Source organism: Hyaena hyaena, unplaced genomic scaffold (genome assembly GCF_003009895.1).
Source record: "Hyaena hyaena isolate Hyena2069 unplaced genomic scaffold, ASM300989v1 scaffold_164, whole genome shotgun sequence".
Classification (NCBI taxonomy): Eukaryota; Metazoa; Chordata; class Mammalia; order Carnivora; family Hyaenidae; genus Hyaena; species Hyaena hyaena.
The window spans coordinates 2,537,264-2,668,349 of record NW_024080796.1 but is presented as its reverse complement, the minus strand read 5'-3'; the positions used below and the strand labels follow the sequence as shown (position 1 = coordinate 2,668,349).

The 131,086-nt window shown below is 40.8% G+C and overlaps 1 protein-coding gene and 3 long non-coding RNA genes across 4 annotated transcripts; 2 read left to right on the top strand and 2 right to left on the bottom strand.

The window, feature by feature from the left end:
• Positions 1-42,415: 42,415 nt before the first annotated feature.
• GUCY2C (guanylate cyclase 2C) lies at positions 42,416-108,564 on the top strand. Its single transcript, XM_039239905.1, has 27 exons — positions 42,416-42,632; positions 49,226-49,338; positions 50,695-50,759; positions 53,534-53,749; positions 54,813-54,934; positions 56,360-56,456; positions 58,614-58,731; positions 60,326-60,461; positions 64,910-64,995; positions 67,360-67,471; positions 73,167-73,248; positions 76,495-76,600; positions 79,440-79,502; positions 80,063-80,134; positions 80,602-80,706; positions 84,951-85,037; positions 86,088-86,220; positions 89,015-89,152; positions 89,904-89,992; positions 91,626-91,717; positions 94,738-94,896; positions 98,678-98,870; positions 100,327-100,501; positions 102,981-103,079; positions 105,025-105,119; positions 106,918-106,994; positions 108,038-108,564. The coding sequence occupies exons 1-27, from the start codon at positions 42,416-42,418 to the stop codon at positions 108,210-108,212; spliced, it is 3,222 nt and encodes a 1,073-aa protein (XP_039095836.1). The 3' UTR covers positions 108,213-108,564.
• On the bottom strand, positions 79,468-86,155 carry LOC120236861. The gene is made up of 3 exons (XR_005529785.1): positions 86,100-86,155; positions 81,210-81,259; positions 79,468-79,684 (listed from the first exon to the last, which is right to left on the bottom strand). It is a non-coding gene; the product is annotated as an uncharacterized LOC120236861 (long non-coding RNA).
• Positions 86,360-91,113, bottom strand: LOC120236863. Its single transcript, XR_005529787.1, has 4 exons — positions 90,871-91,113; positions 89,741-89,962; positions 88,070-88,210; positions 86,360-86,540 (listed from the first exon to the last, which is right to left on the bottom strand). It is a non-coding gene; the product is annotated as an uncharacterized LOC120236863 (long non-coding RNA).
• A 13,325-nt stretch (positions 108,565-121,889) lies between the features above and the next one.
• On the top strand, positions 121,890-122,624 carry LOC120236862. The gene is made up of 3 exons (XR_005529786.1): positions 121,890-121,938; positions 122,013-122,106; positions 122,440-122,624. It is a non-coding gene; the product is annotated as an uncharacterized LOC120236862 (long non-coding RNA).
• Positions 122,625-131,086: the final 8,462 nt, after the last annotated feature.

Here is a 131,086-nt window from a genome sequence, read left to right as displayed (position 1 = left end):
CGCGTCAGAGGGGCGGCTCGTCGCGCGGGCCGCAGGGTTGCCGGGCGCCTTGGAAGGCGGAAGAGGGCGTGGCGCGCCGATGCCGGGCGCTGTTCCGGCGTTTCGCGCCGCGGTGCCGCCCGAGGTGAATGTTTGCTTTGCTGACGTTTGGGTAGGAGGGGACCCAAGTGCGGACGCCGGATAAAGGCGGCAAAGCGCGCGCGAAGCGGGAGGCGGAAGGCCCCTGCCGGGCGCCAGCTGCACAGTCGGGGGCATGGAGCGGGGGAGCACCCCGGCCCTGATGCCTGGGGGTGGGGCTCCCTCTGACCCCTGGCCGTGGCGGTCCGGGGTCAGCCGGCAGTGCGGCCAGGGCGTGGGGAAGCGTCCTGCTGCTGCTCCGGGGGCGGTGAGCCCTTTTCTGAGCCGTCGGCGGTGCTGTGGGAGGGAGATGCATGGAGGCCCGCGTTCTGACGAACTCGGTGGAAAGGATGCGGGCGAGGAAGCTGTGTAGGCGCCGGCCCTGCCCAGGGATTCCGCGCTGTGGCCTGGAAACCCGGAGCGAGGGGCGGACTGTCCGAGGGCCCTTCTGGGGAGCCTTCTTTGTGCCGGCCGGCAGGGGCCGCCGGTGGAGCGAGGCGGGATCCGAGCTCACTTGGAAACGTGTCTAGCGTTCTCTCGGCAGAGGCTGGCATACCATTTATTGGGGATCAGGCGCTTTGGAACACTTCGTGCCCCATTACTAAGTTTGATTCCCCAGCAAACTTATTAAGTATTTATTATTACCATTTTACAGACGAGGAAACATAATGGGGGAGTAAGAATTGGAGGCAAGAATTGGACCCAACCGTGTTAGATCATGCACCCTTTGACCTTAACCCTTATATGACCTTGCTTCTGCCATGGAGGCCTCTTGGCCCTGTTTGCCGATATTTCACTTCTAAGTATTTCCCCCTACTCCATAAAGACTGAAGTGTGTTCATGATTCTGGTATTAATTAAATTTCTAGGGTACTGAGACAGTCCCAGAATGAAATTTACATTTCATTTCTTTAATGCAAATGAAAAAACGGAGTTACGTAAACAGCAAAGACTGGCACACTTTTGTGTCTCTGTATTTGTTGAACGTGAAAGGGTGAATGTGAGTAGTTGGTAGATGGATAATGCACCTATTAAATCTCCCAATTTAGCATGGGTCACCTTAAGGGTGAAGATTAGGACCCCAATGGATCATGGAAATAAGTATTTGTATGGCAGTTCATGATATCTATTCCTTAAGTATTCAACTTACTAGGCATTGTTTAGTTTTTTTTCGCTTGTATTTTTGGTGATGGCCTTATTTCTTCCCAACTGCCTAATAGAATTCATGTTCTCCCTTGCAGCATACCTGTTTTTACTCATGTCTTCTGCTCTTTATAACCAAATTATTGGAGCACAGGAAATCTTTATATTTGTCTGTCTGAGTCCCATGGTAGTACTAGCCAGTCCTAAAGTAATCGTGTTTTCCGAACCCAAACTGGGTCACATGATTTGAGAACACAATAGAGTATCTGAAATTGGAACTGAGATTTTTCCGAAGTTGACTAATAAAATGCCTTACTTACAGGGGTGCCTGGGTGGCTCAGTCGGTTAAGTGTCTGACTTCCGCTCAGGTCATGATCTTGCAGTTCACAAGTTCGAGCTTCGCGCGTTGGGCTCTGGTGACAGCTCGGAGCCTGGAGCCTGCGTCAGATTCTGTTTCCCTCTCTCTCTACCCCTCCTCGGGCGCACAGTGTCTCTCTCTCTCTCTCTCTCCCTTTCAAAAATAAATAAAATATTTTTAAAAAATTAAAATGCCTTACTACAAATGTTTGTTAAAGAACTTAAAGCTTCTCTGTAATGCCTCCCTTAGCCATGTGAACGGAATGCTGTTGAAGTTAGTAGTAATCTCTTCTGATCTTTGAACATTTAATGCCTCTTTTGTTCCAAGTACTGATAACTTTTGAAGATTCAGCGATAAATAAGCACTGTCTCTGCTCCCCAGAAGCTTCTATTTTCCGAGTAGAGAGGGAGGGGAGACATCCGGATGGTGGTACGTATGTGGTTTACTCTAATTGAGTGGTATGAATGAAGTGCTGTTGGTGTACAGAACCAATTTTGTCAGGCTTAGGGCTGTCTTCAAAGATCAGATGGTATTAGAAGGGGAAGGCCACACCAAGCTTAGGGGACAAATGTCGTGAACAAAGGCCAAGTAGTTCCCAGGCCTAGTGTTTTGGGGACCTCCAACTGTTGGATATTTCATTTGTCCTGTGGTCCAAGAGGAATGCAACAGACCAGGTCAACAGTTGGATAAAAACTGAAACCAAGTTCAAATAAACCTATAGAAAAATGGACAAAAGACAATGGGACAACATGGCCAGTAAGTACAGAAGTATCATAAAACTTGCAGTATTTTCTTCTAGCATATTTTCTTATCTACTGTTCTAGTTGTTTAGGCTTCTGCATCTCTATTCTATCCTGTATCAATATTATGCCTTCATTTTTAATGTCAAAATTCATATATACTAATTGTTTAGCAGGAAAAATAATTTAATTATATCATTATTTAAAATAATAAATATTGGAGGGCCTGGGTGGCTTAGTCAGTTAAGCATTCGACCTCAGCTCAGGCCACGGTCTTGCTGTTCCCGAGTTTGAGCCCCTCAGTGGGCTCTGTGCTGACAGCTCAGAGCCTGGAGCCTGTTTCAGATTCTGTGCCTCCCTCTCTCTCTCTGCTCCTCCCCTGCTTGCACTCTGTCTCTCTTTCTCTCTCAAAAATACACAAACATTAAAAGAGTTCTATACTCAAAAAATAAAATAATATTTATTAAATAAGATTTAGATAGCTGTAAATATAACTCCTGTTCTCTGCATAAAACAACCATAGAAATACAAGGAACAGAAAAATAATCACTAGAAATTATCAATCTCTTGACAATGACTAGATTAGCAATATGATCATGTTTAATATTAGAATCCATGCACATTCCTTTTTTTTTTTTTTTTTTTTAAGTAGGCACCATGCCCAACATGGGACTTGAACTCACAACCCAGAGATCAGGAGTCACATGCTCTACTGTCTGAGCCAGCCAGGCACCCCAATGCATATACTCAGTAAGAAAACTACACTATAATGCCAATATGACAGTATTTTATATTAGGGATTGACGAACTTTTGTGAAGGTCCAGATATAGTACATATTTCAGGATATAATGGGTGAATAAGAATAAAAATCAAGTATATTATGTAAACATTCATATAAAAGTAAAAAATAAATTTCCACAATTTTTTATTAAGGAAATTCAAAAGATAATATAATAATAACTGATTAAATATTTTGATAGTATATGTCTACTAAGGAGAAGAATGGAATTCTGGAGCAAGGGAGATAACCTTTTGCTTATTTGGGGGTTCAAAATCAATATTCTCATCAAAATTGTGAATGTTCATCTGTGAATGCTAGTGTGTTTTAAGATCTTATAAATTTCAACTTTGAAAATTTACTTTTCACATAGATACACCAAATATTGATATTAACTCATAAGCATACGAATTTAGTTTAGCACACTTCTCATTTGGATGACATCTTTTGCCTTTCAGCATATCACTACATTGCCCATTAGTCACTTCCAATTGAAGTAAAGGTGGACACTCCTCAATTGCACAATTAAATGGAGTTTGAAATATGGAAATTTCCTTTGCACTTGCATCAAGTCAGGAAAACAAAAACGCTACTTAGAACCGTAATTTGAGCTCAGAAAAATATATCTGTTGCGATCTTCTTGTGTTTACCTTTGACAACATGTGAAGTTTATAGAGCAGCTTGACATTACTTGAGATTCAAATGTTAGTTGTCAAAAAGACTTTGCCACAGTATGTTTCACATAGAAGTGTTGTTTTCACTTGCAATTTTAGGAATTCATTAAGGAGCATTTTCAAGTCAGCAGCAAAACTATTTCCAAAGGATGGAATTTGAATCTTATTCTCTTGGATAGAGGGCTGGCAAAGAATCTTCTTCCTTACACCACTTCTGTATTATCTCTCCCTCTACCACTTGCTTTCTTCCTCTACTAATGGCATTATTACTCTCCATTTTCTTTTCTTTTTTCAAAAATGCCAATTTATACAAATATATTTGACATATTGTGTAAATTTAAGGTGCACAACATGTTAATACAATTAGCACCTCAATCATGTATCATAATTATTCTCTTTTTTTTTTTTAAAGTGGGTGGAGTACGGAAGTTCCAGTCTCTTAGCAAGTTTGATGATTATAATACAGTATTGTCCATATCCACTATACCGTCTGTGCCTTAGATCTCTGGGGCTTAAAAATACTCCTGCTGAGTTTGTACCCTTATATAACATCTGCACTCCTCATTTTTAAAATGAATCATGTTTCATAAATATTTTAATTCCCTCCTCAACTTGTTGAATTCTTAAGGAATTTGATTTGCCTTTTACCTGTTTTTAAACTTCTAATCAGAAGTTTTGATTTCTGCTCCAAACAGCTTGTAGGTTTGACCACGTTAGAGGTGTCTACACTTCTAATTTAAATATAAACTAATAAAGTTGTTAAGTCGTTGTCTCACCAATAGATTTCACGTCGAGTTCTTAACTCTTCTTTCAGAGGAAGGATCTGAGATGAGAATGAAGCACATTTCTAAAGCTTTTATTGGTCACTTAGCGATGGATGGTGACAGCTGTCCCCTCTCTCATCAGTGAATTCTCTGATTTCAGACTGATTTAACAGAAGCCAGACTGTTACATTTTTTGTGATCAAAATTTATTACTCTTCTCATTTCCAATTTTTGTTGAATATGAAATCTTTCATAGATACCGCTTAAGGTCCAAAGTAGATGCAGTCATTCATATAATTATTCATATAATCAGAGCCCAAGCTGCTTACTGCAGTTAAGAGAGCACAGTGCTCTTTTAGGAAATGCTTTGTTGATTATGAATATCAAGGTAAAGATGATGCGGTTTGTACTCCCCATTATCTTTATTATGATTGACTTCCTTATCAGTATCATAATTTATCCAAATATATTTGAATGAAAACATTTGGGAGCCCAAATCACATATTTCACTTTCTCTCTTCATATCCTGCCATGATTTAGTCTTCCTCTTTTAGGTTTCTGTGAATAATTAATAGAAATTTGTAGAAATATTATATCTGATTCTCCTACATAATTTAATAACAGGTATTAAGTCTTATTAGACTTGTGAACATATCTACTTCCAACCTGAGAAGCTGAAAGAAGACAAAATTCACATGTCAAAGCTGAAATCACATAATAAAAACTATTAGCTGTATTTTAAGGTTCTAATTATTAGTTAGATGACATGAAATATTAATCATATGAAATCTATTTAGCTGAGTCACAACTAAAATTTGTAATAAACATCACAAGCCTTAAATAGTCTACTTTTGGGGATCTGCTGTGAGGAAAGGATCCAAAATACAGGTAGAAAATTTTCTACACATGTATAATTTTTCTACAGCAGTATTTTAAAAAGACAAAAAAGACCATTTAAATATTACATTAAGGAAAATGGTAAATTAGAGTGCTTCATAGGATAAATGACATAGTTTATAGTCACGAAATTTTTATCATTGTTATTAACCAGATAATTATAGTTTCAGATTAAAAAGGCCATATGGAAAATTGGCCACACAGTATGATTTCAACTGAAATCATAAAAATAAGCAGAGAAAAAAATTACATAAAAATCCACTGAATGTTAAAGTTTATTTTTTCTGAGGAGTAGCATTAGGGTGAAATTTTTACTTCTTTATACTTTTCCTATACTTTCCAATTTTCTACAATAAGCATAAATAATGAGTCATAAACGGCCTTTAAAAATTATAGTTAAAATATTTAAAAATGTATTAAAATGTGTTGCTGTTGGATGTGCATTAAATACATTTTCTTCCGACAGTCTGTTTCTACTAGATAGGTGCTAATGGCCAGTTTTAAGAGGAAAGAGTTTATTTTTGGCCCAGTGAATGGTTAAGTATGGTGATTCTAATTAATTTGAAGAGTTTTAATAATTTCTGCAATTCAGTCTTTAAAAACCTAATGCATATAATTTCCTCTAAAGAAATGTTCATAATTATTTTGGGGACCCCCACAGGTTGCTTGATAGAATTAACCCTTTGATTCAGGTGGAAACATCTACGCATCTTGCTCATCTAATTGGTAGCTGTCTTTCACTCAGATCTCCTATTTAACTGTTCCTAATTAATAGAATGAAGTAAAGATAGTGTGAAATAGGAGCTAAATGAGCCAAACAATTGCTCTGACCCCAATTCCATTAAATTTTTTTCCCATTAGTATCAAATAGGTACTTTTATATTTTAATTGTATTTTTTTTAAGATTTATTTTTGAGAGAGAGTGCAAGGGGCCATGGGGCAGAGAGGGTGATAGACAGAAGATCGGAAGCAGGCTCTGTGCTGACAGCACCTAGCCCCATGCAAGGCTCAAATTCACGAGCCATGAGATCATGACCTGAGCCAGAGTTGGAAGCTCAACCAACTGAGCCAATCAGGAGCTCCTAATTGTATTTCAAAAAACAAACACAAAAAAACCCCTTAATATGATATTTATTATGTGCAAGGCACTGTTCTTAGAACCACTTTACAAATCTTAACTTATTTAATCCCCACTAGAATCTTACGTAGTATAGCCAAGAATTGAAGTAGGCAGTTGGGTTTCACGATTAAAATCCATAACCTTGTCCATGGAATATGGAATTGTCTCAGTATCTAACCAGTTCACAGACCTACTGATGAGTTCTCAACTTCAGTCTTCACTAATTATAGGCTTATATTTTGTTGAATAGTGAAGAGGCAGATCCGTGTTCACATCAAAGTTTTACAATAAATCTGGTATTTGGTAGATACCAAGCTTTAAAAATATAGTCGCATGGAAGACTTCTCTAATATTTTTTATTAAATCATTTGGAGATTTATTAAGCTACTCTTTTAAAGTTTTTTCTTTTTAAATTTTAAAGAGAGATAGAGAGCAAGCCAGGGAAGAGCAGAGAGAGGGAGACAGAATCCCAAGCAGGCTCCACATTGTCAGTGCAGAGCTCCATGTGGGGCTTGAACTCTTGAACCATGAGATCTTGACCTGAGCCGAAGTCGAGAGTCGGATGCTTAACCAACTCAGCCACCCAGGATCCCCTATTAATCTTTTTAAATAGCAAGACAGTGGAATGAATCTCAAGGTTTTCAAAATGTCATTTAGGAAGGGATTTTTTGGTATTTAAAACAAATTACATATTAAAAAACAGTCAATTCACATGAAAAATCAGTCAACACAATGATTTAATAGTTATAATGACTGACCTTCCAAGAAACTGAAACCAATTTAAAATTTAAACATTGAAAAAAATCTTTAAAGTCATATGGATACTTACAGTTTTCCTAGTTTAGCAGATTTTGTAATATAGTGATATTTTCTCCCTGTCTCCGAGAAATAGCCACTAGCTTCTTTATGAATATTTATAGATGAGGTAAATATGTAATGTTTTGAGGCATCATATGTCTTTATGGGCTAGATCCCATGATTAAAAATGTAAGTTTTTCGTTGTGGTGACCTAAATTTTCATATTTGTATATTGAAAACATTTTTTCTACTTCTATTCTGTCACATTGACTTTACATACTTTCAATGAAAGAAATTCCTTAAACCTATTTGAATGGACGTCTCAGTTTATCACGCAGTCTTTCCCCTGCAAACAAAAATATCTCTCACTATTCAACTCTTGACACAGTGTCAAATCTGGCGTCATAACTGTATGTAGTGACCAGAGTCATTCGTTAGTTATATTTTGTGTATAGACATGACATCTGCGTTTTTAACTGAAATTTGTTTGCGTCATCTTTTATAGGCCTATGTCCAGTTCTATCAAAATCAAAACCCGTTACCCGTCTAGGACGGAGAATCTTTTGGGGTCCCCTGAAAAGTCAATGGATAGGTGTCCAGCAAATTACTTTGTCAAAGGTTCTTGTACTCAAACATGGTGAGAGATTGACCCTGGTAGATGGGAGATCTGGGATCCATAAAGACAATGGAAGTGATGGTGATTTTCATGTAAGGAAATTGCTCTCACGAAGAGATCAGGGAAGCTGTGAATCTGATTGGAGAACACCTACCAGAGAGAAGGAAAATCTTAGCTATAGATGAGATTTTATTCTTGAAATTCATCTTAAATGAAAACCAGGAACTTAAACATTTATAAGCTTGCAAAAATAAAAACAAAATAAAATATAAATTTTAGAGTATTCCTAGGAATAAATTTCTTCAAGTTACATTTAAAATCAGCTCCTATATGTTTTATTTTATGAATATAGAGACTTTCTCTAAAATATTATTGAACTCTTATATTTAAGAGACTGGTCTAGTAACAGGCTATAAAGCTGAATAAAGCATTCTTTTCTCTAGATTTCAGTTAATGATAAAAACTTAATGTGTAAAAAGTTGAAGAATATACAAAGCATGAGAGCTGTCATAGTGATTTATAGCAGAAAGATTTGGCAACAACTGTGTCTGATAATATCAGTTATTGACTTTTTCAGGGAAGTTTAAAAATGTGTGCTTGGCTTTGAAAACAGATGAAACTTTCAAGGACTAAATGAGTAATGGCTTTGTATTCTGAAAACTCAGTAAACAAGATTAAAAGTGCAGGAAGTTTCTAAGTAATTATTTGACTATGCTTTGGTTCTTTTGCAGCAAAGTCTTTGTAAATCTATAAGGAAGGGAGAAAAGGATTTGGGATGAATAGAATTTTCTTCAAAATACATGACGGCCCATGAACTTGCTGGGAAAACACAACCAATAACTGTATTTTAAGAGAGTGTTCTGGGGGCGCTTGGGTGGCTCAGTTGGTTGAGGGACTGACTCCGGATTTCGACTCAGATCATGATCCCAGGTTGTAGGATTGACCCCTCGTCGGGATCCACACTGAGCACAGAACCTGCTTAGGATTCCTCTCTCTCTCCTTCTGCCCCTCCCCCTCTCTCAAAATAAACACTTAAAAAAAGAAAAAAATTAAAAACTTAAAAAGAGTGTTCTGAATTGAACCATATTCTTGACAGATGGTCTGGGAATATTTCGGTGTGCCTAATGAGTAAATTGAAATGAAATAAAAGAGTAGTACTTGAAATGGCAGAGGAAACACAGTTATTAATTAACAACGTCAAAGAGCATGAACAAATAATCCGGGCCAAAATTACCATTTAAGAATTATCCATGGTGACGATGCAGTTTTACCTTCAGGAGTCAACCATGTCTTTCCTGAGCCCTGGGGAAACAAAGGCTTTCAACCATGGAGGCAAGAAGGGAGGATACAGGAAAGTGATCATTAACAGCAGAACAGGGCTTCTGATGTTTTGTGAACTGCAAAACAAAGCAATGGGTCACAGGGCAGCAGAGTATGCTGGAAGCCCTCTGGAACTCAGTTCTGAGAATGCCATTTCTTTCTCCTCAGGGAACCCTGAAGAACAAGGAAATTACTTTGTGTGTGCGTCTGTAAATATTTTCAGCTTATTCCAGTCTCTGAAGCAATTGAGGTTTACTACGATGCTATTTAGGGGATTTAATTTGAATTTGATATTGTAGGGAATTATTTTGTGTAGCCTTCTATTTTGAGAGTACGAGTTTGACCTTCCCTCAGCTGTGCTTTTTTGTTATACAAGAACATGGGGCATAAGCGTCCAGAACATTACATTTTGTTTTTTAAAATTTATTTTATTTTATTGTTAAAAAATTTTTATGTCTGTATTTTATTTTGAGAGACAGAGACAGAGAGCAAGCTGGGGAGGGGCAGAGAGAGAGGGAGACACAGAATCTGAAGCAGGCTCCAGGCTCGGAGCTGTCAGCACAGAGCCTGACATGGGGCTTGAACCCAGGGACTGAGATTATGATCTGAGTTGAAGTTGGACGCTTAACCAACTGAGCCACTCAGGTGCCCCTGTTTTTTAAAATTTAGAATTGAATGGAAATGTATTGTAGAAATTTGTTTTGAATGAGATTAAGGTGTAGAAATGGTAGAATGGTCTCACTTTAAAGAAATCAGGTAAGAACAGGATGGGCTAGGTTTAACGTCTCTCCCCAGTTTTCATGGGATGTGTTAGACTGTGATGGAGTGAACTCTTGATTATGCAATTATACTGAATTCTTGCTACATCCTATAGGCTGACATTCCATGTCTCTTCTTCCCACGCCCAGTTCTTTCAAAATTGAAATCAGCCGCCCAAGTCTCTTGGGATTCCCCTAAGAAAGCAGTGGGTGGGTCTCCAAGAAACCGATTTTGTCAAGAACTGTTTTTAACCACTATGGAAGATGGACTCCTAGTGGATCTAGGATCCACAAATACTGGAGGTGGTAACAGCTACCACCCAAAGGGACTACTGTCCTGAGGCACTCAATGAAGCCATGAATTCTAGTTGAAGAACCTGGTACCAAATGGTACCAAAATGTCCGGTTTGGACTGTGAGAGTCCATTCTTTTTTTTAAAAAAAAACTTTTTATGTTTTTATTTGAGAGAGAGAGACAGAGTGTGAGCAGGGGAGGGGCAGAGAGAGGGAGACACAAAATCTGAAGCAGGCTCCAGGCTCTGAGCTGTTAGCACAGTGCCCAATGTGGGGCTTGAACTCACAAACCGTGAGATCATGACGTGAGCCGAAGCTGGATGCCCAACCGACTGAGCCACCCAGGCGCCCCTCTAACTTCATTCTTAAAATACATCTTACACAGAAAAAGATTTAAGTTTTTCTTATGAAATTACATGAGTTTTGAGTGTTTCCAGTAATTATAATTTACTCAAATATTTTTGTTACATTTAAATCCTGCTTTGTAACTTTCCCTTCCATTCAAACCAATATTAGTAATTTCCTCAAGGACATGATTTAGCACTTGGGTGTAATTAACAGTGACTAGGAAGTATTTCACCTTGAGATTTTAAGGTTCAAGTATGGAAATACATACTACACACACACACACACACACACACACACACACACGATATATATATATATATATATGAGAACTACAAGAGCAATAAGTCCAAAGTATACTAGGAAGAAAGTAGCTTGCTACTTTGTTCTGGAAATGGCAGCATAGGAGGCATAAAAATATGTAATTGGTTGAAACAACTAAAACTTTAAGAGGTAGATGAATGGTAGGTAACATTTTAGGAGATCCTAAATAAGGCAGAAAATAGTGAAAGCATCTTCTTTGTGATTATGAGTGTAGCCTCGTACAGCAGAGGATTTACAGCTTTGGAAGCAAGAAAGAGTATCAGCAATGAGTATACCTGTCTTGGAAGAATCTGGTAGACTGAGGGCCTTTGTGGAAGACACATCAATAATTACGTTTGAAGACAGCCTATTGAATTGATTTCATATTATTGAGAGCAAGTCTGAATAGTTTCTCTGTTACCCATGAATTGAAATAAATTAAGAAAGATACTGATAGAAGCAAGAGAAAACAATCATTATTTCACACAAATCAGGAAACCTAGATCAACATGTGGTCATAGCCATTATGGATGAAGGTAATACAATTTGCCTTTCAGGTATGACCATTTTTGCCTCCATCCTGGGAAAACAATGCTTTTGCCTCCAGGGGAATGAGTGAACAATATGAAACTCTTTATCCATTCATTCATCAGTGGTGACTTAGGCTGTTTCTATGTCTTGAAACAAAGGAACTAGAAAACTAATAAGATGTCACTAGAAATTCCTATAAATCAATAATTACTTTAAATGTAAATGGATTGGTTTCTCTAGTCAAAAGACTGGCTGAAAAGATTACAATGGCAAAAAAAGACTAACTATATTCTACCTATAAGAGATTCACTTCAGCTTTAAAAACATGCAGACTCAAAGTGAAAGGATGGAAAAAATATTCCATATAAATAGAAACTACAAGAGAATAGAGGTAGCTATACTTCTATTAGACAAAATTGACTTTAGGTCAAAAACTCAAACAAGAGATAAAGGTCACTGTATAATGATAAAGGGTTCAATTCAGTAAGGAGACTTGACAACTGAAAACATATATGCACACAACACTGGAACACCTAAATATATTAAACAAATGCCAACAATTTGAAGGGAGAAGTAGCCAACACTATAGTAATGTAGGGGACAATATCCCACATTAAGTAATGAATAGATCATCCAGGCAGAAAATCAATAAGGAGACATTGGACTTGGACAATACTTTAGACCAAATGAATCTAACAGACAAATATAGGAGATTCCATCCAAGAGCATTCTCCAGGATAGATGATGTTATGTCAGACAACACATCATAGCAAATTTAGAGATTCAAATCATTCCAAGTATCTTCTCCAACCGTAACAGTATGGAACTAGAAATAAATAACATAAATAAAGCTGGAAAACTCATAAGTATGTGTAAGTTACTCACTCCTAAGCAACCAATGGTCCAAAAAAAAGTCAAAAGGAAAATCATAAATATCTTGAATCAAATGAAAGTGAAAACACTATATACCAAAACTTATAGATGCAGCAAAAGCTGGTGAAGCTTATAGCAATAAATCCCTGTTTTTAAAGAAGAAAGATCTCAAATCAACAACCTAACTTTACACCTCTGGAAAGTAGGAAAAGAAAAAGAAACTAAACCCAGATTTAGCAAGCATAAGGAAGGAAAAAACAAAGATTAAAAAATAGAAAAGATCAATGAAAGTAAGAGTGGGTTTTTTGAAAAGAAAAGCAGAATTGACAATTTTAGCTAGACTAAATAAGAAAAGAAAAAAATGATATTAGAAACAGGAGGTATTATAACTGATACTACAGAAATACAAAGGAGTGTAAGAGACCACTATAAATATTATACACTCACGAATTGGATAACCTTGAAGAAAAGGGTAAAAGGCTGGAAAACATACAACCTACCAAGACTGAATCAGGAAGAAATAGAAAATCTGAATAGACCAACAGCAAGTAAGGAGATTAAATCAGTAACAAAAAAACCTCCCAAGAAAGAAAAATCCAGGACCAGATGATTTCACTGGTGAATTCTATGAAGAACTAATACCAATCCTCACACTCTTTTAGAATACTGAAGAGGAGGGAACACTCCCAAACTCATAAAGCCAGCATTACCCTGACACCAAAGCCAGATAAGGACACTACAGGAAAAGAAAACTAAAGGCTAATATCCCTGGTGAATACAGAGGCAAAAATTTTCAACAAAATACTAACAAACCAACAGTACATTAAATGAATCATACACCATGATCAAGTGAGATTTATCCCTAGCATGCAAGTATGGTTCAATACCTGCAAATCAATAAATATAATATACCACACTAATAGAATGAAATAAAAAAAAAATCACCTTGTGATCGTCTCAACAGATGCAAAAAAGGCATTTGACAAAATTCAACATCTTCTCATGATTAAAACTCTCAACAGATTTGGTAGACAGACAGACCTCAACATAGAAAAGCCATATGTGACAAGCTTACGGCTAACATCATACCACGGTGACAGTTGAAAGCTCTTCTTCTAAGATCAGGAACAAGACAAGGGTGCCCACTTTCACCACTTTCATTCAACATAGTAGTGGAATTTCTAGCTAGAGCAATTAGATAAGAAGCAGATATAAAAAGCACACAAATTGGAAAGGAAAGAAAGTCATATTCTTTTGGTTTGCAGATGATATGATCTGATATAAAGAAACTCCTAAAGGCTCCACCAAAACACTGTTAGAACTAATAAACAAATTCAGTGAGGTTACAGGACACAAAATCAACGTACAAAAACCAGTTGCATGTCTGTACACTAACAGCACACTATCTGAAAAGGATATAAAGAATATAATCACATTTATAATGGCACCAAAAACAATAAAATACTTAGGAATAAATTTAATCAAGGAAGCAAAAGATCTATATCCTGAAAACTATGAAACACTGATGAAAGAAATTAAAAATGACACAAATGGAAAGATATTCTCTTTGGATGGATCAAAAAATTAATACTGTTAAAATCAGTGATTAATATACCATCATATTACAGTATAAAAATATTCTAAATTTAATGTTATACTTACCTTTACTAATGTGTTTTAAATTTCAGCTTTAAGGACTCCTTTCAGTCTTTCTTGTAAGGCTGGTCTAGTGATCATAAATTCTCCTATTTTTTGTGTGTCTCAAGAGTCTTTATCTCTCCTTCATTTTTGAAGGACAACTTTGCCCTGTAGACTTTCTTGTTTGGCAGGTTTTTTTCTTTCAGTACTTTGGTTATATCATCCCACTCTTTCCTGGCCTGAAAGGTTTCTGCTGAGTAATCTACTGAAAAGCCCTATGGGAGTTCCCTTGTATGGGAGGATTTTTTTCTCTTGCTACTTAAAAATTTTTCTTTTTATCTAAAGTTTAAATAAAACAAAATAGATGTTACTTAAATCACCAAGTGTTATTTAACAGTACCTGAAATTACTAGCCTATGCAATTAGCCAGGCGATATAAATTAGAGACATAAAATTCTGCAGGGAAGATGGAAAAGTAGTTTTTCAGATGATGTCATTGTAAATCTACAAAACCAAAGGAATCAAACGAAAAACCACTAAGACAATTAATTCAATTTGTGACTTGTTAAAAATTAAAATACAAAAAGTAATATGTTGTATATAAACAACAGTCAATTGGAACATATAATGAAAGCATAATAAAAGAAAAAATCCCATTTCAACAGCAACAAATAATTTTAATACTTGGGAGAAAATTAATACAAAATATATTGAACATTGAGTTTTTAAAAATTAAATTTATAGAGGGACACCAACTAAAAACTATACCAATCTAGGACCTCTCAAATACTTGAATGATTTGAATACTTTAAATGACATACCTTGATCTTTTTCAAAACTATCTGATACTATAAGCATACAAATTATTATAGATTATTCTATACATTTAATATAATCCCCCCAAACTGCAAAAGGAAGTTTAGTAGGGAATTTGGAATACACTACATGTTTATTATTGAGCTTATTATGTAGAAATCCATGGACAAAATAATATCTGACAATTTTGTAGAAATAATTTATATATGTATAGAAAGATGTTTCAAAGTAATACATATCGGTGACTTTTTTTCTTTTTTTTTTTTTTAATATTTTTATTTATTTCTAGGAGAGAGAGAGACAGCGTGAGCAGGGGAGGGTCAGAGAGAGAGGGAGTCACAGACTCTGAAACAGGCTCCAGGCTCCGAGCTGGCAGTCAGCACAGAGCCCGACGCGGGGCTCGAACCCACGAACCGTGAGACCATGACCTATGCGAAAGTCGGACGCTTAACCGACTAAGCCACCCAGGCGCCCCTCAGTGACTTTTTTTCCTTAGTAAAATAACTTACCAAAGAAATGAAGACAATGGACATCATTTATAAAACACATCTGGAGAAAATGGAAGATATCAATGCCAGAAAACCAATGATGAGTGTGGAATTGCCATAATATTCATAATAACTGTTAAGAATTCAATCACTGCTTCCCACCTACCAGATAAGGAAAGAACAGAACATCTGAGTTCAAGATATTTTATTGAAACTTCATTGATTTTGAATTTAATTTATGTGATTTCTTTGATCACACTAACAAAATCAAGCCTGAAGTTAGCTTTTTTCTCTTCAGATGTGCCATCATTAACTCTGTAGGGCCTGGAAAATTAGAATCTGTTAGATGTGGGAGAGTGAGAGGAAGATACGTGGTTGTCAGCACGCCAGGTAAGAAACATATCCTCACTTTGCGTGAGATACAAGTCTTTGGTCCATGCCCAGTTTTGTCCGTATCAAAAGCCATATGGGCCAGTGGATGTTACGTATATTTTTCCTGATTAATAGGATTTTTCATTTTTTTAAGTTTACTAATTTTTGAGAGGTAGAGATATAGAGAATGAGCAGAGGAGGGACACAGAGAGGGAGATGGAATCCCAAGGAAGCTCCATGCCTTCAGTACAGAGCCCGATATGGGGCTTGAACTCATGAACCATGAGATCATGACCTGAGCCAAAATCAAGAGTTGGACACTTAACCAACTAAGTCAATGCCTAGATTATTTTTTAAGATGGAAAATATACCCTTTTTTGACTTGGAGAAAAATGTGGGGAAATCACTTCAGAAAATTAGGTTTATGTGTCCATGGTTCTTTTTTTTCCTGGCCCTGGAAAGTAAGAAGAGTTTGAACATTCTGAGAATTATTTAAGATGTTGTGATGACCACCAAGATCTTTCTTGGTGTTGCTATATATTGAATGAATAATGGATAAGTTGAGTGAGTGAACAAACGAATTCATGAATGGATGGATGAATAAAGGAAGAGGGGGTTCTAGAAGATTAAAAAACGTAAGTTAAAAAGGAATAAAGCAACATAATATTCCTCTACCAAGAGTTTCCCAGTGTTCTCTTTCCTCACCTAGCGGTTCCTCTGCGTACAGCCACTTTATTTGTTGCATATACCACAGCCTCCTTTATTTAAGCAAAGTAGGTTTGGAGACTGAGTCAAGTGGTAAGAACACCCGAGTCAAAGTATCTTTTTTTTTTTTAATTTTTTTAATTTATTTCTAGGAGAGAGAGAGAGAGAGAGAGAGAGAGAGAGAGAGAGCGTGAGCAGGGGAGGGTCAGAGAGAGAGGGAGACACAGACTCTGAAACAGGCTCCAGGCTCCGAGCTGGCAGTCAGCACAGCGCCCGACGCGGGGCTCGAACCCACAAACCGTGAGACCATGACCTAAGCGAAAGTCGGACGCTTAACCGACTAAGCCACCCAGGCGCCCCCCCGAGTCAAAGTATCTTAAATAAGGAAGTACACACCTGACATAGCATGACCTACGAAGGTATAGTGGTGCTGGGGACAGTGGCTCAGTGGTATCCTCGGTGCTGGCTTCATCTCAGGCAGTGGTGAGATGGCTGCTGCAGGTCCAGGTATGTCGCCTGGACAGGTTTACGCCCAGAGGCAGAAAGACCATCATTTCCCTCCTAACTCTTCTTTAAGAGCAAGGAAATCTTTCGAGAGGTCCCTGAAAGACCTCCCCACATAGCTCATTGGCCAGGATTATATCACATGGCCAGTGCCTCTAATAATCATAACAAAGGCAGTGGAATTACCACAGCTCAATCAGCTCCGCAGGGGTCACCCCTGGAGGCTGGGAGGAGCCATGCTCAGAATTAGCCGATACCCGGGACACATTATGGTTCTGGGAGGAAAAAGGAAGGGACTTAAGGTCATTATAGATTAGCAACAGAGAGATCACATTTAAATGGTTGCTTTTAAAATTCTGCCATATTCCTCCTTCTCCCAGCAGTTGGGAGGTTTCCCAGGAATCTTTCTCTTGTATTTTTTATGATATTTGCTGTTACCACATCCTCTTCAGCTTTCTTCTGCTGCCAACAGAAAGATAAAGAGAGTGTACTATGTTACAGCGAAAAATGAGACACTTTTTGCCTGTGTGGCAGTATATTATGTATTAAATATTTTCATGAGCTGACCTCTAATTGGTATCTCACTTCAGTATAGTAAACTTGGTTTATTATGAATCCATCTTTTTTTTTTTTTTACATAAACTAACCTAGGTTTATTTTTGCCTTGACTGGGTTGTTTTAACAGTTCATAAGTAATTCTAGATATAAATTATTTAAGGAACTCTCCACAAAACATTTTGCTATGAAATCAAAGCTTTCATCACTTACCTTAATTTGACTCTGGGAAAACTTACAGAAACTTAGATACCTAAGTATGAAGTTGTCTTGTTTTTCCTTTCATTTTCTAGTTGTTGCATTACTGTTACACTGTTGATACAAAATGTGTTTTCAGTTTCATATATAAATTAGACTAAGTAATAGAATTTCTTGACAAAATAGAGGAGACTTGCATTATTCACAATTCAAGCGTTCCTTCCTTAGTGTAGAGAAGGCACACAGATAAGTATGTATTGTACACTTTCCTTATTTATTCCCTTTCTTTTCTTTAATGCTCGCATACACAGAACAGCTTTGCACTGAGCCCATACCACCACTTAAGGCCAACCACCTTCCCTTTTCCCTCACAAAACTGGATGACAGCTCTTGCCATATCAGGTCATTAACTGTTTATTGCTCAGTTAACTGAGTGCCATATAAAAATGAGCTGACCCAGGGAGGAAAAATTACCTGGTCTTCCCACCGAGGCAAGCTATGAACTAAGGATCCGGGAAGCAATATAGTCATGGTGTAAAGGAAGACAATTAAAAATTCAATGGTAGACTTTCACTTCCAGGAAGATAGGATAGAATGTACTTGTACTTATTTCTCCTGGTAAGCACACCAAAACCCTTGGACATTATATATAAAACAAGCAAAAGAAGACTCTGAAAGGTGAAGAGAAAAAGACAGCTTAAACTTTAAATTACAATACTGCTTATAATCACTCAAAAAATACTTTGGTGTAAATCTAACAAAGCACACACATTTCTTGTAGGCTGAAAACTGCAAAATTCCAATGAAAGAAATCAAGTAAGATCTAAATAAATGGAGAGATATATCATATTCATGGATTGGAAGATGTAACATCTTAAAAAGTATCAGTTCTCCCCAAACCTGACATGCAGGTTTAGTGCAATTTCTATCAAAATATTAGCAAGATTTTTTGAAGGCATAAACAATATTACTTTAAATTTTACGTGGAAAAGTAAAAGAATGACAATAGCTAAAACAATTTTTAAAAAAAGAGAAAAGGAAGGAAGAATCAGTCTATGCAATTTCAAGATTTATTGTATAAGTGCAGTCATCAAGACTGTTGTCACTGGGTAGAAAGAAAAATCCATCCATCACTACAACCAAACAGAGAATCCAGGAATAAAGCTACACAAATATGATATCTGGCAAAAATGCAAGAACAATGCAATGGAGGAAAGATAGCCTTTTCAACAAATGGTATGGGAGCAATTGGACAATCCTAGGCAAATGAATGATGAATGAATGAATGAATGAATGACCATCATGACCCTCTATCTCAGTGGCACTTATAAAAAAATCAACTCAAAGGACAGTTTAAGCATTCCTTTGGAATAGCTAAAAGAAGATTTGGAGAGCTAGAAGATAAATCTGAAGAAATTATCCAAAATGCAGCACAGATATGGAAAAACAATACAATAAGAGAGAGGTATTAAGAACCATAGAAGTTAGGGGTCCCTGGGGGGCTCAGTTGACTCTTGATTTCAGCTCAGGTCATGATCTTATGGTTGTGAGATTGACATTGAGCCTGCTTGAGATTCTCTCTCTCTCTCCCCCTTTCCTTCCCCCACTAGTGCTCTCTCTCTCTTTCTCTCTTTTTCAAAAAGAAAAAAAAAGAACCTTAGAGGGTAAAATGAGATGATATACCTCTAGTAGAACTTTAAAAAGGAAAGAATAGAGAGAATGAGAATCTTTGAAGAGCTAATAGCAGTATCCAGAAATGATCCAAAAATCAATCCTCATGATCAGGGTTGTCAGTGAATCTCAAATACAAAAATAAAAAGAAATAACCTAGAGCTTTGTGGCAGGAGTGTAGAACCCAAAAGACAAAAAAAAGTCAATTTTTAAAAACCTTTAGAAAGAAAATAACAAAGAATCAGGATTAGATAGAGGAGTTCTTGACAGCATCAGTGGAAGCCAGAAGACAGCAGATTACATCTTCAAAGTACTGTCACCCTAAAATTGTCTAGCTGGTGAAAATTATCTTTAAACTTCTAAAAAGATTCTTAACATAATTCTTAATAAGAGCAAGGTTGGGGCGCCTGGGTGGCTCAGTCAGTTAGGCGACCGACTTCGGCTCAGGTCATGATCTCACAGTTCATGGGTTCGAGCCCAGTGTCTGGCTCTGTGCTGACAGCTCAGAGCCCGGAGCCTGCTTCGGATTCTGTGTCTCCCTCTCTTTCTGACGCTCCCCTGCTCACGCTCTCTCTCTCTCTCTGTCTCTCTCTCGCTCAGAAATAAATAAAACATTTAAAAAAATAAGAGCAAGGTAATTAGAGCTCTAACAAAATATAATTTCTCACCTATTAAACAACCCAAAGTCTAAAAATTGAACAACAGATTCTGTCTGAGGGTGTGTGAAGAACTAGGTATTCTCACACATTCTGGGTAATCTTGCATTGTTCACTAAAACTATAGGTTGCATTGCTTTTTGACCCAAATATCTCCCTTCTGGGAATCTATTTCTCATAAGCACTGATACAACTGTACAATAACATGGGTACAAGGCTGTTCCTCTTTGGGGAAAATCCATTGTTCGAAACATAGGAGGCTGCCTATACAAATGAAAAATCTATAGGGTGAAATACTGTCCAGCTATTTAAAAAATAAAATAGGAGGGGCACCTGGGTGGCTCAGTCGGCCAAGCACCGACTTTGGCTCAGGTCATGATCTCACGGTTTGTGGGTTCGAGCCCCACATCAGGCTCTGTTGTGGAGCCTGGAGCCTGGAGCCTGTTTTGGATTCTGTGTCTCCCTCTCTCTCTGACCCTCCCCTGCTCATGCTGTCTCTCTCTCTCTCTCAGAAATAAATTAAAAAAAAGAAAAACATTAAAAAAATAAAATAGGAATAAAGAAGATCTCTATGCACAGACGTGGAAGAACTTCTGGATTTTTACCAGTAAGTAATGTCGGTATGATGAGAAAGAAGGTTATAAAGTAATATGTATATTCACCTATGCATTTAAAAATCTGGAATGATTAAAGTGAAATTAATAAAAATTGTCACCTGTACAAGGAAGGTGGACCAGAATAGAGGGGGGATACTGATTAGAATAAAGTTATATGGATCACTTTATATTTCATTGCTTACTTCTTACTGATTTGTAGGTGTTTTAAGGTAACCTGCACAGTCGTTCGGCAATTATGCATAATACACTTATTTCTCTTAGTTGTATTTTCAGTCTCTCTATACTGCGCTTGATGAATAGAAGTTCTTAAATCTAATGCAGGAGGAAAAACTAGCTTTCCCTTTGTGGTTTTTACATTTTTGTATTTGTTTTACAATACACCCTCCAAGAACATTTAAAAACAGATGATTCCAGTCTTTTATACAACTCTTTTGAAAAATAGAAAAAGAAACAATACTCTTCAATGCATGTTATGAGATTAGTACAACCTCGGCATCCCAAACCAAAGGCAGTCTTTTCTTATATTATGAAGGTAAATTACAGATCAATATCATTCAAGACATACTGCAAAAATCCAAAATCCAAAAATCCAAGTAAACATTAGCAAACAAATCTAAAAATATATAAATAAGAAAATAAATATATCATGCCCCAGTGGGGTATATTTCAGGAACGCGTGATAAAATATGCTAATATAATGTTCTCATTAAAAAATAAAAGTAAAGGCACTTGGGTGGCTCAGTCAGTTGAGTGTTAGACTCTTGCTTGCCCTTACTTTTATTTTTTAATGAGAGCATGGAGCTTGGGATGCGCTCTCTCCCTCCCTCTGCCCCTCTCCTGCATGCTCTCTCTCTCTCTTAAAAAACACAAATAAGTAAATAAAATAAAATAAAAATTAAAGTAGAAAGGTATTTGATCATTTCAGTAGATGCAGAAAAACAATACAGCAGATGCAGAAAAATGATACAATTAAAGCATTCTTTTATGATCATAACCTTGGAAAACTTGAAATAGAAGGAAATAGCACTTATAACATAAGAGAATCTGAATAAAATAACAGCAAAAGCAAACTCCTTAGAGTGAACATCACACTTAATGGAAAATGTTAAAAAGCATCATCTTTAAAATAAGAAACACAACAAGATATATACTGTTAGGTGAAAACAGGAAATCAGAAAGGAGGGGAATAATATAAAATAAGCGGTTAAACCTCTGACTCTTGGTTTCAGCTTAGGTCATGACCTCATGGTTCGTCACATGGTGCTGACAGCGAGGAGCCTGCTTGGGATTCTCTGTCTCCCTCTTTTTGCCCCCCCCCAATAAATAAACATTTAAAAAAAGAAAAAAGAGAAATATATCATTTAATAAACAAGGTTTTCATATGCTGAAAATTTATTTTATCTACTACATTATAGTATGTAATACGAGAGTTTAGCAGGTTGTGAGATACAAGATCAATATAAAGACCTTTTCATTTCTATCCATAAACAATTATAGATTTAAAAATACAACTTAGGGGCACCTGGATGCCTCAGGTCGGTTGGGCATCTAACTTTGGCTCAGGTCATGATCAGTGAGTTTGAGCTCTGCATCAGGCTCTGTGCTGACATCTGGGAGCCTGGAGCTTGCTTCAGATTCTGTCTTCCTCTCTCTCTGCCCCTCCCCTCCCCTGCTCACACTTTTTCTCTCTCTCAAAAATAAATAAACATTAAAAAATACAACTTATAATTTATTTATAATAACAAACATATGTATAAATATGAATATGAGTTATGAATAATTCTTACAAGTAATGTACAGCATTCTTATATATATAATTGTAAAACTTCATTTAGATACATCAATAAAGATGTTAAAGAAAGGGACAGACTTACCATGTTCCTGAATACGAAGTCTCATTATTGTAAAAATTTCAAAAATCCCCAAGTTGATCATGTTCATAGTTTTTAACCTTTACACTGTCCCCTAAAGCCACTATGGAAGAAGTTACCTTTTATTTTTTTTAAAGTAAGAAGGATTATATTAAGTGTCTTTCTAGCTTCTTCATTTAATCCTAAAATGTTTTGCACTTCACTCAAGTGTAATAATGAGAAGGGGAAAATTGAAGAATACAAGTTCTATATTGGTTTAGAGAAAATACTAAGCTCCGATTATAATAATATTTAAAAACCGAAGATAATTTTCAGGAGATTATGGTCATCAGGAAATTAATACTGAAAACTATAATAAACCACCATATAAGACTTTGCACTTTTCAAATTACTGCCAAATCCACCTATTCTTTTACTTCATCAAGATCCTTTTTAAACATCCATTTATTTAATAAATATTATTGAATTTGAGTACATTGTTTTAGGAGATGGAGATACAGAAATGAGTAAGACAGTTTATTCCTTGAATTCACAGAACTTAAATTCTTGAATTCCCACCCCCCATAAGGGGGGGACTTAATTAATTAACAAGACAGTATTAAATGATAACTTTTATAAAGAAAAGAAAGCAAGGTAATGTAATAGAGAATGACTAGGGGAAAGAGGTGTTTTTAAAACTGAGCAATCAAAAGAAATGCCTCTAGGAGGTGCCATTTGAGCTGAAATCTGCTAACAGTAAGGACACCATCCTGTGGAGAGTTGCAGGCCAAGGGAACAGCTAATGCAAATACCCTTAATTGGGTGGAACTTTCTCACCAAGGCAGAGAGTGATAGGAGATGAGACCTGCAATGTGGCAAGGTGATTATCACAGAGAGTAGTGATTCTCAAAGTCTGGTGCATTTGGGTAAGGGTCCACCAGACACTTTAAGGGGTCAGCAAAGGCAAAACTATTTTCATAAGAATACTGAGATGTCATTTGCCTTTCTTCTTTTCTCTTTTGTTGACCTTAGCGTTAATAGCTCAAAAGCAATGGTACAGATCAAGGTACCAAACTATACTAGTAGTTATTATAGATATGCTGTTTGTTTGTTTTCTGCCTCACAGATGGAGATTATTTATTTATTTATTTAATGTTTATTTTTTTGGGAGTGAGACAGAGTGCAATCGGGGGAGGGGCAGAGAGAGAGGGAGACACAGAATCTGAAGCAGGCTCCAGGCTCTGAGCTGTCAGCACAGAGCCCGACATTGGTGGGGCTCGAACTCACACACTGTGAGATCATGAGGGGAGCCGAAGTTGGAAACTTAACCGACTGAAGCACCCAGGCATCCCTCACGTATGGAAATTTATTAAGTGAACACTTACTTATCTGCAGAGGAAGCAAAACTGGTGGATGAAGTCCAACTATGTCCTCCATTCAACCCCCCATACGTATTTTCATCCTTTTTCTATTTTTCCTTGTTTCTGTTGGTCTTTCGTAAGCTTCTATCCTAAGCCTTCAACCCTCTCCATCCTTCACCGTGCTTTTCACATGTTCCAATTTGGGAATTTCTTTCTCTTCATCTGAGTATACTGTTTCAGAAACCCTTCAACTTGAGCCAGGGGATTTGAAATGTGTATCTCAAATTAGTGTGTTTTTTTTTTTATGTTTTATTTATTTCTAGGAGACAGAGAGAGACAGCGTGAGCAGGGGAGGGTCAGAGAGAGAGGGAGTCACAGACTGAAACAGGCTCCAGGCTCTGAGCCGGCAGTCAGCGCAGAGCCCGACGCGGGGCTCGAACCCACGAACCGCGAGATCNACTGAAACAGGCTCCAGGCTCTGAGCCGGCAGTCAGCGCAGAGCCCGACGCGGGGCTCGAACCCACGAACCGCGAGATCATGACCTAAGCGAAAGTCGGACGCTTAACCGCCTAAGCCACCCAGGCGCCCCACATTTCAAATTAGTTTAAAACTAAACTCGAGTTTCCATTAGAAACACAATGAGTGCCAGTTATACAGCAACAAATAACACCAAGCTGACTGACACCAGACACTTGACCTGACTTCCTCCATTTTCTCCTGATAAAATCCCAACCTCTTATGTCATTGTCATCCTTCCTGTAATCTCACGCTTATGTTTTGTTTCAATCTGCCCTTAAAGCTATTTAGATTTTTGCCAGGAATTCTTACTGGCTTTCACATTCACATCTTTAGAATGATTGTGTTTTCTTTCCAGACTAATCTGCAGTTTTGTACTTTGTTTCACTGTCTCAGCTTCTGTTTCTCTGGCAAACACCATAAACACTCTTGCTTTTTATTTCACAGGGATGTTGTGGGTGCTGGTTGTAAACGGGCTTGGCTTCTTTCTCACTGTTTATTTTACACCCTTACTTCTCGGGGCCATTTAATCACCGTCTAGATCTCTGAGAGTTTGAAAGTCTATTAAGGATGTTTGAGACCTGAGAGAAAAGAATCTTGGCTCTGAAATAAAACAAAACAAAACAGTCAAAACTGGTATTTCATTCAACAGCAAAACTGTAAAAGTTCTTTGAAGGTTTTTGCTTTTTTTTTTTTTTTTTTTTTGAGAGAGAGCGCGCATGTAAGCAGGGGAGAGGGGCAGAGAGGGGAGAGAGAACCTGAAGCAGGATTCAAGCTCAGCATGGATCCCAATGTGGGGCTTAATTCCACGACCCCGGGATCATGACCTATGACAAAATCAAGAGTCGGACACTCAACTGACTGAGCCACTCAGGCGCCCCAATTCTTTCCAGTTTTAAAAGAAAAATTAAGTGTGTACAGTATGGTCCCAGTTAATACCTTTGATATGTTGTGGCACTGGGCAACTAATTTTTGCATTCTTGAAGGATTAAGAAGATACTTTTCCCCCTTGATCTTCTTATCACTTCAAATCCAATCCTATTTCCTCAGGCATTTGTTCATCCTTCAGACGATTTTGCCAAATTTTAAAGATTAATTTAAACAAATTAATTTTTCCTCATATAAAAGGTGAAAAGAAATATCTACCACTCTACATTTCATGACTTCTGTTTCGCTCTTTCATACTTATCTTTTGGGTTTACTTTAAATACACTTTAGCCAATAAGGAAGTATATCTAAATAAATGTAGTTTAAACTTTTGTTCCTGTGGTAGATTTCCATATATTTGTTTTAGGGAAAATGTCTAGATCACGCTTAGCTGTACCATTGTGTCTTGGATACAACTGAAATTTCTTCCCACTATCATTCTTTTCTAATGTAGTAAAGTTGGCGTGTGCTTAAATTTTTTAATTAATTTCATTTATACACAATTTTTGAAAATTATTTTTATTTTTAGGGAGAGAAAAGTTGCACGATTAGGGGAGAGGGACAGAGGAGGAGGAGAGAGAGAAAGAGAGAGAATCCTAACAGTCTCCATGCTCACTGCAGAGCCTGACGTGGGGCTCAATGCCACAATCCTGGGATCATGACCCGAACAGAAATCAAGAGTCAGATGCTCAACTGACTGAGCCACCCAGGCGCCCCAGTTAAATATAGTTTTAATTGAAGTTAGAGGAGAAATACCTACTGTGCACAAAAGTGTCACAAAGGTTGCAGCACTCAATTCCGCCATTTCGAGAATGGCATAGAGAAACAACGACTGTTGAGTACTGATGTGTGACACGAGCTTCCTAATACCACTTTAATTAACCCACACGTCTCCACACTGGAATCTGCCAAGTTCACAGCAACAGTAACTTAATTTTTACTTATTATTGCTCCTGTGAGTGTTTCTAAAAGTTGCAGGGCACGTGTCACATATTGTCCAATAAGCCAGCTTGTGCTGGGTACTGCCACAGGCCCACGGTGCGTGAGGGTCTCCAGTGGGTTCCACCTTCTGGCAGGTGTGATTTGCTAATACACAAGAGTCCCTCTCTGGGTGCTTCCACAGCTCCAGCAGGCCCTGACACAACCATGCAGGATCCTTAAGGTGCCAGAGCAGGGTACCAATCTTTGACCAAGTGGGGAATAGCATCCCTCTCCTTTCTGTGATGGAGTCTATTAGGGTCACTAGGCAATGATACCTGTGACTTAATATTCTACCGAGCGCTTTGCCACACCGTTGTCTCACTTTTTCATTCCATTCCTTTTTCTCTCCCGAACTAAAACTTACATTCATGGGCTAGCCCAGAAACAGATTTAAGTATATGGCAACTAAGCTCCACACTTTAGAGCTTGGTAGTGTCCCTGCGAATGAAATACCTCCAACATGGCTCTTCAACACCAGGTAAGTGGATATAGTTTGGGCAAACCCCATCAATCATCTGGCACATCTATCCACGTCCAGACTCCAACAAGGGTCGCAGCTTGGACTTATCAGCTAGAAGAGAAATTACATTTATTTTAGGAATGAGAAAAAACAAAGATCAGCAAATTTAGGCAATCTGCCCAAGTTCATATGCATAGCACCTAACCAAACAAGATTCAAAATCCAGCTCAAGTTTTGTGGATTTTGGTTAAGAATATCAAACTACTTCCTGGAACTCAGAGAAGCTCTTCTTTCCCTCAGATATACCATTCTGTTCTTTAAATGCTTTTCCTGCCTTTCCAACTACCTGCTAAGGAGGCACCAATAAATAAAGCTGGCAATCTCTGTTCAGTAGTTTATACTTCAGGGATTCGATCGCTGTCTTCTTTCGTTCTTTCCCAAGCTATTATTTAAAACTATATAACAATAAGGAAGTAATCCTTTAGCCACCCCAGGGAAGAAAAAACAAGAGTAGTGTTTGACTTCTCTGTAGGAAAGTGCAGTTCCTTTTTCAGGATTAAAATATCAGCCCCATTAACCCCTCTTCGGCAGCCTAGGGAATGGACTGTGCTTTGTGTGCCTTTCTTCTGTTACGTTTGAGGTAAGAGAAGAGGTATCAAGCTATTTCCAGAACACAGAGAACTTTATTGTCGCTGAGATACACTACTGCTGCCTCCAACACTTACCTCCCATTGTATACACACACAGCCACCTGGACAGAGGAGCGAATCCAGGAGTCATTAGGAAATTTAACAGATATCTAACTACCCCTGGCAGGTATATAACAACCTAATCGAGTCCTTCCTGAACACAGAGGGATACGGTACAAAATGGACTTGGGGAGGCGGAAGAGGAAGACACTGCACAAGGATTAAACAGAGTCTCTCTTAGAATGGGGAAGGGGGAGACTCCAGGAAAGGAGAAACACACTGGTCAGCCTGAAGCATCCCAAGCACTGGTGCTAGATTTGGGTACGCAGCCCTTGTCTGCAATAGTGATTCAGGTATCAGTAGGCTCGCTCTACCTTGTGATCTAGATAAGATCATTTTGAATCTCTGACTTGTAGAAAGTCCAAAATTCTTCCCCAGTATTTCATTAAATCCTCAGGTCTTGAGCTGTGATCATCTCTGACTTCAGACTCCTGCGTGTACAGGTCATCTAACCAACCTGTTTCTGTTCTCACCCCATCAGTTTTGGACACAGACCCGAGCACCTTTCCAGAAATCCCACAAATTAGGCAAGCTGTGCCCGACACAGACTTGACAGAAGGTTAAGGAAGAGTTAACCAGTTTTATCAAGTGTATTCACAAAAGCGGACATTCGGTCACTCGTGCTATAGCTCCAATGCTGAAAACAGCTGAGAGAACGCTCAGTGAATATCAGTTGTACGGATAAAATAAGGCATCTTTTCCTCAAAAAAAAAAAATACACAAGCAATCTTTATTTTATACATGATTGTTCTTTTTCTTTAAATGTTTGAGAGATTGAGAGAGAGAGAGAATGAGAGAGGAAGGGCAAAGAGAATGAGTGGGGGAGGGGCAAAGAGAAAGGGAGACAGAGGACCCAAAAGCGGGCTCCACGCTGTCAGCGGAGAGCTCAATGCAGGGCTCAAACTCACCAACCGGTGAGATCATAACCTCAGCTTAAATGACAGAGCCACCCAGGCGCCCCTACACATCTTTGCTCTGAAAAGTCTTCAGCCCCATCGCACTAGGCTTTCTCAGAGGCCATTTCTTTCTATGTCGCTTCCAGCAGTCTCTTGCCATCTTCTGGTTGCTCTTTCCATTGCTCCTCCCGCTCTCCACTTCCTGGATTGGCCCTGGGAACTTCGAACTTTCCTCATTTTATTATGTAAAACAATTTGTATTTCCCTGTGTTTAGCTCAGGTTTGTACATCCAAAGCCATTTGAGTCCTCAGCAAAACCTCATAGCCTTGTGGTTACTGGAATCCTTCTGGCATTCCGTTATCCCATGTGACTAGGACCAGGAAGTATTTGCTGTGCAGGAAAAAAAAAAAAAAATCAGTGAAGGCAGGAATCATTAAAAATTACATATTTATACCTTAAATTTTTAATTTTATGTCAAAGCACGTTCCTCTTCATTTATTCACCACTTGGTAATGTTGGGCCCAGGACTTTTCTTTGAGCAGAGTCCCCTGCATGGAGTTCTGAATCAGCTTTCTTAACGATACCAAACCCCTAGAGTATTTTCTACTATTTTTGGTGTCTGCTGTTTGAAGACAATTGACAAAGTCTCTAGGGAAGATTATTTGTATATCTTTTATGTTATTACTCAGTGTTTTTGAAGAGCCAAAAATTAAGGCCTCCATTAAGAGAAACCTCGGGCTGCACGTAGCCCCAGTCCCAGTCCCAGGAAAAGCCTCAGACTGTTCGAGGCTAAAGCCATTCTCCGCCGCCCTCAGTTCGGCTAATCAAAAAGAAAAAATAGAAACATTCCTATGGTCTGAGTCAAGGCTGGAAACTGCAGATACAAACTAGCCAATTTCTCACTGCTTGTCTGAACCCCATGTGGGCCCTTTAAACTCACCTCACAACTGGTCATTTTCAAAGATTCTCAAAAGTCATGATTGGGTCCCACCAACAGTAATGAACACCTCACAGACACTGAATGGTCGAAGCTGTAATTGTAATTGGTGCTTATGTGATGATGCTACTTGTACTGTAACACCCCCATCCTTTACTCCTTAAAAACCCTGTTTGTTATTGTTCTTGGCTTCACCTTGCTGCCATGACACCAATGACACCGGCAGGCTGGGTGAGCCCCTGCTCGAGCTTGTAATAAAGACCCTTTTGTACTTGCATCGGTGCCGGCTCCTTGGAGTGAGGGGCCTAGACAAACTAAACCAAAAACTCAACCAGCTTTTCTGCTTCTGTACAAGTGCTTGCACTACGGGAAACTAAAACCCAACTAGCTCCTTCCGCTTCTGTACCATTGCTTAAGGCTTGGGTTTCAGCCTCCCCGGAGCTATCAGGCGGCTGCACACTGCCCAAGGCCGAAGACACTGGCCACCGCATCACTCCGCCACACTACCCTGGCAACACTCAATCAGGAAAGGCCAGCAGCCACCCTCCGCCTTACTGAAGGAAGGGCCTAGGGAGAGAGAAGTCAACCTGTTAGTCGCCGAACAAGACCCCAGACTTGCTCTATGATTGGCTGAATTCAAAGGTATCCTAAATGTTATAATTGGATCCCGCCAAGAACCTGATGGCGGGAAGCAATCAAATATGGTATATGTTCATATTTAAATATCAACCAATGACAAACCTGTAACCATAGAGATCCCCTGTCCCTCCCCACGACTTGTTTACTCCTGTCTATAAAAAGGCTGCAAAGGCTTTGTTCAGGGCCTCTCAGCGTCACCGGCAACGAGTGCGCGGAGGTCCGGGTTCGAACCTGCAAATAAACGACCCTTGCCGATTGGCTTTGACTCTGGTCTCTGGTGGTCTGTTTTTGGGGTCTCTTGAACTCTGGGCTTTTCATTTTATAGCAGTCTTGCCACAGCAAATATTTTTTAGTAAGTTGCCTTTAAGATTTCCAATATTTTCCACATATATCTTTATCAGATTAGATCACATTTAATTGAGGACATAACTTCATAAATAAATGTGGCAAATTTGGACACAAACACGAGACCTTTGGTAAGCAAACAGCTTAACTCCAGGGAGCAGAAGTGCACGTGACTACATGCTCCGGGCATCTGGTGTGGGTTTTAGTTTATCTGAGGAGTCTATTCAGTCATCAGTTAAAAGAAAGACTTCACGGTAGCCATTTTTCCTCAATAAATCCAGATCCAGAATTTCTAAAGTTGTGCTTCGTTAAAAAAAAAAAAAAATTCATGTTTTAGTTCCCTTGGTTGGTAAAATTCTTTTTTAAAATCTCATTTTTCCATCTCCACTGAGAAAACAAGGCAGAGAAAGCCTCAGGCTGCTGTGGGGCGAGATGGGGAGCTTATTAGGGAGCGTGCGAGAGAGAGCCAAAGTATTGCTAGAAAGGAAAGAGCGGCCCATGCAAGCAGCTTGTTCCCTCACCCCTTCCCATGTGGAGTAATTTCCCTTCCTTCTCTGAGAGGTTTTGTTGAAGAGTGTGCCTTTAAACCTGCCAACTTAGATGTTTTATTATTTGCTTTTGACCCTTGAAACTCTCCCATCAAACCTGCCTACCTTTAGTTGTGATCTACGTGCTGTTAGTTTTAGGATCCAGGAAGGACAATGATCTTGGGTCTTCACATTTGGAAATCGTTTCCTGGTTACATGCCCTAATCAAAGGATTCCCAGAACTGCGTGTACCGTCTGTCTCCATACCTGACTTAAAAGGCGAGGCAGTTATCTACCTCATCCACCTGCCAGACTTGTCTTGCCTGCACTCTTGCCATTTCCAGACCAAATTAAATGAAGCAGAAAGTCCACTCTTTCTGCCACAACAGGAAGTGGCAGTCGCAACAAATTAACAGTCATAAAAGCACTGGTTGAGTCCAAGCTTGGCTACCGAATGTGCATTATATAAGATCACGACCTGTAGCAGAGGTTAATTACCCTTGTGACGGCCATGTGCCTCTCTGCAGCCTGGTGTTTCGTTCTTCCTGACAGCCACTGAGCCTCCAGGGAATACCCACTCCTGACCTCCTGACATCTTTCAGTCATGCACCACCACCTACCACACCCCATAAAAATAATCAAAGCTCAGTTCTGTGAAGTCAGAGTACCCACCGTACTCCCCCAGGAGACACCAAGATCGAACCTGCCTTATTCCACATCAACCATCCTACCAACATGGGCCTTTGGTGTCTTATCTTCCCCGGCGTTTTTTCATCCCCATACTGATATGCCATGATCAACAAATGCCTCAATATCTTCGATCTCTTCATGGGCTCTTCTCTCTATCACCTGGCTATGCTGGGACTCGGAGGGGTGATAACTTAGGGATGGGGTACACACAGAAGCAAAGGCCGTAGTAATATTTTGTATCTTACGCTATAATATAGATTATAATATATTCATTTTATTATTCTTTTAACAATTTTTTTAAAGTTTATTTATTTAGATAGAGAAAGTGGGGGAGGGGCAGAGAGAAAGGGAGGGAGAGGATCCCAAGCAGGCTCCACACCGTCATTGTGGAGCCCCATGTAGGGCTCGAACTCCCAAACTGTGAGATCACGGCCTGAGCCCAAACTAGGAGTCAGACGCTCAACAGACTCAGCCATCCAGGTGCCCCAATTTTATCATTCTTTTAATTTGTATATATTCATTGCAGATATGCCTTTATATGCACCGTCTACTTCATAATTTAACGATTTTTTTTTTTAAATGACGGCTGTTTCTTTGAGGCAAACACCATGCCGCCGTGGCGCTCTTCATCCCTTTTTGTCAACCGCTGTCAAGCACTGACGTCCTGGTTGTTCTCCGTCATTTATCGTCCCACGAATCTGGAACTCTCTTGACCCTCCCCTCTTCTGGTCCCCACTCTGTTTCTCCCCTCTGCTTCTGGTATGTGAAGCGTAACTATCGGTGTTTTCAGTAACTGAGTAGATTTCTAGAACCAGCCTGTCCTTCGGGTTCCAGTCTGCTATAAAATGGTGAAAATCGTGACTACTGAACCATTCCGTTTTTACTTATCCCTTCTGTGGTGGTTTGGTTCATTGAGCCCCCAAAATGCATTCCTTACTTCACCTGGGATGAACAGTGGAACGAGCCCGGCCGATCCGAGGGAACCAGAGTGTTACCCCAGGCAATCCCTGTCCTGTCCAAGGAGGTCTGAAGACCGACTTCTCATAATCACTCACAAGATGCCCCTCTGGCCACGTCCTGAGGAAGTCCGTGCTCCCTAGAGGCTGTGCAATGGGGGATTAACTCCCAGTGCTAGGGCATCATCAGCTGGCCTAGAGCACCGCTCAATTTACCTGAAGTTACCTATGCTTCAGAGTTTATAAAAAAAAGGAAGGTCACCACTACTTTGATTGAATTTATCAGCAATTTGCATATTATATTTGGTGACTTTTAAATTGTAAGCCGTGTTACTTCTGGGGGAAGGTTATAGTGCTAGTTAACACTTAGTTTTCAAAACTTGAAGATTTTTTTCCCAGCTTTATTGAGGTATAGTTGACAAATAAGAATTATACGTATTTAAGGTTTACAACATGATGTTCGGACGTATGTATATCATTGTGAAGTCATCGCCACAATCAAGCTAGTTCACATATCCATCACCACACATAATCATCATTTCCTTTCTTTGTGTGTGTCTGTGTGTGTGTGTGGTGAGAACACTTAAAGGATTTATCCTGTTAGCACACTACAAGTATACAATACCACATTGTTAATGTACTTACATTGCTGTACATTAGATCTTCAAGACTTGTTCATGTTGCATAACTGGGACTTTGTGTTCTCTGACTAGGAGCTCCTCATTTCCCCCTCCCCGTGGTCCCTCAAAATCACCATCCTACCCTCTGTTTCTGTGAATTTGACTACTTTAAATTCCGCGTATCAGAGAGTTCGTGCATTTATCTTTCTGTGTCTGGCTTATTTCACTCAGCATAGCATCCTCTAAGTTCATCTATACTGTTGCAAATGGCAGGATTTCCTTCTTTTCCGTGTCTGAATAATAGTCCGTCGTGTGGGTATATATACATACACATTTATACATTCATTAACATATAAATATATAATGTAATGTGTGTGTGTATGTGTATACATACATATGGGTGTATATATGCACACACATGTGTATGTGCACATGTATATATATGCACACATATACATTTTAATATATACGTGTGTGTGTATATCACATCTTCTTTATCCGTTTATGCATCATTTCCGGATCTTAGCTGTTGTGACTAATTCTGCGATGAACATGGTAGTGCAACTATCTCTTTGAGATGCTGATGTCACTTCCTTTGGATGTACACTCAGAACTGGAATTGCTGGATCATAAAGTATTTCTACTTTAAATTTTTTGAGGAAACTCTACACCAATTCTCATGACTGTACCAATTTCCATTCCCACCGGCAGTTTACAAGCGTTCCCTTTTCTCCACATTCTTCCCAGTGCTTGTTATCTTTTGACTTTTTGGTAACAGCCATTTAAAAAGATGTGAAGTGGTATCTCAATGTGATTTTGTTTAGCATTTCCCTGATGATTGTAATGTTGGGAACCTTATAACTGTTAGCCATTTTTTTTTAAATATCTTTATTTATTTCTAGGAGAGAGAGAGAGAGAGACAGCGTGAGCAGGGGAGGGTCAGAGAGAGAGAAGGAGTCACAGACTCTGAAACAGGCTCCAGGCTCTGAGCTGGCCGCCAGCACAGAGCCCGACGCGGGGCTCGAACCCACGAACCGCGAGATCATGACCTAAGCGAAAGTCGGACGCTTAACCGACTAAGCCACCCAGGTGCCCCAGCCATTTTTTAAATAAATTTATTCATTTATTTATTTTGAGAGAGAAAGCACAAGTGGGGGAGGGGCAGAAGAGAGAGGGCGAGAGAGTGAATCCCCAGCAGTTTACGCACTGTCAGTGCAAAGCCCAGTGTGGGGCTGGAACCGTAAGATCATGATCTGAGGCAAAGTCAGATGCTTAACTGCTTAACTGACTGAGCCACGCAGGAGCCCCTGCTAGCCATTTTTATGCCTTCTTTTCTTCCTTCCTTCCTTCCTTCCTTCCTTCCTTTCCTTTCTCTCTTTCTTTCTTTCTTTCTTTCTTTCTTTCTTTCTTTCTTTCTTTCTTTCTTTCTTTCTTTCTTTCTTTCCTTCCTTCCTTCCTTCCTTCCTTCCTTCCTTCCTTCCTTCCTTCCTTCCTTCCTTCTTATTATTTCTGAGAGAGAACGAGAGAGAGAGAGAGAGAGAGAGAGAGCAGGGGAGGGTCAGAGAGAGAGGGAGATATAGAATCTGAAACAGACTCCAGGCTCTGAGCTAGCTGAGAGCACAGAGCCCTACGTGGGGCTCGAACCCACCAACCGTGAGATTGTGACCTGAGCGGAGTCGGCCGCTTAACTGAGCCACCCAGGCGCCCCTATGCCTTTTTTAAAGAACTCTATATTCAGATCATTTGCCCACACTTTTTAGATGTGTTTTTAATCCATTTATCCCGGCATAGAGAAAAACTGCCAACTGTAGATAAGGAGATACGGAGTCAGGGCTGAATAATGAACACAGTCATTCCCTGCGCTGCACCAGCAGTTCTGGGGGAGATTGAGGACCAATCCCTTGACCCCCTCTGCTTTGCAGAGTCCACTGAGAGCGTCTTGTTTCTTTTACTCAAAGGCAGCCTTCTGTGGATGAATGAAAGCCTGATCTCTTCCTAATCTGGCTATTTTATTTTATTTTTTTAATATTTGCTGCTATTGAGTTTTAGGAGTTCCTTATATATTTGGGATAGTAACCTCTGGTCAGGTTTCTCCCATTCTGTAAGTAGCCTCTTCCCTCTGTTGTTGCCTTGCCTATGCAGAAGCATTTTAGTTTGATACATTCCCACTTGTCTGTTTTTGCTTTTTGATCCCTGTGCTTTTGGTGTCAACGTCTAAGCAGATGTACGTTCTTGGCACCCGCGCCAATGATCAACTGATGGTAGTTGCGTGAATTTATTCTGGGTTGTCTATTGTGTTCCATTGGTCTATAAATATGGTTTTATGCCAGTACCACACTGATTTGATTACTATAGCTTTGTAATATATTTTTAATTCAGGAAGTATGATGTCTCCAATTTTGTTCTTTCTCGAGATTGCTTTAGCTATTTACTCTTATGTGCTTTCATATGAATTTTAGAATTGCTTTTCTATTTCTTTAAAGAATGGCAATGAGATTTTGATAGGGATTATGTTGAATCTGTGGATCATTTGGGTAATATGGACATTTTAACAATATTAATTCTTGCAATCCATGAACATAGTATGTCTTTCCATTTATCTGTGTCTCTGTAGTTTCCTTCATCAATGTTATATAATTTCAGTGTACAAATTTTTCACCTCTTTGTTTACATTTATTCCTAAGTATTTCATTATTTTAGTTGCTATTATGAATGGGGTTGTTTCTTAATTTTCTTTTCAGGTAGTTTCTTATTTGTGTATAAAAATGCAACCTGCTTTTGTATGTTGATTTTATATTCGGCAACTTTACTGAGTTAATTTCTTGGTTCTAACGTTTGGTTTGTTTGTTCGTTTTTGAGTCTTTAGGGTTTTCTAGAAATATGATCAAGTCATCTACAAACGATCATTTTACTTCTTCCATTCTGATTTGGATGTTGTACATTAACTGTGTGTGTGTGTGTGTGTGTGTGTGTGTGTCTGTTTGTTTGTTTATTTATTTATTTATTTATTTATTTATTTATTTATTTATTTATCTTTATCCCCTGGTTCCTGACACAGAGCCCCAAAATCTTTTGAATTTCCTGGGTGATAAGAGTGGCTTTTGTTCTAATGAAGCAATTCTTTGTGGGCTGCTGAACAGCTTCAGGGTGGGGGCTGATCACGAAACAGACAAGCAAAGCTGTGATTAGAAGCTTGAGACTATTTTTTTCCCTGTCCCCATCCTCTGGGAAGGGGAGAGGGACTGGAGGGTGAGTGAATGCACTCACGATGATGCCTCAAAAAAAATCCCAAAGTGCAGGGTTAGGAGAGTGCCTGTGTTGGTAAACACATCTACATGCCAATAAGGCAGTGCAGCCCAACCCCGTGGGGACAGGAACCCTTCCAGCCCTCTCCTATGTATCTCCTCATCTGGCTGTTCATCTGCATCCTCTGTCATATTCTTTATTATATAATAATTCAGTAAACATGTTTCCCTGAGTACCGTGAGTCATTCTAGCAAGTTATCAAACCCAAGGAAAGGGTTATGAGAACCCCAATTTATAGCTAGTTGGCCAGGATTCCAGGTGACAACATGGGACCTATGACTGGTATCTGAAGTTGGGGCAGCAGCCTTGTGGGGTTGAGCTTTTAACCTGTGGAATCTGAGGCTATCTCCAGGTAGCTTGTGCCATAATTCAGGAAGTATGATGTCTCCAACTTTGTTCTTTCTCAGGATTGCTTCAGCTATTTACCATTGTTACAATTTATCCATTGTAATGCCCACTCTTTCACTTCTTATTTTATTTATATGGGTCTTCTCTCTTTTTTCCTTATTTCCCCCCTTGTTTTATACCTTATTTTCCCTATAATTGTAGGGCACCTATCTGATATCAGAGAATTGCTTGATGTATGGAAAACCCACAGATCTGGTGTCAGAAGTGAAGTGGCATATGGCTTTCTTTTTCTTGCCTAATTGCTCTTTGTAGGACTTCCATTGCTACTTTGAAAAGAAGTGGCAAGAGTGGGCATTCTTGCCTTGTATCTTCAAGGGAAAGCTTTCCCTATTGACTATGTTAGCCGTGGGATTTTCATAGATGGCCTTTATTGTGTTGAGGTAGGCTTTCTTTTCCCTGTTTTATTGATAATTTTAATCATGAATCAGTGTACTTTGTCAAATGCTTTTTCTGCATCTATTGAGATGATCATATTTTTCCCATTCATTTGGAAATGTGGTATATCACATCGATTTGAATATATTGAACTATCCTTGCATCTCAGAGATAAATTCCATTTGGTCATGGGGTATGATCCCTTTTACTGTGCTATTGAACTCAGTTTGCTAGTATTTTATTGAAGATTTTCCACCTATGTTCATCAGGAATATTGGCCAATAATTTTCTCTTTTGATCTCTTTATTTGGTTTTGGTATTAGGATGATGCTGACTTCATAAAATGAGTTTGGAAGTTTTCTGTTTTTTGAAGGAGTTTAAAAAGGATTGGTATTAATTCTTCTTTGAATACGTGGTGGAATTTAGCCATGAAGATACCTGGCCCTGGACTTCTTTGTTAAGGTTTTCAATTGCCGATTCAATCTATTTGTTATTTCTTTCAGGCTTTTAATGTTTTCTTCATTCAGTTTTGGAAGGTTGTATGTTTCTATAAATGTATGCAGCTTTCATAGGTTACCCAATTTGTTCATGTATAATTGTTTATAATTGTCCCTTATGATCTTTTTTATTTCTGAGATATCCTTTGTAGTGTCCACTCTTTCACTTCTTATCTTATCTATATGGTTCTTCTCTCTTTTTTCCTTAGCTAAGAGAGTTTGTCAATTTTATCTTTTCAAAAAACCAATCATTAGTTTTATTGATTTTTTTCAATTCCCTATTTGACTTATTTCTCCTCTAATCTTTAATACTTCCTTCTGTCTGCTAAATTTGGTTTAGTTTGTTCTTCTCTTGTAGTTTTTTGATGTATAGAATTACAGTGTTGATTGGAGATCTTTTTTAATGTAGATGTTCAGTGCTATAAACTTCCCCCTTAACACTGCTTCCGCTCCATCCCTAAATTTTTGGTATGGGTTTGATTTTCATTTTTGTTTGTTTCAATATACTTTTTAAGTTCTTTGATCATTTACACTTTTACCCAAGGGGTCTTTAAAAATGTGTTGTTTCATTTCCACATATTCATTAATTTTCCATTATGTATATATGCATGCATGTATGTATGTATGTATGCATGCATTTATTTTGCTGTTATTGATGTCTAGTTTTCTTCTGCTGTGGTCAGAAAAAAATTCTTGGAATAGTTTTAATTTGCTTGAAATTGTTAAGACTTATTTTGTGATGTAACATGTGACATATCCTGGAAAATGAACCTAGTGCACTTTAGAAGCATATGTGTTTTTCTACTATTGGATGCAAAGTTCTGTATATGTCCATTTGTTCTGTAGTATTGTTCAAATCAGCTGTTTTTTTTAATGGATTTTTTTGTCTGGACATTTAATCCGTTATTGTAAGTGGAATGTTGAAGCCCGCTACTGTTTGCTGTATTGCTGTCATTTTGTCAGTTGTCAATTTCTTCCTTCTGTTGGTATTTGCTTTATGTATGTAAGTGCTCTCATGTTGGGTGCATATGTATTTTCCTGTTGAATTGATCCTTTTATTGTTACATAATGTCCTTCTGTGTATATTTTATTTGATGTAAGTATAGCCCCCTTCTTTCTCTTGGTTATCATTTGCATGGAATATCTTTTCCTATTTCTTCATGTTCAGCCAGTGTCTTTAAATCTATAGCAAATCTCTTGTACATAGTGTGTTGATGGGTGTTTTGAGTTTTTAAAAATCTGTTTAGCCAGCCACTCTATGCTTTTTGATTGGTGAATTTAATGCATTTACATTTTTGATTTTTTTTAATATAGTTTATTGTCAAGTTGGTTTCCATAGAACACCCAGTGCTCATCCCAACAAGTGCCCTCCTCCATGCCCATCACCCCCCTTCTCCTCTCCCCACCCCCATCAACCCTCAGTTTGTTCTCAGTATTTAAGAATTGCTTGTGGTTTGCCTCCCTCCCTCTTCTTAACTATTTTTTTCCCTTTCCCCTCCCCTATGGTCCTCTGTTAAGTTTCTCCTTTTCCACGTAATGAATGAAAATATGTGGTATCTGTCTTTCTCTGCCTGACTTATTTCACTTAGCATAATACCCTCACATTCCATCCATGTTGCTGCAAATGGCCAGATTTCATTCTTTCTTATTAATGCATTTACATTTAAAGTAATTACTGATATGAGAGGATTTGCTATTTCCATTTTGTTCTTTGTTTTCTGTTGTTTCGCTCCTGTTTTGTACCTCTCTTGCTCTTTTTTTCTTCTTTGCTATTCAATGATTTTTTTGTAGTGATTTGCTTTTATTTTTTCCTCCTTTTTTGTATTTATTAATTTTAATTGCATACAAAAATTTTATGCTTTTACTCTCCTCTCCCTACATTTTGCGTTCTTATAAGCAGAGTGCTTCTTTTTCTATCGTGTACTCATTAAAAACAGGTAATCCTGGGGGCTCCTGGGTGGCTCAGTCAGTTAAGCATCTGACTTCTGCTCAGGTCATGATCTCACAGTCAGTGAGTGAGTTTGAGCCCCATGTTGGGCTCTATGCTGACAGGCCAGAGCCTGGAGCCTGCTTCGGAGTCTGTGTCTCCTCACTCTCTGGCCCTCCCCCACTCACGATCTGTTTCTCTCAAAAATAAATAAACATTAAAACATTTTTTTTTAAAGCAGGTAATTCTGTCAGCTGAGGTCAGCATTGGGGAAGATTGTAAGCATCCTCGGCACCAAAAGTGCAGGTGCGTGTGGCAGTAGCAAGGTGTGCTGTAGCAAGGTGTGCTGTAGCAAGGTGTGCTGTAGTCCTTGATGGCAAGGGCTGCTACCCTTTTCTCTTTTTACCTCACAGGGAAGACATGGCCAACAAGATCCCTCTCGGTGTGGGATGCAGGCACCAAGCACTGGGCAGGGGGGTGCTGTGGCTCCAGTCCCAAGGAGGGTGTCCCAGCGGCTCCTTAGCAAAGGAGGCACAGCAGCATTTACCCCAGGCAGCTCTGTCAGCTGGAGTCAGTGTTGGCAAAGACTGTAGACCCCCTCAGTGGCAAAAACTGCAGAGGTAAGGGCTGCGGGGGTCCTCTTTCCCTCCTTTCCCCCATGGTGAGAGGTCATGGCCAACGCGGACCCCCCTTGGTGTGGTGCAGTGCCAGACTGAGGGATGGAACGACACACATAAAATGCTTATGTTTTCCTATGGGGCCATCTTCGGTTTTGTGCTTCCCTGGGTTGCTGCAGCTTCTTCGTTGTACTCCAAAGCTCTCCCGGAGCTATTTTCATCAGTGGGCAGTTGTTCATTTGTTGTTTTCGAGGAGAGATGAAAACTGGGGCCCCTAGCCCTCCATCTTGTTGATGTCACTTGCTTTAAGTTTAAAACATAAACGTTGCCTGAGGTGGTCATCAAGCCAATGATGTAAATAATGACATTATTTGGTCAATCGTACTATATCTCTAACTGTATTTCCAAATCTCCACTTAGATCCCGGTCCTCTTCCCAAAACTCCAGGCTATTCCCACACCTACTCAGCCTCCTTAAAATCAATTTGGCAAAAACAGAAGTCATGACCTTCTTTCTTAAGCCTGCTGCTCTTCCAGAATTCCAATGTTTACTAAACAGCTTTCTCGTCTACCCAACTGAGCATGCCAGAGGTCACTCTTGACTTCTCCCACTCTTTAATGCCCCAAAATGTCAAGTCTCATCTATTTTATCTCCTAGATATCTCTTGAACCCATATCTGCTGCCACTGCCCTCCTCCGGGCCTCCTTTACCTCTCATTCAGACCACAGAAACACCCTCCTAATTTGCTACATGTCCCCACTCTCTTTAAGTCATTCGTTCCACGGCAGCTTAAGTAGTCATTACAAAATTCATCTGGTTGTGTTCCTTTCTTGACTATTAGGGTGACGTTCCAAATCCTTAATGGCTTATAGGAAACCCCATGGCCTACCCCTGTCTACTCCATTGTCAGCCTTTATTGCTGCTAGACTCCTAGCTCTCTGCACTCCAGCCATGCTGTGTCTCTTTCAGTTTCTCAAACATTCATGTCACTCCCTACCTCTGGGCCTTTGCACAAGCTGTTCCTCTGCCTCCCGCTCTCCTCTTTCCATTCAGCTAACTTCAGTTCATCCTTCTAGGTTTAGCTTAAAAGACACTTTCTCAGGGAAGCTTCCTTGACTTTCTAGAATAGGTTATGTTAGTCTGCCATGTGCCACACAGCATTCTGTACTTTTTTCCGTGGTTGAGTTTATTCATAATTATTTTTTATTTTTAATTATTAATTTGTTTTTTAATTTTAGAGAGACAGACCATGAACTGGGCGGAGGAGCAGATAGAGATAGAGAATCCTAAGTAGGCTCCATTTCGATGCAAAGCCCCATGTGGGGCTTAATCCCATGACCTGGGGATCATGACCTGAACTGAAATCAAGAGTCAGATATCATTATTTTTTTTTAATTTTATTATTTTTTAGAATACAGTTTATTGTCAAATTGGTTTCCATATAACACCCAGTGCTCATCCCCACAAGTGCCCTCCTCCATGCCCATCACCCACTTTCCCCTCTCCCCCATCAGCCCTGTTTGTTCTCAGTATTTAAGAGTCATAATTATTTCTTTGATGTGTGTCTTCACTGCCAGAATGCATGTTCCATGAAGACATTAATATGTTCACACCCCTTATAGCTGCGTACCTGGTGCCTTGCTAATGCCCAGCACCTAGTCAAGTCTCAATAAATAGTTGCGGACTGGGTGATTGAAACAGATCTTCTAGTTAAGGTTTCAGTTCCTGTGTGCAGCAATAACCTAAGCACCCCAGAGTCCACTATATCTGTGCTTTCCTGAAGCCCTTTGACCTTCATTTTTCATTTTACACATCTTTTTATGTATGTACTGTACACTTTCCTCTTCCCCTTTTTTCCTCTTCCCAGTGATGTGTCACAAATTGATGCATTTTTATTGGGTGAGGCCCAGGTAATCTCCCTGTTTATAACTCTGGCCTTTCTGTGAGCAAACACACAAAGTGAACTTTGGTTTATCTCCTGCCATAATGTAGCTGCTAATTGCTGGCAGGCAAGCTGTATCCCATGGTCCACGTGACCAGTGAGGCATGATCAGAAAGGAGCGTGGGGAAGAGTGGCCTGAGGGACCCAGCCAGAGGCTGTCTAGCTGCGGTCCCTGCCTCCCCAAAAGTGCAGAGTAAACCAAGCAAGCACCGGGAGTATGGTTCTGAGGTAAGCAAGGTCATGAAGATGACACTGTTGGGCTTAGTTTTGTGGTCCCTGCTCCTCCATCCAGGGCTGACGTTCTGGGCCTCCCAGATCAGTCAGAACTGCAACAACGGCAGCTATGAGATCACCGTCCTGATGATGAACAACTCGGCCTTCCCAGAGACCTTGGAGAACTTGAAAGAAGCGGTGAATGAGGGAGTGCAAATAGTGAAACAGCGTCTGCTCAATGCTGGTAAGAATATGGCCACAGAATCCACCTCCTCCATGTTACCCCTCTGGGGTCAAAGGATTGCTTGCACTCTTTGCCTAATCATCCACTCTCCTCTACGGGCTTGTCCAACAACCTCTTTCTATTTCAAGGCAGTAGGTCCTCGGAGAGAAGGAGTTAAGTCCTACTGCATGTGTTCGGTCATTATTCACCCTGCTCTTGAAATGGCCCCAGTCCAGAGAACACCAGGGGTTCACAGCAGTGAAGTGCCCCAGACACAACTGAACTGATGGCTCGGTGTCAAGGAGGCATCATGTTCCTTTCTGTAACTGTTCAGAGGCAATATTTGATCTGGAGCCGAGAGTTCACAGGGTTACCAGTCAAGAAGATGAATTAAGAGAGTTAAATTCAGACAGACGCTGCATCTATTTCAGGGATCTTGCATCCATCTGTTCACTCTTTACATCTCTGCTGGCTATTACTGTAAGATACAGTCAACTAAACTGCAACCAAATTCAGTGTTGCAGTTCTTCACTGTATCTGTCAATTATTAAACTAAGCTTTATAGCATTAGATAAAATATGTAGAATAAAGAGAAAAAATATCAACCCTGATCATTTTCAGCCACCTGGATATTTCCAGTGTCTTTTCATATGCTCTCAGTTTCTTGTTTTTAAGAACATGATTGGGATCACTATGGCATAGAAGCAATTTTCTAGGGGTGCCTGGGTGCCTAAGTCACTTAGGCTTCCAACTCTTGGTTTCAGCTCAGGTCATGATCTCACAGTTCATTCCCACCTCAGGCTCGATGCTGGGAGCCTGCTTGGGATTCTCTCTCTGCCTCTCTCGGCTCCTCCCCTGCTCATGCTCTCCCTAAAGAAAGAAAGAAAGAGGGGCGCGTGGGTGGCTCAGTCAGTTGAGCGTCTGACTTGGGCTCAGGTCATGATCTCATGGTTCATGGGTTCGAGCCCCCACGTCAGGCTCTGTGCTGACAGCTAGCTCAGAGCCTGAAGCCTGCCTCAGATTCTGTGTCTCCCTCTCTCTCTCTGACCCTCCCCTGCTCACACTGCCTCTCTCTCTCTCTCTCTCTCTTTCAGAAATAAATAAAACATTAAAAAAAATTTTTAAAGAAAGAAAAAAACTTTAAAAAAAGATAAACCAAACTTAAAAAATTTATTAAAAAAAGAAACAATTTTCTATGCTAATTTTACTTCACATTATTCTGCAAATGACTTTCCTAAAACTGCAGAATCTTCATGTGATGCAAGTGCATACATACTATTCTTTGGATCGCTGCTCAGCCTTTTGGCTAAGATCAAGTATACTATTCTTTGGAATAGATACCCTTTCAAACCATCCAATTATTCCCTACTGTTTGATTTCCTATTATTTTTAATTTCTCATGATTATTTTAAAATGCCACAGTAAACATTTTCATATATGTAGTTTTCTTCCACTCTTTGAGACTAGATTGCCAAAAGTATAATTACTGAGTCAATGACTATTTCCTATGTCTTAATGTTTACCTAGGGTTCTAAAGAGTGTATGTCTTGATTTTCCTGATGTAAAATTCTGGGCTAATTAGCTCTTTTCTAGTGCCCAAATTCCACAGACTCATTAGGCTCATGCTTTCCTCACCATGTGGCTAACACAAAGTATACATATATTTCGTACCTCTGCACAAAATATAAGGCTGCACACTGTGTATGGAAGTTATTTAAGCCTCACGCTGCATATTTCTCTTCCTAGACTGGACGTGTGTGTTCTAAGTTGTCACAAATAAAATTCATATGACCATTAAAAATACAGTAAAATTCCGTGGTAATAATAGCAAGAGATATCATACATCACATATCTGTGATACCTTTTTGCTGTGCCGTATATATGTCTTCAACCTTGTCTGAGACCAGTTTAGATGTAAATAGATGGATCTGATCTAGTGCTGTAATGGAACTAGGAGGATTTAATAAATCCCTTTATTTACCAAGACTGTGGCATCATGGAAGGAAAATTTGATTTGCGATCTGGGAACGTGGATTGGAGTGCCTGCCCCAGAGCTTTCTCGTTCTGTGACCCTGGGTGAGCTATGTCCCTTAGTCTCTCTGAGACTTGGCTTCCTTGTTTTATTGAGTACCCGTCATGTCGTAGGTAAGATATGTAGTGTCCTTAGTCACCACAGCTCTGTAAGATCAGCATTATTGACACAGTTTCACAGTGGAAGTTTAATAACTTTGCTGAAGTTATACAGGCTGTCTATTTGACATGAGATTCCAATCCGGATCTGTCTGGTTCCAAAGAGTGTATCATACTGCCACTGTATAATCGTTACCCACCACGAACTAACTTTCTCAGTAAAATAAGACAGTGGAACACTATGGTGAGAAGCAGAGATTTGGAATCAGACAGCTCTTTGTTCATATTCCAGCTTTGTATCCAGCCATTTATCATCAGTGACCTGGAGTAAATTACTTAAGTTTTCTGAGCCTCAATCCCCTTACCTATAAAACCACAATAGATAGTAGGTACCTCATGTGGATACGGTGTTAATTAAATGAGGAAATTCATATAAAGTATGCAATACACAGACTGAAACATAATTGAGAATTCAGTAAGTAACAGTTGTTTTATTGTCGTCCCTGTTGTTGAGGATTTTAATGTTGTGTGACTACTGTGCTGTTGCCACTGTTACCGAACAAGTAACCAGGATATAAAATAAACAGTGTAGTATAGTGGTAAGGTCTTGATCTCTGGACTCATATAACCTGAATTTGAATTCCTGATCCATCTATCACTAGTTTAATTATAAACACTTTATCAAGTGAGTTATTTATTCTAAGCTCTACTCATCTCATGTATAAAATGGAGTCATGGAGTGCCTTGGTGGCTCAGTTGGTTAAGCATCCAACTCTTGATTTTGTTTCAGCTCATGATCCCAGGGTTGTGGGATCAAGTCCTGCATCTGGTTCTGCACTGAACGTGCAGCCTGTTTAACATTATCTCTCCCTCCCTCTCTCTCTCTGTCCCCACTTGTGTGCACTCTCTCTCTCTAAAATAAAAACCACACATACTATATATAATAGAGTCATGAATGAATGGTGAGGCATTTGAATAGATTAAATGAGTGGAGAGTTTTGAGGGAGATGGAATAAATCAACAGTGATTCCCAGATTTTTGTATTTGATGATGCATTTTGTTAGATGCATCCCATTCATGGGAAACTCAAGAGGTATAGGTTGTGTTGATAGGTTCATGTTCTAAACATACTGAGCATTATTATTTGCAGGTATACTGACAATACACTTAAGGGCTAAATTGAAGAAAATTAAGAGTTCAAATGTTGTGGGTGATATCCAAATGGAAGAAAACAATATTTTCCCCTAGTACTTAGGAAACCTCTGTGAGTTTTGAAGAATACATGGGATGTGGTAGACAACATGAAAAAAGAGACTCCTTCCACCTTAGGACATCACCTTCTCAAGGATGTGTGTTTTGTGGCAAAGCACACCCAGTTGATACCCTCCAAATGATCTCATTTGGAGGGCCCTTTTCGGAGGCTCCAGCACCTATATTCAGATTTGCTTTGGTCCAACTTCTTCTCCAAAGCCCTAGATAGGAGAGAACAGGTTCTGAGATTATACACTTTGGCATTCTATTCGTCTTCCCGGGACTGAGCTATCATGCTGGGTGGAGGCGCAGGCAGGATAAAGATGAGAAGAGATCTTCATCTTCCTCTACCAAACTAAAAAACAAAAGCAAACACAGTTTTCACATAACCATAAAATGTTGAGAGGCAGCAGCATACTGTACAGTATGTTCTACACAAGTGGCTCTCAAACTCTTTGATCTCAAGACCTCTTTACGCTCTTAAAACTAATGGTGGGCTCTGTAGAGTTTTATTTACATGGTTATATGTATCAACATTTACTATATTGGAAATTAAGACTTAGAAATGTTTTAGATAGTTGTTTATTGATTCATTTAAAATAATTATGCATGCTTATAAACACTTTATCTCTTTATCTGTTAACATAGATAAAATTTCTTATTAAAGAAAATCTGTATTTCTCAAATCAAAAAATAAAAATAGGTGGGCAAAATGGTATTGATTTATAGTTTTGTACATCTTTAGTGTCAGGCTTAATAAAAAATGGCTGGATTCTCATATCTGTTCTGCATTTAATCTGTTGCAATAATACATATCATGTATTAAACTCTACTATATGCTCATAAGAGAAGAGTGGAAAAAACAAAGAATGGCTTAATATACTTATGAGAATAGCTTTGGCCTCCTGGCCCTTCTAAAGGAGTCTCAAGTTATCTCTGGAGTCTATAGTCTGCACTTTGCAAACTGCTATTCTGCAGCATATCAGATTCTGGAATCAGACTGTCCTCGGTTCAAAACCCCAGCTGTGGAACCCTAAGCAAGTTAATCTACCTCTCTAGACCTCCGCTTCCTCATTTTTATATTAGGGAGATAAAATACCAATTAGCCTCGTAGGATTCAGGGGGGGATTAAGGATTGAAATAAAGCATGCCGAGAAACGTAGCCTACTGCTAGGCATGTGGTGACAGAGATCATCCAGTTCTGTTCTACCAATAAATGGCTGAGGAACTGGGGCCCCATAGATGAAGCCACTTGCCTGAGATCACACTCAATAGATGTGGATTTCCCCTCTCCTACGTCCGGTGCCGGATTTATCCCTGGGCTTTGCTGTGCCCATCCATCACGAGCTGCCTGGACAGTAGGATTTTTAAGTGAGTCATCTCCAGTGCTCCTCATGGTGGCAAGAGGGAGCAGAGCCCTTACAGAGATTGAGGAGCAGGAGCTAACTTTTACATTAACCGCTGCGGGTGTGGTCATCTACCTAAAGGCCTGTTTTCATCATGTGACTGTGTACTGGGTTGCACTTGACTCCCTGAGTCCTCTTGCTGCTTTCTAAAACAGTCTCAAGCCCTCTTTTCTCCTGGTCCCCATGTCCTTTTTTTCTGGGTCCCCCACAGCCTCATTCATACTATTTTCCTAGTTTCATTTACCCTATATTCTCCCAATTGCTATAAGAATTAAATAACAAAAAGGGTGTAAAGTTTTCAGTGTTGATGGCTGGCATATGGCTACACTCACGTGTTAATTGCTGCTAAATCCATCACTGGTCCTGCCTCTTCTATTAATTTTCTTTGGTCTTATTACATTGACCTCTCCTATTTGTCCAGACCTATTGGCAACTCTTACGTAGATCTCCTACTGAACAAAGTCTCAGAATACATGTTCTTGAATTAACCCTCCCCCCACCCAGAAAAGAAGGCAAGAAGTAAAATGCTTCCTAGTCTTAGATACACCTCCGAGGTGGCTTTAGACATGCAAAGATTCTTTCATTCTTTGAAAGAACAGGTCTCCGTCTTTAAAAACATTCTTATTGCCTGGGTGGCTCGGCTGGTTAAGCATCAAGCTCTTAATTTTGGCTCAGGTCATGATCTCTCCAACTGAGCCTCATATCGGGCTCCATGCTGAGTGTGGAGCTTGCTTGGGATTCTCTCTCCCTCTCTCTCTGCCCCTCCCCCATTTGTTCTCTCTCTCTCTCTCTCTCTCTCTCTCCCCCCTTCTTTCTCAAAATAAACATTAAAAAAAAACCCATTCTTATGTTCAGAAGAACAATAACTTCTGTTGTTGACATGCTTTACTCTTTTAAAGGTATTAACAGTATTACATTTCATAGTTCTGGTTTTAATCCCATTTTACATTTGCGGGAACTAAATTAGAGAAATTCCACTGGCTGGCGCAAGAACACATAGAAAGAAAGTCACTCGCTGCAGCCAGCAGTATAACTAGCCACTGAGGTCTCCGGGCTTCCTGTGTAGAGGCTTGGCAAGATTAGGATGCCTCTGCTTAGGAATCAAACATTTCTCCTGAATATTTTTTATTGGAAGGAGACAAAATGTAAGAGACAGAGCTTGGTTGAATGGTTCAGCTGTCTTTTTATTCCCTTCCAAAATATGGTATCTAGTAATACCGAGGGATATTACCATCAATGCTCTTTATCCGAAGATGATCTATTATCCCAAGATCCTAGACCATGATGGATGCAGGTCACTTTGGCTTTGGGGACACAGCACAGAGGTTCCAGTGTGCACACTGGCAGCACACAGAACCAGCACCTCGGGGTCATGAAAGAACAAATACTGTAATGTCTGTATTTTTGTTTTCCTAACAGTCTCCAGAGCTGTATAGGAAACTCGCTGAGTCTATAGTTGTGAAAAGAGGAGAGCCGTGAACATAATGAAAATGTTGTAATACTGGATTGTGGGATGGTTGCCCAAATACATATTTACTAAAAATCATTCAACTGTACAGTTAAAGTGGGTGACATTTATGGAGGGTAAATTATACCTCAATAAAGCTGTTGAGAGAGAGAGAGAGACAGAGAGACAGAAATAAAAGACAGAGACAGAGAGAGGAAAGAAGTGACAGGGAGTAATGTAAGAACTCAGAACTCAAATATTCCTAGGCCTGAAGATGCATTCCATTTTTTCCCGGGATCATCTGACAAAAGGTAAATCTCATGGCTATAAACTACTAAAAAATGACATGTTTTCTCTTTTCCCTCATTTCTGGATAACAGGCATAAATGTGACTGTGATCGCTACCTTTATCTCTTCGGAGAGTGTGATTTACAAGTCAAATGACTGCCGGAGTAGTACCTGTGAAGGCCTTGACCTACTCAGGGAAATTTCCGTAAGTAAATGCTTTTGGAGGTGTAGCTCACGCTTCTTGGTACAGGAAGGTCACAGTATGAGACTTGAGCACCTGTCTATGAGCATTTTTTATGTCCTTTCTAGTCACATAGCTGAGGGTTTTGGAGACAGGGTAATCTGACTTTATCCCCATATATTTCCCAAAGTGATGAGGGCCCTCTGGGAACACAGAGAAGCAGGGAGAATCTTCTATGTTCTCTCTATCTATTTTCAGTGTCATGGAGGACAATTATTTTGTTTTAAATTGTTTTCAAAACCTTTTAAAAATTTAAATGTTGGCATTAATTGGTTTTCTTCTGGATCCCTCAGGAAATACCTGAGGAATTCCAAAGCCCTGCACCAGAGATCTCTGTTTCAAGTGGTCACCATAGATGCAGTCACAGGTTAATTGCTTAAGAGCTGAATCTGAAACCTAATTTTAAAGTAGTAACTGTAACATTAAAGGGTAGAAACGGGAGGGGAGAGATTCTTGCCTACTCCCTCCTCCCAACTCCCCACCTCAGCCAGGGCTCTATGGGGCAAAAGAATGTTTCTAAGCTCTCCAGAAACGGGTACGTGGATGAAAAGCTTTTTTACTACGGAAAGCCAAGGAGAGGTTCTCCTAGAAGCAGAGCACTGGGCGTAGAACGATGATTCCAAAGCTTTAATCAATGGCATCACACCTACCAGACAGGCAGACTCATGGGGGGAAGAGTGGTTGATTACAGCAGTCAGTCTCGATCTTGGGAGGGCCTGGAGTGAGCAAGGGGGAGTTTAACAAACTCCACTTTATGATGCTACAAGTGTGTATCTCTTCCTCTTGAGATGGAGGTATACGCGGTTTTCCAAAACCAGGGATGGGATGTTCCTAATCACGTTCCTCTTGATAAATAGTACAAGACACAGTCTGTAGTCACTCAACTGGTCACACTGCAGTTTGTTCTCTTTAGCCCTGTTTCATGGCTCTCCCCAAAACTGCAACTAGCCCTCCTCTCCCAAAGCACCTCCAAATCTAGTCTCTCCTCAGTCTGGCCCACAGGTACGTCTCATGGTGCAGTCTGTCAGTCCTTCTTGCCCCACCCTGCATCCTCCTCTTGACAAGGAATCCAAGTTCACCTTCAGCCTTTTTGACTTCAGCAGAATACCCTTCCTTCCACCTGCAGCATCTTCCCTTTCTCAGATTTCTTTAGCCCTCAGTGCCCCTTGCCCAGCCCAAGACACCACGAGTTGCTCCTGTCTTGAGAGGCCCACTCTCTGACCTTCTGGAGGCCTTCTTTCTTGCCACTTCTTTCCTGTCTGCTTATTCATTGTTGTTACTTTCAAGATTCACTTTTCTTTTCTTTTCTTCCCCCTACAGAAGAACAAACGGATGGGCTGTGTCCTCATGGGGCCCTCGTGCACATATTCCACCTTCCAGATGTAGTAAGTAGTTTGGTTTGTTGTTTTCATGCCACCGTAAGTTGAAGTCAGGATATGGTATCACTGTTTAAATGATTTCTCAAACAGCAGTCGAGTCAAGGCAACACAATCAGAGATGTCGGAACCCTCGTAGTTTGCTTCTTCTCTGTAAGTGTCATTCCCTTGTCCACGTAGCTCTACCTTTGCTTACCACGAGGTGAATGACAGTCGCTATTCAGGTCCAGTTACTAACATCTGAGCCTGAGAGGCAACATGGTATAGGTACAAAGAGTCTTGGCAGGGAACCGAGAAGACAATGAACCAGGATAATTTGAGGAGTGAATGGAGGACATGTGAGCAGAGGAAACACACAGGAAGGTACAACACCCTGGGCATTGGCAAGCCTCCGTTCTAACCTTAGGTCCTCGGAATAAGGAAAGTAGAAGGGTGCTCATTTCACAGCACTGAGGATTATATAACTAACATAGTAACGTATCTTGCATGGTGCCCCTTTCAGCTTAGAAAAAAAAAATGCTTCCGATATATCCTACAATAAAAATCTTTCTCTGCCTTTGGGAAAATCACCCTGTCCCTCCACTCATTTCACTCAGTGTAATTCTCATCACCATGAAACATTTTGTTCTTCCAGATCGCACTTTCCGTAAATGGAAAGTCCTCTTCTATGCCTTTCTTTCATCTGTTCAGTCTTCCCCTGAATCAAGGATCACCTTTGTCTACACAGAGAAAACTACGCGAAAAGACCCTATGCAATAGATTTTAGAAGGTCAAATTAAATTTCTGAAATCTCTGCCACAAAGTCTGCTTCTGACACCTCCTCCCAGCTATACGAACACTCTGAGATGTTCAGGCCCGCTGCATGCCATGGATATACCACGGAAGCACTTTCTCAGCTCATCTTCCATAGCAAGACACAGGCAAATAGACTCTCCTCCTTACACTTATTCCCAATTGTCGTCTTATCTGACCACGTGTTGCTTTGCTGTAGAATGTGCTCAGAAGGAAAGGAGGAGTAGGAAAATTGATTGACTATTTATGAGGACCTTTTGTGTGCAAAGAAGCACTTTGGCTTCATCAGGGTAGAGAAAATTAAGTAAAACGCAGCCGCTGCCCAGTGAAATGGAGAAGACAAGAGCACCGGTAACCAGTATAGGGCAGAATACAATGAGCTCAACTGAAGAAACACAAAGAAGCTGTAGGGTGCACGGAAGGAACGACTCCTCTCTGGTTGGAAGAGTTAAGCTCAGGACAGGAAGGATTTCTTGGAGGAGATGGTCTACGAATGAGTGTTGAAGAATAGATGAGATTTTAATGAATAGAGATGAGGAGGTAAGCATCCCAGCCAGGTGGAGGGTAAGCATGTGTACAAGCAAAGAAGCAGAGAAGTGTAGAGATTTTGTGAGAGTTGGTATCAACCGGAGTGCAAGAGACAAGCAGCGGAATAATAGAGATAAAACTAGAAAAGTTAAGTAGAGCTGTATTGGGGAGGTCATGAGTTCCAGGCGAGGAGAGCATATTTAATTAGATTTGCATCAGAAACAACTTAGATGGTGCAAGGAAGTGCCATAGGAAGCAGTTCAACTTTGGGAAGAGTAAGTGTCGACCGTGTATAGGAAAGACTGGAGCGCGCAGGAGACACTGATGGGGAAAGTCATCAGGGAAGAGGAGGGCTGAAGTAGCATGCAAGCAGTTGACCTGGAAAGGAAGGAGAGCCTTTAAAGGTACTTAAGGGCAGAATAACCGCTAACCGATTTGATAACTGATTGAATGTCAGAGTGAGGGATGGAGAGTAGTCAAGAAGCCCTGAAAGAAATGGAGAAATGAGGACATAGGGAAAAGTAAGTCAAAAAACACTAAAATAAATAAGGCATGGTTTCGAGAAATGAAAAGACAAATTTGACTGTGAACATAGGGAGTTTAAGTGCAAGCAGGACACCTTGTGCTCAAGATGGAAGGGAGGTATTGCTTTCCTTCCTTTATGAAGTACACATCGAGGGCACACATATGATCCAGGCAGACGGGAGATACGGAGATGAGTAAGCCAGACACTGTGCCTTCATGGTGCTTGCAGTCTAGTAGAGGAGGCAGATAGTAAACACATACTGACCCCAAAATTACCTGGTTTCGGGTATCAGTGAAAAGTTTTTCTGATGGCTGATGGGATCTTTCATCCAGGACCCGATGCATGAGTCAGCCAGGCAAAGAGCCAAGGGCAACAGCATTTCTGGCATATGTCAAGGCCCTGATGATGGATGGTGTTGATATGTTTAAAGAACCACAAGATTTTTGTGCTCAACAGGGAAGGAAAATTGTAGAATCCTCAGGTGATGTGTGTCTCAAAAGTAGGCTTTAGAAGAGCCAGAAGTAAGGCAATACATGGAAGGAAAGGTACAGAAGGCATCTTTGGGGCTTTACAATATCCGTAGTAGTCATGGTGGCCCACCCTCTGTTTTCTTGGCCCTACTCTCCGAAGGCCATATGTGCCAGCCTCAGTGTTATGGCAACCCAAATGAACATTCCTTTTAGAATAAATGGAATGAACCAAGCCACATTATACATGAAAGCACCCAGAGTATCTTAAAACATAACATATGCTGGATAAATGTTTTAAAATTCACCTGTGTGGGTGGGACACCTATTTAAGCTAGAAACCTGCTTGAGTGACCCTATTTCATTCTTACCATTTATAACCAACCACATGCTGAAGCAGTTAAAGAGGGGTTGTATTTGTGCTACTGAAGTAACCCTGATGTCTGTTTCTTTCTCACCTCTTGGCATAGCCTTGACACAGATTTGAACTATCCCATGATTTCAGCGGGGAGTTTTGGATTATCATGTGACTATAAAGAGACTTTAACCAGGATGATGTCTCCAGCTCGGAAGCTGATGTACTTCTTGGTTAACTTTTGGAACGCCAACCATTTGCCATTCAAAGATTTTTCCTGGAACACTGCATATGTTTTCAAAAATGGCACCGAGACCGAGGACTGTTTCTGGTGAGCAGGACCATTAATATGCTGTGGTTCTTGGCATAGAGAGGAGACAGAATCCTGGCAGGCCACCTGGCTCCATCTGTAACAGCACTGGGAATGGACACCAGGCTACTTTCTAACACACAAATAAAAGCCAAAGGGCCAAAGGAAACATGGTACAAATACAATCAACATGTATTACGTTTGCAACACTCTAGCTTTCAAAGTACTTTCACATTACTTTTATTGATCTCCTACAGTAAATCCTCTAAAGAAGGGAGAACAAGTACAAGTTCCATTTTACAGATAAGGACAATGAAAAACAATGGTTATTGCTTTCACATTACTGTGAAAGATACGATACCAGAGAATATGCATTCTGCCAACACCTACAACTAGTTAGAAATAATTTGTCTCACGATGGCTCGGAGGAATAAGTGGAGCAAGAGGAGAACGGGGCATCAGGCACCATTGCTAAAATAAAATCACAAGGTTCACACAAGTCCAGCAAAGATGGCAGAAAGAATCTTTTGGTTGGATTACTGTCTATACCACCAGGATGCTGCTTGGTTCTGCAGTCTCCCTCCACCTAAGTATGCAGACGACTAAAGGTACCACTGGGAACGCACATCTAGGGACCTAAAGAATCAACCTTAAGGCCTCATCCTAGAAATTTTGAGGTGAACTTAGAACCCACAAAAGTCCATTTCATTGGAAAGATAAAAGATTCCTATCAGCTCTGAATTTTTGCACTGTCGACTCAAAGGTTTCAACTTCTCTGTGATAATGGGGTTTATAGAACAGAGTAGCCTTCCTTCTGCAGATAGTAAGAAGCTATTATAAGGGGCCTCAAAGGCCTCCTATTTGGTTATATACATGAAGACCCCCTAAAACTTCTCCTTAAAACTAGATCCCACAATCCAAACCATTGATATCATGATGCGTACCATCTGTTGTGTTGACAGTGGAAATGAAGTTTAGATGAAGAAGTCCCAGAACAGATCTGTAAACAATGAGCAAAACAACAGGGAAGGTCATGAAGAAACTAAACTGGCTTCTTAGAGTGTCTCTCTTTTTTCTCTTCTAGGTACATCAATGCTCTGGAGGCTGGGGTTTCCTATTTTTCTCAGGAACTTAACTTCAAGGATATTTTGAGGGGAGATGACCAGTTTCAGGATATCTTAATGAACCAAAACAGGAAAAGCAATGGTAAGGGGACATGGAGATAATTTTTTTGCCAACTTCTTCCTCACAACTACCACATCTGTAAGAGACATTTTGACAAATCTGCCGTCACAGAGTTCTCATCATTACCTCGATATATTTTGTTTATTTAGGGAGATCAGTAGTTCGGTGCCGATTAAAACCTTATCCTATGAGAGAAAGGAGAAAGGTAGTGTTGAACAAATACATTAACATCATGAAACTAATGATGCTGCTGAAGTCTAGCCTTTATAAACCAAAATGATATCATGACCCACCATCAATAAACTGCTTTTTAAGTTCACCTCAATCTAAGCTATTGTTGGATTTATGACTAATCCTCACAGATTCTGAACTCGGGTCCCCTGATGACCAAGAGGGTATGTTTACTGATTATCTGACCTCAAGCAAAATTACAAGGTTAGCGTATCATCTCATTTTCCTCTAGTGTATCCCACATGCCTAGTGATCTCCCATTTACAAGTCAAATGTGGGATAAAGTTATCCTCACTAAGCTGTGAGGTGCTTTGTTTCACCTTCCAAGAATTCTCTTTACAAATAAGAATATATCAGAAACAAAAGAAACGATTGTGGACATTTCCTATGAGAGAACGTGCTTGCTTGGTAAGAATTCCTAGTATCACTCAGATCATCATCTACTGTCATTATTAAGCACTTGCCATAATCAGAACCTTCCATGTGCAAATCATTGGCAAGGTGTGGGGGAGAAGGAAGTGTAGATGTCCCTAAAAAGAAATATTTATGTTCCTAAGGAGCTTATTGGACAACGTAGTGTATAAAAAGATCTAATGAAGTGTACCCCAACTCCTCTTTGTCATCGAGTCATCCGTTTGGGAAGTCTGGCCCCAACGAGTAGGAGAGCTCACAGAACCAATTAGATCCTGCCACTGAAATCACTAAGGCTGAGTTCTGAGTTAAGAAGCTACAAGCAAAGCTCAAGGAAAGTTGCTTAGGAACATGACATAAATTCTCACATTAATTTTATTATAACTTTTCAACCACTTTACAATTGGTGAGGTGCACTTAACAATGAAAATAATTTATGTAACTCCGCCAACCTGGTATAATGGAATAAACACTGAGCTGGATTCGTAAACTTGAATATGGGAGCTCTGCTATGCCATCTACTAGTTCTTTAGCCTTTTGACACCTTGTCCTTCAGGCTCTTTAAATCAATAAAATTAAGGGAATGGACTAGAGGATTCTTTTTAAGATTCCATGCAGCTCTACTCAGACTCTATGACTATAAGTGGAAAAAAGCAAGGGAGAGAGTAATTGAGGGATTGGTGTTAATCTTAAAACATAACTGTAGCACGGACATGCTGGGTTCAGATTCAGGTACCTGGTTCCCATGTGTTTGTATGTAGACCATTGTGTTTTTCTCTCCTTGTCTTACTCTCTCTTCTCCAGTGATTGTTGTGTGTGGTAAACCAGACACAATCAACTCCCTCAAAGGTGACCGGGCAGTGGCTGAAGATATTGTGATTATTCTAGTGGATCTATTCAAGTAGGTATAATATTTGAAAGAATTGTCTTTACAGAATGGAAATACTCCCAGGATTTCCAGAAGAGACATTCTCTTTTCTCTTGTTTTGCACAGCCTTTCATGGGATTTGGTATGATCAAGTTTCATTCTTTCATCACAACCTCATTTTTGTTTAATTAATTTTAATTTTATAGCCTTTGCAGATATGCATATCTTTGACATCACTACCATGTCTAAATACGGAAGTTTCGAGGCCCGTTAAATCTACATGTCCATTCATCTAAAAGGATCTTGGTCCCCAGCCTGATTTTAAGGTCTTTCCAGGCAGTGATAAATCACTAATAACCCAATCCAGTAGCATTATTTTGAGGAATGTGGGCCATATCTGTGCTATCTTTTGCTAATGGCCTTTGGTCCTAGATGATTTTTCCTTTGCCACCTTTGGTAAGAGGAAAGTTCCAGTTAAATGACTGCTTCTCTGCCCTGTGTGGTTTAGTCATGGGTGGTGATTTTATTCTCTGTAATTCTCTGGTAAAAAGGAGAGAAAATTCTGGAGGTTAGAGACTTTCTTTCCCAATTTTTATTTTTTAAAATTCAAATATCATTAATATACAGTGTTATATTTTACCACTCATCTTCTAATATGGTTGGAGACCCTACAAAGCTTACCAAGGTAGTATCTGAGTCAGATTAAACTTCTAGAAGTTGTCACCAGTGCACCCGTGCCCCTTGCCCCATCAGCTAGATCATATGGCCTCACTTATCTGACTGAACCATTAATCATTACCCGTCTGTACTCAGCCTAGACACTGTTACTGCACTACATATTTTCCATATTTGGCTAGTCACTTCATCCACATGAAATGTGCGTGTCACAGTGTTAAGAGGAATGAGACAGGGACTGCAGGTCTGTTTGACAACTATTTGTTTGGGAAGGTAATCTTATCAAGCAACTTAGCTTTTTAGTGGCAAAATACAGGGAAGAGGACAAAGTTATTAACATTTCATTCCTATGAATTGTATGAAATTCACATTGACAGCTGCTCTCAATAGTTGCTTTGCCCTCCGGAAGGAGTCCTCAATGTAGCCCGGTTGGTGTAATTTTACTTTTAGCAAATCCTCAACCTGGTGCAAAAGTGTTGGCATTTCTTTGTCACTGGTCTTGAAGGACACTTGGCTATGTTTTCGGAAGATTATGAGCTTCATTTGAAAGTAGACCTAACTTGGTTTCAAATTCTAATTCTGACACTTCTGGTTCATTTGACTCTTGGGTATCAGCTGCAATCTTGAGATTAAATGTTCCCATTTGTAAAATGAGAATAAAGGTACTCGCTTCATAGGAGAGCTCTTAAGATTAGATGTGATAATATGAGGAAAATATTCTAGACCTCAGTGCATAGATGGGTTCACCTACTGATTGAGTGGTGAATGATGGTTATCTTAGTTATTGCAGCTCCAAGTTAGATTCTTTGCATATTAAAACATTCAAACACTTTGGAAGCTTAGACACCATATGACTTGTAGCGCAATCTCAGACAGTATTGAGGGTCCACAGTGCAACAAATATCAGTGAGGAGCTGAGGATATGAGGGTCGATACACTAATATCGAGGAGCTTACGGTGTTAGAGGAAATGGTTAGTCTTTTCATAGTTAAGTTTCACCACCTGAAAAGTATATTTAATTCATAAAATTTCTCTGTATCATATCCCAATATAACTAAGTTGTTATGAGCACTTAAAGGAAAGAAAGTTTCCACATATAAACCAAAGGTCAGTAAGCCTTGAAAGCAAGTACTTGCTCACATGTCCAGAACCTAAAGAACTCCCTCAAAGAAATATCTGTGTTCTGATCATCCTTTCCATTTGTGTATGTGAACTACAGCTGCCTACACCCTCTTACTCAACCTCATGTTTGAAGAAAATAAACCCACCTGGGGAAAGCAGAAAGTTTTGCAGGCTACTGGAAAAAATGACTTAAAGCATTTCTAGGCTGATGCTATAATTTCTGGGAATTGGTAGAAGCTTCCTACCTGGTTTTGGAGGAACCTAATTTTCATGAGGAACTTGTGCTTTTTATTTTTATTTTATTTCATTATTTTTTTTTTTTTACAAATAGTTTATTGTCAAGTTGGTTTCCATATAACACCCAGTGCTCAGAACTTGTGCTTTTTAATACAGTAACGAATACTTCATGGATAATGTCACAGCCCCTGACTATATGAAAAATGTCCTTGTCCTGACATTGCCTCCTGAGAATTCCATCTCAAATAGCTCTTTCTCCAAAGATTTATCATGGGTAAGTCTCACAGGTATATACTATTCTTTGTCAAGGGTAATATATTCTTCTTCTATGGAGGACCCAAATTCTAAAGTAAGCAATTATTATTATTTTTTACTCCCATTCACTCAACAGATATTAACTGAGACCAACTATGTGCAATAGCAGAAATACTGATAGTAAAACTCTTACTTTAGGTCACCGTGCTGGCCTTTGGACCACCACGGCAATTGCACTCTGTAACATCAGAATGGAAATGACAATGTGGGAAGACAGGAAGAAGCCCCACTAACTCAGAGAAGGTAGAAACTAAACGATGTACCTAAAGCAAACTTCCGCTGGTGCTGATATCAAAAGTCTACCTTTAAAGATATATATTCCTAGGTTAAGACATGGTCCTCTATTATAATTAAGTTGGCCATTGTTTAAACTTGCCCAGGAGATTCCTGTTTATTCCTCTTACCCAGCATTTCATCTGGTTTAGCCCTGATCCTTAAAAAAAAAAAAGAACTTCCAATTGGACAGTAAATCATGGCCACCTTATTACAATGCAGGGGCCCCTGACCCTAATACTGCTTTAGGCCTTGTCAGTCACTGCACCTTAGCGTGATTAAATTCATCAGATTTCTGCCCTCAGAGTCAGTTGAGAGCGGGTTAGGACTGGGAAGAAGAGGGAAAGAGCAGTCCTGAGGACCCTGAACAGCTGCAGGATGGGAAGTCATGGGCCAGGCCTAAAGAGCTATGAGGGAAGTTGGATACTTTGGGGAGTATAACAGTTTTTTCCTAGACTAGAAATTCTAAACCCTCTGTCTCACAACCCTGCAAAAATTTGGAGCTGCAACCCCTTTGGGGGTTGGGTCTTAACTGATTATTTTTATCTCATCAAATGATGATTTCAGCAAAAGACACTGAAACCAATGAAAGTCATTTTCTTTTTTCTTTTTACATTTTCCAGCAAATACACTTCAGGGTGTAATATTCAGATATCACTTGCACAGCTTCTAGGCTCTGGTGGAAGTGTGATTCTTCACAGGTGGGCAGTCCAAAATGCCCAAGCTGACAGAATTCACTTGGTCTCAGGGGGCACAAGACTTTTAATCTATAACCCAGTTCTGTGAAGACCACCATGCAACTGTCGAGAATTGTCTCCAAAGCAAGTTCAGTGGTATCATCCAATCAAAACTCTTCGTGCCCCATTCAGGGCAGGGAATTGTTTTTACTGTTGTTCTCTTTTACTCTTTGTTAAAACATTAAAATACAATCAAGCATTTTTTCTATATAAAATCTCATCAAGAATTATGAAAATGTTGCATGTTCTTCTTTCTGGTTGAAATGATAGATTTCACCATTATGGGAAGGAAGTACTTCCCTAAAGGTAGTGTTTCTGGTTTATTGATCCTAATGAAAGGCAGAATTTTGACGCAGGGATAATAAAAGAGCCCTGGTTCAAGGACGTATTTTCCAAATGACTTCCTTTAATACCATCCCTATAATCCTCCTAATGTCCCTTTACGTTTCCAGTTACTCTGATGATCCCAAGAACGTTTTGTTTCAGGCTCAAGACCAGAATCCCTTTTTGGAACTCATTTTGAGATTTTTCTTTCTCATTCAGGCAAAAAATGACTTTGCTCTTGCCTACTTGGATGGCATCTTGCTCTTTGGACACATGCTGAAGATATTTCTTGAAAATGGAGAAGCTATTACCACCCCCAAATTTGCTCATGCTTTCAAGAACCTCACTTTTGAAGGTACTGGTCTCCTAAGAGCAAACAACAGCAACAGCAAAACTTAACACTTCATAGAAAGCTGAAGAAGAATGGGCTTTGTGGATGGACTTTGCGAAGCAAAGAGGGGGTTTGGCAATAGATGTATCAACAGCTAAATATCTTTGAACTTGGAGGCAAACATCACTGCATAAATCTGGAGGTTGTTATTCTTGATATCCAGACCCCAGGTTATACTTTGGGATTTCTGAATCTTTCAATATCAAAGAAAGGGCAAATGGCTTGGACGCTGTACTTATAAACAAGCCCATCACAGGGCATTATGGGCAGTGGATATCCCGAATAGCTTAGAGACTAGCAAAAATCAGATTTTTGATTACTGATTCAATCTCCTTACTAGTTATAGATCTATTCAAATTTCCTATTTCTTCATTGTTTAGTCACGGTAAGTTTTATGTTTCTAGAAATTTGTCCATTTCATCTAGGTTATTCAATTTCTTGCTATAGAATTTCTCATAGTATATTTTTTTGTAGAATTGATAAGGTCCCCACTTCATGTTTTATTTCAGTAATTTGAGTCTTTTTCTTATCTACTAAGCTAAAAGTTTGTCAATTTTGTTGATCATTGAAGAACCAACTTTTAGCTTCATTGATTTTTTCTGTTTTTTTTTTCTCTTCTGTATTTCTTTTACCTCTGATCTAATCTTTATAATTTCCTTCCTTCTGCTAGATTTGGGTTAAATTTGTTCTTCTTTTTTGGTTCCTTAAGTTGTAAAGTTAGATTTTTGATTTACATTTGTTTTTGTTTTTTGATGTAAACATTTACATCTTTAAATCCCCCCCTTAACACTGCCCTTGCTGTGTCCCATAAGCTTTGGCATTTTATGTTTTCATTTTTATTTGTCTTTAGGTTTTTAAAATTTTCCTTTTGATTTCTTCTTTGATCCATTAATTGTTTAAGAGTGTGCTGTTTAATGTACATAAATTGGTGAATTTTCCAGCCTTCCTTATGTTACTGAATTCTGACTTTGGTCAGAGAAGATATTTTGTAAAATATCTATCTTTTCAAATCTAGTCAGACTTAATCTGTGGCCTAACATTATAGTCTATCCTGGGAAATGTTCTATGTGCACTTGAGAATAAAGTGTATTCTATTGTCGGGTAGAATGTTCTGTATTTGTCTGCTAGTTGATGTATTGTTCAAGTCTTCTATTTCCTAACTTCTTTTGTCTTGTTATTCTATCCATCATTGAAAGTGAAGTATTGAGGGGCGCCTGGGTGGCTCAGTCAGTTAAGCATCTGACTTTTGATTTCAACTCAGGTCATGATCTCACAGTTTGTGTATTCAAGTTCTATGTTGGGTTCTGTGATAACAGCGCAGAGCCTGCTTGGAATTCTCTTTCTCCCTCTCTCTCTGCCCCTTCCTCCCTCTCTCTCAAAATAAACAAACTTAAAAGAAAGTGGAGTATTGATATTTTCAACTCCTATTCTAGAACTGTCCATTTCTCTGTTCCATTCTGTCAATTTTTGCTTCACATATTTTGGTAGTCTGTTACTAAGTGCATAAACGTTTATAATTGTTATATCTTCTTGCTTTATTGAAACCTTTATTAATATACAATATCCTTTTTGTCTTACAAACTTTTTTTGATTTAAATTCTATTTTGTCTGATATCAGTATGTCCACCGCTACTGTCTTTCATTTACTATTTGCATAGAATATCCTTTTCCATCCTTTCTCTTTCAACCTATTTGTGTTTTTGGATCTAAAGTGAGTCTCATAGATATCATATAGAATCATTTTTTGAAATACAATCTCCCAGTCTCTCTTTGATTCTCCAATCAAAATACAAGCTATTTTAAATTTTAAGTAATTACTGATAAGTAATTTACTTTGATCATTTTGGTATTTGTTCTCTGTTGCCTTATAGTTTTTTTGTCTCTCATTTTCTCCATTATTGTCTTCTGTGTTTAGTTTATTTATTTTGTAATGAAATGTTTGAATTCCCGTCTTATTTTTTTGCCTATATTCTTTAACAATTTTCTTTGTGGATACCATGGATATTACGGTTAACACTCTAAGATTATTACATTCTAATTTTATTTTATACCAGTCTAACTTCAGTCACATTAAAAAAAAAAAAAAAACTTTACAGCTTTAGGGGCACCTGGGGTGGTTCAGTCAGTTAGACAACTGACTTTTGATTTCATCTCGGGTCATGATCTTACAGTTTTTAGGGTCGAGCCCCACATCAGACTCTGTGCCATCAGCACAGATGTGGGATTTTCTCTCTCTCCCTCTCTCTGCCCCTCTCCAGCTTGTGTGCTCTCACTCTGAACATAAATACATAAAGTTAAAAAAAAAACCCTACAGCTTTAATACTTCCATCCCCACCTGTTTCAGACATTGATGTTGCAAAATTACATCTTTTTTTTTTTAATGTTTTTTTATTTATTTATTTATTTCTAGGAGAGAGAGAGAGACAGCGTGAGCAGGGGAGGGTCAGAGAGAGAGGGAGTCACAGACTGAAACAGGCTCCAGGCTCTGAGCTGGCAGTCAGCACAGAGCCCGACGCGGGGCTCGAACCCACGAACCGCGAGATCATGACCTAAGCAAAAGTCGGACGCTTAACCGACTAAGCCACCCAGGCGCCCCAACAAAATTACATCTTTATACATGTGTGTCCAAAAACATAAACTATTGATATTATAAGCATTAGTCTCCTAAATTATGTCAAAAGCAAAATATGGAGTTACAAACCAGTTACAATAATGCTAGTTTTTGGACTAATTTTTAAAAGCACATTCATCCCTTAAATCATGTAGAAAATAAAAAGTGGAATTACGCACTATTGTTATAATAATGCTAGATGTTACAATTGCCCATGCATTTGCCTTTATTGAGAACTTTATTTCTTCATATGGCTTTGGGTTATTGTACAGTTTCCTTCCATTTCAACCTATGGAACTCCCTTTAGCATTTCTTGCAGGGCAAGTTCTAGTGGTTACAAACCCTTTTGTTTATCTTGAAATGTCTTACTGTCACCCTCACTTTTGACATACAGGTTCATTGGATAAATGATTCTTGGATGGAAGGTTTTCTTTTAGCATTTTGATCAGCCCACTGCCTTCTGGCCTTCAAAGCATCTAATGAGAAGTGTCTAAAAATCTTGCTGAGTATCTCTCGTACGTGACAAATCACTGCTCTCTTGCCGCTTTCAAAATTCTCTCTTTGGCTTTTGACAGTTTGATTAGAATGTGTCTCAGTGTGGATCCCTTTGAATTCATCCTTTTGGAGTCTATTGAGCTTCTTCGATATTTATAGTCGTATATTTCATCAAATTTGAGAAGTTGTTGGCTATTATTTCTTCAGATATTTTCTCTATCCCTCTCTCTCTCTTCTTCTGGCACTTCCACAATGCGTATGGTGGTCTGCTTGATGGTGTTACACAAGTCCCTTACGTTCTGTTCCATAGACTTACTAATTTTCATTGTCCTATCTTCAAGTTCACTGGTTCTTTCTTCTACCTGCTTAGATCTGCATTTGAATCTTCATAGTGAATTTTTCATTTCAGTTATTGTATTTTTCAGTTCTGGAATTTCCTTTTGGTTTTCTTTGTAGGTTTTCCTTCTCTTTATTGATATTTCCATTTTGCTGATACATTATTCTCCTGACTTTATGCACTCTCTATTTAGTTATTTGAACATCTTTAAGACAGTTGTTTTAAAACATTTTCTATTAGAGCTACCATCAGGTCTTTTTCTGGGATAGTTTCTGCTGGTTTATTTCTATTTTTTTTGATTGGACCATACTTTTCTGTTTCCTAATATGCCTTGTGATATTTTTGTTGAAAACTGGACATGTGATAATCCAGGAAATCACATGCTATATGGGAAATTTTTACTACTTTAATAAATATTCTTAGCAAAAAGTTTTCATTAATAATTAGAAGGATTCTATTAGCTGATTACATTTAATTTCATCCTAAATGCAATGAAAAAATTTTCCCTTCCAACTAAATACTAATTAGCTTCTCTCTTAAAAATATCCATCAGAGAGGGGTGCCTGGGTGGCTCAGTCGGTTAAGCATCTGACTCTTGATTTCAGCTCAGATCATGATCTCTAGGTTTATGAGATCAACATCGGGCTCTGCGCTGACAGCACAGAGTCTGCCTGGGATTCTCTTCTCTCCCTCTCTTTCTGCCCCTTCCCTGCTCATGCTTTCTCTCTCTCTCTCTCCCTCTCTCTCTCTCTCTCTGTGTGTGTCTCTCAAATAAATAAATTAAAATAAATATCCATCAGAGATCCCAAGGCTAGAAGCCAATGGAGATTCCTTCTGATTAGTTCATTACGACAATCTTTCAGTAAAATAGAGTAATTTGAACCTATTTCATACCTTCTGTAAGGATCTAACTGGTTTTTCTGTCGAAAAGTAAAAAATAACCTCTGACTCCTTCTGATTCTGCCCTAGGGCATGCGGGTCCTGTGACTTTGGACGACTGTGGGGATGTTGACAACACTATGGTGCTTCTGTACACCTCTGTGGATACCAACAAAGTATGTCTGACGTCTTATCAGGAATTTGGGGTGAAGTGACTGGGTGAGGAAGGATAACTACAAGGCGAGTGATAGCAAAGGAATTAGAGAAGTTGTGTTTAAAAACCTGCAAGGTATTTATTTCAAATTCACAATTAGGCCCTACTTGGAACTGTATTCTTTAAGCATTTTGACCCATAGACCTTATTTAGAATATCCCTACTCTACTGACTGTATATAAACTACCCACCCAGAACACTTTGATATAAAGACCAGACTGTTGATGGGATACCAATAGTAGGATGACAGTCCTCTCCTAAGACTTGTTGATTCATTTCCACAGCTAAACATTTCAATGAAACATTCCCTGTTCTCTCCGTCTTAACTCATGAAAATCATTAATTGTGCAATATTTCTGGCACAAACAGTCCTATAATGTCATGTTTTTATTCACATTATATATATCTTTTCTCGTCACCTACATATAGGCTCTTTAGTTTTTAAAGTTTGTTTATTTATTTTGAGAGAGAGAGAAAGAGAGAGAGAGAGTGAGCAGGGGAAGGGGCAGAGAGATTCAGAGAGAGAATCCCAAGCAGACTCTGCCCTGTCAGCACAGAGCCCGATGCAGGGCCCAATCTCACAAACCTGAGCCAAAATCAAGAGTCAGAAGTTGAGCCAACTAAGTCACCCAGGTGCCCCCATATAGGTTCCTTAAAAAAAGGGAGTGGGTCTTACGTCTCCATGTCTCCAGTGTTTAACTTATCTGGCATATAATTGAGGCTGATCAGCATTTAATTTAAAGTCAAAACACCTATCTGTATGTCACCCAAAATTGTCCCCACCACAAATTAGGAAAGCCACCGTTCTAGTCAACCAAATGGTCAGTAGAAAGTATTTTTCTTTAAGACATTGTGTCCTGACATAACTAGGAATCTAAGACAAAGACTTATTCATTTTTTATGTAATTTTATAATGTGATCGTTATGACATCTTTAAGTCATACATTTAGCATATATATAGACCTCCCTTGTAAAAGATATCTGTAATGGAAAATGTGGAAGGCTAGAGAAAAGATGTCCAGATTGAGAAAGTTAAATCAGAAATTTGAGGGCAGCATTTCAGAAAAGTACTCCACAGTGTATACTTATATATAAACCTTAAATATAATGCTGTATTTCACATACATTTCATGGGAATACCTTTAAAAAAGTGTCACCAATTCTCCAGTTATTAGTAGTAACTACAAAGATAACTATATTCCCCTCGAAGTTATTTGCACCTGGACGATTCCCTTGGAGAGAAGCAAATACATGTGGTACGATCCTACATCAGCCTCATAACTGCTCTTTAACATGAAAAATGTTCTGAGCACTTACTCTCTCTCAAGGAAAATCTAGCTGAATTTTTCAATAAAGGCACATCTAGTTGATTTTTCAATAATCTAGTGTCACCAGTTGTGCTATACACTATGTACATATGGGCAACCAGGGATTAATTCTCAAAACACAGGAATATAGATAAGCTATTCCGTCTCCAGAGAAAGCCTCAGAAGAAAGTCAAGATGCTGTACCTGAATGTTAGGATATGGACTATCCTCAATATATGCAATTATAAATCATACTTTCGAGTTAAAAGTATATGTCTAAAGATGTAAAACTTTTGTCCAGAAAGTTTTGAGGGAATGGTGTTGAATTTAGAAAGACGGTCATTTCTCAGATGTCTCTTACAAAGCTGACTCGAGATATGCAGCAAAAATGTCAGGATATATAAATATATCCCATTGGCAGATTGTTTGAAAAAGAAACCTTTTCTTTTATAAACCTAATAAGTGTCATGTACAAGACAGTACATTAGAGCAGAAGGATAGAAGAGATTTGAAAGTTATGTAATTGATAGAATTTAAATGTATAATTACATCAGAGCCCCTTGACATGTATCAAAATGGATAACGGATTTTAGCTGTGGTGCATTTTCTCAAGATTTAATTTTCAAAGCAACTTAATATTGTGGAAAACCTTGGTGCTTCACTTGTCGTGTGACTTGGAGTTAACCCATTAATTTCCTTTGGTCTCTATTTTAACATTTCTAAAATGAGAGGCGTGAACTAGTTCTCTAACAACCCAAAGAATCTATATTGGGTAGGAGTTCCTCATACAGTGTATGATCATAAAGAAACAAAATAATTGACCCACATGGAGTTTAAATTTACTCTCATGCTGTGAACCAATAAATGGATGCTACCTAGCTAGCTCCTGGCTGCTAAACATTACCTTGTTTCACTGCAAAGTGTATGAAATTTAAATGTCATTGGGCAGGGCAGTCTCATCAGAAGTCATTCTAAAATGTCTTTTCCTGTTCATCCTTCTTTTTCATGCCCTGGCGTAGTACAACGTTCTCTTGACCTATGACACCCATGTAAATAGGACTAATCCCAAGGAAGAAAGCCCCACATTCATCTGGAAGAACCACAAACTTCCTAATGATATCCCAGGCCAGGGTAAGGCATCCTTTGGTGAATTTTCTTTCCCTGAAATTGCTTTTCTGGTAAGGTAAGCACATTCTATGGTTTATACAATTAACTTGTTTTTAGTTTTTCGTTTTTTCTATTTGTTGTCTGAATTAGACTTGCCAGGTTTATAAAATGTGGACTTCCCTTCCCAATGAATGATATTACAGTTCTAATTAAATGCTGAAAATATCCCTATTCTAATTTAGCTATACTGCTCTTTAATATGTGCCCTAACTAAACTACATGCTAAAAATTAACCTATAGAAAATTAGTTGTGACCATTGGCAAAATGAACACAAAGACGTATATTCTTAATGCTACGTACTCTGTTGTATTGCAATAAAGTCAAAGTATACATAGTTCAGCAAGAAACACGTGATGCCAGCAGCCATCAGTCTTCAGTGAACATGGCTTCAAAAGTCTCCCCCATTTCCTCACAGGATACACACTTGGATTAAAATGATGATTACCCATCTACTTAGGGTGAGGCCCTATCATACCATGGAAAGCCCTAACATGTCCATGCAACTCCACCCATGCAACTTCCGATGCAACCATATAACAGTGGCCATCACTATATAGGGCCAGTCATGTATCTCCTGGGCAACAAAGTCACAGGACAGTCTAGCTTAGCCAAGGCTAACCACAATAAATAGTAAGTAATTCCACATTACTAATTTATTTTTAGGGGAAAAAGTTTAAATTTAGACAAATATTTATGCCCAAGATACAAAAAAAATAATAATAAGTGGAGGGAACATTAGTAAAATGATTTAGAAAAAGGTGATACACTCATAAATGGTACATTATAAACCACATAAAATAATTATTTACAAAGAATGTTAAGTGACATGGGAAACCTTACAAGGTAAATTAACAGGAAAGTAAACAAATTTTTATTTAATGAGATTCTAACTTCATAAAACAATGTTGGAAATAGACTGTAAAGAAATATGCTAAAATGTTAACAGTGATAGCTTCTGAGTAATAGGATCCTAGGAGAATTTTTTTCTGGGCATTTTATGTTTTTCTTAATTTTCCAATTTTTTTCCATGGCTCTGTATTAATTTACCATTTTTAAATATTAAAAATAAACTAGAGGGGCACCTCGGTGGCTCAGTTGGTTAAGCATCCAACTTTGGCTCAGGTCATGAAATCGCAGTTCATGAGTTTGAGCCCTGTGTCAGGCTCTGTGCGGACAGCTCAGAGCCTGGATGCTGCTTCAGATTCTGTGTCTCTGTCTCTAGCTGCCCCTCCCCAACTGTCATGCTCTCTCTCTCTCTCTCTCTTTCTTTCTTTCAAAAATAAATAAACATAAAAAATTAAAAATTAAACTAGAAATATTCCTCTCTCAGCCCTATTCTAATAACCAGAAACTGAGGTCAATGTGATTTAAAGAGAAAAGTTGTGGCTTGATGCACTTGCTTGTGTTAAAGCTTTTGCTATATTTTTAGTTTTCTTGTGTTGCATGAGTCATATGTAGTTGAAAATGATCCCTGTGTTTTTATTCGATAGCCATAAGCAGTTGACTAAAGCAAAGAAGGATATGGGAAGTGGGGATCCCATTCTTTTAAACAATAAACAATAGGGGCTCCTGGGTGGCTTAGTCGGTTAAGCATCTGGCTTCAGCTCAGGTCATGATCTCACAGTTTGTGGGTTCGAGCCCCGCGTCGAGCTCTGTGCTAACAGCTAACCCAGAGCCTGGGGCCTGTCTTCAGATTCTGTGTCTCCCTCTCTTTCTGTCCCTCACACTGTCTCTCTCTCTCAAAAATAAATAAAAGATAAAAAATTTTTTTAAACAATAAACAATTCAGATTTACTGTAATCATTGCTCTTTTTTTTACGTTTTTATTTTGATTCCAGTTAATATACAGCATTATATTAATTTCAGGTGTACAATATAGTGAGGAATTCAATACTTCCATGCACCACCCTGTGCTCATCATGACAAGTGCTCTCCTTAATCCCCACCACCTATTTCACCCGTTCCCCAATCTCTCCCCTCTGGTAACCATCAGATTGTTCTCTATAAGTAAGACTCTGTTTCTTGCTTTTTCTCTTTGTCTTTCTCTTCTCTCTCATTTTTTCCCTTTGCTTGTTCATTCTGTTTCCTAAATTTCACATATGTGTGAAATCATATGGTATTTGTTTTTCTCTAACTTACTTCACTTAGCATGATACTCTCCAGCCTCCCTCATGTTACTGAAATGGTGAGATTTCATTCTTTTTGATGGCTTAAATATTCCATTGTAAAATACCACTTCTTTATACATTCATCAGTTGATGGACACTTGCGCTGGTTTCATGTTTTGGCTATTATAAATAATGCTGCAGTAAACATAGGGGTGCATGTATCCCTTTGAATTAGTGTTCTTATACTTTGGAGGGTAAATATCCAGTAATATGGTTGCTGGATCATAAAGTAGTTGTATTTTTAGCTTTTTGAGGAATCTCCGTACTGTTTTCATCAGTGGCTGCACTCGTTTGCATTCCCCCCAACAGTACATGAGTGTTCCTTTTTCTCCATATCCTCACCAACACTTGCTGTTTCTTGTGTTATTGACTTTAGTCATTCTGACAGGTGTGAAGTGATATCTTATTATAGTTTTGATTTGCATTTCCCTGATGATAAGTGACAATGAACATCTTCTCATATGTCTGTTGGCCATCTGGATGTCTTCTTTGGAGAAATATCTGTGTGCGTCTTCTGCCCAGTTTTAATTGGATTAATTTTGGAGGGAGTGTTTTAGAAGTTCTTTATATATTTTGGATACTAACCTTTTATCAGATATGTCAATTGCAAACATCTCCCATTCTGTAGGGTTGCCTTTTAGTTTTGTTGAGTGTTTTCTTCACTGTGCAGAAGCTTTTAATTTTCATATAATCCCAATAGATTATTTTTGCTTTTGTTTCCCTTGCCTCAGGAGACATATCTAGAAAGAAGTTGCTCTGACCTATGTCAAAGAAGTTACTGCCTGTGTTCTCTTCTAGGATTCTTGTGGTTTCAGGTCTCACATTTAGGTCTTTAATCCTACCCAAAGTGATAGATAAGATACCTAGGAATAAACTTAACCAAAGAGGTGAAAGATCGGTACTCTGAAAAATATAAAATACTGATGAAAAAATTGAAGATGACACAAAGAAATGGAACGACATTTCATGCTCATAGATTGGAAGAACAAATACTGTTAACATGTCTATACCACCCAACGTGGTCTACATATTTAATGCAATCCCTGTCAAAATACCAACGAAGGAAAGAAGGAAAGAATAACAATATGAGATAACTACAAATTCATTTCTACTCAGCACTAATCCACCCTGTGATAATTTCAGTCACTTTACTTCTCTAAGTGTGAGTTTCTTCCTTCTTCAAATCAGGAGATCTGTTAACAGCCTCCAAGATTCTTCCCAACTATCATATCATAGGACCTTGGGGTTATAAAATCATCCTACCATCACCGTACATGGAATTAAATAGAATGTGATAACCACAGCAGCCACCAGAAGGCAGCAGAAGCTTAACCTTTGAACTAATGTAATCCTGTGACTTGACTAGCTTAAGCAAAAATGACAAGTGTGTTGAATTAACAACTGCTTTACTTACATGGTATATAGTATATTAATATATGGTGCAGTGAGATGTTCAGACTTTAGGGGGCAGATAGAAATTGAGAGGGGAAAGGACTCAGCAGAAGCCCCACCTCGTCCCTCCAATTCATGCTCTAGTCTAGGGGATGTGTAATTTTAGTAGACTGATGAGTAGAATCATTGATGAGTAGAATTGTATTTCTTGTATTGTTTTTTTGTGTGGAATTGGATGTATGAGAGTGATGGTAATGGCAGTGGTGGCTAGGTGAGGGGAGTGATGATCACAGTAATAAATAGATTTCACACAGTCAAATATGCCCATACTGCAACTCCAAATCCAAAGTACTAATCAGTTTCTTCCCTGATGAGAACAGAAATACTGAGCTCAAATTTTCACTGCTAAAAATTTTCCCTTAGCAGAAAACAAGATAACAAGCAGAGGCAGCATCCTACATTGGCAGCAAAGCATAAATCCTTCAATGCCACCACTAAGCATAGAGAAATTTTTGGTAAAGAAAAATGCATGCATGTGATTTTTAAACCCAATAGTAGAAACATTCATAATGGAAAGTGAGTGTGCCTGGTCCCACCACCGCTGTCAACTTTGGTCTCTCAGTGACTTCTGACTTTAGTTTTTTGCATATTTCTAAGTAATATGCATATATTTCTGGATTTATAAACATATTAGATATTATCTGGTTTTTAAAATGTTTATTTATTTGAGAGAGAGAGAGCAGGAGAGGGGCAGAGAGAGAGGGGGAGACACAGAATCCAAAGCAGGCCCTAGGCTCTGAGCTGTCAGTGCAGAGCCTGATGCAGGGCTCAAACTCACAAACCGCGAGATCATGACCTGAGCTGAAGTCTGGCACTTAACTAACTGAGCCACCCAGGCGCCCCAGATGTTATCTGTTTATTTCTTGTAAAAGATTTAGTTCATCTTTACCAGCCCTACTTATTTCTAACCTTTTCTCAATATAGCTATAAATATTTTTTTGTCAATGCATTTATTGGGTGCCTTTGTAATGTTAGTTAATAGGCATAAGCTTCTAGTATTATTCTATCAACTATGTAAAAAACTTCGTGCTTCCCAATTTTGTAGGACAAAGGTTTTCGTGTCCCTATCCTTCTTTCTCCCTCCTTCCTACCTCCCAGATTCTCCTGTATTTTTCTTTCATTTGTCGTAGCTAATAATATCTATTTCGTACCTCTATGAAGCTCTCTGCCATTTACCTATAAGTTGATTCTATAAGAAAATTAGTAAACATTTTTATCATTATTTATATAAAGCTAAATGACACGCTATTGCTTAGAATCCGTTCCATTTTCCCTTCTCCAACTAATTTCCTATTCTAATGGAATCCATTGCGGCATATATGAACCATGACTTTCTTGTACAGTCTTACTGTTGTTAGTGTCCTTCTCAGTCAAGGCTTGTCCCTTAGCAGATTCAGATTCTGCTCCAATGCTTCCTTGGGTTGGATCCACATTTTCCCGAGTTCCACTTACCCTTCTGTGAGTCTCTTAAATTCCTCTGTCCTTACCACTCGACCTATCTACGAGTGTTCTAATAAATAAAGTCACTTACATTCTTCCGTGACTTCCCTCGATCACCTGGTAGTGCTTGGGAAGGACCAGCAGGTGACACTGTCACCTGATATTCTACAATGGCTGACTTTTCTTCTGATTTGTGCTTGGTCTTGAAAAATAGTTGTCTGTTTCTCTATGAGTCCTCCTTAGGTATGTGGGTTCCAAGGACATCAGGTGGGCTTCCTACCAAACCTATCTGTGCACTGGAAACTATTTTATGTTCTTGCAACATTTGGTGATTCCCATAAGAAATACATCGTGCAGGTTATAAGGATAGCTGAAATCAAACCACTTTCCCTGGCACATTCCAGAAAATTTTCTTCAGAGACCACAGATATAGGACCTTAACTACTAATGAAGAGATTAATAAGAGATAAATAGTTTTAAAAAGTTTCTCCTTTCCCCTTCCTCAAATTAGATTATACAAGTAGAGCCTTTGAAATGTTTTCATTCACTCTTCAAAGATCCTTACTAAGGCATTTTTTCTCTCTCTTTCCTGCCACAGGCCCTCAAGTTCTGTTGATTGCGGTCTTCACCCTCACAGGAGCTGTGGTTTTGCTCCTCCTCATCGCCCTTCTGGTGCTGAGGTACCTGTCACCCCCTTTGTCTCACTGTGCTCATCATCCAGAGAAGGAGGGAGCTGGAGAGGGCAAAGCCTGACGTCATCAATGATAATGGACGTCTAGACTAGACGTCTAGAAACAAGGTTTCTAGACAGATCGCAGATCATGAAGGCGTTCTGCATCAAAGACTCCATCAAGGGCACAATGGTGCTGAATAGATCACTTGGAGCTTGGCGTCAGAACTCCTCTCTAGCTCAGTTCGGTGACTTACTAGTTGTGTGATTTTAAGTGCATGAGGATGTGTTACTTAGCTTCGGTATCCTCATCTGAACTGTTGTGAGAACTTGAAATAAGGTGTGTTTAGTGACAATCATGTAATGGGCACTCTACAGGTAGAGACAGCTATTCTGCTGTCTTATTGGCATTTTGGGGGAATATGTTCAGGCTGGAAGAGTCCTTAGAAATCATCTACCTCAAACCTCCCATTTTAGCATGGGGAAAGAGACCCAGAAAACCAAATGGTTTGTCTTTAATTATACCACCAGGTAGTGTGTAGGGTCAAGACTAGCACTCAGACCTTCTGACCATCAGTTCCATGGTTGTTCTACTTTATTTGGACTTACGAGTTGCCCAGCACAGTGACAGAGGCATAATGTACACTCAGAAATATTTGTTGAATATATAAATGATGAGCAAATACCATACTACCTCTTAATCTGTGTATGTTAAACACACAAAACTTTCCATCATATTCTATTGTCAGAATCACCCCCATTCCCCTACTGAACCAGACAACAGTTTTTCTCTGTGTACCACACACGTTGATCTGTGTGTCACTGTGCTTTCTCATGAGAGAATCCGGCCTGTTGCCTGTCACTTAAAGTTTTCTCCAAGAAAGGAAGTAGATTGCTCTGTTCAGTTTGAAGGCAGAATTTGACTCCTATAACTGCATTACCCCAAATGTGAGATGTGTATACACATATACAGTGTATGGTGGTTATTTAGTTGAAGGTAACCAGAAACCAAAATTTGAGGAGAATAAAGCCAGCCAACGGCAAGGTCGCAATGTGGCAGTTGTCCTTCAGAAACCAAGTCCAAATGATTGCCAGCTTAAGATAGGGGTAAATCACAAGGTAAGAGACAATAACATGTGGAAACAGGCATTTTCCATTTTCTTTAAGCACGGGAGGCAGAGATAGGGTTTCCCAATGGGCAGAGCAATGGTGTGTCCAAAGATCTGGTAGACAGATTTTATTCTTATAGTTCTCCATTACAACTGCCTATACAAGACAAGTGCTGAATGATTTATGGCATCCCCTGATTCAATATGAATGACAGCTGGCTCTGTTGGGTCCCAAGCGTCTTTGGGAATGCAGAGATGAGAGCCTTTAAGGCTGCAAGACTACTTTGCCTCCAGGTCTTAGGATCTTAATCACTGGTCAATAATATACTATTTTATAGGTATTTAATAGAGGAATACTCAGAAAAGCATAGGAAGAAAATCATCATTTCTGTTTAGGGGACATTAATAAGGGCACACAGATGACTTTAAGAAAGTGAGTAGAAATTTGTCAAATGACCACAAGCAAAGACAAACTCAAGGACACATAGCTCAATGGAAAAAAAATCAGATTCTAGAATCAGACACAGCATGCAATGGAACTTAGAATATGATAGAGGTGATATTACAAGTCAGTTGGGAAATGATGTTGGCACAGTCGGCTTGCAATGTGGAAAACATGAAATTCAAATCCTACCTGAAACCATACACAAATATAGAATTTATTCCATATGGATTATAAATGGGATAAAGACCTAAATGTGAAAACTCAAACTTCAAGCCTTAGAAGAATTCATAGAAAATGACTTTGTAATCTCAACTAGGAAAATATTTCTCAGTTAAGGTAAGTCATAGAAGAAAAACAAATGAATGTAGCCATAATAAAAACTAAACTTTCTATACAACAAAGTTAAAATAAGCAATAAACTAGAAGAAAGTATTTGCAATACATAAGAGGACAAAAGATCTGTTTTGCAGAATATATCAGGAATTCATGTTAATTATTCACATATGGGAATAATTATGAATGAATATGTAACAATATATTCTATAAAATACGTAGGAAGTATTTGAAAAGACATTGAATCTCTTTAGTAATAAAAAAGTGGGGGTTGCCTGGGTGGTTCAGTCAGTTAAGCTTCCGACTCTTAATTTCTGCTCACTTCATGATCTCACAGTTCATGAGTTTGAGCCCCACGCTGGGCTCTGAGCTGACAACACAGCACCTGCTTGGGATTCTCTCATGCCCTCTCTCTCTGCTCCTCCCCTGCTCGCATGTGCACATGTGCTCTCTCGCTCTCTCTCAAAATAAATGAACACTTTTTTTTCTAAAAGGAATAGTTTCTGTTTTGGAAAAATGAATCACAAAGCAACAATTAAATACCAACTCACATAATCATAATGGTAATAAAAAACAGTTTAATAATACCAAATGTTAAGGATATGGAGGAAACAGGAATTCTAATGATGGGAGGGTCAGCTGGTGTAACCACTTTGGGAATTTGGCAATATCTTTAAAAATCTGTGTTTCCTCTAACCCAAGAATTCTGCTTTATCTATACTAACAACTAAAAAATTGACATTTTGAATATTGAAATGCATGTTGTGTTTTCTCTGTGCTTTTCTATTTTCCTTACACATTTTTTTAAAGGCACATATGCATAAGAGGAATTGGCTTGTTTAGGAATCTGGTATATTTTCTGGTGGCTTAAAAATTAACATTTTTGCTTTTCAAGCTTAATTTTTTTTTGTTTTCCTTACTCTTTCTGTATCATCAGTTCAGATTCTTTATTATGGTGAAGAGCTGCCTTAGTGAAGGACCTGAGGAGAGGGGAGGGAAGGGAAAGAGAGATGGAAAGGAAAGGGGAGGGAAGAGGAGGGAAGAGAAGGGAAGGGGAGGGAAGGGGAGGGGAGGGAAGAGAAGGGAAGGGGATGGAAGGGGAGGGGAGCGGAGGGAAGGGGAGGGGATGGAAGGGGTGGGGAGGGGAGAGAAGGGGAGGGGAGGGGAGAGAAGGGGAAGGGAGGGAAGGGGATAAAGACATCAGAAATCCTTATAGCTCCACTAATAGCCAGAATTCACCAGTTTAGAAAACATGAAGTCACACATATCTACCTGAGAATATCAGGGCTCTAAATTTCTCTTAGTGTTCAGAAGCTAAATGACGCGAATGTTAATAAAAACCTATTGACTGGTTCTATTCCTTTCACAGAAAATATAAGAAAGAATATGAACTTCGTCAGAAGAAATGGTCCCACATTCCTCCTGAAAATATCTTTCCTCTGGAGACCAATGAGACCAACCACGTTAGCCTGAAGGTATGAAATGTAGAGCTTGTGCAACTTACCACGTGGTTGACAAGATCATTTCTTGGAGAGTCTAGGATGTAGACATTTTCTACTTCTCAGCTTCCCATCTTTCCATCAATCCTCCATTGCCTTAACGTAGATGTCAGGATAGAGAATTTGAGTTCTACTGAACCCTGGCTACTGTTCTTCCCATCCTAAGGATGCGTGGCTATCTTGCTCACTGCTGAAGGAAGAGGCCTCTGCTGATGTTTGCCTGCCTTCTCCCTCAGCCAGAAGTGTCACAGCAGCCAGTCATAATCCCTCACCTTCAGTGCTGTAGTGCTGGATCCACAGCATCTCATCTGCAGTGTTTCTGATAAGGAACTCAGGAGTTAAACTTGATCATAACTTTGCTGATGAGGTAACTGAAGGATGCGGGGTGAGGAAACAGTGCAGGAACACACAGCTACTGAGCAATTAGTAACAGCTGACGCTGAGCACTTGTCACGTGCTGGATGCATTGACCCCTCTCCTCTTCCCCCGAGCCCTGTGAGGCTAACAGGGCTAGAAGTTCAAGAACATGGCCACAGTTTGAACCTAGTCTATCTAAGTGTGAAGCCTGAGATCCTAAAACCTATCTTTGACCATATCTTTATCAAAGTTTTTATACCAAAGCATACTAAGAGAAGAGGGAGACCCAGAACCTCCACACGAAGGGATTGGTGGGGTCCCTCAGCCTAGGGCTGGGCCAGGTTTGTCCTCTGAGCCACCCTAGCAGCTCATGGCACTCCACACTGCTCCCACATGTCACGCTCTGAGAGCTAGGACCCTTGCACGCTATACAAGGACTAGGTCTCCCTTGCCTCCAGTAATAGGTCCTGCTCTGAACGCCCTTCCTGTCTGTCCCATTCAGAACCTCACATATAAAAGTTGTATTCACAAAGCCCACTCTGTCTCAGGCAAGTGTCAGGATCGACTCCACCTTGCAATAATTCACAGAGAAGTACAGATAATCCTTAGACTATTGGACTTCGCAGGAGAGAAGTTTTGGACCTAAATGACTAATCGGCAGTACCCCCTGGAAGGGAGAGGAGACCTCCAGAAGGAGCAAGTGCTCCTCTGCCTCTTATGACACCAGCACAGCCTGCCATGTGGCCCACCTCTGCACACATCCAGACGTGCCTCCACTCTTCAAAAGCCTCCCCCACGGCCTCAGCCCCCACACTCCATATTTGTTCTTTTTGATGAAGCCTAAAATATTGTGTCTCTGTGTTCTTGAGGTGTAATATTCCTAGAAATACAGAATATTCCTAGAAATATAACCCATCTATCCCTCATCAGACATTACAGAATTTTTATGTGTTAATTCATCAGAATAGCCCACTCATCTGGCTGAGGAATAAGTCTTTTGGACAGTAAACTTAAAGGAGGGAGCGTGGAGGGCATTCAGGGCATGGGGAGTTAGAGTCACCCTGAATTTCAGGAAGGCTGGGGAGTAGGCGGCCAGGAACTGGCTGTAAGGAGAGACTTTCCAGTGCCATGAGTCCGTGCAGCAGGGAGAAAGCCCAAGGAGGTCAGCCAGAGTCAGCCAGAGGGGGAAATGCCACACCACCACGCAGACAGCGGTTCAAATCCTGTCTATGTGCTGAAGGCAGAGACGAGGAAACAAGACCAAGGGATGGGATGAGAAAGACTACATCCCTAGAACAGAAAGGGGCAGAAAACCAAACTAGCCAGACAAAAAGAGAAATCAGGAAAGTCAAAGGGATAAGTAACAAATGAAAAAAAAATGATGAAGATCATGGTAATTCATTTGAGGATAAAACACTTAAGCTTACGAGACAATTTCGCAAACCTGATTGCATTTGATACCCAGTGTCCCTGTCAGGATTTCCCAGGTAAGGTACTAAGGTTCAAATAGTTTGACTGACCTAATCAAGAGCTCAGTAAAAAGAGTACGACACAAGACAGCAAGCTCACATTCTGCTGTCTGCCTATATGTGACACTTGGTGCCAGTTAACCCGTATGTAGCTCATTTGTAAAATGAGAAGAGGAAGAGAAGACAACAGGCGTTTCTTAATCTGCCTTGTGCCAGGCATCATGCTGGAATTTGATATAGTTTATGTCACTCACATTTCAAAAGGTCCTATGAGATAGGTTTTAACCAACATTCTAATACGTTACAGGTTTTTCTGCAAACCAAATTGAAAGAGGCAATAGTTTTCAATCTTTTTTCTGCCTTTAGACCAGAAGTCTGGCAGATCAAGGGCCGTATCTAGCCTGCAGGGGTGTGTGTGTGTGTGTGTGTGTGTGTGTGTGTGTGTGTGTGTGTGTGTTTCAGTTAATATTTAACATCTTTTAAAATTAGTTGCCAGATATAAAAATGTTGGAATGGCATAGGAAAATCCACATTATCAGCTTCTTTTGACAAACCAAATGATCTGGCAACTCTAGGCTGAACCCAGAGCTTGCCTTCCTCAGACACCCAGCCCAGTGTCCTCACTTGCACTGCTGATTGGACCTTGAGGCATGAGTTTGCAACCCAAGTACACAGCACACTACCCTAAGAGCACCTGTCTGTAGCTACAGGGCAAGATTCCCGGTAGAATGGGCCAGAAGAGAAGGAAGCAAAGAAAATCCCTGGCTGAAGTAGGCCGCAAGAAGGGAGGTAAAGGGTGGAAGACCCAGAGTTAAGCACAAGAGGTAGATCCCTGGAAGGAAGACCCTGTTGGAGACTGAAGGTCAGTGGCGACAGGGAGCATGCTGTGAACCAATAGATAGGGCCCACCTGGCAGAGTCACGCTGCCTCTGGCAGTAGATGGGACAAGGTATGAAGTTTCTATAATAATTAGCCTTTTCTTGTGCCAGATCGATGATGACAAGAGACGAGACACAATTCAGAGACTCCGACAGTGCAAATACGACAAAAAGGTGACTAGGCTCCTCTGCTGTTCTGAACTCCCAATGGGGCTGTGTCCCAGGACTTCTGCTCATCATTCCCCCGGCTTCTGATGGTACCAGTGTGATGGTGGGGGCTGGCCCAAAGGGCTCTTCTTGGAGCTTGTCACGGGGATGGGCGGGGTTCTGCTTCAAAGGTTACCAAACTCACAATCCTGGGAAAATTGAAAGACAGATAGAATTTTTAAGAGGTGGTAGAGTATAGGAAGGAAAAGAAAAATAGAAGAGTTCAGAGCAGTCCAAATTACCCCAGTATTCTACTTTGGTGCATTGCAGTGGGAATACAACAGTCCCATATGGAATTTCTGTATCTTCTTTGCTCCCTCCCCCACTCCCTTTTCATTTAATCATTCTTAAAGAAACATTCAAACCTGAGCCTATGGCAGGTACTAGGCACCTGGGATATAAATATTAATAAAATAGTCACTGCTCCCAAGAGCTTACAGTATACTGGGGAGACAGACCCACAACAAATTGTTATAATATGCATATAGGTGGTCATGCTATATTATCTCCTTAATTGATCTTTGTAGCGAGTGATTCTAAAGGATCTCAAGCACAATGATGGCAATTTCACTGAGAAACAGAAGATAGAATTGAACAAGGTATGTGTCTCTTACTTGAAATCCTTAAATGAGAAAGAACTTCACTCCATTTGCCTAAGCACTGAAATCTCCAGTGGAGTAAGATGTTATTGGGGATGGTGACAAACAAGCTCTGAGACCAAGAAATGGATGACTATACTCCTCTTGGTTGAAAAGTCTACCAACAGAAGTGGAAGAACAGTGTTTGATGGTGTGAAACATATTAGAAATCTATTAACATGTCCTAGAAATTGGCCCTGATAGTATTTGAGCATAGTCAAAGGTTCATCTTCCGGTCTCCTTGCTGGTGAAAGCAAAACCACTGAGTACAATGTAGTGTCAGTAAGAAATGTACTGACTTTCCAATGCATCAAGAACAATGCATCTTCCCAAAGACCTGAAACATGACATGTTTTATTAGCATACTAATTTGTACTGTAATGCTCCTTTCTGCCTGACTTGCTTTGTAAATAAACATGTTATCTTAGCTGCTTCAGATGGACTATTACAACCTAACCAAGTTTTACGGCACAGTGAAGCTTGATACCATGATCTTTGGGGTGATCGAATACTGCGAGAGAGGATCCCTCCGGGTAAGGAGCCATGATCATTCCCAATTTCCTAACTGGTCAGCCATATTGGAAAAAAAGATTTAGTAGAAATTTTAAATGTTTACCCAGTGAAACAACATCAGAGAATTATTAGATCCATATGCTTACCAACTTATCACTTAGATTTTGTCAACCAAACTTAACCACATTTTTACAAAAAAAAAAGCAAACCAAAAATAGTCGAGTGTAGACTTGAAGACACAGAGAACGGATGTGGAAAAGTGAGTGATTACTTCTAAATTCACTTTATTTTACTTGCATACTTCCTTTTGTATTAAGAGAAAAATGGAGGGGCACCTGGTGGTTCAGTTGAGCATCTGACTCTTGATTTTGGCTCAGGTCATAATCTCACAGTTCATGAGTTCAAGCCCCATGTCAGGCTCTACGCTGACAGCATGGAGCCTTCTTAGAATTCTCTTTATGTCAGAACAGCAGATATAAAAAGCAATCAGACCCAATCAAAGAAAGATGTGTGGTCACTCTACCTTTGGGCCACTTTCAGACCCAGTATTTCTTAAACACCTCCATGTCTTCTCTATAATGAAACCAAAATACCAAGTTTGGGGACAGTAACAACTTCAAAGAGGTCCAAATATTCATAATACAATAAAATTTTAAAATAGTAAAAAAATTAAATTAATCACTTAGAATCTTTTAAAGGAACCTTCAGTTAAATGAATAGTAGCTTTCGAAATGTATGGCATAAACTCAGATCTATCTTCCAGGGGGAAAAAAATAATAGCCTTGAGTGATATTTCTCTTAAAAAACAAATAATCTGAGTATTCAATGCAAAAATTTAGAAGAATAAATTTACTATGGCCTGAGTGAAGGAAACTTATAAAATTTAATTATTATAAAAAATGTAGAATTTTAAGGTGCATTCATTAGTTTTTTTAAACATAAAACATAAAAGCCTCCCATACTTCTAATTAAAATTTTTAAAACAAAAATTTTTAAAACAAAAAAGTGGGAATAAAAAATAAAGCTATGGAAAAGATATTTTCAGTTGTGAAAGAATACTTCATTAGATTATTAAATTATAAAATCTTTTAAAATGAATATTTTCAGAAGACAATAGAATCATGAAATTTTGACTCAAAAAGCAAAAACTTAAATAGGACAATGATGATACAAGAAATTATAATTTCCATTACAGATAATACCGGATCATCTTAATTCTTTTTAAACTTCAAAAAATAATTCTTGCTGTCTACATAAACACTATTGTAATGTTAAATGAAAAATGAACATCTTCTAAATTCAGTTAACATTCAACAAGGCTAGCGTAAAGTTGATAATAAAATTCACTAAAGACTAACTACATTTATGAAATGTAAGTAAATTACTAATAGCTCTAAGACAGTTTTATATAATCAGATATGATTAATTCTATGAAAGGAAAAAATATTACTATAATGCATCATATCAAATGTCATAGAAGTCTCACAATCATTGCAATTGATGCTGATATAAAATAAACACACATTCCTAATAATAAAAATCTCAAGTCTTTCAAAATTACAGATCTTCCTCAATTTACAGTGGGCTTATGTCCCCATAATGGCATCATAAGTTAAAAAAATTTTTAAGTAAAAAATGCATTTAATCCACCTAACCTACCAAACAGCAGAGTTCATCTTGGCCTACCTGAAACAAGCTCAGAGCACTTACGTTAGCCTACAGTTGGGCACAATCTTTTTTTTTTTTTTTTTTTTTTTTATTTTATTTATTTATTTATTTTTTTTTTACAAATAGTTTATTGTCAAATTAGTTTCTACATAACACTCAGTGCTCATCCCCAAAGTGCCCTCCTTCTTTTCCTTTCCCCCCTTCCCCTCACATCCATCAGTCCTCAGTTTTTGTCAGCATTCAAGAGTCTCTCATGGTTTGCCTCTCTCCCTTTCCCCCACCATTTCCGCCCTTCTTCTCCCCCTTGTTCCTCCGTCAAGTTCCTCCTAATCCTCCTATACGTGCAAACATATGGTATTTGTCCTTCTCTGCCTGACTTATTTCGCTCAGCATAACACCCTCAAGGTCCATCCATGTTGCTACACATGGACAGATTTCATGGTTTCTCATTGCCATGTAGTATTCCATGGTATAGATAAACCACATCTTCTTGATCCATTCATCTGTTGATGGACACTTAGGCTCTTTCCATGTTTTAGCTATTGTGGAGAGAGTTGGGCACAATCTTTTAACACAAAACCTATTTACAATAGTGTTGAGTATCTCATGTAAGTTACTGAACACTGTACTGAAAGTAAAAAATAACAAGATGGTTGTTTGGGCAGCGAATGATTGTAAGTATATTGGTGTTTATCCTCATGATTGATTGGCTGACTGGGAGCCGAGGCTCACTGCCCAGCCTCATAAATTGCCAGCCCTGGGAAAAGATCCCAATTCAGAATTTGAAGTATGATTTCTACTGAATGCATATCATTTTCACACCACTGTAAAGTAAAAAAAAAAAAAAAAAAAATTTCAAGTCAGACCGTCATAAGTCAGGAACCATCTATTGAAATATTTTTCGGGGCAGGGTACCTGGGTGGCTCAGTCGGCTGAGCATCCGACTCTTGGCACGAGTCATGATCTTGCGGATTGAGGCCTGCCTCGGGCTCCACATTGACTGTACAGAGCCTGCTTGGGAGTGTCTCTCCCTCTCCTCCCTCTCTTTCTGCCCCTCCCCTGCTTATATGCACACATGTGTGCACTCTCTCTCTTTCAAAATAAATAAATAAACTTTAAATCAAACAACAACAACCACAAAGAAATGTTTTTCAGATGAGGGCTGGACCAAATCTGATCATTTGATTTCAGTGAAATGGAATTTTAGAATACCAATTAATAGGGCCTGATCAAAGGGTTTCACATGGCCTTTTGATCCCTAAAATGCCCAGTCAATGTTTAGATAGTGTTTTTGGCTCTCTGCTGTGAGGTAGGAAACTTCATTTATCTGAGTGCACCCGGAACCCCTTCTGGCATTGCTTACTCATGTTGGACAGAAGCTTCCACAGGAAACGCCTCCTTTGTGTCTGGAATCTCAAAGCAAAGCCTGTGCCAGTGCAAATTTTACAGTCCCGCCCTCCCTCCACCCCCCACCCCTCCATCCCCACAGGCTTCAGTCCATGGCACATCCCATCAGAATCTACTTTTGTAAGGAAACAAATGAGCGAGTCTTTCCCTAGATAAAAGACAATATGCTTCCCATGTTATAAATATATAACAACCTTGGCTAACCTTGTTTAGGAACGGTTGGTTCATTTATGCAACAAATATTCATGAAACATCTATCCATGCCATACACTGTACTAGATATTGAAGATACAGAACAAAAATTATCACGGGAGTTTACGTTCCCATAGGGAGAAGAGATAATACATAAAAATATAAAATATATCAGGTGCTAAGGGAAAGAATGACTTCAGAGTCTGTCTGCCCATAATTTCCTTCCCTTAACCTGGCCTAGTACCCACAGCTAAGCCAGCCCTGTTTGAAATGATTAATGACCTCACGCCCTTCCTTGGAAATCAGTGGTACAGTTCCTGAGTTAAAACTAAAGGTCAAGGTGGGCTTTTTCCCCAAACAGGAAACTATTGTTAGGTTATTAGAGTTTTACTGTGAAGAATCGTTATTGCTTAGCTAAAACCCTGTGTCTTCATAAAACCATCATCGTTATTAAAATAGTGAGTTCAAAACTCTGGGTGATACAATTCACACAAAATCCAAGAACTTGCTCCTATTGACTGAGTACTTGGCAAACGTAGAGAAAACTCAGGGCAGTCAGCCAATGGACGCAATTGATCCCATGAGGAAAATCATAAGGCTAAGGACGGGATTCCCTAACAGCAAGTCCTGGTTTAAACACACCAGTGTGATTTTGGAGAAAGAGAACCAGCAGCCCAGCAACCTGTGACAGCCCATGCCCCCGGCAGGTGTCCACTCATCCCTTTACCCCTATCTGGTGGAAGAACCAGGATTTGGAATACTATGGGTATCTCCTGCTTGTTTTATTGTGGAGAGAGCCACGTGGTGTTTCATAGGAAAGGAAAGAAATCCATGTTCAGGAAAAACAGGACAATGGCACTTCAGTGTTTCTGAGCCCCAGGCCTCGTGATCAGAAGATCATTATTAGCCTATAACAGTCTCTCTGTAGTATTCTTCTTTGCAACCATTTCTTCCCTTTCTTTTTTTTTTTTTTTTTTTTTTTTTTTTTGCTGTTCAGGAAGTTTTAAATGACACCATCTCCTACCCTGATGGTACATTCATGGATTGGGAGTTTAAGATCTCGGTCTTGTATGACATTGCTAAGGTAAGAGACCTACAGACGAAAGAGACGCGCATGAAAATTAAACATAGGGAAACAGATCTAGCAAGCTTTCAACCTCTCTGAGCATTGGTTTCTTCATCTGTAAAATGATAATAAAAATAGTACCTATGTCAGAAGGTTGTGAAGATTTCATAAATAATTCATGTGCTTCATATGATGCTTGGTATAAATAAATGTTTGATATCCAAGCTATTACTTTTCATTATGTTTTTCTGACTCTGAGCTTGAGGTACACATTTTCATAGACTTGCTGAAAATGAAAATCGTAGTGAGCTGCATGCAGGCAAGATGACAATCTTCGACTTTTTAAGAGAAAATATTAGGGACAGGCAAACCTCTTGCACAAGGCACTAATGAATTTGGACATGTATATCCCCAGATAGTATGTGAAAAAAGGAAGTGGCCACCAGCGACCTCATTCAAGAACGAAGAAAAGTCAGTCCCAAGATTGAGCTGTTTGATACAGCCTTAAATAGCCTGAACGTCGTCTAGGATTAGAATCAGTTTTAGAAAATACTGTACGATACCCACCCACTGCCACTTTTCACTCCTGCGATCCAGGCTGAAAATGGGTTACTGCGGTGACACCTCTGGCCACCAGAGGGAAGCACAGCAGCCCCCCGAAAAAGGGCCCCGGGGCTGGGGAGGCTTGCCCTTCAGAAGGGCAAGTCTGTATTTCAGTGGACGTAGAAAACCAGAAATAGACCCAAGATCACAGACTGAGTGGTAAGCAGAAACACTTAAAAACAATTTAGGGTCAACTCCTCGTTTCGTATTCTGTGTAACTATTTTAACCAGGGTCTTTACACAATTACCTTTAGACAATTGCCTTTTAAGATGCAGTGCTTAGGCAAATATTAGGGCATTAACAATATGTTTAAGGTAGAATGAACAGAACTCAATTTAAACTTTAATGGTGTGATTCTATCTGCATGCCGAAGTGGTTTCAAAATGTTATTACTCTTTCTAAAATAATCAAGCCACTGAGGAGTGTCCTATCTCCTTGTTCCCTTGCCCTATGAAACATTACAGGGCATGTCTTACCTGCATGCCAGTAAGACCGAAGTCCATGGCCGTCTGAAATCCACCAACTGTGTGGTAGACAGTAGAATGGTGGTAAAGATCACTGATTTTGGCTGCAGTTCCATTTTGCCTCCAACAAAAGGTCTGTAAAGGAATGACATTTTTACTGGTTCCCTCCTTTAAAAAAATTCTCACAAGTGCTTGGGGGAGGGGTGACACTGATCAGAAAATAACCCCCGTGGCGGGGGGGGGGGGGGGGGCAAGAGGGAACCGCTGGCTCCTTCTCCAGCACTACACGCTTGTCGGTTTCCAACTGACAACATTTGTTCTTGAGATGAACAAATCAGTTTTCAACAAGTGCTTCTTGAGTTGAACAAATCTCCTCTGTGGGTTTCCTTCATCAGTGTGTTTCCTGATATCAGTGAGGAAATCATGAAGAACGTCAAGGTTGTGGAAGCAGAACTGAGGGGAAAAAATAGAGAAGGTTAGAGTAGTGAGAGACCTTAGAGACTAGACTAAAGGAAGTCTAGTCTAACTCTCTTCCTTTACATAAGACAAAATTGAGGCTCAGAGAGGCTGAGATTTGCCGAAGAAGATAAAATACAAGGCAGAAGACCTATTTCCAAATTGACATTCATTCATCTGTGATAATGATAAGAGGGAAAAGTCTCTTATTAGTACAATATATTCTTACCTATCCCTTTCTGGATTGTGATAAGGGTCAAAAGAGAAACACAGAGAAAATTGATTTGTAATGTATAAAGGGCTTTTCATGTTGAACATTTACCCATTCTTTACTTTAATTCGGGTTAAACAGCTTCAGGAATCTAGCACTCCTACAAAGTCTCAAAATACCACCTAGATCCAAAAGCCGAAATTCAATTTCTAATTCTACTTTGCAATCCTTTCATTTTCTCTCAATAAAACTAAAATTACAATTCTGCCCCTACTTCTGCAGTCACATCAAGCATATGCTGACATTGGACTCAATCTAGTAAGTGCTTGATGAAGACCTACCATGTGTCAAACGTGGTTCATCTGTGGTGGAACAAATCTCTTTTAATAGATGACTCGCCATGACACAAAATCAGATGAACTGATGGTCAAATGCTAGCCTCTTGAACATCACTGTATTATACCTACTGATCTGTGCTGTCAGTTACCCAAAATTTTAACATGAGTGGATCTACTTACCTGTGCTCTACCCCAAGCCATTAGGATCAATTGTATATGAATCACAAATCACATACATTAACAAGACAGAAATTCAAAAAGGCAGTGAACATTTGGATGGAAAACCAAACCAGGAAAATGTGCCTCAGCATAAGCATGAATCTACAGATTTTTTTCATTGAAAAAAAAAAAATCTCAAAAAGCTAGAAGGAGCTAGGTGATCTTAGAAAACTTGCAAGGGAGGACTCCTGGGTGGCTCAGCCGGCTAAGCATCTGACTTCAGCTCAGGTCATGATCTCCCAGTTTGTGGATTTGAGCCCCACATCTGGCTCTGTGCTGACAGCTCAGAGCCTGGATTCTGCTTCAGATTCTGTGTCTCCCTCTCCCCCTGCCGCTCCCCCCCCCCCCACATACTCTGTCTCTCTTTATCTCAAAAATAAATGAAAACGTTTGAAAAAAAAGAAAACTTGCAAGGGATGGAGGGAAATTAAATGTATACCCTTGTTGTTCCATTTTATATACTTTTTAATGTTTTCTTTATTTCTGAGAGAGACAGTGTGAGCAGGGGAGGGTTAGAGAGAGAGGGAGACACAGAATCTGAAACAGGCTCCAGGCTCTGAGCTGTCAGCACAGAACCTGACGCGGGGCTCGAACCCAAGAACCGTGAGATCATGACCCAAGCCGAAGTCGGACACTTAACCAAGTGAGCCACCCAGGCGCCCCCACCCCCACTTTGTTACATTTTAAATATGTTATATGATAGAGTCCAAAACACAAGTGTCTGTAGGAGCCAAACACAGAACACAGGAGCTCCTCACCTGTGTGAAGCATTAGTGAGTAGAAGGCACAGAGTAAACTGTGAGAAGACTGTATGCATTGTTTTGTCGAGAATACTGTGGGAACCCAAGAAAACACGTCCGTGGGCAATAGCTGATTTGGAGGCTGTGAGTATGTCCAACCTGCAAAATATCACTGATAGGCTCTTTGTTTAAATGTGTTTAATGGGTATGCATATGTATTATACATAATATGTTCCATATTACATAAAATATACATATAGCGTATGTATTTTATATTTTATAATTAAAATATAAATTTATATGTTTTGATTTATGAAGGCTTTCATAGGTTTATGCCATATGTCCCACAAGCTATTAAATCCTCAGCGCCTCTCATATTCTACTGTTCTCATTCTACAAATAGTTGCTGAGCACTCCCACACACCAAGTGCTAGTCTAGATAGGCTCGAGGGTTTTCAGGCCTATGACCCTAGAAGTTTTAGGGACAGTGGTGCCATGTGGCCTCACCCAAATCCTGGCATTGTATAGTCAGCTCCAAACGCAAGTGTGTGTTCTCTCCCCATCACCAGCATTAGCATAAACCCCTCAAAAGTTTGGGACATAGGGGCGCCTGGGTGGCTTAGTCGGTTAGGCGTCTGACTTTCGCTTAGGTCATGATCTCGCGGCTCGTGGGTTCGAGCCCCGCGTCGGGCTCTGTGCTGACTGCCAGCTCAGAGCCTGGAGCCTGTTTCAGAGTCTGTGACTCCCTCTCTCTCTCTCTGACCCTCCCCTGCTCACGCTGTCTCTCTGTCTCTCCTAGAAATAAATAAAAAATATTAAAAAAAAAAAAAGTTTGGGACATAGAAGTTCAGGGCCAGTGGTATTCAGGGTGCGTGGGATAGGGACCTAAAGACCAAGAGCAGGTTGGAGACCTATGGGCCACTCTGCTCCCTCCACTCTGCAATCTCAATGCTGAACTCACAGACCTGTGGACGGCCCCGGAGCACCTCCGCCAAGCCAGCATCTCCCAGAAAGGAGACGTGTACAGCTACGGCATCATCGCCCAGGAGATCATCTTGCGGCGGGAAACCTTCTACACACTGAGCTGCCGGGACCAGAATGGTAAGAGTCGGGCTCGTCCATCTGCCCTTTCTGGGAGCCTGCATTCTAGGCTGACCAAGACCCTCCTCTCTTTGTGACCACAGCTTGGTCCCCTCAAACGCGAAAGTAATGGCGCGTCTGCACTGCGCGTCACACAGGGGTACTGGAGGTGTGACAGTATGAATGTTGGAATGCTCCAGGTGTCCTTACCTTCAGTATTATTGTCAGTTGAAGACTCTTCCCTTACAATCCCCCCTTCCCTTCTGATTGTAATAAAAGACATGCATCTGTTTAACACCTGAGCTAGATCACTCTAGTGGGACAACATACTTATTTTAGTTGTTACTGAGAGAAGATCTATAGTTTTTGTCACAGGTCTTCTTAGGGGGGAAATGCTTCCTCCCATTCATCCAGTCCTTGCTTACTGAGCAATTATTATGTCCCAGGTCTTAAGTGTCTGGAAGGTGGGTATCTAAGGGATGTAGGGAGGGCAGGCTCGAGTCTTGGAGGAAACCTACTAAAGGTAGTGGTATCCAAGTTAAAATTTAAAGGCTTAGTAGCCTTAACTTAAGCTAACCTCCTGGGTATAAGTGGGTATAAGACTCTCACCTGGTGGCTTATTCATTCTATTCAGTGCTGGCCTGGGTTCTGCCATTTTCTCACTGGGTACCACCCATCCAGGGTGGGTGAACCAATTCAGGAGTCTGGCTGCTGCTAAAATTGTTTCATGCTGTATTCTTTCTTGTAATCTGAATTATTCTCATCCGACCAGAGAAGATTTTCAGAGTAGAGAATTCCAATGGAGTAAAACCCTTCCGTCCAGATCTGTTCCTGGAAACGGCAGAGGAGAAAGAACTGGAAGTGAGTGCATCTCCCTACATGAGTTTTGTGTGTTGCTATAGCAAATTAACCAGCAACTTGGTGGATTGGAACAACAGAAATTTATGCCTTATAGTCCTGGGGGCCAGAAGTCGGAAATAAGTTATCATCAAGTCATGCTTCCTCCAGAGGCTCTAGGGGAGATTCCATTTCTTGCTTCTTCCGGAAGCTTCTGGTGGCTACTGACTCTCCTTGGCTTGTGGCCACAACACTTCAGTCTCTGCCTCCATATTCTCTGTCTATTCTCCCTCTACCTCCCTCCTGTATAAAGATTCACGTGACTACACTGGGCCTACCAAAATACTCCACACTAATGTTCCCATTGCAAGGTGCTTTACTGAATCACATCTGCACAAACGCCTTTTCCAAATAAGGTGACATTCACCAGTTCCAGGGGTCAGGACTCAGACATTCTCTTTGGAAACCGTCATCAACCCCCCAACTCAAGAAAGACCCGGCTCCTGATGCACGTATCACTTTCTCAATTTTTAGGAGCTAAACGATCAAGATGTTCACATGATATGCTTATTAGGCTTTTAAATGCTACCTGCTGATTAAAAAATGAATATGCCAAGATCTAGAAATAATAGAAAGGTATATAGTCATCCCCCCTTTTCCACGGGGGATAATTCCAAGATCCCCGGTGGAGGCCTGAAACTACAGAGAGCACTGAACCTTCTAGATACTAGGCTTTTTCCTAAACATACATGCCTTTGATAGAGTTTAATTTCTAAATTAGGCACAATAAGAGGTTGACAACAATAACTAATAGTAAAATAGAACAATTGTAATGGTATATTGTAATAGAAGTTATGAGAATGTGGTCTTTTTCTCAAAATATCCTGTTGTACTATACTCACCCTTGTAATGATGAGGGATAATAAAGTGCTCACATGATGAGATGAAGTGAGGTGAATAACGCAGGCACAGGCCTTTGGGACATTTCCCTAGGTTACTATAGACCTTCTGATGATTTCTCAGCAGTAGAACCATTTGATTCCAGACCATGGTTGACTCAGACAGGGAAGGGCCACTAGGAATCAGAGTTTCCTGGGGTGGAGCGTGAGCCCAAGAACGTGGAAACCTTTCCGGGTGATTCCACTGGTTGCGGTGCTTGGAAGCCCTTGCAGAAGGAATTCACAGTAGCGTCACTGCCTCACACCCACTGCTCGCAAACCCTGCAAACTTCTGTAAAGCATTTTCTCTCCACAATCCAGCCCCATCCAAATCCATAGCGCATTTTTCATTAATTTAGGGCCCAGGGGATGGGTGAGACAAGGTGGTGTGGACAGACTGAGAGGAACTGGGCAACTCAGCCTCCTTGTCAGAGTTGAGATGTTTCAAAAATACACCCTACCTCAGGGCACTTGGGTGGCTCAGTTGGCTAAGCAGCCTACTCTTGGTTTCAGACCTGCGTGGGGCTCCTAACTGACAGTGTAGAGCCTGCTTCAGATTCTCTCCCCCCCCCACCTCTCTGCCCCCCACCTTGGACTCTCTTTCTCTCTCTCTCTAAGGAAATAAACTTTAAAAAAATATTCCCTGCCTCAATTACTCCCATCAAGGGAAGAGAATAGGAATTCCACCCCCTGAGCAAATCTACCCTTCTTTCTTTCAGGTCTATCTACTTGTAAAAAACTGCTGGGAGGAAGATCCAGAGAAGAGACCAGATTTCAAGAAAATTGAGTCTACGCTGGCCAAGATATTTGGGTATTGCTGAAATTTTTACTTTTCCTTGCTTATTTCAAATTTTTCTAATAACAGTTGACCTTCAGCGGCACCTCAGAATGGAACGCCTGTTCTAATGGAAAACCCCAGACTGCAACCCCTGTCTCAAAACAATTAAAATGAGGTGGAGACCAACAGACCATTTTCTCAGGGAATAATCACTTGAAAAGCTAAATACTCAAGGGCAAAATTTGCCCGATTAAAATATAAATTCTGGTTGATCATAAATACGTCTGTGAAAAATCTAGTTGCCTGACCCTTCTGGAGGTAATTAGGATTTAGAAGTCTAGCGTGAGTCCTGAGAATCTGCAAAGCCACTAGATCATTCTTAACATCAAGAGGTTCTTAAAATCTTAAACTCGCAACTTTGGCCCTAGGTGCTTAAGACTTGTGCCATGAATGAGATTATAATTCAAGGTCCAAAACAAAAACAAAAACAAAAACAAAAACAAAAACAACAAAAAACCCAAAAGCACACGCTTATCCGGTAAGGTTGAATTCTAGATTTTCCATGTTTTCGGTTAGATATAGTACAGAGTAAGGAAAATAACAATGGCGAGATTAGGAGATCCAGCTCCCAGACTAGGATCTAGTAATATCTTACTGTAGGGCATTGGGCAAAATGCTTACCCTAACTGGATGCCAATTTTCTTTTTATAAAAGTAAAACCAGACTTGAATAGGATGATTTCTGCAATTTCTTCCGGCTCTAGTTTTCCATACTTCTCACTAAGTCAAAGATTCAGATACTTAATGGGTCTCAAAGGCCAGGGCTGAGATGAGGTCAAGTGAAATCATGAAAGTGGTCATTGAAGGGTGCATCTAATCTGTCATTTGTGTGAAAGGAGCAGAAAATAATAGATGATGTAATTCTTTCCCATTTTTTATTCTTTCCCAGATCTTTTACTAAGATCAGATGAGACAGTATGTGTGACAAATAAGATGTAAACTCATGAAGATAAACTGGGCCCCCTGATACATAGTCTTTAATAGGGTGGTTTTCAAACTTGGCTGCCCATTGAGATCACATGGGGGGGGGGGAGTGGGGCGGGAATGTTAAAAAAAAAAACAAAACCCAACAACAACAGTGCCTGAGTTCTGCCCCAGAGAGTCCAATGTAATTGGCCTGGAGTGCAGGCTGGCATCAGGAGTTTTAACAGCTCCCTGGGTGATTAAAATAGGCAGTCAGGATTGAGAAAACTGTTTTAATTGAATCAAGTCATCACGAAGGGAGATAATCTATCTTCATTCCTTACACCTGCTCCCTAATGCAACTAGACTCTATACTAGTGGCTTCAAGGAGCCCCCCCCACCCCCACCCCGCCCCCTACCCCGGGGAACTTGTTAAAGAATACTGTTTCGTAATCCCAGACCTAGCGGTTTCCAGTTATGCAGGTCTGCGGTAGACTCAGAAATGGATTGAAATTTTAACAAACATCCCTCCCCACCCCAGGGGATTATGATGGAGGCCATCTCCTCCTTGAGAGCAGAAATGGTAACTTAAATTGTTGTTGTAATAATGAAACAGGAGGGTTTATTCAACCCTTTCAATGGCTGAACCACCTTACAGTGTACCTCCTGACTGAGCTCTGCACCAAGGCTCCCAGTGCGTTCCAGTGTCACAGCAAGCTGGCATCTTGTCTAAGTGTCCTTGGCCTAACAAGATCATCCAGAGTTAGGATTTTTGCTTTAGGACCCAGGTTTTCTTTTTTCTTTTTTTAAAAATTTGTTTAGTGTTTATTTATTTATGGGGGAGGGGGAAGGGGCAGAGGAGACAGAGAATCAGAAGCAGGCTTCAGGCTCTGAGCTGTCAGCATAGTGCCTGACTCAGGGCTCGAAACCACAAACCGTGAAATATGACTTGAGCTGAAGTCAGACTCTTAACTGACTGAGCCAGCCAGGTGCCCCTTTCTTTTTCTTTAAATTTTGTAAAATGTTATTTATTTTTGAGAGAGGGACAGAGAGACAGAGCATGAGAGGGGTAGCAGAAGAGGGAGACACAGAATATGAAGCAGAGGACCCAGGCTTTCTGTTCTACGGAGATAATAGAAGGCTCAGCTTTGCTTTTCTTGGTCCTTCTGTATTTATCACTGTATTTATCACTTCTAGAGCCTTAAAAAAAGATTCTCCCTTTATCATAAATCGTTATTAAAATTTTAGAAAATAGGAATAAGCAAACAAGGGTAAAACATCACCTATTTCTCAATAGAGGGCTACTGGTTTTCAAAAATTAAAAATTATAATTTATGCTGTTTTATCAACTTTTTTACTTAATATAGAGGGTAATTTCTGTATTCTAATTTGTATTTAACAATACATTAATATTCTACTGTATCATAATATTTTAAATTGCATTTTGTTACTCAGTTGGGTTATTTTCAAGTGTTGCTAATATAAACACTATAATCTGTGCCTTGTTTTGTAGTTACTTTTCAGCACTTTACCTGCAGATAGTTCCTAAAAGTAGTGCTGGCGGACTGATCAGTGTTATGTACTTTCAAAGCTTCTGACACGTTTTGCCAGACTGCCCTCAAGGAAGGTCGTAGTGGAACTTTTTCCTCCTTACCTCCATTGACCACCATTTTTCTAACCTTTGGCTTTATTTTTACAAAATGTTATGTCTATTTCTAGGAGCGCCAGGGTGGCTCAGTCGGTTAAGCCATCAACTCTAGGTTTCGGCTCAGGTCATGGATCTCACGGTTTGTGAGATAGAGTCCTGCGTCTGGCTCCTGGTTGACAGTACGGAGCCTACTTGGGATTCTCAATCTCTCTCTCTCTCTCTCTCTCTCTCTCTCTCTCTCAAAATAAGTAAATAAATTTGAAAAAAACCTTATGTCTATTTCTATTTCTTTAATTTTTCCTGAGGCTATTTTTTTTAACGTATGTTGGCCATTTTTATTTTGTTCTTTGTCATATTGACTTTTTAATCATATTTGTCCACTAGTTTACTGGATGTTTGTGCTTTTTTAATAATTTGCAACCACTCTTTTTTACTACCTACAGCCTATTTCATGATGAAAAAAATGAAACTTATATGGACACCTTGATCCGACGTCTACAGCTGTATTCTCGAAACCTGGAACATTTGGTGGAGGAAAGGACGCAGCTGTACAAGGCAGAGAGGGACAGAGCTGACAGACTTAACTTTATGTTGCTCCCACGGTGAGGAAAGTTCTCATGATGGCACAGCCACGCCTTCTTCCCTATAGCTGAAAGTGTCAGCATTTTCATCTAGTATTGTTTTGTTCCCTTTGTATCTATATAGGGAACATTCTTTTGCACGGTCTTCAACAGATTATTGAGTTAAAAAAAATACACATACTTTGCCAAGGCTTGTTCTGGTTTATACTCAAAATATCGAAAAGAAAAAGATTATTTTCTTTTTAAATTAAAAAAATTGTTTAACATTTATTCATTTTTGAGAAGCAGAACATGAGCAGGGGAGGGGCAGAGAGAGAGGGAGACACAGAATCTGAAGCAGGCTCCAGGCTCTGAGCTGTCAGCACAGAGCCCAACGCGGGGCTCGAACCCACGAACCCGTGAGATCATGACCTGAGCTGAAGTCGGACGCTCAACTGACCTAGCCACGCAGGCGCCCTGAAAACAGTTATTTTCAATGGGCTGTGTGTTGCCCCAGAAGGAGCATGGGTAGTGGAGTTGGAGAGGCCAGGGTTCTGATACCTCTTTGCCACTTTTACTAAGTCTGAGAGCTGTGGCAGGTCACTGCCTGCCTCTTTTTAATCTCAAAATGGAAATTAAAACCGTCCTCTGGACTCTATGAGCTATAAGGCACTAAGTGTCCATTTCTTTTCTTCTTTTCACCTCAAAGTAGAAGCCAGGTTACAAGGAGCAGGAGCAGACATTAGTGAAGGAGGTGGGAGCCGCAGATCAGATGCCTCCTCACAGAGGCAACTATGGGCTGACCTCTATTTTGTGAAACAGTATCACAGCCATGACATAAGAGAAAGGAAGTAAGGTTGAAATCCCTGCACAGTTTAAAGTTTTGTGAGTGTTGGTACTCATAATAACTAAGGAAGGTTAAGAGAAGCAAGAAATTAAAGTGTGGAGCTAGAAAACAGACTAGACTTGGGCCAAGGCGCCCTTAACTGTCACAAGTGAGCAGTAACGTTCTCTTCTCATTCAAGTACAATAACCTGTTCTGTTAGAGGACGCCCAAGCTAGACAGTCCAGCAGTGGGTGAAATCGTGGAAGCCGAGGTCGGCTAGGCCTGAATTCCACCCACGTTCCCACCACCCACTACCAATGTACAATTACCTACGTGATCCAAACCTCAGTTTCTTATGTACCTCACAGACTGGCCCTAAGAATTTCCTGAAATAATGCTCAGGATATAAGGTACTTACCACAGAGTCTGGAATGTCTATGGTTATTATTATCATATGCAATAGCTATGACTTTTATATGTAACTTGTGTTCATTATAGTTTCATTTTGAACCCATGCTTAATTTAGACAATCAGCTCTACATTAGTAAAAGGATGATTTTGGGATTGTATGAGCTGTTTCCTCAATAAAGCAACAGTTTCTTTTTGACAAACCTGAGCGACAAGCCGAGGAGTTACAAACACGCTCTGTTCAGTCATCTGTGCCTGAAGGTGCCTACTGCAGGATCTATGTCCCCAGAATGCCAAGGAACAGCCTGGGAACGGCGCCCTGGAAATAGGCTGCAGCCCTTAATATTCCCATCAGAGATGGCAATTTCTATCAGAGCTTCACAAATGCTAGGTGTAAGGTGCAGGCCTTGCCTGGCCTTTGGTGCTGAGTTGTAACAAAAACAACATCCAGATAATCTGGCTGCCTTTCCCAGGGCGTCATCACCCATGGTTTTAACCAATACAGTTACTCAAATGCTTTGAAACAGCTGGCTCACCACCTCAGACTTTTATCTTACCTTTGCTGTAATGAGCCACGTCGATCACTAGATGGTAGATCTTTGGTTTGTTTTGAGTATAGTTGACATACAGTGTCACATTAGTGGCAGGAGTACAACAGAGTGATATGAGATTCTGTGTATTGCTCCGTGCTCACAGCCATAAGCAAAGTCACCATCTGTCACCATACAACGTTATTACTACAGTAGGATTGACTATATTCCCTATGCTCTACTTTTCATCTCCGTGGGTAGATGTTTTCTTGGATTACCACGGGTTATATAACACAAATCTCTTCAATAGCTGCAATACACCATGACTCCAGTGCAACTGTCTGATAATTTATGTACAAATATATTTGTAAAAGAAAATTAAAATGTACATGAACAATAACTAGACGAATCAAAAAGAAATATTTACAGCAAAATTGTCAATAAGCTAAGGCTGTATGTAGGAACCAGATTCTACTTAGCTGTTTAGTTAAACAGTGCCTCTTGGGTTTTGAAACATTAAAATACAAGTTCTTTCTTCTTGTGGGAAGCCTTTCTAAGACATTTACTGTGTTTGCTAATCTGTGTCAGCAGCAGCCTGTTACCAAAGCTCGCCGTGTTAAGTCACAGCTCTTTGTTTATCTACCAACATTAGTTCCTCTCTCTGCATACTATTTCCCACGTTCATATGACTTTTCAGATATAAGCAGTAACATGAAGGGCAAAGATGGTGAAATATCCAATTTTATCATTACGTTCATGTATTTTTCAAAAAATGTGCACCGCTCTACTGGGCATGTCAAGAGACACCACCCCGGAACTGCCCCCTGATACTCCAACCAGCCACACCGAAGGGGTATTTCTCAAAGGTCCCAGGCTTTGTCGTTGCACTAATTGAAAAAAATTCCCTCAATGCTCTGGAGGTTCTCAAAATGAACGTTGAGTGTCCTTGCGGTTAATGAACTTCTTCTGGGGGAATTCTTTCGACACAATTGGCATACCTGCAGATGGTCCCCATCTCCATGAATATCCAAGGTGTGGGTCGTGGAGGAGATGCCGTGTGATAAAAAGACTGAAAGGTGGGATGTTGCTGAGTTCTAGGACGGGTTCTGCCCTTAGTGGCCGTGGGACCTTGTGAAAGTCATACTTTTTAGGCCTTAGGGTTCTCAATGACCTCTATGGCACCTCCTAGTGGCCACGTTGTGATTCTAAGGGTTCCACACTTGAGTCCTTTACAGAGCCATCCCAAGGGCAGACAGGGAGCACCCAGCCTCATGACGGTCCCACTCCATTTTCTCAGTGAAAAGTCAACTTGGCACATCAAGGAAGTGTGGTGTGCAGTTCCTTCTTATGGGTCTGTCTTAATTCTGAGTCTGATATACTATTCCTTTGATCTCTGCAACAGAGATATTCCAAGTTGCTTTTATTTGACTTCTGCAGTTTGGCGGTAATTTTAATGTGTTTCTATGGTGACTGATTTTGCTTTTTAAAGGACCCAAAAATATATCAAATAAACTCTTGTTCAGAATATACCAAAGTTAATTTTAAGTGCATTGTTCCTTTATAGTGATATTAAACAACATCATGTTAAATATGCTTGGGATGCAAAACCCTTGGCTCTGATGAAAAGCCAGGTCTGACAGCTGTAGTGATTTAAGCTCTTACATTTATGATGCTCTCCCTTCAGCTTCTGGATGTAGAGCTACATCTAGAAGAAGCTGACTGTCAATAAAGTGGTAAAAAGTGAGCAAGTATGTATGCATATGAGGGTTATGTAGGTACTAGAGTTATATGTGCATGCATATTAGGGTTAATAATCAAGTACTAAGTTAATGCTGAACTTGCATATATACATCTGTGTTCAAATACATGTGTCATATGTGTTTGTGTGTATTCTACTCCTGTATTCAGGATGTGCAATCTATTTTTGCTTCCTACTCACCCCTTTCAGTGGAAATCCCAAATTCTGGAATGCCTTATGAACAATTACTACTGTATCAAAAAATTTATATAAGAAAAAAAATTACTGAAGTTGAAGACATTTTTTCCCTTCCTCATCTAGGCTGGTGGTCAAGTCTCTGAAGGAGAAAGGCATTGTGGAGCCTGAACTGTATGAGGAAGTTACAATCTACTTCAGTGACATTGTAGGTTTTACCACCATCTGCAAATACAGCACCCCCATGGAAGTGGTGGACATGCTCAATGACATCTATAAGAGTTTTGACCACATTCTTGATCACCACGATGTGTACAAGGTAACTACTTCACCCCCGAGGCTGAAATGATTGTACTGCCCATGTTAGCAGAGCCAGCGTTGGTTGGTTCAGCTCTCGTCCTCTCTAAGATTTAATGAATTCGTGGTTGAACACAAGCTAAAAATGAAGGGAAGTGAAAGAATAAGAAGGGTCAGAAGTCAAAATGCCCACAGGATTTTCAGAAGCACTATGAAGGAAACAACATAAAGTTCATCAGGAATGAATTTTGGCCACTAAATTTAGTACTCTCAAATCAACTTTTAAAAAAATGGACAGTGTTTAGACTGATTGCACATGAAGCAGAGAAAACACTGGAGTTACATAACAAGTAGATTAGTAATATGTTGTTGTTATTGTTGTTGTTGTTGAAAGAATTAAGCATCATTCAAAGAAAACTAAAGAAAAATAGGGAGAACACTCTGTAAGTTCAGAACTGGATCTGTTACCTGACTAGTGGGCTGACCAGTTTCGGGCTAATACTACCTGAGTCAGAAAACAACAATTGAATCCTCCCGTTTTCATGTTGGAAAAATAGCAGAGCATATGGAGCAAATAACTTTAGAAACAGAGAGCTCTTCATTCAAATCCCACTTGGCCCTACCTACCTGTGACCTCATAAAATACATTTAACTTTACCAATCTATAAAACGGGATGATAGTAACACCTAACTCAGTGGGTTATTGTGAAGACTATTGACATAAACCATATACCTGAAATACTGTATCCTCAAGTAAAGTTTAAAGGTCACTCATGTGACAGTCTGTCATAATGGTTATTACCCACAGAGAGGGTGTCCCTTTTAGGGTTTGTCTTAGCCCCATCTTCACCCATAAAGCCATAGTAACAACAGCTCTTGTTGGACAAAAAATGGTTATTCTTGTAGAGATGGTTGGCAAAGAGAAGTTGACTGGTCAACAAATGTGAACTATATGACCGTGAAAATAAAAAGAGAAGTCATTTACAAAGAATATTGTTTATAGGATGCTCTTGATACAAATTTATTTACTACAAGAAGAGTGTTTAGAATCGCCACACTATAAGAATGTGCTTTACATCTTCAAGGAACCTACAATTATTTTTTTTTTTTGGTCAAATAGGATATGAAAAATAAAATGTTAAAGGCTAAAGGTGACTTTTCTGGTAATTAAAGGCTATGTGCCACCATTCAGACTATAATGTAAACATTATAGACTTGTTAGTACATCTAAATGATTTATGTTATTATAAAGTACTCTCACATGATCAAAATTATTTATCGTTCATTTAACTAGACTATAAAACTGTGAAGAAATTTGCATAGATCTGGTCTTGAACTAGTCCCAGAAAAAAGCATACAGGGTTATGCTCGGACTGGGTTCTCAAAAGCTTTTGTTTTGATATGCAATCAACTACTTGTTTTTAATATCTTGTGCCTTTGGAAGGGTTAGAATCACTAATGAGAAATTTTTTCCATAGGTGGAAACCATTGGTGATGCCTACATGGTGGCCAGTGGTTTGCCTAAGAGGAATGGCAATAGACATGCAATAGATATTGCCAAGATGGCCTTGGATATCCTCAGCTTCATGGGGACCTTTGAACTGGAGCATCTTCCTGGTCTCCCAATATGGATTCGCATTGGCATTCATTCTGGTATGGAGTTAAGCATTGTAGCAAATGGGAACCATACGAACTTCTGTGCACCAACTAAACAAGAAAGGATAAAGGGTCTTCTGATGTGATTGATTTTCCCCTGAAGTTTACTCTTGAATCTGTCTGCCAATTGCAATGCAATGTCTGACATCCCATTACATATCCTGACATAATGAGACAGTCCTTCAAGAGTTCTAGGAGACGGCACCTTTTATAGCACCTTTGACTCCTGGAATGCTAAATGCCAACCACAGACTGAAATAACAGCCTCCAGACTTCTTCCTATTTAAGTCCCCATATTTATTATTTATTTCCTCCCCATTCCCTCCCTTTCCCCTGCCCCCAACTTCTGCATAGTCTTTTCCACTAAACTATTATAGTATCTTTCATGGATTAGATTATCTACAGGGAAAAAATAGCTGGTAAAATTCCTATAGTGGAAGGCATTTATGTCCTTCCCATCCCCCTCGGTAGTACCAAAAGTACATGGATCACTTCAACGGTTGTAAAAGATACTTAGCCTGGAATGTAGAGATTTGAGAACATGAGTTACAAACTAGGAAAATCTAGTTGGAGAGAACTTAGAAGTCATCTGGATTAATCCTTTATAGGGCACAAATTATCTTTATAGGTTCCAAGACAAGTAATAATACAGCTACTTTTAGAATAATCCCAGGATTCCCTGAAAACTCAGTTTCCAAAGCCAACTCACTCCATCATCCAATAGTTATAATGATTAAACACTCTTTCCTTGTGTTAAATCACACCTCCCTATACTTTCTTGCCATTGCTTTTTTCTGCCCTTCAAGGTTCACAGAGGACTCAAAATACAGAAAACCCAAGATCACTCCAGACTTTGTGGCAAGAACCAGGCCACTGCATTTGTAATTGTCATCCTGTACCCACAGTGCCTAGCACAGAGCCTGGCAATAAATATTTCTTGATTTAGTAGTGAGCCAGTGAGATTCTCAAAGTAACAGTAAATAGAAGGTAAAAATTTCTACCACGTTCACTCTTCCCCAATCATGTCCACAGCCATATATCATGGATGTTTCCATGTACATATGAGGGACCTTCTCATGTACCAGCAGTAGCGTGAGGTCCCTTTTCTGACCCATCACAATTGCCAGGCCTGAGGGACAGCAGGAGGGCTGCCTGATCCAAGTCAAGGAGGCCGGAGCCCTGGTTCCTAGCCATCTCTTTTCCCGTGACCAACCCAATACCTGCGCTGAGCGCCAGGGCCCATGTGCCCCCACATTGGGCTGGAACGAGAATAGATAATAGGCACACATACCTGGAGAGGTTTAGCCCTAAGAAACTAAGAGGTTGCAGTTAAATACTGATAGTTGAAAACAAGACTTAACATCTGCAGGAATTTTCTGCTACCAGGTCCCTCCCGAGCTTTATCTACTCCATTTCTGAAGTGAGAGTATGCTGTAATTAGACCTGGCACAACTAAGGCACAGATCAGAGATCTTCTGACCACACTGCAGCTACTATTACTCCCTCCCTTCCGTAGGTTGTTCTGTTTTTGTGTGGTTTTGTTTGTTTTTCAGTTGGTTATTTTGTTTTGCATTGAAGCTAACAAGGAAGGGCTCGGCCCTCAAAGGAAGATCCAGTATTTTTATTCTTTCTCAATGTTTGTGATCAGAGAATTTGTAGGATAAATCTACAAAGGAACTCATACAGATCAAAACCCAATAAGCCAACTGAAAAATCAATAGCTACCTTTATCCAGAAATCCAGCTTTGCAGTTTCTGGGTTCGTCTTGAACTTCTAAAATGTGTCACTCCTTGCATTCAGTCATTCCACACAAATGCTTGGTTAACAACCCTTCTTCCCCGCCTACGTCTGCTGTGCCCAGTCTTGCCTTGGTTTCTGTATTCTTGTTAGAATGCCACAGCCCTCCCCACCCCCATCCCGCTGCATTTCACATGATGCGTGAAGTGCTCAGGGATGATTATGCCAAGTCCTTGTCTTCCGAGCTCTCCGTCATTGGGTCACCAGGCCAGGGGATGCTCCTCTGAGTAAATTAAAATAAAATAAAACCAAGTTTGGCCATTGAGCCTTCCAGTGTACCCAGCCCTCCAGCACTTCGGAGCTCAGGAAAGTGTGGTGTGGGAGTCTTCATTCTTCCTGAGAGCCTTCTATTGAAAATATTAAAAAGGACTTCCTACCTTTGCCGCCTGGACCTCCGGATGTCTTCTTGTTTGGTCTTGCCTGGGCCTCTGGATATCTTCTTGTTCTGTACTTTTCTGTGCGAGAGCAAGACACTTTCTGGAATCTTGTCACAACGATGTTTTCCTCAATGAATATGTCCATTTACAACAAAAGCCGCAGCTCCCTTTTCACACTGGCAGCCACTTCTATGTGAAACGAAGGATTCAGTCAGCACTGTGACCCTGAGAAGAGGTTTGCCCACCTTAACTCCGCACTGTGATTTCTGCCGCCCCCACTTCCTGCTTTCTGTGCATTTCAGGTCCCTGTGCTGCTGGAGTTGTGGGAATCAAGATGCCTCGCTATTGCCTATTTGGAGATACCGTCAACACAGCCTCTAGGATGGAATCCACTGGCCTCCGTAAGAAAGAGGATTGCTTTTCTTAGAGGAAGGCTGTGTCTCCTAGCAGAGGGGAATTACAAAATAACCCGCACAATAAGGAGATACAAAGTGCCAGTGAGACGAAGGAATGACCTTTCACATTGACCGGATGTGAGCCTGTGTCAATGCAGTCCTTGCTGCATTTGCCTTTGTGTTACCATTTACTGAGGATTCTTGTATTCTCCCCCCGACCTTTTTTTTTTTTTTAGCTCCATCTAGACTATTTCGCTAGTGTGGGTTCATTTGCAGTGCATTTGGGCGTGCTCTGCTTGGAACAGTTATGAAAGTTAGCACGGATCCACCCAAGTTAAAAAAAAATTCAGTGAGCTAGATAGGGAGCATACACTGATTCACTTTCTTTCTTTCTTTCTTTTTTTTATTATTTTTTATGTTTTTTACTTATTTCTGAGAGAGAGAGTGAGAGAGAGACAGCATGAACAGGGGAGGGTCAGAGAGAGTGGGAGATACAGAATCTGAAGCAGGCTCCAGGCTCTGAGCTAGCTGTCAGCACAGAGCCCGACGCAGGGCTCGAACCCACAAACCACGAGGTTTTGACCCGAGCCGAAGTCAGACGCTTAACCGACAGCCACCCAGGCACCCCACTGGTTCACTTTCCTATTCCTATTTTGTTTTCCTGAGAATGGTTTTAATAAAGAAAAACATAAGTATTTATTTATTTTTAGTTATTAAAAAAAAAACTTTTTTTCATGTTTATTATTTTTGAGAGAGAGAGAGAAAAAACAGAATGTAAGTGGGGGAGGGTCAGAGAGAGAGAGGGGAAGACACAGAATCCGAAGCAGGCTCTAGGCTCTGAATGTCAGCACAGAACGCAAGCAGGGCTTGAACTCACAAACCATGAGATCATGACCTGGCCCAAAGTCGGATGCTTAGCTGACTGAGCCATCCAGGTGCCCCGAATATAAGTATTTATTATATGCCAAAGCCTATATTTCATCTGCCTGGTGAGCTACATGTAGTAGATGCTCAATAAATATTGGTGACAGTGATAGTAATGGAAGTATATACAAGAGAGAAAGAGAGGCACCTGGGTGGCTCAGTTGGTTACTCATCGACTTTGGCTTAGGTCACAATCTCACGGTTCATGGGTTCAGCCCCGTGTCGGGCTCTGTGCTGACAGCTCAGAGCCTGGAGCCTGCTTCGGATTCTGTGTCTCCCTCTCTCTCTGCCCCTCCCCTGCTTGCACTCTGTCTCTCTCAAAAATAAGTAAATTTATAAAAAATAAAATTTCAAAAAAGAAAGAAAGCTTTGATCGGCACAGGTGGGGCTTACAAAAACACAGGTGATAGAGTGGTATTTTGGCACTCCACCCATACCCCGCTACTGCTTTGTACTAGAAAATCTTGTGTAAAAAGGAAAGAATAAGATTGGGACCAGACAGATTTGGTTACAGTTATAAGGACACAAGTCACTATCTGTGTGAGCTGGGCAGGAATCTACTCATCTTTCTAGGCATCAGAAGGTTGAAGAAATACATTGGGATGGATAATAGTACCTCCAAAGAGTAAAACTTAAGAAAATCATGACCCTCCAGCTCCCTCCTGAATCTCTAACTTGCTGCCCACACTTTAGCTGCTTATTGGAACTTCCACACAGGGACCCAAACTCAAATCCCAGCTGCCAAGTTCAGTACTACAAGCTAAATCCAAGACAAGGTGCAGGGGCTACCGCTCTGAGCTAGAGTGAGAACTTGTGGAGCACAGCCTGATAAGCAGTGCCAGGCCCTTTCATCCCATGTGTGATGATACTTATCTCACTGATTGTACTTTTAAGCGCTCTTTGACTAAACTCTCTTAGCCGTCTAGAACATCTTCAACAGAGGTCCTGAAATAAGTGGAAGCAAATGTGTTTGTGTAATAGCCTTCAAAATGGTTGAGGTTTTCATTGATCTATTTTGCATTTCTAGCCTTGAGAATTCACGTGAGCGGCTCCACAATAGCCATCCTGAAGAGAACTGAATGCCAGTTCCTGTACGAAGTGAGAGGCGAAACATACTTAAAGGTAAGAGATCCACAGAAGACCCAGAAAAAGCACTCACCCTGTGGGCCACCTCCTTGGAGAATGGACACCCAAGGGTCAATAATGTCAAGGAGCATGAAGATGAAGAATGCTTTTTTGCACTCCCCACAGTGATCGCCCATTATCCCCTGTAGGAGAAGCTGCCACCAAAGAACGTGAACTCAGAACCCTTTAAATATTTTGAACCAGGGCCAATATGTCATAAAATGCCACCTCCATTTCTTCCGCATACATCCAAGTTTTGTCTCCAAGTCCTACTGCAAAGCTGAGAGCTAAGGTGTGGGGCGGGACTTATTTAAGTCAAAGTCCCGTCTCCTCACTCGCTTCCATGCTTTCACTGCAAGAGACTGCCCCTCTCTAAAGCCTCCTCTCCAGGGATTGCTTTACCATTCTGAGGCTGTGGACCAGTGAATTGTCAGCTGTGGCCCCAGACTTCTGATTCAGTGTCATCTGGGTGCTTTCTAAAATGTAGATGCCAGGACTCTCCACCAGGCTTGCTGAGGAAGACCCTCTGTGGATATAGATCAGGACTCTCTATTCTTAACGAGCATGCTAAGTGATCGGGACGTACACCAGTTTGAAAACCACCACCAGTCTCCTCTCCATGACGCTCCTCACACTCAGAACGTCTACCCTCCAGAGCCACCAGATGTCTCCACTGGGCTCTCAGGCTGCTTTTCAAAGGTCATTAGACGCTCTTCACAATTGGTCTGAACCCAACTTCCAACTATAAAATGGTCTGTCTCCAGTAGCCACAGTGCTTCTGGCCTTTACACTGTGACTGCAACTTGGAAAAGCCTCCTTTTATGTAGATGTGCCCCAATATCATACTTGCTCTTATACTTTCTAAATAGAACATTCCTGCCCAAGTAGAAGCAGTGTCTGGATTACTACAGTCCAAACACAGCCGGCAAATTATGGTGTGAAAGATGAGTGATTTTTAATTTTTTTAATGTTTTTTTATTTTAGAGAGAGAGAGGGAGAGAGAGAGGGAGAAAGAGAATAAGAGCAGGGGAGGGGCAGAAAGGGAGACAGAATCTGAAGCAGCCTCCAGGCTCTGAGCTATCAGCACAGAGTCCAGCGTAGGGCTTGAACCCATGAACTGTGACATCATGATCTGAGCCAAAGTAGGATGCGTAACCAACTGAGCCACCCAGGCGCCCCAAAGATGAGTCATTTTTAAGTCTATAACCACCCTGTCTCCTTTTCAAATACAAGCTCTAGCAAAAATGGGATTTCCAGTGAACCTCCATTCATTTTATAGCCTCCAGATGGGGCCAGCAAATGTCACTTAATAAGCATTTCTCAGGATGTACGTGTGTTTATAATTTACATGCTTAAGATGGGGAAACTGGCAAAGGTTTTGTGACAAGATCTTGTGGCAAAAAGGGCTAGAAGAAAACGTGGGTGATGAAAGCCAGTTGAATGTCTTGGCATGGCCGGATCGTACCTGAATTTCCCTCTTTTTAAATTTTGAGCTCTTATGATGTCGCTCTAATGCCATTTTGAAATGTCCTTGGGGGACAAAAGAGAACTCTTCTTTGCAAAAGACAAACACGCCTGGGGGCTGAGAGGCTTATTTTTTAAAAGGGACTTGGAAATGAAGATCCGTCTAGAGAGGGCGAGAATCCCGTCCGGAACGTGCGCTGTGCTGGAACGCAGACGGTGATAGGAAGCACGGAAGCGAGCGGTCCTTGGAAGCGGCCGCTTGCCAGAATGGTGGGCTGGAACTGACCCGTGTCCCTGGCGTTCCCGGCTCACGCCTCGCTTGTCTCCCCAGGGAAGAGGAACCGAGACTACGTACTGGCTGACCGGGGTGAAGGGCCGAGAGTACACCCTGCCAACGCCTCCCACTGTGTAAGCGGCCGGGGGCTGAGGAGGTGGGGAGGGGACAGGGGACCGGAGGTCTCGGCTTTCACAGCTGTGCCACCTACAACCCGTTTCACTGTGGGCAAGGGCTCTGACGGTGGCGGTGAGCTATTGAACAAGGGGCCGGGGACCGCACACGCGAGACGTTTAGAAACCTCCCTTCTCTGGCTGCCAGACCCGGGGTGTTCCAGGCATGCTCCGCGGAGGGCGGCTGACCGCTCGCCTCCTGCGTGACGGGCTTGGGCTCGAGGAGAGCGTGCCGGCCGCACACAGGCACCCGCGTCTCTACCGCCGCCACCGGCTCTCAGCCGGGCGGCTGGAACCGGGCCCTCCCCCACCCCGGGACGGCGGTTCTGCCTTTTCACGCGGGGCTTGTGTTCTCCCAGAGAGGAGGAAGACGGCGTTTCAGGTCTAACGAACAGGTGTCAGTTCCCTTAAAGATGACTCGGATGACCATCCCGTTGCACATCTCGCTGCCGCAGGCAGTTATCCGCTGTTCCTGTGGCTTTTGCTGTAGCACAGACCCGGGTAGATGGCAAGCCTGGAGAGAAGCCACAACACCCCCGGTCCTCCCTGGGCCACAGGTCCGTTCCGGCCCCTCGAAGCCCTCCCCAGACAAGAGCCACACTCCAGGACGTGTGGGACCGCGTCCCCAGGCTCGTGTTGCGGGGCCTTGCATCGCTGTGGCTTTTGTCCTCCCTGCGGTGGCTTGCGTCAACCCAACCGCACTTCCAGACCCAAGCAGCATGTTGTTTCACTTTGAAACTGAAATACGGTTTTCCTCTCGAAATGTATTCTGCTTTTTCTACAATTACACAGAGCAGGGATGGCAGCACTTTGCAGCTCGTCAAAAGCAGGGCTCATTCTGTGTCCTCTGGACTCCCAGCGTCGGGTGCAGAATAGGCATTCAGTCAGAATCCCGTAAAAGAAGCATTCTTGGTGGTAAACGGAACCGATTGTTCCGGGGCTACGGAGTGTTCTGTGTGAGTTGCTGAGAAGTGCCATTCTTTTTCTCCCCATTCTCTTTCCAGGGAGAATCAGCAGCGCTTGCAAGCCGACTTTTCCGACATGATTGCCAACTCTTTACAGAAAAGGCAGGCGGCAGGGATCAGAAGCCGAAAGCCAACGCGGGTGGCCAGCTACAAAAAAGGAACTTTGGAATACTTGCAGCTGAACACGACAGACAAGGAGAACACCCATTTTTAAACCGAAATGAAGTCCAAGGACTCAGCAAATTAAGTACAGCCTCGCTCGGGCAGTGGCCTCCAGTGTCCACGAAACCTAATGCAATAGAAGACTTAGATATACTCTGCTTCGCCCTGTCTGGAGCATAGACTTGCTTCTGTGAATCCGATGTGCGCTCTCAGTGCAAAAAATTACCTTTTACTCTGGAGTCTGATCTCAGCACTGGCTCGAGGGACCTTCCACCTGGGAAGAAAGAGGAATGGATGCACCGTATCTAAGTTGAAGAGACTGTGTTCTTACTTCATTTACTTCGTGTCCATTTTTGTTTTGTTTACTGACTCTTTTTCCTTCTGTATTCACGAGAGGAGTTTTTAAATTGTCACAACTGTGTTTTAAATGACTTTTCTCCATTAAATTATATTTAACTCATAATTTTTGCAGAATATATGCTGTTAGGCAGGAATAAAAGTTAAACATTGACTGAGTCTGTGAATGTGTTTCCACCTACTCCAGCTCTCTTCCTGAAATGCACCAGCCACCGTCTTGTGCTTGCTGAAAACCTGGCGAAGTTCCCCAGCACTGAAGTTGAGGCAAAGGCAGCGCTGCTGCTCAGGGCCAAGACCCTTGATGCTCAGTATCACCTGCTACACATCAGGGGATTTCACAGAACCTTCTACCACGGAAGCTGTCTCCGGTCTCAGACAAAGGTCAAATCGTATTTACCAGTAAATAACAAAGTACAGTAAAACCTGGGATGGCGAGTAACTCGTTCTGCGTGTGTTCCACAAGACGAGCAAACATTTCTAATAAATTTTAACTTGATAAACAAGCGATGTCTTGTGATATGAGTCGTATGCAACACCCAGTGTCACCTGATCACAACTGAGCTAATGGCTCTTCTGTCTCTCCCTGCAGGATTGTGGGTGATCATTCCCCATGCACGGGTGCTCAGTCTCAGGCTGCGGCGTTTGGCAGAAATCAGTGGCTTTTTCAAGAATGTTGAAGGTGTCCACAATTGGCACTAGTGTATTTTTTGTCGCTTCAAAACTTAGGAATGCTTTGCTTTATTCCAGGTCATTGGATGGGTTCCTTGTTAAAGTTACATGCAAAGAAAAGGATTCCATTGAGCCAATAGATAGCAGTGATTCCGTTACTGATTGTGAAAGTCGTCCTACACAATCACCTTGCTTATCTCCCTCACACCAGCCATGAAGGTTTTCAAAGGTAAGTACAGGTTAATTTCTTTAGGTTTCTTTACATTTTGTATTTTCTTTATTGTATTATATTACAGTATTGTAATTATTTTTATATGAATATTTTTGGGTTGTGGGATGACTCATCTTCAGTTTCCATTATTGCTTATGGGGAAATTCACTTTGATATACAAGTGCTTTGGATTACAAGCATGTTCCCAGAACAAATTATGCTCGCAAACCAAGGACTTACTGTACTTTAAACTCTGCAAATATCCCCTGCCTGTCGTCCCGCAGCCATCTTCTGCCCCCTTCTCAAGGCACCCCAGCATGACTCGTTTGCTTGAAATCCCAGGGGAAAAGACAAAAGACAGCTGGTGTTGAGTAGATTAGAATCAGCAAAGGCAACGCTCTACCACTTAACCTTCAGAAATCGGCCACATTACTCTTCTCCCAGCCTCCACCACAAAAACCTCTGGAGAGATCAGGAAACATGTTATATCTTCTCCACGACCTGGGAAAACATAAAGTCAAAGATAATACAATATATTATCTTCTGATTTATATATTTAGTATTTCATATGCAGCAAGAGTCTTTAACCTGGAATCTGGAGGTTCACAATTTGAGTCTCAGCACTCGACCTCATTGGCTTCACAATTACAAAGAAGTACGCTTATAAAGCAAGAATTCTCATACCTGCAAGATGGTTCATAAGGTTTGCCACCCATGAATTCTATGTGAGAAAAAGTACAAAAGGAAGTACTCTGTTAAACAGGAAAGAGATTCAAGAGGAATACAGGAAGCGCTAGAATCAATGTTTTTATACCTTTGATACATACTCCTCTTAAAACCTCCAAGACGTGACTTAAAAGTATTGAAGTCAGAATACAACTAACTCAACTAGCTATGTGTTTTGTCTGCTTAGTACCAGCTATCCAGTGTCAAAAAAGCAACTAAGATTTAAGTGAGAAGAGCAATTTTACCTTATTCTTCTTTTCTATAATCCCCTGAAAACAATGAACATAGCAAATTACAGAGGAGACAACAAAAGAAGCAAGAAGAGTTTAAACTTCAATTTCAATTAAAGATAAGTGATTTTAAAGTGTGTAACATCTAAATGCATACCTGTTCAAAAACTATCATCTGGAACTTCTTCCTCACCAATCTAGGTGTCTCTTCTTTCTTTCTGTTGTCTGGTTGCTGAGGCTAAGACTTCCGGTACCATGTTAAATAACAATGGTGAGAGTGGATGTCCCTGTTTTATTCCTGACCAAAGCCGAAAAGCTCTCAGCTTTTCCCCCACCAAGGATGGTATTAGCTGTGTGTCTTTCATATATGGCCTTCATGATGCTGAGGTATGTCCCCTCTATCCCTACTTTGTTGAGGGTTTTTATCAAGAATTAATGCTATAATTTGTCAAATGCCTTTTCTGCATCTATTGACAGGATCGTATGGTTCTTACCCTTTCCTTTATTAACGTGGTATATCACATTGTTTGATTTCCAGACATTGAACCAGGGCTCTGCAGCCCAGGAATAAATCCCACTTGACGGTGGTGTATAATTCTCTTAATATACTGTTGATTGGATTTGATAATATCTTGTTGAGAATTTTTGCATCCAGTTTCATCAAGGATATTTGCCTGTAATTCTCCTTTTTAGTGGGGTCTTTGTTTGGTTTTGGAATCAAGGTAATACCAGCTCCATGGGATGAGTTTGGAAGTTTTCCTTCTATTTCTATCGTCTTGGAACAGTTTGAAAAGAATAGGCAATAACTCTTCTTTAAATGTCCGGTAGAATTCTCCAGGGAAGCCATCTGGCCCACGACTCTTGTTTGTTGGGAGAGTTTTAATTAGTGATTCAACTTTTTTGCTGGCTGTGGGTCTGTTCAAATTTTGTACTTCTTCCTGCTTCAGTTTTTCTAGTCTGTGAGTTTCTAGAAATTTGTCCATTTTTTCCAGATTGCCCAGTTTATTGGCATATAATTTTTCATAGCATTCTCCGATAATTGTTTGTATTCTGTTGTGTTGGTGGTAATCTCTCCCCTTTCATTCATGATTTTGTCTATTTGGGTCCTTTCTCTTTTCTTTTTAATAAGTCTGGCTAGGGGGTTATCAATTTGTCAATTCTTTCAAGGAACCAGCTCTTAGTTTCATTGATCTGTTCTACTGGGTTTTTTGTTTGTTGGTTTTTTCCTGTATCGTTTACTTCTGCTCTTATTTTTATTATTTCCCTTCTTCTACTGGCTTTCAGCTTTATTTGCTGTTCCTTCTCTAGCTCCTTAAGGCGTAAGGTTAGGTTGTGTATTCGGAACCGTTCTTGCTTCTTCAGATAGGCCTAAATGGCAATATACCTCCCCCTTAGGACTGCCTTTGCTGCATCCCAAAGGTTTGGGACTGCTGTGTTTTCACTTAAATATTCTTCCATGGGGTTTTTTATTTCTTTTTTAATTTGTTAATTTCTTTAGCCCATTCATTCTTTAGTAGGATGTTCTTTCACCCCCACATATTCGAGGGCTTTCCAAATTTTTTCTTGTTTATTTCAAGTGTCATCACGTTGTGATCTGAAAATATGCATGGTGTGATCTCAATCTTTTCTACCTGTTGAAGGCTGATATTGTGACCAAGTATGTGATCTATTCTGGAGAATGTCCCATGTTTTTGAGAAGAATTGAGAAGAATGTGTATTCTGCTGCTTTAAGATGAAATGTTGTGAATATATCTGTTAAGTCCATCTGGCCCAGTTTGTCATTCAAAGCCATTGTTTTCTTGTTGATTTTATGATTAGGTGATCTGTCCATTGCTCTAAGTGGGGTATTAAAGTCCCCTACTATTATCGTATTATTAGCAATGTTTTCTATGTTTGTTATTAATTGATTTATATATTTGGGCGCTTCTAAGTGGGGGAGGCGTAAATATTTACAATTCTTTGCTCTACTTGATGGACAGATCCCTTAATTATGACATAATACCCTTCTTCATCTCTTGTTACAGTCTTTAACACTTAGTTTAGCTGATACAATATGGCCGCTCTGGCTTTATTTTCATGTCCATTAGCATGATAAATAGGTTTTCATCCTTTCACATTCAGTCTGCAGGTGTCTTTAGGGCTAAAGTGAGTTTCTTGTAGGCAGCATATAGATGTATCTTGTTTTTTGAATCCATACTGATAAACTTATGTTTTTTGATTAGAGCATTTAGTCCACTTACATTCACAGTGATTATTGAAAGACATGAATTTGGTGCCATTGTGTTAACTGTAGAGTTGGTGTTTGGTGACACTTCTTGGTCCTTTCTAGTTTTTGTTGCTTTTGGTCTTTTTTTTTTGTTTCTCTCTCTCTCCACTCAAAGGGTTCCCCTTAAAATTTCTTGTAGGGCTGGTTTAGTGGTCACAAACCCCTTTAGGTTTTGTTTGTCTGGGAGACTCTTTATCTCTCCTTCTATTTTGAGTGACTGCCTTGCTGGATAGAATAATCTTGGCTGCCTATTTTTTCCATTCAGCATGTAGAATATATCTTGACACTCCTTTCTGCCCTGCCAAGTTTCTGTGGACAGGTCTGCTGTGAACCTGATCTGTCTTCCCTTGTAGGTTAAGGACTTTTTTCCCTTGCTGCTTGCAGGATTCTTTCCCTGTCTGTGTATTTTGTTAATTTGACTGTGATATGTCTTCATGATGGCTAGCTTTTGTTGGATTTAATGGGAATTCTCTGTGTTTCATGGATTTTGATGACTGTGCCCTTCCCCAGTTTAAGGAAATCTTTCAGCTATAATTTGCTCACATAAACCTTCTGGCCCTTCTCTCTCTTCATCTTCTGGGATCCCTGTGGTGCAATTGGTACTTTGTTTTAATAAATCACTGAGTTCCCTAAGTCTGCTTTCATGATCCCTGATCTTTGTTTCCCTCCTCCTTTTCAGCTTGATATTTTCCATAATTTTATCTTCTGTATTACTAACTCACTCCTCTGCCTCATTTATCCTTGTTTGTATGGCATTTGGGTTTGCATCTCGGTTATAGCATTTTTAAATTTGGTCTGACTGGATTTTAGTTCTTTTATGTCTGCAGAAAGGGATTCGCTGGTGTCTTCCATACTTTCTTTCAAGCCCAGCTAGCATCCTTATAATTGTTGTTTTAAATTCTAGTTGAGATATCTTCCTTATATCTGCATTGACTAAATCTTTGGATGTCACTTCTTCTTGTTCTTTCTTTTGAGGTGAATTCCTCCATCTTGTCATTTTGGCGGGAGGAAAAAAAATCCAACAATAATAATAATAGAATGAAATAAAAATTAAAAAAATTTTTTTAATTAAAGGAAGCAGATCCTAGGTGTGTTTTAGTCTCCTTGTTAAGAGAAGCTTGATAGAAAAAAGAGAAAAGAGAAGAGAAAAAAATTAGAAATTAAAAATAAATAATTAAATTAATTTAAAAATGTGCTCTTTCTGTATCCAAGAAACAAAAGAAAAAAAGCAATAACAACAAAAACAAAACAGAAGCAACGACACCAAAAACACAAATGAACAAAAAAATCCAGATGAGACTAGATCCAGTTTCCTCTAGAACCGAAACTTTGCAACACTCTATGAGCATCAGACTTAAGCCAGTGGAAGGGATTTGTACTGGTCTTCTGAAGGAGAGGTCTTGCCGCTTTGATTCCCAGGGAATTTTCCCTCTTGGAAAAAGAGCCTGGGGGTTGGGAGGGGTGTAGCAGGCTTTGGTGCAAGGGCTCCATTCTCCACTTGGTGACGCTGTTTAGCTCACTGGGGTCAATCAGTGTTGGTGGGCTAATAGTGAAAATGGCTTCACCTCACCCTCTAGTCTCCAGAGCAGGAAGTTCACAGATGCCCCATCAATCACTCCTCCTGTGTCCCCCACACTTCCATCAGCTCCTTGCATTCCTCCTGTCTGTGTCTGAGCTACGTGCTCACCAGGCAGCACCTGTCTCCAGAGTTTTATCTCAGGTGCGACTGTTTTTCAAAACCCCACACTTCAGACAGCCTTGCAGTTTGGACCATAGTGATCTTCTGGTGGAGGGTCTTGCCTCACTGTGGCTGGCTTGTCCCAGGAACTGGTCACACCACCACATAGTGACAATAGCTCAGAGTTTCTGGTAAATTGCAACACACAACCAGCGCCAGGGTTTGCTGCCCTTAGCCAGTGTCTTTGCTCCTATAGGGGAATGTGGTGGCTTGATGGCAGCTGCCGGGTCTTTTGCCTGCGGAGGGGCCATATCACCTCTACCAAACACCCTCCAAGCAGGGGAACCGCTTCCGGGTTCCTCCATGTGCCCCAGGAGATCCTCAGACCACGCTGCTCACTCCAGGGTGGGATGGGGGTTAATGTGGGGGCGGGGGGAGGCGGTTCTCAGCCCTGCTTCCTTGCTGGAGCACCACCAGGGGCTGACTTCTAAAACTTCAAACTCTGTGCTCTGCTGTTTATAAAAAATGGCAGTATTAAAACCCTCTCCTTTTTCCATTAGTGGTTTTGGGGATCAGTTCTCTTGTGCAGGTCCCTGTGCATGTTTTTACTCTTTCTATCTGCTTTCAGGAGGAGTGCTTTTTTGCACAAACCTGATATGCTGCTGTCTCCCCGCTCACTCTCTTTCTCCTCTCTGTGAAAATAGCCCCCTCCCTCCTGCAGCACCGCAGCTCTTCTCTCCCCCAGTTCACCTCTCCACTCCACATACTGCCGTATTGTTGCCCTCAGATTATGCGGATCGTTCTGTTAATCCTCAGATCTATTTCCTAGGTGTTCCAAATGGTTTGATGGTCATCTAGCTGAGTTTGAGGGACAAAACAAGCCCAGGATCCATTTGCCACTCCACCATCCGAACTCTCCTCTACAATACATTTAGATGAACATGACACCGGATAGAAACTTAGATCTTCAAAAAGAAAGGAGGAGTATTGGAAATGCAATCTATAAAAGTAAATAATTTTTCTCTTTTCAAATTATTTTTAAACTCTTGTGTTTACTTTCTGTTTTAGGTTTTCTGTTGGATCTGTTGGGTAGCACAGATTTAGAAAAACTGCAGCTTTGTTTTGATTTGCATTTTGACCTTTTATGAAAGAAAACATATAAATGAAAAAATATAAACAGATATTCAACATCATCAGCCATTAGTGAAAGCTAATTAAAGCCACAATGAAATAACACTACACACTTATTAAAATGGCTAAAATTAAAAATATGACAAAATCGAATGCTGACAACAATTCAGAACAAATAGAACTCTCACACGTTGGAAACAACGTAAAACGGTACAGAAACTTTAAAAAAATAGTTTGTCAGGTTTTATGAAGCTAAATATTCACCATAGGGTCCAAGAATCCCACTCCTGATTTATAATTATACAAATGGCCTGAAAACTACATTCATACAAATACATGTTTCTGAATGTTTATATTAGCTTCATTCCTAAGTATCAAAACTGGAAACAACTGAGATTTGTTCAACAGGGGTATTAATTACGAAATTATGGAAAAGCCATTTGATGAAATACTACCCAGCAATAAGAAATATGAACTACTGTTTCACATAACAACACAGATGAAGTTAAAATGCAACTTTTTAAGTGAAAGAAACTAGGCCCAAAAGACTATGTATTTTATGATTTCATTCGTACGATATTCTGGCAGACGGAAAATTACAGAGGTAGAAACCAGGTCAATGACTGCCCGTTGTGTGGAGAGGGAAGTTGACCACAAAGAGACAGAACAAATGTAGGGGGTGGTAGGAGTGTCCTGTTTGGTATTGTGGTGGCAAATACGTGACTCTATGCGTTTGTCAAAACCCTAGGACTGTGTTGCACAAAGGAAAGATTTTTACTGGGAGTAATTTTTCAAAAAGCAACCAGATGTGGATGCAGACTGAGACAAATGAATCTGTTATATAGAATGACATAACCTCACCAAAGAAGGTGGGAAAGAAGGGAGCTTACATAAGTAACTTTGGAAAACAGTGTTCCGAGTGGATAGTCTAAGGCTAAAAGCAAAAGGACTGTACAAAACATTGTAGTCTAATTGATCAGTTTTTCCCTAGAAAAGCATTGGTTAGAAATTGTGAAACTCCTTTGAAAGTTGCATTAATAAGGAAATATATTTCTGATGTGAGCAACAGGTTTCACATTCAGAAAAAGAAGTTAGAAATGAAGAGGGAATGTTAAAATTAACCTTGAAGGGCTAGATTGGATCAGAAGGATCACTAATCATGGGGTTTTTTGTTTGTTTGTTTGTTTGTTTGTTTGTTTTTTAAGCAGAGAAAGGGAGCAGAGCAGAAGGGCAAAGGGAAAGAGAGAGAGAGTGAGAGAGAATCTTAAGCAGGCTGTTTGCTTAGCATGGAACCCACCATGGGGCTCGATCCTACAACCCTGGTATCATGACCTGGGCCAAAATCAAGAGTTGGATGTTCAACTAACTGAGCCAACCAAGCGCCCCTGAGTCATGCTGATTTTTAAGATAGACGATGATAGATAGATAGATAGATAGATAAATAGATGTAAATGTGTCTATATACTAACCCACTGATAGACCTAGAAGTAGTGATACCCCAATAACTATGAAGACTACTAGTGTCCAGATCATGGATTGTAAACACTATTCACAAAAGGTACCAGGGCTCTTTGGAGCAGTGATTGATTTCAAGTCTAGAGCAGAAAAAATACAAAATAAGCCTAGAGGACTTTGTGTTGCCAGGAAGTAATGAAATGCTCAGGGAGTTGAGAAAAAGAAGAAGTTGGGGGATGTCAAAATGACACAGCAACCAACATAAAGGAACTTACAGTAGTCAAACCTGCAAGAAATGTACCACTGAAATAAATAATGAAGATTTTGATTATAACTTAAAGAATAAAGTAAGTGTCCATGATTCCACACTGCTATAAATAAGTGATTACATATATATAAGTAAATGATGGAGAAGAGACAATTTTTCCTTATAGGAGAGTTCAATTAATAAATGTAGAAGAAATGAAGAAAAATAAAAATGGCTATGAGAACAATAGAGTAATAATTGTTACAGGCAAGATCTACCAATTAATGCTAAAATTGATGGGTGAAAATTTAAGGAAAAATAGGATATTTGCATAGTTGCAAAGTGTCTCCCCTTAAATACTTATTATTACAAAGGAAAAAATACTGATCTAAAGTTAAAAGCCTTAGACACCACCTTAACCAGACGATTAGGACTAACCTCACCAGCATCAAGACACATTAACATCATGTACCCCCAGATATGATGCACTGAGGGTCGCATCACATACATGATATATGATATTCTTCCCTAAAATCTAACCTCAATCTGATCATGAGAAGAACATCACACAAACTCAGGTTGAGGGACCTTCTCAGTTCTCGAGGGACATTAATCAGTTCAGAAAGAAAATTGGAGGGAAGAGTGAAATCTTAAGAAACTTGAAACTTAGCTTTATACGTTTTTTAGGCCGAAAGACTAAGAAACGAAATACCTGTGAAATTACCATGATGACCAACAGAGGCACTGATATGGAAGGAAGGAGGTAATGGAAGGAGGCGAGAGAACAAGACAGCATTTTAGGCGAGCCGAATTTTCCATCTATGTTAGTAGGAAATCAGCGTCTGAACTGATAAAACAAGAAACAATAGTAGAGGTATCCCACACTTTCTGAGTTTGAGTTAATGCCACCTGCTTTTACAAAAGATTTCCCATATTAGTACCTGTTTTCGCCAACCACAGGAAATTCAAAGGTTTTTGCTTTTATGAAAAAAGCTGTTACCATACTAAATCCGCTTCTGTCTTTCTGAGAGCATCTTTGTAATGACCACATAGCTTTGGTTTTTGTAACTGAAAAAAAAAAAATAACAAAAGTAGTGTGGGAAACTTCTCCTTTCAGGCCCGAGTCCCTTGAATTTTTGTTCCCCCAGCTGATAACAAACCAGGTGTTAGATAATGTATTCTGAAAATGACCTCGTTCTACTCAGTGGTGATAAGTTAACCATTTCAGAAAGATAAGAATTTCCAGTCTAGGGGGTGCCTGGGTGGCTCAGTCAGTTAAGCGTCTGACTTCGGCTCAGGTCATGATCTCACGGGTTCATGAGTTCAAACCCGTCATGGGACTCTCTGCTGTCAGTGCAGAGCCCGCTTAGGATCCTCTGTCTCCCTCTTTCTCTGCCCCTACTCTGCTTGTGTTCTCTCTCTCTCTCAAAACTAAACAAACATCTTTTCAAAAGAATTTCCAGTCTAGAGTTCATGGAGAATGACTTTGTGTCTGCAGACACAGCACATTGTTTTCACGTTTGCTAAAAATGCCATTATCTTTCTCCCGTACTTTTATAGAATAGAAAGCTTTATACATGTCCCTCCACATACACATATACCATACAGTGCAATCTCAGTTAAAATACATTTTATCTTATACTTTTAAATAATAGCAATCTAACCCTGTGGAAATTCTTCCAATATAAAATTCTTTGATGTGTCAACCCAACCCCAGGGTACATAGGGCTCACGACAGAGAAACCAGTGAGACGCTCCTGGCTTGTTCTCTGGCCGATTCATGACTCACAATTTACATTTTACCCAAAACAAGAGTTACCACTTTTAGCTTTATATTTCTTTGAAAGCAAATCAGATCGTGTGGTTTTAAAAGAAGGGACATTTTGTAAGAGCAGGAATTGCATAAGAGCCTTCTGCATCTTCTAAAGAGACCCAGACTACCCAATCACCCTTTCAGCTTGGGAACAAAAGTAGTAGAGCGTGGTGTTTCTCCTGTGATAAGAGTTTGCAGACCAGAACCAGTCTGCAGAGCCTCTGAGCACTAAGTAGACAGGACCACACACCCAGAAATGTGGGTCTTGGTCGCTGCCTTGCCACAAGCTAAATAAGCAAAGAGCCTTTGGGCCAGTGGCTTAAACTCACTGGGTGGCTATGAGGACCAAAGAAGTTTTTAGAGATGAAAGCTTTGTAAACAGAAGAGAACTATATTCATGGTCGTTATTATTCTTTTTTTTTAAATTTTTGTGTTTTATTTATTTCTGAGAGACAGACAGAGAGACAGACAGACAGTGTGAGCAGGGGAGGGTCAGAGAGAGAGGGAGATACAGAATCTGAAGCAGGCTCTGAGCTGTCAGCACAGAGCCCGACATGGGACTCGAACCCACAAACCGTGAGATCGTGACCTGAGCCGAAGTTGGACGCTCAACCGACTGAGCCACCCAGGCGCCCCAATAGTCGTTACTATTCTTAACCTCTCCAGCCTTTGGTTCAATGTGACTTGAAGAAAGTTGAATGAAGTGATCTTTCTACCAGAAAGAGAACTGGTTCCACACTCAGGTTCAGCTGCTCACCTCTCGCAAAACAACACTTGAGAGATAAGTGATGGTAGGAAAGGAAAGGTTGCTTTATTCAGGAAGCCAGCAACCTGGGAAAACGGTGAACTCTAATGTCGCCAGGGCCATCTTCCCTGTCCAGGTGCATCCAGAGGGTTTTAAAGGAGAAGGCACGAGGGAAATGGTTGGGGGGGGGGGGGCAGAGCCACCGCAGGAGGGGCAGGTACCCAGGTGGTTAGTCATATGTCGATATGACCCTGAACAGACTTGCTGCATCAGCAGCAGCTGTTTGTAAATGTAGTCAGGCTTCATCTAGGAAAGTTTGGTCAGCACTCTGCAAATCTCAAGGAAAGCAGGTCACTTCAGCTACAGACCAAGGGCCTGAGGTCAGCAGGCAAGGAGTGCATAAGCTCGAAGCAAGTTAGCCTCAAGACCGGTTACAGTGCTATCACAGTGGTACTTTAATGATTCTGTATAGTGATGCGCTTGCTCAAAGAAAGAGGGTGGACAGTGTGTCCATTTGGTGTAGGACTCATAGGATTCCTAGGAAGCGGGCATAGAGGGGACTGCACCTGGCCTGGCCTGTCTCCCCATCTGTGCCTCCTCTCCCTGAGGCCCGTGCCGACTGACAGCCACCAGAACAAAGGCTGCTATGTCTGGACACGTACAGGTCCCACTTGGAAGAGAAAGTGAGTCCTGACTAGCAAGTTGGGCGCATGACTCACACTTACCAGGGAACAAGGAGCTCCAGACTTCTCAGGAAGACCTTCCAGGTCTTCTTCCAGAAAGACCTTCCTGCCTTGCTGCCTGCAAATGTCTTCCTTAGTTAGAAGGCCCTCTTAACCAGTCATGTTGTCAGTTATGGGGAAGAACGTCTACTGAAGCTAGTTCAAAACAAAGGAGTTCCTGGTCTCTGAAAAAGTACAAGACATGAGTTAGGAGGCCACGAAACGAGGAGACTGAAGGAATGATACCCGGATTGTCAGCAAAACACCACAGTGCCTTATTCCCCGGCCCCTATGCCCTTGAGGACTGATTGCCGGAAGCCTCACTCCCGTTGCCCCGACAGACCAGAGGTCTCTGCCATGTGCACGTCAAAACTACCATCTCCCCAGACACGGCTGCCTCTTCACATTGCTCCACGTTTTCCAAGATTATCTGCTTCATTTGCCTGTGTGCATGCCATATGCCACCACCAGCCGGGATGTGAGCACCCCAGTGAGAAGAAAACTAGCTTTTTGGGGAAAAAAAAAGAAAACAAACCAACTATGGGGCGCCTGGGTGGCTCAGTTGCTTAAGCATACAACTCTGGCTCAGGTCATGATCTCCTGGCTCATGAGGTCAAGCCCCGCATCAGGCCCTGTGCTGACAGCTCAGAACCTGGAGCCTGCCTATGATTCTGTGTCTCTGGCTGTCTCTTCCCCTCCCCTGCTTGCACTCTGTCTCTGTCTCAAAAATAAATAAAACATTAAAAAATAATAATTTAATAATTAGCGGGGTCTTCTGTCCTCACATCTCTCCTACTTGTTCAGTTACGCTTTGAGATTCACCTCAGATACTGCCTCCCCTTGAAAGACTCCTTGACCTCCCCCTTTCCCTCCATGTTTCAGGGTTCAGGGAAGACCACCCCACAATATGGTACTTTGGCAGCCATATTGATTATTCTGAATTCGAGTTATTTGAGAAACAGCCGGTGCAAAAAGGACACTCTGGCCCTTCTCTCTGGCCCTTCCCTCCCCACCCTCCAGTCCTCTCTGCCTCGAGAGATTGAGAGATATCCTCATCACTAGAGATAGGGAGCTCAGGGCCAAGAGGGCTTTGTAAACAACATCTGCTTAGTTTCTTCATTAATTATCATCCAAGAAGAAGTTTTTGTCTTGTTCTTCACTAGTTTATTATTTCTTTGTCTAGAAGGCATATAAACATCTTGTTTTTGTTTCGGTTACTTCTTGGACTTCATATCTTTGAGGCCCCCATATACACAAAATTAAATTTGAGTTCTTTCTTTCCCCCCGTGAACCTGTTTTGTGTCTGTTTAATTACTAAGGGTAGAAGGAAATTTTCCCCACCCAACACGTGCCTGCCGTCCATCCTCTGTGCCCCCCAAACACCTGTGCTTATCTGAATTGTAGCACTTACCGCACTGTTGAAACGAACGGTTTACTTTCTAGGTGCCTTCGGACCATGGACTCAAAGGCGGGGATTATGGTTCATTCAACACTGCACCACAGAGCCTAGCACAGTGCCTGGAATATGGTAGGCACGTCACATATGTTTGGTGAAATGAAATTACAATGTAGTAGTTTTGATCTTTATGCTTTGGCTTACAGTGACTGGAGATTTGTCAGGAACTCGGCTGGACTGAAAAAAGAGAGGGGGACTGCCTGTTGCCGGAGGGGCCGATGACAGCAAGGAGCCAAAAGAGTAAGAATGAAGGTTCTGACCACTTGCAGTGACGGTGTGAGCAAGAGTCCCAAACCAGAGAAAATGTTGCCTCCTTCCCCCCCACCCCCCCCCACCCCCCACCCTGGCCATTTACCCCATGGAATGTTGCTGGTTGAGGGTCAGGCGTATCAGCATAGATGTGGGGTTGTCTCACTGTTGAGGGAGCCCCAAACAAAAGGCTCTGGGAGTCCTATCAACTCTGGGGTCAAGTGAACGTGAGGGAGAAGGGCCGGGAGTGGAAAAGTACCGGGTACTGAATCAGAGTGTGTCTTTAAGGCTTTTTTTCTCCTCCTCCTCCTCCTCCTCCTGCAGGTAAGGAGGTCTCCCCAGAGGCGCCGGAAGAGGGCCTCTGGCCAAAGCCTCAGATAAAGAGACCTTGGGATGAAGGCAGCAGGGCTAGGAATGAAAGTGGTGAAGAGCATGACTGCTGGGTCCTTGCCTACGCCCCCCTCCAGAGACCGCAGTGCACGGGCCGGACACCAAGGCTGGCGTGCTGAGGGCGGTCTGAAAAAAATCACACGCGGGTGTTTAACCAGGAACCCACCCCCTCAATATTAAAAGCCAAAACGCAGAAACACAGGCCCCACTCTGCTGAGGTGGCCCCGCCACCGGGCAGGTCCCCTGAGGGACGCACGTACAGCTGACGTCCTCCAGTGACAGATTCCCAAGAGAAGGATCCAGACTGTGGATCCACACCTGAAGCAGGAATGCAAACCCTTGTAGTATATTAGGAAAGGCCAACAAAACTACGACCTAATAGTTCTCTATACCCTGGAAAAATTGGTGCAGTTCTTTTGTTAAGAGCAATAAACGAAAAACAAAACGAAAGTCAGCATGTGAGTTTTGTCTTCCCAACACCAGATATGTGGCGTCTTTTCTAACACTAACAACCAATTCTCTAACAGCTGGGTGATCAATAATTCAATTCGGTGCTCACCTTAGCTACCCAGGGTTAGCACCGACCCGACAGGTCAAGGGCTCAGTCCCATAGGACTGTCCTCACTCCAGGCACCAGTCACAAGCCCCAGGGGGCCGCCCAGACTTCTGACAGACACACCATAAATCGGGGCTCCCACAACCCCTTCCTCCATCTCCATAATTTGCTAGAAAGACTCACAGAACTCAGGAAGACACTTGACTTAATGGTTACCAGTTTGTTATACAGGATACGACTCCAGAACAGCCCAGTGCAGGAGAGGCATAGGGTAAGGTAGGGGGCTGGGGGCACGTGCAGACTTGCCACGCCTCATGGCACTTTGATGTGCTCACCAACTCAGAAGCTCTCAAAACCCTGTTGTTTAGGGATTTTTGTCTCATTATGTAGACACGGCTGTTTAATCATTAGCCATTGGTCTAATCTCTGGTGCCTCTCAGTTCCCCAGAGGTGGGGGACAGGTCTGTGAATTCTAACAATGGAAGCCTGTGGTCGGTTTTTCTGGCATCCAACCCTCATCCTAACATGGTCTAGAAGCCATCTCATTAGCATGCAAAACAGCTGTTACCACTCAGGAAATTCTCAGGGTTTCTTGGGGAATTCTCAGGTCAGCAAGAGGGCCAAAGACGAAATATATTTTTATTATACCACAGCCAGGCTTGCTGGAGGTGGACAGGCTGGGGATACCGTGAGAGGTCAGCTCCTCACTTGCAGCTTCCAGAAACTGCTGTCTTCAATTCATGCTCAGTACAGGGCAGCTATTGTTATTAGTAGTAAGTATATTCAATATTTACAGTTGCTGTTCATTGAATACTGTGTTGATTCCCGGGGCTGCTTGTAAGAAATAGCCACAACTCAGTGGCTTAAAACAATAGAAATCTGTTCTCTCACAGGTCTGAAGTGCAGAAAGATGAAATCAAGGTGTTGGCAGGTTGTGCCCCCTCTGAAGCCTCTAAGGGAGAATCCTTCCTTATCTCTTCCAGCTTCTGGCAGACTCCATGGCTTCCACCCTGCCTCTATATTTACATGGCCTTCTCCTCTCTCCGTGTCTATCCCCTCAGTCTTGCTTATAAGGACCCTTGTTACCGGATGTAGGGCTCACTCAGAGAATCCAGAATGAGCTCATCTGGAGATCATTAATTACTTCTGCAAAGATTCGTTTGCCAAATACGATCGCATTCACAGGACATGAATGTCAACCTATTAAGACACATTCTCTTCAACTTATATACTCTCTAAAGGGAGACACGAAGCTTCCTCTATTGCTTTCTTCGTTCCTAAGGCAGAGAAGTTTAAACACAGGTCTGAGTGAAAGCCGGTGAGGAACTAGAGCTTCCCTGCAGAAGAAGTGAATGTAGATTCTTACTCTTTTCTTCCTCTCTTTATTCTCTTATTAAGACTTGTGTGACCAGTAAGGCCGAGAGGACAAGGGTAAAACACACAGAAAAGAACTTGATTCTTGGACTTGATTCCCAAGTTCAGCACAACTAAAAAAGAGTGGCAGATGCTCTCTTGCTTTCTCTCTCTCTCTCTCAAAAATAAATAAAAATTTTTAAAAAATTTTAAAAAAGGAGGCACCTGGATGGCTCAGTCAGTTAAGCATCCACCTTCAGTTCAGATCATGATCTCGTAGTTTGTGATTTTTAGCCCCACGTTGGGTTCTGTGCTGGCAGCACAGAGCCTGGAGCCTGCTTCAGAGTCTGTGTCTCTCTCTCTCTCTTTCTACCTCTTCCCTGCTTATGCCCTGTGTGTCTCTCTCTCAAAAATAAATTTAAAAAATTTTTTAAATACGTTATTTTAAAAAATAAAATGAGTGGCATATCAGGTACAATTTTGAGCATTTCTTTGACATACTATCAACATTATCTCGTAAATCCTTACAGTGATACCACATTTTGTAACAGAACACTATGGCTCCAAGGACGTAACACAACTTGCCACTACTAATTGGTGGAGACAGGATTTGAAACCACATCTGCAGGCCTGCAAAGTCTCTATTCTTTCTGTCAAGCCTAGCAGGGAAATCAAATAGCATTCTTCGAAAAATGGCTATACTCTGTAGAAGTTGCCATCTATGGGGTTGTTAGAGAAAACCTCCTAACCACCAGAGCTCTAAAACTATAGCACAACCATTTTCGTTTTTCCAGAAATCCCATAGAACTAGAAAGACCTTTTTCTGACTCATCCATTTCCGTCTGTGACCCCAGCTTTCTTCTGTTCTCCTATGTTTATTAAACACCTGCTAGGTGCTAGGGACTTCCTTTAATTTAGCCCACAACCTCTGAAGTAACTATTATCTCTGCTTTACAGACTCTGTTGCAATAAAAATGAGAAATTTGCCTATCATTACATAGCTACTAAAGGTCAAGGCCAGGAGTGAGACAGAGGTTGGCCAGACCCCAAAGCCAATGATGCGATTGGAACCTTGGGGTTATTACTTACTTTCTCTTCTCGATACTACTTATTCGGTTTATTTATTTATTTATTTTAAAATGTTTCTTCATTTTGGAGAGAGAGAGCGTGAGCAGGGGAGGGCCGGGGCGGGGGGGCGGGGGGAACGTGGGGGTGGGTGCAGAGGATCTGAAGCTGGCTCTACGCCGATAGCAGCAAGCCCACTGTGGGGTTCAAACTCATGAACTGTGAGGTCATTACCTGAGCCAAAGTTGGACACTCAACCAACTAAGCCATGCAGGCACCCCTGTATTTATCTTTTAGTCGTATTGGAAATATGTCTACACTTAGTCATCATTGGCTAATCCGAAAGTATCTTATACTTCTTTACCTTCTGTTACTCAGACATAGATAGAGATAAATATCTTCTCTACTTACCTGGGCTGGATATCATTTTTCTGCTCCCCAGATCCAATCTTCACCCACCTCCATTTAGTTCTGTGTCCCCAGGAATCAAGCATTCAGGAAATAGACCCCTTTGAATTCTGGTTATCAGTTAAGTTTGGCCAATGGGGAGTTCCAGGAGAAGGTTAGGAGGGAGGAGAACAGAGGCAACTTCATGCCTGCATGATCTGTGTTATCACACAGGGTCCCATGTTAGCAGGGTTTCATGCTTGAGATCTTTAATAATTTTTGAGCGAGGAGCCCTGCATCTTCGCTTTGTATTGGGTTCTGAAGTTATAGCCAGTCCTGGAGAAGGAGGAGTCTGGAGAGCCGAGATTTGTACTCTGTACTCTCTCCACCAGCTTTCTCCCTCATGCCTTCAGGTCTGGGGGTGATCGTGGAGCCTCTGCTGTTAGTAATCTTGGGGTACTAGCTTGCAGCTTCCCTACACATTCCCACATCTTCAGTAATCTCTGATGGATTTGCGTGTACTCTCACTTTCTTCCCTGCCAGATCCCCTGCCAATAAAGAGAGAAAATGCATCCTTTTGTATATTCAATAAGCATTTACTGAGCACTTACTATAACTGAATCACTGTTCCAGGCTCTGGAGATACAGTAGAGAAAATAAAGCACAAAACAGACAAACAAGACAGTTTTCCTGCTCTGTAGGAGTTTATATGCTGGAAGGGGAGGTGAAGGAGACAAAAAATACATGACATGCCTACCTAAATGATGTATCAGAGGGTGGTAAGCGCTGTCGAGAAAATAAAGCAAAGAGGAGAGACCACGCGTACTGGAGGAGCGTTACTGCAGAGAAGGCGGCCAGGCAAGACCTCCTGGATGAGAAATGAGTAAAGTGAGGTTGCCTGCCTGTAACAGGCAGAAAGCAGCAGAAAGATCCATGAAGATAAGTGAAAGAAAACAAAACAAAGGAGGACGTTTGAAAATGGGAAACTGGCCAACTAAGCCAAATACTGCAGAGGACAAAAAAGAATCCGGATTTAATTTTAAAATGCAATGGTATGGCCATTAGGAGTGGACTTGCAGACTTGAAGAAATTTCTAGAAAACGGGAGATGAGAGAATCAGATCAGAGGAGATTTCTGCCTGCCCGGAGATCTTTGTGAATCCCTAAAATCATAAATTCAATTCTAGCAAATAATTCCTCCTGCAAAATGCAAACCCACCCAGAGAATCACAAAGTCGTCTGGGATGCTAGGGCTGTTGGCCGTCAGCTGACCTCACCCCACTTGATCTTGATCTATACTCAGTGCCTCAGAGAAACCCCTAATAGCTACAGGCCATGGGTAATTGGAACCTCTCTCTGACAAGTTAAATCACGATTGCTGAATCCACAAATGGCAGAGGTCTTCTGTATATGAAAGGAAACCATTGTGGATCCTCATAATTAAGAAGTAACATGGGATGGGTAAAGGCTTGTGGTATATGCGCACAACTCAACATAAATTAGTGGTTCTTTAACTTCCATGAGACATCCAAGCCCCACTGTAGGGATTCTGATGCAGTAGGACAGGAATCTCCATTTTAAATAAGGACCCCAGCTAATCCTGATTAGCTGGTGGTTGTGAGGACTGTTACTTGCAATACAGGACTTGTTGCTAGTGTTTATGATACCCTAAGAAACATGTCTACAGTTCTGTTTTCTTACTCCGACTTCAACCTTAGTCCAGTGACCACGCTTTACTATGTTCTGCATAGTCATCCTCTTTTATACAAAAGAACTGAATTGTTTTTACTTGACTCCAAAGGCAAGGAGAGGTCTCGGAAGGAGAACATAGGGTAGCCCTGAGGCCAAGGGGGAATCGTCAGCCTGAGCTCAAGGAGGTCTCAAGCAGGCACTCCATCAGCCCAGGTGATGGAGTTTCACGCAGCTCCACTTGATCATCGGTCAGCGGCTTCTTCCCCAAGACTAGAATTTCCTGAGCCCAGGTATGTGGGCCCAGAAGGGACAGGGAAGGATTTACTCACTGTCAGGGCAGTGTCCCACTGCCTTTTTCAACTTGCATTCCTCATCTGCACCACGGGGGAATGCAGAAAATTATGTAAGTGACTATTTTCTTAATTTCCCCCAAATGGTACATAACCCAAATCCATTCCAGACACATAAGAGAGGTTAGCTCATTACATACAAAGGTTGTGTTTGGCCGTTAAGGCTGAGCTTTCTCAAGGAAACCTGTTGAGAAAGGCTGGAAAATGTCCAGGATACAACCGTATTCACTGGCACTCCTAAACTTCTTCAGAGACACCTAGACAACCAAGGGGAAATCACAACAGTCATATATGGTCGGTCATACAGCTTCTCTGCAACCAGAATCCAACAGGGGTAATTGGTCCTTAAAAAAAATAAAGTAATAGGTACTGGGTTCTACTTCATAAATGAACGTGAATCCGACAGAAAATAAAAATGATATGGTCTAAAGAAAATGCCTAGTGTGCAGTGGGAGCCCCACCGCACAGCCTCCCTGAGGGAAACGTAGGCATAAGCAATGAATGGCTGGAACCCACAAGTTGTGAGAAGTAGTATTTTCAGTATCATGGAGTTCTAAGTGTTTTTAAAGCTTGCTTATTATTTCTTCTGTCATCCATGCGTGATTTAAACGTGCGTTTTTAAAATTCTTAAGTGTGTGGGGGAGGTTGTCGTTCCCTGTTTGCTACTGATTCTCATCTAATGCCATCGTACGTCTATACTGTCAATTCTCGGTGGGATGTTGCTGCGGGAGGTCAGCAAGAGCGTGTGACCGCAGGTTGACCCGCGAGCGGACCGCGGTCGGAGGCTCCTCGCCTCCAATCGTGTCCTCGGAACGTACCCTCCGCTTGCCTTCCCCATTTCCGGAGTCGGCCCCAAGGACACGGCCTGGAGACAGTGATGTGGCGATGAGGACAGTGCACGCTGTGCATGACTGAACCCAGGTAACGCCTCCATAGAAATTCTGAAGATCTGGCCGGCGGTGCGGGGATTAATTGGCGGCTCAGGACAGGCCTCCTACGTAAATTCCCTCGCGTATTAAACGGGCCCCCCACCGACACGGACAGGCCTGCTTCTTTGCCTGGTCTCTGCTTTGCTGCACGCCAGTCTCACATTTCACCTCGGAAGCTCCTGAGGGTTGTGAGGCAACAACTGTTGAGCCAGCCAGGACACCCAGGAGATGGGCCTTGGGAAAGGCCTTCACGGGAGAACCCCGAGTCGGCCGTCGATTTCTGTGGGGAGCGGAGGCGGTCCCATGGATTAGAGGCCTGGGGACCACACGTGAGTATGGGGACACCTCGAAAATGCTGGCTGTTTTCATGCACTTGTTTAAGAAACTGCACGTAGCTTGCTGGGGTCAAAGAGAATCCCTCGGGAGGTGGGCAGAGTGAAGAGCACGTGGTGCCGGACAGTGAAGCGGATGTACCGCCCCCCCCCCGTGATTGACAGTGAAGCGGATGTACCGCCCCCTCCCCGCTGGTGATTGACAGCGAAGCGGATGTACCGCCCCCTGCCGCGGGACCCCAAACACAAACCAAAGCAAAAGCTCGGCAGTAGCAACGCCAGCTCTCAGGGAGCACCCCCCCTCCAGGAAACATGCATGAAGAGAGAATATTCTCCCCCTAAGCTTCTTCGGAGAGCTGCCAAGTTCCTGAAAAAGGCCCAGAAAAGTATCCAGGTGTGGTTAGCGTATATATGGATGCAGGGGCCATGGGGTTTCTCTGACTGGGCAGGAGGCAGAGAAAATGAGCAACAGCAACCACATTCACTGCCCTCTGGGAGAGCCTGCGTGGCACGCAGGCGTTCAAGGTACTCACTCCCTCGTAGATTGGAATATTCTAGACTCCAGGGAAGCTCAGCCCAATGAGGAGGCCTCCTTGGGCACCTGGGACCCTGGAAATCTCTAGAGGAGGCACAAGAAGTTCTTGGAACTTCTTCTTTCTCTTCCGGTCCCGGGTGTTTCAGGAGTCATGGGCTTTAGTACAGACATTGCCCAATCCAAGAACCATACCACACACAACCAACCACGAAAATTGCACAAAAATGACATGAGGAAATCCTAGTCACAAAGATATGAATCTTTCTCTCTCTCTTTTCTTAATATTTATTTATTTTTTAGAGAGAGAGAGAGTGAGAGCGGGGGAGAGGCAGAGAGAGAGGGAGACACGGAATCCAAAGTAGGCTCCAGGCTCTGAGCTGTGGGCCCAGAACCCAACACGGGGCTCAGACTCAGATGGCGAGATTGTGACCTGAGCCAAAGTCGAACACTTAACCAACTGAGCCACCCAGGTACCCCAAATATATGAATCTCTTAAGGGGGTGGACCCCAAGTTCCTGAGGAACATGTGCTTTGCCAAGAAGCACAACAAAAAGGGCAAAAGTAGATGGAGGCAAACGATGCCAAGGCCATGACTATATGTGCTGAGGGTATCAAGGCCCTCAGCAAGTCCAAGATCCCGAAGGCTGGCAGCCACAATCTCAGTCAACTTGCTTACATCACTCACCCCATGCTCTGGAAATATGCTTATGCCCATAATGCCAAGGGCCTCAGGCTCTGCCAGCCAAAGGCCAAGGCCAAGGTTCAAACCAAAGCCCAGGTTGTAACTCTGGCTCTAGCTGTGGCTGGAAGTCCCCGGACCCTGACAAAGGCTTCTGTCTGCCAATGTGAGGACAGAAGGACTGGTGTGACCCTGGGCTTCTATCTGCAGGGACTGGTGTCCTTCTGTGCTGTTTGTACAAATAAATCTGAGGCAGGATCTGTCAAAAAAGAAAAGAGAATTCTTAGAGAGTTGGAAATGAGACACATCATCATCTATGCCTCTGCCTTTGAAGGCCCTGATCAGGCCACATTCACTGCAGGAATGAAAACAAAGTTTCTCCAGTCTGCTGTAGCACCGGGTCTGGGACACTGATTTCTGTGCTGAGCCCAGTCATGGGACAGGCACTTATGATGTTGGCTGATTCACTGCTGGTCTGAAGGGGACTGACAAATCCCAGGAATGAGGACGGGCTGTGGAAAAGATCTGAGACAGAGACGGAGCTGGAAAAGCGAAAAGGCTGTAAGGGTCCTGTGAAAGTAACCTGGATGAAGTGTGGTTTGACCTCATTGCTTTGGGGATCGCATCTGAACAGATAGACCAACAACCCAATGCTGTGTTGGCTGTCGTGTGGAAAGCCTTAAAGCCTGAAAAACTCAGACCTG

Bases quoted from the DNA above. Each gene is read 5' to 3' on its own strand.
- GUCY2C (XM_039239905.1), top strand. From the start codon at position 42,416: ATGAAGATGACACTGTTGGGCTTAGTTTTGTGGTCCCTGCTCCTCCAT. The intron at 56,457-58,613 runs GTAGGTATAATA...TTTTTAATACAG, and splicing joins ATTCTAGTGGATCTATTCAA to TAACGAATACTTCATGGATA. The intron at 91,718-94,737 runs GTATTGCTGAAA...TACTACCTACAG, and splicing joins ACGCTGGCCAAGATATTTGG to CCTATTTCATGATGAAAAAA.